Here is a 110,683-nt window from a genome sequence, read left to right as displayed (position 1 = left end):
ATTAAATATAATTTTTTTGTAATAAATAATTTCATGTTAAATAAAAAATTAAATATAAATTAATATTAAGATATCGACAAGATATACAAAAAATAAAAAATATAAAAGAAAATTAATTTGATCCGTGCGATGTACATAATTAAATACATTTTGTCTTATTTATTTATTTATTTATTTATTTGTATATCAAAATAATTTTTTTTTCAAATATCATAGCAATTAAATTAAAATATCAACTATATAAAAATATATGGAAAATAAGTATTCCTTAAATAGAGTACATATAAAATTAGTTATTATAATTGAAATTGAATTTGTGTAGAACTTTATATGTAAATAAAAAAGACATGCTGATGTAATTTTTTTAGAAAAAAAATAAGCCTTTAAAATGTGCCACTTAAATAAAAGAAAACACTACTTTTAATTATATATATATATATATATATATATGATATGGTGCCATCAGTCAACAAAATATTCCAAAATATTTTATCTCCCACTAATACATAGTTCCAACTAAATATAAAATTTTTCATTAGCCAGTGATAGTGACATATGATATTATCAATATATCTAATATTTGATATTATCAATATATCAGTATATTTAATATTTATTTGTGCAAGTTTGGTTAAAAGGCGATGACAACTATTTTGGAGATTTTTTTTAAGGTCCCTAATAATAACAATTTAGAGGATAAAGGACACCCAAAAAGATAGTGATGCATCAGGTCCCTGAAACAACTTGGCGCGCGTTTTTAATTATTTTGTGGACCAAAATACCCTTGCCAAAATCAACACAAAAACAAACTCATTCCGACGTCTGAGTTACATTCCAAACATCCAGCATCTTCACGAATAGGAGAACAGTAGAATTAGGGTTTCAACATCATCTGCACCATCGACATTAGAGCTTCGTTATCTTCTCCAAAAATCATTCTCATTCCTTCCTCACAAATTTTTCTGACCTAGGTTAAAACTTCGTTTTCACTGCTCATCATCATCTCAGTCCATCTTCGTCACGTCGCATCTTCATATCGGGCCATATCAGCTCGTCATTCAAGTTTCATCCTAACTCTGGTCAGTTTTTCTACAATACAACTAGATTTTCTCTGGAAACACAGTTAATAGCATTTTATAATAACCTTCCATAAATTAGGGTTTCAATTTCGTAATAAAAAGCTACCTGAATTTGGAAAAAGTTATTTCTGTGTGTTTTGAACTTATTCTTCAACATGTTTGTGTGATTTTATCTGTAAATTTCTCTGGCATTTGACTTTCTCTGATTTTTGATTAATGTACGTTTCTTCTTTCAATTTTCTCTGGCATGTTTATTTTCACAAAAATAATTTTCTGTGTTTTTATCTTATTCTTGAACATGTTTCTGTAATTTTGTCTATAAATTTTCCTGCTCCGTAAATTTCTCTGTAATATGTATTTTTAATTAGAATGTCTATCTTAATCTGGAATGTCTATTGCTTTCTTGCCTCTTTTTTAAGTTTCTCTGGTATTTATAATTTTCTCTGACCACATCACATCACTTTCCTCCCTTGTGTGTCTTTGTCATTTTTAATTTTCTCTGAAATTTTAAAATTATGGACTGGAATGAATGTTTCTTCTTTAAATTTTCTCTGCCATGTGTACTTTGAGAAAAAGTTATTTCTCTGAATTTTGATCTTATTTTTGAACATGTTTCTGTAATTTTGTCTATGAATTTCTCTGCTTTGTAAATTTCTCTGGAATACGTATTTTTCTCTGAATTATCTATTACACTCTTGCCCCTGTCTAAGTTTCTCTGGTATTTGTAATTTTCTCTGACCACAGAAACATGGTTAATTTTCTCTGGTTGTGTATGTAAATTTCAATTCATAAATTACACTTTCCTCTCTTGAGTGTCTCTATCATGGTTAATTTTCTCTGGTTGTGTATGTAAATTTCTCTTGCATTTTAATATTATGAATTGAAATTTTATCTGGAATGGAAATTTTCTAAAGAATGTGTAATTTTCTCCAGAATGTGCATTTTTCTCTGGTATGTCTATTTTGTTCAATTCTTGATTTCAATATGGTGTAATTCTCAGTGGCATGTTTACATTACTTTGTTTATTTTATCTTTGCTAATTGTGGAATGGAAATTTTCTTTCGCTTGCCATGTTTACTTTTTTCTATCATTCATTTTCTCTGGTATGTTTACTTCTATATGTAATTTAAACAAGTATTGAAAATTTCTCTCCCATGTTTATGATGATGTGTTGATTTTCTCTGAAATTTAATTTTTAATGTCCAATTTTCTCTGGCATGTCAAATTTTCTCTGGCATGTCCAATTTTCTGTAATTTTCCCTTATCTGTAATTTTCTCTGCCATCTCCAATTTTCTCTTTTCTGTAATTTTCTCCCCTATCTGTAATTTTCTCTGACATGTCCATTTTTCTCTGGGATTTAATGTTGACATCTCTATATTTTAATCATTGTCTAGAAATGGCAAAACGTAAAAGCAGCGAAACACCGGAAACACCAAGCAAAAAACAGAAACTCTCTCAGTCTTCTTATGGACTAGGATAAAAAACCAGCAGCAAAACACTAGAAACACCAAGCAAGAAAGAACAACTCTCTCAGTCTTCTTATCATCTAAGATCAAAAACCAACACCAAAACACCACAAACTCCTCCCCAAAACACACAAGTCCAAGCTGATGAAGCAACTAGCATCCAGATGAGTACCCCAACTTCAAAAGACTCAAGCTCAAGGGGGAAAAAACCTGTTAAACTCCATAGAAAGAGAGCTCACTACAGCATTCAATTCCGATCCAACCTCTCATCTGTCGTCTCCTTTTTTCAAACACTTAAATTCAATTCAAAACATCTTCTAGAGCTTCAAAAGACCTCATTCTGGTATTTGATCCAAGCTCTAACCACTGGAAGGATGGATCCAAAGAAATCCAGGAAATCCGATGATGATGTAGTTGCCATAATCCAATGTTACAATGAAAAAACAAAAGCATTCACAGTTAGGAAGAAGAACCTGACCTTTGCAACAAATGACATGACCTTGATTTTTGGTTTGGAAAGAGGTAAAGGAGCCATGTCATTAAGATACTCTAAAAAGCCAAAATCTGCATTCCTCAGGAGAAGATTCCAAAAGGACACAAGGCTCACTGGTCCTGTTCTTAAAAATGCCTTGGTTAAAGCAATGAAAGGCAAACAACCAACTGGCTTCAAAGATGTAGCAATCATTGTTACATTGTACTTGTGTCTCACCCTATTTTTTGCAACAAGTGGGAATTCAATAGGTTAGGTTTTTATAAAGTATGTGGAACCTCTTGAATCAATGAAACAGTATGATTGGCCGGAAGCAATCACATCAACATTGATTGATTCTATCATGGCATTGCACAAAACTCCAGAAAAAGTTATGGGGTGTGTCATTGCATTGCTGGTAAGTATAATATCCATTCAAATTTGCAATTATCATACTTACAAATTTGTGCGTTTACAAAATTTTATTTACTTTCATTTTCATCACAGTATTGGCTATGTGAACATGCAACTATCATTGACTCGGAAGACAGTAACACAACTGACTTCCCAAGATGTGCCAAATGGAACCTGCAAACCTTGACGAAACAGCTGCAGAAGACACCAGTCCACTCTCTTGCACCTCGACAGGTTAGATTCCTATTGCTACTGAAATCTCAGTGAAATTCCAAAATTTCTCTAACCACTGCTTTGTGTCCCTCCTTGTGCATTGATTAATTAAGATCAATTTTCTCTGAACTATCAATTTATGTTTTCTTCTTTGCTTACCACTGGTCTATTTCTGCCATTGTAATCAATTTTCTCTGCCATCCAAATTTCTCTGACCACAATTGTAACACATTAACTTATATGCCCTGATTGATTTTCTCTAATATCTGAATTATGTTGGTTGTTTCATAATTTTCTCTGGCCCATCAAATTTTATCTCCTTGTGTGTAATTTTCTCTGCCCATAACTTATGTGCCTTGCATCTTTGATAAAACACTGTTTATTTCTACCCTTCTAATGAATTTTCACTGGAATTCAAATTTCTCTGACACAATTATAGTAAAACATTAACTTATATGCCTTGATTGATTTTCTCTGATATCTAAATTATGTTGCTTGTTTCATAATTTTCTCTGCCTCATAAAATTAACTCCATGTCTCTAATTTTGTCTGGCCCATACAATTTTCTCTGAAGTTTGTTTCCCATTAGTATCATTTAGATGAATTTTATTTTCCTTATTTGAATTTTTTCTCTTAGTGAATTTTGTAACATTTCTCTAATAAAAGAGTCTCCTGTTACAGATTGATAACAAGCAGCTAGTCAAAAACCCATCAGAGGAGTTCTGTCTTGGCAAAAAGACGAAGAAAGAATTAAAAAATGCAATTATCAAATTCAAGGAGACATTACAAGATCCATCTGAAGATGGAGGGAATGAACAAGCAGAAGGCAACACAGAAGAATACGAAGCTAGCAATGGACAAGAACATCAAGCAAGCAACACAGAAGAAGAAACCAGCGAAGAAAGTGAAGAAATAGAACCAGAAGACAAAGAACAAAATGAACAGAAAAAAGAAGACAGTGAACAAGAAGATGAAGACGAAGATGAACAGGAAGAAGAAAACAAGGATGAAAGTGATGAAGAAGAAAATAATGAGCCGATGGACCAACAATATGACGGCATTTGTGGCTCAACAATACATCAGCCTGAAGAATTTGAGGAATCAAAGGATGCCCAAATTGTTGATCTACGTCAAAGACTGAAGGCACTTTCTCAATCTAAAAAAGAAGAAGACAGAAATTGGATTGAATTACTTGCTGAAAAGGATATTTCAATAAGAATCCTGACATCACATAACTCAGAACTTCAAGAAAAAGAAAACACAATCCGAATGAAACTAAGGATGTTGGAGGTTGAAAAAGCAGACGATACAAAAACAATTCAACAGTTGAGGTGTTCAAATTCAGAGCTTGAAACTGAAAATGCTAAATTGCATGAACAAGTTCAAAAACTATCCGTCCAACTAGCAACACAACCATACCGAACACCAACACAACTTCAACCACAAGGTCAGTGAAAATCTTGAGCCACAAAAAAGTTATGTCCTTGTGTCAATATAACTCAGAGAAATTTCTATTTATTATAATTTTCTCTGTCATTGGTAATTTTCTCTGGAAGTTATATCTCTCTGAACACATTAGTTATATTTCTACTGCTCATTTCATTTCTCTATATATTTTCTTATTCCATTTTTGGGGCTTGTTTGATTTTCACTGTGTATAGTTGGAATGTAAGTGGAACAACAACCAACAACCCAACAAGAACAAATGCCACACAAACAACAACCGAAACAAAAGACAAAACTCTGTGGTAACTGTAAAATATTGAATTAAATAAATTTACATATTGAAATATCATCTGTTGCTTCAGAGAAATTTCACTTTTCCTACTATTTTCACTGCCGACAGTCAAAAAAGATCCGACGTCAATGATAAAAAATTTAAAGGCAAAAGAAAGGAAGGAAAAGCAGCATGATCCAGAATTCCAATATCCCAAAGTTGCGAAAGTGACTAGAGCTTCAAAACAAGCTGCAAAGCAAGTTGAGCAAAGCACAAAGGATAAAGAAGTGCTTGATGCTGATGCGTACGTCTTGCCTCAACCTATAAACATCAGAAAATCTTGGGTCTTTCCACAAACTCTTCCAATTTTAAGATTGATAAAAGATCATATAAAAGACATCTTGCAGCACATATCAAATGTATCTGGGCTTGAGTAAGTACAACAAACAAAATAGAACATAACAAACAACAAATTACAAACTTATGTTGCATTAACAACAATTCAATCCCTTCTTTGTCATCTTGTAGAGCTTTAATTTGGACAAGTGAGTTGAATCTCATTACCTTTGAAGACATTGGAAACCTAATAAAGCAAAAAGAAATTGCCAACAATGTAAGTCTTTCCCTTTCATCAAAATTTCTCTGCAATGTTCCATCAGCCTTTATAAAACAATATTACAATTATAAATCATATTTTTCAGGTCATTGATGGCTATGGAGAGATTCTTTTGGCTGACCAAATGAGAGAGAGACAACAACCAACCTCATTTTTTTTCACATCCATGTGCTTAGTATGTTACTACTATTTTATTTGATTTTCTCTGGAATTTACTTACTACTTTCTCTTCTTAATATACTTCTTGAAGCCAGTTGTGTCACTAGTCATAACAAAACCATTTTTTGATTTTCTCTGAACACAGAATTTCATCAAGATGACAGAAAATCAAACTTTTCGAGTGCCCTTATTTGACAAGCATATTGAAACAGCATGGAGGAACTACAGGTTCTTCCATTTCCTAATAAATACTGGAGGTAATAAGAAGTCCACACATGGAAATCACTGGACCTTGCTTGTCCTGGACAAACAAGACAATTTATGGAGGTTCTACAACTCACTGAGGCCAATGAGGGATGATGCAGAAGACAAATATGTCAAAGATGCAAAACAATTGGTAACGAATGCAAATTTCTCTGATCCATCATCATCTTTATGTGATGATAATTTTCATAGAATCCCATTAACTTGTCCGTAAATTTCTCTGTTATTTAAAAATTATTTTTTTTCAGCAAGATTACGTGGAGAATTTTTTGAAAGCTTGCCTTGAAAGAGACGCTCAATCACAACCCTCTTTCAAATTAATAAACTCACAAAACACAAGTTACGACTTTGAGTATGTTAACAATGCTCCACAACAAGAAAACGATTCGTAAGTTTCATACATCTATAGATAAGATAATCTGATTTGCATGTTTCTTAAAACTAACCATACCTGTAATTTGTATGCAGTCTGGATTGTGGCCTCTTTGTCTGCTATATAATGAAACAATATAGCAAGCATAAACCTATCAGCTCCAAATTGTCCACACAAGAGATAAGGTTGATGAGGGCAGAACTCATAGAGAGATTTGTGACCGAAGTTGGCCGGTCATGGACTGAACCAATTGAAATACCTCCAGAAGAACCACAAATGTAATAGTGAAACTAGTGAAAGGAAGACAATGTATATATCCACACAGAGAAAATTGTCTCACATATATGTATATATCCTTTTTTGTTGATACATTGAAGGAATGATGATCCTTGACATATATGTATATATCCTTTCTTGACTAATCTAAATTTCATTCTTTTTTAATTTCAACTAATGTAAATTTCATACCTATCGATGGTTAAATATATATATATATATATATATTTTATTGTCATTCACAGAGAAAATTGTCTGCCAGAGAAAATTGTCTGCAGAAATTTCTCTGGTATGAACTACCAGAAATTCACAGAGAAATTTAACTTGTATCGTCCCAAGGGGATGCCTATATGATCATGTAATCTGTAATACTTTGTGTTGGTACAAAACAATCATCAAACTCAACAAAACACAAAGCACATAGTAATTTTATCTGCCACTGAAAAATTTCATTGCATGAATTTCAAATTTCAGAACACAATGCCCAGATAGTTTTCTCTGATGGTAGAAAATTTCTCTGGATGAATTTGACAGAAAATGGAATTTCTGAGTTATGAATTTCTCTGGGTTGAGTGATTTGGAGAGGAGGAATTTCTCTGAGTTGGTTAGGAAAATTTCTCTGGCTTTGACACAAATTTCTGAGTTGAAAGTGAGTCTAGAGAAATTCTTCCCTGGCCCAGAGAAATTCTCAACTCAGAGAAATTTCAAAAGAGCTTAATTTTGTTTCTTGATTGTACAATATTTTTTTGTATGCTTTGTCTGGTGTGCACATTTCTTGAAATAACTGATATGAAGCTACCAGAAATTTACATATAAATTTAACTCATATCTCGCCAAAGAAGGTGCCTATATGATCATTCAATCTCTAATGCACCGTGTTAGTACAAAACAATTATCAAATTCAAAAAACACAATCCATACAGTACTTTAGTCTGCCATTGTCAAATTTATGTAGATGAATATGAAGCTTCAAAACACAACACACAGAATTTTCTTTGCCATAGGAAAATTTCTCTGGATGAATTTGACAGGTACTACAAACCCACTGCCTATAGTATATATCAACAAACACACTTTAACTGATATTGAAAAATTTCTCTGGATGAATTTGATTGATATTATTATATACACTATCTAAAAAATACATTTCACAAAACAAAATACACAAAGTAATCATCAAATATATTATTCAATCAATAAAATGTATAATCCTTAACTATTTAACAAAGGTTCCTTGCATGTCTTCTTATTATGGTGACCAATACTCTCACAACGACTACACTTAATCACCCTTTTAAACTCTCCAGTAGAAGCAATTCTGTTCTTCTTCGGCCTCCCAGCAGGTCTCTTGCTCAATGGAGGTAAAATCATAGCATCTTCAATGCTACACACAGGTTTTTCAACAGTGGGAACTGGGCCAATCGAAAACGAGTATGCTTGACGATACATATCAGCATGAAAAAATAGTTCAACAAATGAATTCAAATTCTTTCCACTCCTAAAAATTGCAGCAACAGCATGTTGACATGGATACCCATTTATTTCCCATTTTCGACATGAACAAGTTCTCAACGCAAGATCAACCATAACCGAAAGAAAACAATGCACTTCAAAGATATTATCAGATGATAAACTCACATTCCATGTCCTCCCGTCCAAAAAAGACTTCTCCAACACACTATCCATACGAGGACACAGAATTTTATTCCATTTACTAGAGAGCAGCCTCCTATCAGACCTCATATTCATGATTTGCAACCGTATCATGTCCACCAAATTTGTTATTGGCAAGTGCCGAGCTTCTCGTATCCATGAATTGAATGACTCAGCAACATTTGAATACATCTCACCATAACGTTTCCCCGCAAAATATGCATCACTCCAATTTTCATATGGTAAACTTCTCAAGAAAACACTTACAATGTCTCCTCCCTCACTTTTTAATTCATTTAACTTGAAATGAAATGATGCCTTTGTTGGAGCATATGCACATTCTGAAAACTTGGACACAATCGTCTCCCTAACCAAATTTGTGTTTCCGCATGACAACTTATCCCTCAAATTTCTCTTTAGATGTTCCAGACAAAATCCATGAAAGCAGTTAAGGAAAAACCTAGCAATTCCCTCCACAATTCCACAATGTCGATCTGATATGAAACTTATCACCCTTTCTGATCCTAATACTCCACATAAATGTTCAAGAAACCAACACCAATTGTCTTTATTCTCAGCATCAACAACAGCAAAAGCTACAGGAAAAAAACCTACAAAACAAATAGAAACAAGCATATTAGATATACACATGTAGAGAAAAATAGAACAATAAACAACCAGAGAAGTTTGACACTGCCAACATCCAGAGAAAATTCACTTAGTGCCCAACTCCAAAGAAAATTCACACATTGGCAACATCCAGAGAAAATTGACTTTGCTACAGAGAAAATTCACACAATCATAATATACAGAGAAAATTCACTTAGTGACCACCTACAGATACAATTCACACAATGACAATATCCAGAGAAAATTCATACACTGACCAAAGTCCAGTGAAAATTCTCACAATGGCCACAACAAAGAAAATCCACACAGTGGCCAAAACCAGAGAAAATTCACATTCACTCAATTCCTACATGTATAGAAAATTCACATACTTAGATAAAATTAGATATATTTACAATTACCTTCATTCCCATCTTTTCCTGTTGCAGCAAGCATAACTCCTTTGTATCGTCCTTTCAAAAATGTTCCATCAAGAAAAAGTAATGACCGACAATATTTGAAACCAGCAATGCATGCATGAAAAGCCACAAACACTCTTTTGAAACGTTTGTTATCCTCAAAATCTAACTCAAAACGACTCCCTGGATTGTTCTTTAATGCCTCATCAAAATACCACCGTAATTGATCAAATGACAAACAAGAATCCCCATATGTACTACATTTTGCTTTTTCAACACCCAACCAACCACAGTTATAACTGATTGAGACCCCATACTTGTCTTTCATTTCTTTCACAACATCCACTGGACGAGTTAAAGGTTTTGCACTTACCTCTTTAAGTATCAGCCCAGAAACTAAACTGGAAGTCATCCTCGAATATTTACTCGTACGAACCACCACACCACACGTATGTTCATTGTTCAAAGTCCTTATGTAGAAGAACCCATTTGTTTTTTCAACAGAAGCATGTACACGCCATATACATCCCCTTGATTCCTTATATGCATATTCTGCCGTAACCCTCAGCTTGTCATTTTTAACATACGTAAACTGAAATCCAACCTCAATAGCATACTTGCATAAAAAAGTACGGAACTCAACCACACCACCCTCAAACTTTTGTCCAACACTCGTAATATTATTCCGCCAACTAGCCGACATAACACCTTTTCTTGGTGAGAACAAAACTTAGAGAGTGAATTCCTTTCAACATCCACTAGTCTATCACACTCACCATCCACAACATCTACCCAATTAGACCCCACTTCATCCTCTTCATCAGAAGTACTACATCTACTAACTGAAACATCAACTATATCAACACCGCGTACACAAACAACCCTCAACATATTCAGAAAATCAATATTATTTCGAACCATACAATTCGAATGGCCCAAAATAGAATATGAAATACACATAGTCTTAGGTTTCAAATTCTCCCATGTTTTACACAAAATGCCAACCAATTCCTCAAAATTCAATTCGCATGAAATATTAATGACAATAGTATCATTCCCATATTTGCATAGCAACAACACTACACTGTCCATTGAAACTGAAACAAAAAATAACAAAAATAATTTGTTTAACATAGAAGCACTTCACAAGAACAACATAAAAGTCCAGAAAAATTTCTAAAAATTATAATTTTCTCTGAACTTAAAATAAAAGTCCAAAGACATCTACAAACTGATATTCACCTTCAAGATGATAAAAAATAAAATCACAGAAACTTAATGAATCACAGAGAAATTTACTGCTAACTATTAAACACAATTATAGAAAAAAAATCACATAGAATACAAGTCCAGAGAACTACAAACTGAAAGTGAGTAACAAACTTACAATTTTCTCTGAACTACAAATACAAGTCCAGAGAAATTTATGAACTTACATTCACTTTCTCATATTCTATCTGCATTACAAACTTCTAATAATATGTTCATATGCACTTATAATTTCCTCTGGACTACACAAACAAAAGTGCAGAAAATGAAATTTCTCTGGTTTGAAAAAACATAGAACAAAACTTATCATTGATCAGCATGTTGATAAAAAACAGAGCACCAAGAATGAACTCTAAACATCAAAATCACCTACACTATCAACACTATTTGAAATTGATGAAAAAACAAAGAATGAAAAATTAATTCCAAAAATAAAAATCAACTCTATCAAGCTGGCCTCTCTCTAAACAAAAATTCAAAACAAAAATCAAAATCCATGTGGAATCTAAATCGAAAACAAACCTAATTCAACTCCACTAAAAAACCTACGTGATCAACACACTGTCAACACTCTTTAAAATTGATTAAAAAAAAATAATAAAAAATTAATTCCAAAAATAAAAATCAACTCTATCAAGCTGGCCTCTCTCTAAACAAAAATTCAAAAAAAAATCAAAATGCATGTGGTATCTCCATCAAAAACAAACCTGATTCAACTCCACTGAAAATCTACGCGATCAACACACTGTAACACCACTGAAATCTCTGACGAAATCTCCAACGAAATCTACACGATCGTAGCAATCTTTCTCGTCAACTCCACTGAAATCTCCGAAGAAATCTCCACCATGAAATCTCCACTAAATCTCCGACAAAATCTCCACTTCAAATTCGGTTTCCAAAATCTATCAGTTAAGTCAACAATATAATATTCAAACAAATTTATGTTATAAAGGAAGGGTAATTTAGGTACTTTATAACCTAAAATAAATTTGAGAGACCTTAGCCATCAAAACATATTATAAAGGACCTCTCCTCCTATCAAAAGTAGAGGAGGGACCTTAGGCCAATTTTTCCAATTTTTTTTTATTATCAATACATAAAGATTAATTACATGAAAATAATTAGAAATGACTTATGCCTAACCAACAACTAGTACAATAAATAGTACAGAAGAAATACACAACACCAATCAATGTGTTTGGTTTGAGTCTTCTGGATTAAGTTTTTTAAAAATTGAATTTTTTAATTTTCGTATTCTTTTGTTTTTAGTGAATATTTTTTAAATTTTAAACATTTTTTTTACTTTTTTAGATGCACCTTAGTTAGATGTATCTAAAAAATAAAAAATTTGTGAAAAAATATTTTAAAAAATTAATAAATACATAGAAATACAAAAAATGTATTGAATTCTTGTATTTTTTTTATATTTTTGGTATTTAGTGAATTTTTAAAAGATTTTTTTTACAATTTTTTTGCTTTTTAGGTGTATTTATGTTAGGTGTGTCTAAAAAGTAAAACAATTGCTTAAAATATTTAAAAAATCAGTAAAAATAAAAAAACACAGAAAATAAGAAAGTAAAATTTTCTGAAAAGTATTTTTAAAAAAATGAAAACAAACAAGCTGAATGTAATCTTGGAAAAAATGATCAATTCTCGCCAAGCAATGATTGACCCCTTTGCTCGAACAAAAATGTTTTGAAGCCCTAACTTGTGAGTCTTAATAGCTTTAATGTTGTGGAATTTATATGATGTAATGTTTGTCTTGTATTTTTTGTTTTTTTTTTTTTAATTTTTATCTCACTAGAGTTCAATTAGAGCTTTAGTTTTAAAGGGATGTATCATTGTCGTTTCCTGAATAAAAATGAATCGGAGTGATTAACTGAATTAGTCTAATTAGTTAAAAAAAGAAATGACAATTTACCATGTGTAGTTTAGGGGATTTGGTCAAAACTCCACATAGTAAAATTTTAATGTATTAAGCACAAGCACAAAAAAATTTTCTTGAAAAGTCCAACACATACCATTATTATCAAAATATTAAACTTTAAAATAATATAACTTTTAATATAAATGTTATTTTTAATAAAATTAATATTTTTAAAATTCTCTTATCAAGATATATCAAATAAGATCCACGTTGACTATAAAATTCTTAAAAAAAGAAAAAAAGAAAAAAATTATTACCATCGAAATTAATGTAAACAATAACAGTAAGAGCATCTCCAATGGAGCTCTCAAAATACTTGTTAAAGCTATAATATAGCAATAGTGATAGAAAGTGGGTCTCCAATGCCTTACTATTTTACTTGCCAAAGATGGCATATGTCATATCTGTTCTCAAATTTGACAAGTAAAATAGCAATTGCCAAACATGCCACATCAGCAAATATGAACATATTTGTGGCTCCAAATTCAGTTGAAAAAACAGAATTGAAACAATAAAAAACCAAGTAATTTTTCAAATATAATTTTCTATTTAATTTTTCAAATTGAATTATATTTATTTATTTATTTCTAATTTTTCATTTTTTATATTTGTCTAGTCGGGAATAATATAAATATATAATTTTTTTTACAAATAGTTAAAAAAATGTCATAAAAGACAAAAAATTAAACAAAAATAAAATCACAATAAAATCCATATCCAAATAACACCTACAAACTTGGAGGGAAAGTTGGTTGAGAATTGCCAAAATAGCAAGTGACCATTGGAATACCATTGCTATAATTTGGCAAAATAGCACTATTCATTGCCAAATTATAACAATAGTAATGGTATTATAGCAACAACCATTGGAGATACTCTAACATGTTACTCTATTTGACAGTTACCTTATTTGACAGTAACATGTTACTCTAGTGATATTATTCAAGAAAAAAAAAAGAAGATATTTTACTTTGTTCTTACGCAATTATGCGTTTCCTCTTTAGGAAGTTTATGAAACAAAATAAATTAGATTGTCCTTTTCACCAAATAAGAGTCGGATTTTGGCTAAATTTCCTTTTAGTGGGGTTATTGGTATTTTTAGTAGGCCAGTTGAAGCCCAAAAAAAAACTGAATTGAAACCAAGCCCATGTTCATATAAATGTACAAATTAAAAGCCCAAATTAACCTAATGAGGTCAATGCTTTAGGGCAGCACTTTAGGCTGGATCACGCCTAAAATCTGCCAAGCCCAGCCCAATACAATTCAGGGAAAAGGGAAACTAGTTAGGTTCGTGGTTAGGCTGTGGTCTGCCAAGCCTAATGCTGATTTTGAATTTCAAGCCCATTGGGTTAGGTTTGGAAACTTTATTTGATAGTGTAACGGTGATACCAATGATGTAATCAACAATAGGTTTACATATAGTAGTGTAAATGGTAAGAAAGAATTGGATGGTGATATCAATGACGTTACACTCTACTTTCTTTTCTTATACTAGTACGATACTTTTCTGGGTGAAACATTCTGTATAGTTGAGAAGAAAAAAATGTTGGAAGAAAACTTCAAAGAAATTAATGCTGTGTTTGGTTGGAGTTTTTGAGGTGGCATTTGGAAAAGAAATGAGAAATGTAATCCTATTTATGTTTGGTTATAATAAAAAATATATGGGAAAAGAAAGGGGGTGAGAAATAAATAAAGAAATAGGATACCTTTTAGGACATCAATTCTATTTTATAACCAACACAACCAAACATAGTTGGGATTTGGAATTCTATTAATTCTTTCTACTTTTCCTTTCATTTCCATTTCCCTTTCCATTTTCCTTCCCAAATCCCCTAACCAAACACAGCGTAAGGGAAGTTGGCAAGAAACTCAACGAAATTACTTGGAAATTTAAGGAATTTTTAAGAATTTGTTTGAAGAGACTTTTAGCAAACATTAAAAAAAAATATATATATATATATATATATATATCTTCTAAACATGTTTTGAAAAAGAAAAATGATTAGAAAATTTTCAGCAAGGTACTGAAGAAGTTCTTGACAACTACTTGGAGACTTTCAAACCTTTCTGCAAAGATATAATTATAAATGACTTTTAAAAAATTTAATAAATTATGTAACTCAAAAATTTAGAAATCTTGCAAGTATTCATATAGGTTTTCAACAAATATTTAGTAATTTTATTTTATTTTATTTTGGAAAAGTTGCTACAAAGATTACTGTTAGGTTTCTATTTAATTATTGATTATTTCTTTCGCTTTCTGCTCCTCTTGAGTTGGGTTTTTCTCAAATTTAAATAAGAATTTAAATTTGAAAGAACTGTTTGGATCCATAGAGTCCATCACGTGTATTGTTTTAATAATTTAAATCGTTCATTTTAAAGAGTCATCCATATATTGTATATCATATATGAAGAAAAAATTATATCATTCGTCTTAAAAAAATAGATAATAAATGTATTTTTAAAAATAAATCATTGAATCCTTTTAAAAACAAATGCGAGAAAATGATGGGAACATCTATGGAAGACACCCTTGTCAGAGAAATCACAAATTACTATCTACTACACACGCTCTCTCTCTCTCTCTCTCTCTCTCTCAAGTCTCACCCACAATTTCCTCTCTTTAATCGAAGTCTCACCCATAATTTTCTACACACGTTAGTGTCCATACATTCTAAGCATATATATATAATACTTGTGTGAAAAACTACAAATGCATAGAGATACAATAACATCAAAAATTAGTTGTCAAAGAAATCGAGCCCATCAATGCACCACCTCACTCCAAATGCTTAAATATGTGGTAGGTGAGTGTTACTTTTATTTAAACCTAGCCCTTTAGGCATGGATTTATGGATCTTCCAACCGTTTACAAATTGTGAAGCACACTACTTGGCATTGGCCAAACTCGAGCCTATAAATTATCCAATTCATAAACAATCCAAAGAAGCCAGCAAGACACAGCTATAAACCCATAAGGAGTACAGCTATAAACCCATTAATGGAAACCAAATGCAAACCACCTAAAAACCCTCATGGAAGAAGAGCATCGTATTTAGTTCAGCTTATGTCAGTCCAATTATTATTTTGTAATAAAAAAACAATTTAGTTCAAATTTGTCTTTAGCTTCTTCTGTTTTTTTGTTGGATGAATGATTTGACTAATTGTATGGATTGAAGCTTGCTCATTGGGGGTTTGAATCATGAAAATGGAAAGGTTGACAAGCAACCACACAAAATTTTTAATGGGGTATATTGCAAAGCTAAGCTCAACATTGTTTTATTGACTACTCAACTATTGGCCTTTTGAATTCAACATTGCCAAATAGAAGTATATAATATATGATAGTTGTATATTGAAATTTGGTGATTCCAATCCACACACAATGGCTAGCAGTAATAGTAGACTATTTTACAAGGCATGTGGCAGACCAAGAGATCTCAAATTAGTTGAACAGTTGCAAAATCAACAGTGTGGCATTTAGAAAGAAAGAGGGGACCAAAGATTCATGTCTTGGGTTATTCACCAAAAAAATAAAAAAGAGAGAGAGAGAAAGGGGGTGAAACCTCAACAACAAAAACAGTAAGTAAATAAAGAACAAGGACCCTTTAGAGTGATTTTTTCCTAAAGTTTCCTAGAGTGCTACATTATGTGGTTGAGATTTACTGGCAAGTCACATTAGAAAAATTGATGTGACTTGTCAGTAAATCTCAACCACACAATGTAGCACTCTAGGAAACTTTAAGAAAATTTCACTCTAGAGGATCCTTGGTGGTAAATAAATACAATGCTTCCCAGACTAAACAAAGGAGGGGCAAAATTAAAAAAGAAAAAGTGAATTTCTTGATCAAAGAAGAAAGGTTGTGAGAATAAGGGCTTGTTTTGTTTTTATTATTATATAGAATTTATATAGATTTGCAAACGATGCACAACCCTTACTTGAAAGTATTGTTTACTATGACTTAGGCTAAGTTTGGGAAGTCCCAAATAAGTCAAAAAGTCAAAAAGTTACTCAAAAAGTTAAAAAGTTGACACTATTCACCAAAAGTCAACAATTACGGCTGCACAACTCCCAATTCAAATTTTCCTCTACAAACCAATTTTTACAATTTTTTATTACACATTTTTCCATAAAAAGTCAAAAAGTTAACCCAAACATCCATATTTTCAATCTCAATTTTTTAATCCAAAAAGATAAAAAGTGCACTTATTTAGTCTTCCTAAACTTGGCCTTAATTTAATTTCTGAGTTCTTGAGTTTGTTCTTTTAGATTTCAATTCAAAAAACGCTTCCATAATAAAAATGCCATGTGTTATTTTATAAGTTCAACATAAATATCGTCATATGTAATAGTCATATGAGCAATGGTAGAGGGCCCAAATTCTGTGGCTCAAATGTGGCTCAAATGGCCAAAACGACGTCGTTTTGAGTACAAAACAACATCAAAATGGCCAAAACGACGTCGTTTTGGCCATTTGAGCCACATTTGAGCCACAAAATTAGGGCCCCCAAACATTTTTCTAGTCATATATTCATTTAATCCAACCATCATTCTTTTTCTTTTTCTTTTTTTATTTCAATGTTTTGAAAGGGGGTGAAATAAATGTTTCTTCCAAATTTTGCATCTTGTTGTCATGTCTTAACTAAAGCTTAGGTTTGGTAGATTACCACACGCCATGCATTGACTTTGTTTGTTTTTGCCCTTCCACTTCATAAAGCAATGGAAGTAATCAATTTTGACAACTTAGCACATCATCATCATCCACATAAATAGAGCTGAGCTTTGACCCTGTGTCAGGTGTGGATTACTTTTACTACTCATTTTGCCCACTTTGTTCATGCATGACAACCTGTCAATCTTCTCCTACAGCCAAAAACCTCATCTTCTTGTTGTTGAGCATTGAAACTTCTCATATATCCTTCTTTCCAGTCTACTCATTGAAAGATTCACTTCCATTCCACCCTCTCAAGTTTGGTTGTCTTTTTATTTGTTTTTCAAACTTATTTTCTATTTTCTATGTTTCTGAAAGTACAAAAGCACTTACACTGTGTTTGGATTGGGTGATTTGGAGAGAAAAGAAAAGAAATAGAGAGAAATGTATTTCTCTTTCTTGTTTGGTTATCTTAAGTGGAGAGAAATGGGAAGAAATAGAGAGAAACTCATTTCTCTCATAACCCTTATTTTCAATCTTCCCAAAAGTGGAGAGATTGGGAGAGAAAAGAAATCCACAAATGTTTATATTTTTATAATACCAATTTTACCCCTATAAAAATAAAAGAAATAAAATGATTGAAAATATAAAAAGGTTATTTTGGTAATATAACATAAAATAATTTCTTTTCTTTTCTCTTAATGAAATCTAACCAAACAAGAAGGAGAGAAATCACAATCATTTCTTTTCTTTTATTTCTCACTTATCCAAACAAAAAGGAGAGAAATTACAATCATTTCTTTTCTTTTCTTTTCTCTTATTACTTAAGTAATCATTTCTTTTCTTTTCTCTCCTAAGTTACCAAACATAGCGTTATCGTTTTTATTTTTGCATGAAAATATTTTTTTTAAATTAAAACAACTTATTGGTGTTGGTGTTTTTTGAGAAACTGCATTGTTTTCAAAAAAAATTTAGAAAACAGTTTCTAAAGCAGATCGCCAAAGACATTTGTATATGTTCCAAAAAAAATTAAAAATAAAAGTAAAATGAAGGCATTATTTGTGTAATTGAAGACATCTCAAGTAGATTCTTTGTTTTAAAGTGAAAATCCAACAAAGTCACCCTGCATTACAACAAAGACAAAAAATTATGGGAAAAATCACTTTTTAGGGACGAAATATCTTAGTTTTCAAGTATCATTATTGCATTTTTATCAACAAAATGAAGAATTCCTATATTTTGGGACCAAAATTTTTGTCTAAAAAAGCAAACATTTTTTATATGAAATTAATTTACCTCAAAAGGTCTATTTATAAGTTAGCAATATTTTCAAAATTTTGTTGCTGATATATTTTTTTTCCACTTTTTGAAATGACATTTTAGTAATGACTTCATGATATATATACAAATGAGTCTCCTACTATTTCTTACAACAATTTTTTTTGTAAAAAAATTAAAAATTTAATTTTTAAAGGGGAATTCCCATCAGTGGGTTCAGAAATAAATATTTACAAAAAACTAAAAAAAATTAGTAATTTTAATTATTAATAATTATAATTTTTAAAAAAATTTATAAATTTTTTTTTTTCACTCTCCACTGAACCAGCAATTCCTCTATTTTTAAAGTTCTTATATATTATAGTAATTTATGAATTTTTTATGTATCATTGCTCAAAACGAAAACATAACCAAATAAAAAAAAGAAAAATGTTTGGGAGCACTAAAAAGGAATTATTAGAGGAAATATTAATGATGTGACAGTGAACCCGTCCACTTTTTATGCCTTGTTTTTATTTTTTTATTATTTTTTTTGCCATTTCTAATATATTAATGTTATTAGTGATATATTTTTTAATAATCTAAATCATTATTGTAAAAAAAAAACACACTATTCATTATTCATTATTCATTCTTCATCTTGAAAGACTAACAACCCACTATATATCCAACCTCCAAACAAACACTCACCCACTCACAGCACACAACACAAGAAGAATGGCCAAGTCAATGATATCACTAATAAGGAGGGTCCCATTTTAGAAAATGGAGTTCATCTTTAAGGTCTGAAAGTTATTCCTACCCACTGGACAACATAAATAGGCCAACCCAAACAATGCCTCCTTTTTTTTTCATTTTTAACTCCTTTTGAGACCACAAATGCTTCCAACTTGAGAAAAAGAGAGGATTTAATTGCAATTACTCACTTAGTGGAGAACCATCAACTAAAGAATCCCCATATGGGTCTTTTTTGTTTTTTTTTTTTTGATTCATATGGGTCTTTTTTGTGGGGTTTGGGGGACTCTCTTTTGTATCCCTAAATCTGCCTTACTTTTTGGGACAAGTCAACAATTTTTTTTTTTTAAAAATAGAGTAAAGCTGGCTTTTCCAAGGGGACATTATAATTTATACCCTTTAATTGTTCCCCTATTTAAGCAATTAGGGCCATAGTTTTTTGTTTTTATACTTGGGAAAAATAGTGAAAATTAAGAATTAAACAACAATCGTAAAAAAATGGTCTCAATCTTTATTTCCAATATCTAATTAACCTCGAAATACACAATTTTAAAACATTAATTTGTCCCTATGTTGGTTGGGTTTTGGAGAGATTTGTCTTTAGCATTGCTTGTTATGTTCTTATCTTATCTTGGTGTAATGACTTATTATAAAGATGGTTAAGTCAAACTTTTTATATTTGTTACTATTTATGAATTTTTTTACTATACAGAAAAAAAAAAACAAAAAAAAAGAAAAGCGCATGTCATAATCAAAAATTACTTTGATCAGAATCAAAATCACTAATGGCTCATAACCAATACTACTTTAGGATCTAACCAAGCATTATAATGTAATGTAACTAAATCTGATTTAATATAATTGCATTATAACTTTTCTCAAAAAAACCTGATTTAACAACTTGTTGATCCTACCATAACAAGTTCAATAACTAAATACTACAAACGTTAGTAACCAACATTAATTTAAAACATAACTTGCACGTTATAATAATATATTCTCTCCTTACAAGGGCAACCCTATTATCTATACCGTGACAGGGTGTGGAAACTCAATTGTATGTTAGAAACGATAACAGTTTGAGGTTTGTTTGTTTGTTTGTTTTTTTTGTTTTTTTTTTTGAGACATTAGACTATCACATCAAAATGAAATCTTATTTTTTAGGATAAATTATCAATATATCTTAATAGTTAGATTTAATTTTTATTAAATCTTATTGAAAGTTAGTCCTAATAAAATCGTCGCTAAAAATAATTTTTTTGCGATGATTTTTTGTACATGCCACTAAAAATTGACAATTAGTAATTTTTTTATCATAATTTTTATAAATTGTCACTAAAACTTACAATTAGTGACGTTTTTCTGTGACTAATTTTTTAAATTGTCACTAAAAATTAAAAATTAGTGACTTTTTTGTGATGATTTTTTTAAACTGTCACTAAAAATTATTATTAGTGACTTTTTTGTGACAATTTTTAAATTATCGTTGAAAATTAACAATTAGTGATATTTTTTAATAGTGTTTGATGAAAAATATTTGTTAGTTATTACAAGAGCTATTGAACAATAAATCCCCCTAATGGGATTTACGCGTAAGTCTCCTTATTTTTAAGCCTTAAAAAAAAAAAAAAAAAAAAAAATTGCATCATTCATCCATAAAAAAAATTTAGTTTTTTATTTTATTTTTTTTTTTTTTGTGGCCTTAGATGATGGACTAATAAGGAGAAAGTAATTTATAAAATAACTTAATAAATGTCAAAACTAAAGGTTCAAGTTTTTGTACATTTCAAGTGTAGTGTAACCAACCAACTCCTTTGTATTAACTAGTGTCTCGGTCTCGGGTGATATAAGAGTATCTTCAACCCATCCTTTATTTTTTCTTTTTTGAAAGATTTTTACCATTAACCCATCTCTTAAATCCATTTCTATTTAGAAGGGGATGTGTTGATCCTCTACATTTAGAGGGGAGATTACAAATAACTTTTAATATGTAAATTTAATTTTTATAAAATTAACGTCATTATAAAGGGTGAAATTATACTTTTAAAATGAGTATAATATTAAATATATTTTACAAAAATTTCAAAATTAAGGCCTCGTTTGGGAACAGGCTAATTTAGTAACTTTTTGGCTATTTGGCTAAAAAGGTAGGTAAAAAAAGCTTGTATGTTTGGGATGACTTTTTGGCTAATTACGAAAAGATGTGTAAAAAGTAGAGAGAAAAGAGAATCTTTGACTTTTTGGTATGGGTTGTTGGCTTTTTGGCTAATTTAGTAACTTTTTGACTAATTAGCTAAAATAGCCTCTTGCCAAACGAATATTTGTTAATGAACAAAAATTATTCACTTTTCGATGAAAACATTTTCAAGAGAAATTTTTAGAGAAGAAAATGATGATTTATAGTTGGAGTGAGATATTCTATATTTGTGAATAAAAAAAATATTTTCATTCTCTAATTAAGAGTGTTGGGTTGGAGATGCTCTAAAAGTTATTCTGAAGTGCACATCAGTATTTGAATTGCATTGGCTATAAAATAAAACAAAAAAGATACAATTCCAAAACAATATAAAAAGCTTGCTACTAAATGCCAGCTACTAAACTTAGGCAAAGATTTGAAATGTTTGAGACTCCTAAAATGTTGATTTTAATTTGATTCATAATGATGTGAAATGTTATTTATTAACTTGTAATTTGTCATAAATTCAATCATATAAGGTATAATTCTTTTATTATGTTATTATGAATGAATTTGAGAATACACATTGTAAATCTCTAACGTTTTTATTTAATAATAATATTAATAATACTATTTGGATTATAGTATTAATAACGGTCTTGATACAAACCCCTACAAAATACAACCCTCACAACCCCATGCACTTGTGAGAGAGAGGAAAGGAAAAAAATAAAAAAATACAAACATGTGATCCACATCAATTGAGGGTCATGAGAGTCACCCATTTTTGAGAGTCTCAAACATTAATCTATTAATAATAATGGTTTAGGAATTTGATCATGGGAGGTCAAAACCTAGTGCATTTATCTATATTGGTGATTACATATATATGCCCACAAATGGCTACCTAGTCAATCATATAAATTTTCAAAAATGATTAAGAGACTCAAATTTGGAGACTTTCATGCCGTCTAAAATGATCTGGATTACTCATGTTCTTTTTTTATTTTTTATCTTTCTTATCTCTCTCACATGAGTGATCTAGATTATTTTGAAGGTAATGGGATCCCCAAAATTGGGAGTCTCAATCATTGTTATTTATATATATATATATATATATATATGACTTATTTTGAGAAGTGACTTAACAATTTTTTTTTAAAAAAAAACATATTAAAAAATTACATAAAAATATGATATGATCCAAATAAATCAACAAACTGACCCCTTTTTTTTTTTCTTTTGCCAAAAGGTCATAATCTCATACGGTTATGCTACAGACCCCCACTGGGGTCGACCCCACTGACCCCCAGTGGGAGGTGGCAGCCCCTCATTCGTCCAAAAACAAAAAAAAAAAAAAAAAAAAAAAAAAAAAAAAAAACAATTTTTTTTTTAACCAATGGGAAGCCACCATTCATGACCCCCAAGTGACCCCCACTGGGGGTCTGAGCCATTTTTCAATCTCATAATAGCATGCTGAACGATTCAGTCTCTATAAGCTCTATTTGACTATATTAAAGTCAAACATATTTGTACCACTGTTTTGGAGTTCAGGTGGCTTGGGAACTAAAAAGTGAAATTCTGCTAGTGTTTGATTTTGTTTTCTAAACCTGGATTTTGATAATATTGTTTGACACGGAAGATGAGGTGAGTGAATCCACCACTTCTCTCCATTGGTTGGAATCAATAAGCCCCCACTTTGGTTGCTTAATTTAGTAGTGAGATACTGGAAGGTGGGGGTGACAATTTTCTCCTCTCCTTAATGAAGCTATGGTCAAGTTGTGGTGATGAGCGAGAGCGGTCATGTTACATATATTAATTAATGTATTAATATTAGTTATAATATTATTATTAATTTTATTTATTGATTATATTATAAATATTAAAACAAATTTAAATTATTTCATATTATTAATTAATACACTAATTAATATATTAATTGGTGTATATAATATTATTAGTAAGAAAAGAAGAGATCAATCATCATTTGGTAAAGCAATTAAATTAACCATCCATTTCCTCCGTCATGACAACGACTTTATCCAAGCAACAATTAAATTAACCATCCATTTCCCTCATCATGACAATGACTATTCAAGCCAACTTATGCATTGTCAACTTTCATTCAAAGCAAATATGGGAATTGATTTGTCAATAGTTTAAAAAAAACGTTTTTAAATTTTTTTTTTTTTTTTTTTTTTTTTGGATATTTTGTCAGGTTTGTTCCATCTAGAAGAATCCAAAAAAAAATTTAAAAAAAAAATTAAAAAATCCAAGAAACCTTCGCTACAGACATTTTTTGGCTCTTTTTTTCAAATATTTATCTATTTATTCAAATTCGTCTAGTCTAATGGGGCACAACACGTGGTCATGTTACACGCTAGTTATCAATTGCAATTTTTTACTATCACTCTAAATATTGCGAATTGCCTTTTTTTAATTTTTTTTTTTTTGTTTTGGCTTATTTTTGTCTTTAGTAAATTTATTTTTAAAATTTTCAAAAAATTTTAGATTTCTAAATTCAACTGGACAAGACACACCAGAAAATTAATTTTTTAAAAAAATTCCAAAAAAATTCAAAAAAGACAAAAATAAGCCCAAAAAAAGTCAAAAAAAAACAATCTTTTTTGGCTTAATTTCATTTTTAGTGATTTTTTTTGAAATTTTTCAAAAATTTATACTTTTTAGATTTGTTTAAACAAGACAAACTAGAAAAGTTAAAAAAAAATTTAAAATTTGACAATTTTAAAAAGAAATACTAAAGACCAAAAAAAAAATTGAAAAAAGAGGTGTTTTTTTTTTTTGGTTGCCAAAACTGTATACCCTAACCACATTCTATTCCTGACACTACATAAAAATGTCACGATTGATTTTGAATAACTTTTTCAAATATGGAGTTATGTGATGAGTAATGTAATAGTATAGGCTTCAAATTGCCTTGAAATTTGACAACATTCATTCATAAAAGCTATCAAAATAGGTCATGGCTTAAGTGATTTGGTGTGGGCTACATGCAGTCCCCTCAAAAAGTGACGTATCGATCGACAACATGGGTTTGAACCACAACATGAAAAAAGTGGTTTTGGTTAAGGTCTTGTTTGGAATTTAGTTTTTAGGTTAAAAAAAATCAATCATATATAGCAGTCATTTATGTTTTTCTACAAAAAAAAAAAAAAATTAAAAAAAATTCTAAAATATATATATATATATATTTTTCACTTCATAAAAAAAACAAAAAAATCAAAAGAGTCACTAAAATAATTCAAATTCAAAGGAGACCTCAATAGCACATCATAGCTAGGTGAAGGAAACATTTATAAAGAGTAGGATTAAATTAAATAATTTCAATTAAATTATGTTGCGTTTGATAGCGTTTAATCTCAGGCGATTCTTTTTACCTCGCATATAAAAGATTAGTTTATTTTAAGAAATATGACATTTATTTGGAATGACCCTCTTTATGGATAAATTACTAAAATGTTATTCTAAATTCACTACAACATATAAGAGTTTTAGAAATTAAATGTTTTGATCTTTAAAAGTAAAAATTTTGTTGCAAAAGACATTTAGTAATCAATTTCCATCGCCATGAGGATAGTTGCTAAAAGGTCGTCTCGAAAAGTCAAAAATGAGGCTTTCAGCGATAAAATTTTGAAAATGTCACTAATAAATAGACTTTTAGGGACAAAATAATTTAATCTCAAAATGGTTTATTTTTTAAGATAAAAAATTTGGTCCCAAAAAGATAATAATTCATCACTAATGTCTAATTTTTGTTACTAAAAATATAATAATGACACTTTTTGTAACAAAATTATTTAATTCCTAAAAAATAATTTTGCCCCTAAATTTTGATCTCTAAAATTTTAATTTTTTATAGTGATTAGACATTTCAAGATTTGTGTATATAGAGAAATTTTATCCAATTTAATTCATTTAACAAGTCAAATATAAGCCTCATGTACAATATATGGAGATAGTGGGAAAAGAAGTGAAGTTTTTCCAGTCCTAAAAACAAAAGTGGGATTGATAGTCATATTGACTTTTAAACTGATAAATAGATAGGTTCTTGAACTTTGATGTGTAGAATGTCGGTGTTGATTTAAGATTTACATTAATTTTGACTTTTATCTTTTCTTGTCTAAAGATTATTGATGGTATTTCTGTTTTTCTATAGAAAGATTGATCGTTTAATTCCATATTTTGAGTTATAGTAGACCTTTACTTTAGATTTTTTTTTTTCTTTTTGGCAAAATGGTAAAAATATTATTTTATTTAATAATGTTAAATTTATCATGTTTTTATTTATTTATTTATTTTATCAGCAAAAAGTAAAACTTTATTTATGAAAATAAGGATACAAAGTGTGAATCATATCAATAAAGGGGAAGAAAGTGTAAAGAGTATCACATTATAACTTTAAAATCCCAACTAATGTTGTGTTTGGTCGGGGGATTTGGAGAGGGATTTGCAAAGGGAAATGGAAAAAGGTAGGTGAAATGTGAATAAAGCATGCCTATATTTCACATAGTTTCACACACCTTTTCCCTTTCTCTTTTCAAATCTCTCCCCAAATTCCCAACCAAACACACCATAAGTGTTTTGTTTACTACATTAACACTTATAATGTAGTTCATTATTAATGAGATTTATGTGAAAACCTATTGTATTAATGGTTGTGGGTGTATCAGATTAAATAGTTAAAAATATATTATCATTTGGCATTATTATATTTTGTTTTCTCTTTTTTCATTTTGTGTGTATGTATGTGTTTTTCTCTCATTACAAATTTGTCAGTCCTATTATTTTTAAAAAGGTTAACCATCTCTTAAATTTAAATATAAACTTGGCCGTTATATTTGGCTCGCAATGCTCACCACAAGGCCTACTCCAATTATTCAAACAACTCATTTTATAGAGCCCTTCTTATGACGATATGTGAAAAAAGTTAGATCAATATAATAATTATAGCCGTTTTATTTTATCATATTGGTTTTTAAAAAAATTAGATGGTTTATTTTTTAAAACACACTTGTCTTCTATTTTTTTTTTTCTAAAAATAACTATGACAAAACTAAAAAATTACGATTATAATATCGGCTTAATTTTGTTCATAAATAATATATGTAGAGGACCATATAAAATGAATAATTCGAATTATTGAAACATAATTCATGTGGACCTTACAAGTCCAAACATAACAATCAAATTCAAATTAAAATTTAAGAAAAATCAACTTTTTCTTTTGTAAACATGTTCTTGACCTTCTCGACGATAAAATTCTTAGCTTTGTCGCTGATCCCTCCCTGCATAAGGCCAACCCCATTAAAGGTCAAACTAAGAACTCAAGAAATGGTAATGATTCAGTGGTCACTGAGGGATTCTGAAAGTGATTTTGTGACATAATGCTCTCTCCTAAATTGATAGTCAAATTAACACCAAATGCTTGTTGGGTAAACCAATCTCATTGCATTCAAAGTGTTTTCAAGGTTGGTTCTCAAAAAAAAAAGAAAGTGTTTTCTATTACAAAATTAAAGAAAATAAAGAAGAAAGAGTTACAATGGAAGAGGAAATAAAAGATCACATATGTAATACATAATTTTTCTATATATTCGTTACTATGCAAACTCACCTATTTATAGGTAATAAAACCTTTACTATTCATCACACCATGTATTTACCACATTGCCCACATGGTAAAACTTTTTCCTACTTTCACTTTGGCCCAAAACTCATTAGAATTCAAATTGCATCTCTTTTTTTTTTTTTTTTATGGTTATTCAAATATTTCACAACACTCCTTTTTGGATAACCATATACTAAGAATATGTCTCGTTAAAATCTTACCAAGAAAAATCCAGTGAGAAAAAAACATTTGGTGAAGGAAAAAGAGTACAATATCCTTGTATATAATTTGTCTAAATATTGCCTCATGAAAACCTTACTAAGGAAAACTCAATGGGAAAAAATCTTAGATGAAGGAAAAATAGTACAATTTACAAATCTGCTTAAATAATTGACTTCCCCTCAATATTGCATAATAGATCTTATGTCAACGCATCTCAACCAGGCTTCTTGAATGTTGCAGTCGGTAGTGCTTTAGTAAATAGATTTGCCAAATTATCACTTGAGCGTATCTTTGATATAGCCACATTTGATTTGTGTGATACATGCAGCATTATCTTCATATAATATGGTTGGACTATCTTTTGTTGAAGACAATCTGCATCTTTCTTGAATATGATGGATCATGGATCTAAGCCAAATACATTCTCGACTAGCTTTATCAATTGCAAGTATCTCTGAATGATTTGAAGAAGTAGCCGTCAATGTTTGTTTACTGACCGCCACGATATAGCAGTATTTTTATAGATAAAAACATATATTGTTTATGATTTGGCTTTATGTGGATCAGAAAGGTGTCCAGCATCTGCATATCCAATTAGCTGCGGCTTTGATTTATTTAAATAAAATAAACCCATATCGGTTATTCCACGAAAATAATGTAATATTTGCTTTCATTTCAATGGCTTCGAGTATTTAATAGATGAGCTTTTTTCATATAAAGGTGCTTCAGGACTTTTTAATTGATGAACAAGAATCTCATTTGGCAAATGTTCGATCTACAGGCCGATATAAAATTTTGTTTTGCTAAGATCTTTCATTTCAAATCCATTTTATATATTCTGCAATTTATGTAAGCTCTTCTGGAGTTCCACAAGATTCAAAACTTTAACATATACTGCAACAATTGCAAATCCAGAATCCTCACTTTTGTATATATATATATATCACTATCTAGTGATCCATCAATATGTTGTAACCACATCCATTAAAAGCATATTTAAATTTTCTATGATTTCCAAGCTGATGAGAAATCGAAATGCAATTGCATTCATTACGGGTGAATAAATTTTCTTATAGTCAATACTAAGTTTCTACAAGAAACCTTGCATCGAGCATTAAATCTAACAATTTTATTTTTCTCATTGCGCTATAGCACAAATATCCACTTATATACAACAATACCCACTTATATACAACAATACCCACTTATATTTGACAGGCTATGTCCCTTCAAAGGGTTAGGCTTCAGATTCAAATACTTCACGTTATTATAAGCAAGTTTAATTCTACTTGTATTGCTTCTTTCCACATTGGCCAATTATTTCTACGTCGTCATTCTTCGACGATTTGTGGTTTATTATTATCATCACTTCTTGCTTTCACCATTACTTCTGGTAATATCAAAAGCAACTTTAAACGAAAATATGTTGTCGATAACAATTTAATTTCTATCACGAATATCTTTTGTACTTATATAATGTATTGAGATCTCATTATTTTCAGGTACCTCTCCCACTTCATGGGATAACTTTTCAGAAGGTTCCACTTCAGGGGATACTCTTCAGGAGATTCCATTGCAGGGGATAACTCTTTGGGAGATTCTTGTTCTGGAGGTTCTTCTTCAAAAGGTTTATAAGTACGAGATTTAAATAGATTTATAATAGTCTGTTTTGTAGGTCTAACCTCTCTAGGAGCACTAAGAATTTTTTGTGGGTTTAGCCTCTTCAAGAGTGCTAGATATGATCTCTTTAGGAATATTAATTGTCTTTTTCTTTCAAGAAACTTTGTCCTTTCAACCGACAAGTCTACCACACTTCTAGTGTGACTTTAGATACATTTACAGCTATACCAGTAGATTGCCCTTCGAGAACATCAATTCTTGTTGGAGCATTAGTAGCTAGAATATAGAATTTTATTACATTTTTAGTATCGGTGAAGGCATCTAGTAATTGATTTGCTTATACTTAGCAAATAAATAATCCTTTGAACTTCTAGTTCACTTTGATTAGTACAAGGATCAAGATAAGATAATATCGAATTATTTCAAATGATTTCACGTCAAGTTTCAGGTTTCGACTTTTCTCCCCATGATGATGGGATGACTGTTTCATCAAAATGACAATCCTCAAAACATGTTCCAAATCCATCGCATGCAAAGGATTCAGGATTTCTAATAATAAATGGAGAATCAAAACTAACATAAACTCCAAGTTTACGTTAAGGACCCATTTGCAATAGAAACATATACAGTATAACCAAACATTCTAAATAAATAATATTTTATGGTTATAATGGTAAGTACTCATGTATACAATTGGTCTAGCATGACCCCATACTGAAACAAGTAATTTATTTTTCATAAATAAAGGTTGAGCGATCAATTAAAGCCATTTAATTAAATATTAAACTATACCATTTTGAGTATGAACATGGGCAGTAAAATGCTTGACATCAATACCAACATGTATGCAATAAAGTTGTGTTACGAATGAGAGTATCTAATTAATATATTTATCAAAATCATGAAATAACAAATAGTCTATATTGATATGAATAGGATAGTCTAATAATTAATTTTCTTAGTGAATAGACAAAGCATAGATAATCGCTTGATGGATAATCTCTCGGTAAAAGAATCTTTTGGTTCTTTAATGGATATCCTATTTGAATTTTTAATAATTCAATACATCCTTATAGATCCTGGATGATCAGGGTAATCATGCCCTAACATGATCGCTTTTTGGATTATAATACTTCCAGTGCATTAAGTTGGAGCACTTCTGGTGTATCTCAATATTTGATTCAAGCAACTTCATATAGATAATACAACTCATATGAATATCAAGCAACTTCAGAAGAAGTAATATATAAATATTATTTTTTTCCTGTATTTATGGTTTCAATAACCAAACATATATCTCTAAAACTTGGGTAAATTACATTGACACCTCCTAAGGTTTATTTTTATTACAGTTTTCTCCCTCACTTTTTGGAAATTACATCTCCCCCCTGAGGTTTAAAGTTTCATTACAGATTCCCCCCCTTAGCAATTTAATTTTTTTAAATACCAATTTTGCTCTCATTGGGTAAATTACATTGACACCCCTCACATTTTAGGAATTACAATCCCCTCTCTAATACCCCCTCGGTTAGTATTAGTTGAAAAAAAAATTCATTAAAAAAAAATTAAGTGGGAAAAAATTAATTGAAAAAAAATTTTGTTAGTAAAATTTTTAAATTTTTTGTTTAAAAACCAACGTAAACTTATTTTTTGAATTTACGTTTTTTTTTCAAATTTACAAACTGAGACAACTTTTTATAAACCAAAAAAAATATCAAACAAGTTTTTATGACAGTTTTTAAAATTTTTGTAAATATAAATTGAAAACTAAAAACGAAATGGTTACCAAACAGGCCTCAGATGGTAAAAATGTCGTAAAATAAACAAATAATTAAATAAGTCACCAACGTAACAAATGACTTATCAAAAGATTCTTAAGCTATATATGGTTTGATTTTTAGAAAAAAAAAATTAAAAATTAAAAATTAATTTGGTTAAGAAATAAAAAATAAAAAATAGTTATCATTTAAGGGTAAAAAATAATTATCATTTTAACTTTTAGGCAGGTTATATACATACGTATGGTTGTTTCAATTTAATTTGTAAAAAATTATTTCTAACCACTCAAAAGATAAAAATTATATAAAAATGATAATTATTTTTTATTTTTTATTTCTTAACCAAATTAATTTTTAATTAAAAAAAAATTCTAAAAATCAAACCATGCATAGCCTAAGAATCTTTTGATAAGTCATTTCTTACATTGGTAACTTATTTAATTATTTGTTAATTTTACGACATTTTTACCATCTAAAGCCTATTTAGTAACCATTTCATTTTCAGTTTCAATTTATATTTACAAAAATTTTAAAAATTGCCATAAAAAAATTTTTGATAATTTTTTTGGTTTATAAATGGTTGTCTCAGTTTGTAAATTTGAGAAAAAAACGTAAATTCAAAAAATGAGCTTACGTTGGTTTTTAAAGAGAAATTTAAAAATTTTACTATAAAAAAAAATTTCAATTAATTTTTTTTTCCAATTAATTTTTTTTCAAACTAATACTAACCAAGGGGGCAATTGGTAATGTTACTTTAAACCTTAGGGAGGGGATTGTAATTTTTAAAATGTGAGGGATGTCAATGTAATGTACCCAATAAGGGCAAAATTGGTAATTAAAAAAAATTAAATTGCTAAGGGGGAGAATCTGTAATGAAACTTTAAACCTCAGAGGGGAGATGTAATTTCTAAAAGGTAAGCGGGGAACTGTAATAAACCTAAACCTTAAGGGGTGTCAGTGTAATTTACCCTTAAAACTTAACAGATGTCTTCTGGATTTAGTAGAATATATTTCACCAATATCGAATTTGATTCCATTTGATAATCATACTATTGGCTCTTCGAGAGCTTTCAATCAAATTCGCAGAACTTGAGATTTTATATTAACTTTTGTCATCCTCAAATGTTTTTCATTACAAAGAATTATGGGTGTCTTTCTATCTACTAAATTAATATTTTACTCAACATTTTGGAATTAGTCAATACATCAATACAATCTATGTATATAGAAAGCTAATAATCATTTCCAAAACATGATCAAATAGAAAAATATAAATTCCAAAAATATAACTAAAATAAATATAATATTAAAAAATCAGTGTGAATATTTTCATTACCAACAATCTTTTCTTTTTTCTTTTATTGAGGTTTGTTATCTAGAAGACAAACGCTCCAAGTGGAAAAGATTTCAATAGTAAAATTTTGTTGATGAATAGTATTTTGAGAAAATTGTTAAAAGAATGCACAATGATAAATAGTGAACTTCCGGGTGAAAAAAGATTAACAATAATTATTTATGCATAGTAATCACTCTATTTTCTATTATGTAAACTTTTCCCTTTTTCCTATGATATCTCAGGATTATTCCATTTTAGATGGAATGGCATGATATTTTTGCTCAAATATTTCTGAACATTTTTCCTACGGATTCTGTAATTTTACCTCAGTCATGTCCAAAACCATGACTTCTCCCCTGTCTGAGACCATGAAATGCAACCTCATTTAGCGAACTTCCGGGTGAAAAAAGATGAACAATAATTATTTATACATAGTAATCACTCTCTTTTGTATTATGTAAACTTTCCCTTTTTCCTATGATATCTTAGGATTATTCCATTTCAAGTGGAATGGCATGATATTTATGTTCAAATGTTTCTGAACATTTTTCCTACCAATTCTATAATTTTACCTCAGCTATGTCCAAAACCATGACTTCTCCCCTGTCTACGACCATAAAATGCAACCTCATTCACTTCAAGGAATGGAATAAAGTCATTAAGGCAGGATTGATGATTTTTCAATAAAAGTTGCTTAGTTTGTTCATCTACAAGAAGGCATGAAATCAGTTCAGAGTACTTTGTAGATCGACGCTCTTTATATTGCTACTAAAGGAGCATATTATCAGGGTAAATATTTCAACACATATTCTATAGATTGCACTCACTAACAGATTCATAATTTTACAACTTCAGGTACAATCAATTATAGGGAGCTTTTTGGGAGGTTTACAGTCTTCTGGTACTCATATTTCTTCTTCAAATTATTAAACAAAAACTGTGAATCTGTTACCGTGGGGTATTCAGTTATAATTCTTCTTAGAGATGGTTATGAATGGGTATCATTGCCTTTGCGCGATCCTTCGGGGATTTTTCATTTTCATTTTTTATGGTATCTCCAAGATCCATTACCTCAAGGTGAATCTCAACATCAAATATCCAAAATAAATAAATTTCTCGAAATATCAAGATCTATGAATTCTGATTTTGAAGAATTTGACGTATCTGTACACTCAACACAACAATAATAATATATTTACTATTTCTTGAATATATTAAGAAAAATATAGATTTAGCCTTATCATGAACCGCTCTTATAAAATATTTATTCAAAATTTATTTATATTTACATTAATCACTTTGTAGAAAAACCACACCAACCTAATTTGTATGTGATTCCACTTTTCCTTCTCAGCTTGTCAGAATCTTGTGCTGATAACGTATTATAAAACTAAAGAAAATAAAAAGTAAAGAGCCACAATGGAAGATGAAATAAAGGATCACACATATAATACACAATTTTTCTATATATTCATTACTATGCCAACTCATTTATTTATAGGTGATAAAACATTCACTATTCATCACACCGTGTGATTTACCACATGACGTACTACACTTTCCACATGGTAAAACTTTTTCCTATTTCCATTTTGGTCCAAAACTCATTAGAATTTTAATTACATCTTTTTTTATGGTTATCTAAATATGTTACAACATTTTCAAAGTTGCTTTCATCATTGACCTCAGCCATATAACCCCATCAAAGGATTAGTTATTTGATCACTAAGTTACATGTATACCCTTGTTATAACATATGTGGTGTTTGGTTATGATTTGCTAACATTTTTTAGTTATGATTTAAAAGCATTTAATACTGTCATATTTTTTATATAGTACAAACCTCAAAACGAGTGTATATAGTCAACCTACCATCAGGTAATGCGGTTCCCCAACGAAGCTGGTGTAATTGAAGAGGTCTTTGGAGACCAAATTATGTCCAAACAATGCTTCGTCACAGTAAATGGCAGCCGCGCTGCCAAGGGATATGTACAGATGGTGGAAGAACCTGAGAGTAATAAACCGTTTGCAGATTTGGGCAAGGCAGCTAAACAGAAGGCGGTGGAAGACTTGGTACAGGTAAGAATAGATGAAAAAGATCCAGAAAAGTTTTTTTTGCTTGGCTCATCTTTGTCCAGCACTGAGAGGATAGAGGTCATGAAATTTTTAACCTCTAACATCGAAGTGTTTTCCTGGACACCGTATGACATATTTGGCATAGACCTGAACTTCATCTGTCACCAACTGAACGTCCACCCAACTGCCAGACCAATTATACAGCGCACTCGCAGATCAACACTCCACCACGCTGAGATAGTGGCAGAAGAAGTGGGAAACCTTCTAGAGGCAGGAGCTATCAGAGAAGTGCACTATCCCAAATAGATATCCAATACAGTGGTGGTGCCAAAGAAGAATGGAAAATGGCACGTTTGCGTAGACTACAAAACAGTCAACAAGGCATGCCCAAAAGATAGCTTTCCCTTACCTAGGATAGACCAACTGGTAGACTTGACAGCAGGCCATAATCGACTTAGCTTCCTTGATGTGTATAGAGGTTACCATCAGATTGCTATGTGTGAGCCTTACCAGGAGATCACATCCTTTACAACGCTCAAAGGATTATACTGTTACAAGGTTATGCCCTTTGGCTTAAAGAACGCAGGGGCAACATTCTAACGGATGATCACCAAGACATTCGAGCCATTGTTAGGCAGAACGATGGAGGCTTACATGGACGATATGGTGGTCAAGAGCAAGGATGAGAAGGACCATCTCAAGGACGTAGATGAAATGTTCCAGATCCTAAAGAAGAACAAGTTGCGCCTTAATGCTTCTAAGTGTGCGTTCGGCGTAGGATCAGGCAAATTCCTAGGCTTCCTGGTGACCAACCGAGGTATAGAGGCAGACCCCTCTCAGATCAAAGCAATCTAGGCTCTTGACAGGCCCAACACAGTAAAGGAAGTACAGTATCTCACTATTCTAGCAGTTGCGCTCAACCGGTTCATAAGTCGATCGTCAGACAGATGTCGACCATTCTTCTAAGTATTGAAGGCCAAGTTTGAGTGGGATGAAAGATGCGACTACGCTCTAGAAAGCTTGAAAGAGTACATGTCTTCTCCATCTTTGCTAGTAACCCCAGTAGCCGGGGAAGAGCTCTTTTTGTACCTAGCAGTTTCACAGCACGCAGTCAGCGCAGTGTTGGTCAGAGCGGAAAGAATCCAACACCTGCCCATCTTTTACATAAGCAAAACCTTGTTGGGCGCAGAAACCAGGTACTTGCCATTGGAAAAATTGGCCTCAGCCTTGATGATGGCCTCAAGGAAGCTGTCGTATTACTTCCACGCCCACACCATAATCGTCCTAACAGCTTTTTCGTTAAAAGCTTTGTTTGAGAGAACGAACTTTTCTGGGCAAATCTTGAAGTGGGCGGTAGAATTGGGACAGTTCGATATCAAGTTTCAGCCCAGAACAGCAATAATAGCCCAAGCTTTGGCAGATTTTGTGACAGAGTTCACTCCAGGAAGTCATCACATATGCCCTGTTGACTTGACTGGTACAACCGAAATGGGGACGGAAAGTGCCGCAGGAATTGCGCAACCCCTAATACAAGACACCTCGCCACAGTGCAAACCAAACAGGCTTAAGGATCAGAAGGAAGGAATAAACCAGGCCATCCCTAATGAAGACTCATCAACAAGTCATAACTTGGGGCAGACAGACAGTGAAGAGCAAACCCCAACAGAAGGTGTGAACTTGGAAGAAAACATCAGCAACACTCACGACCCAAAGACATCGTCCAACCCCTCAACTTGCTGGTAGCTATTCGTTGGAGAGATGTGGAAGCTTTTTGTGGATGGAGCGTCTAGCAGGCACGGTGCAGGACTCGGCATAGTACTCATCTCACCGGATGGCCTAGTAGTGGAACAAGCAGTCAACCTTGGCTTCCCAGCATCAAACAACGAGGCGGAGTATAAAGTACTTTTAGCGGGCCTGAAATCAGCACTCTATTTGAAAGCAACCGAGCTAATGGTTTACAGTAACTCCCAGCTAGTTGTAAACCAAATTTCAGGTGATTATGAGGCAAAGGATGAGAGGATAGCTAAGTACCAGGAATTAGTAAGGAAAGAGATCATGAAGTTTGAAGTAGTGCGGATAGAGCAGATCGGCAAGGAAGAAAACAATAGAGCAGATGAACTAGCAGGTTTTGCTGCAATGGCAGACATATCCATAACACATCCGTTACTGATCGACTTCCTACCAAGACCAAGCATTGAAGAACCCGAAGAAGCCGAAGTATGTTATGCCGAACTAGGTCCTTCTTGGATGGATCCCATTATAGTGTTCTTAAAGGACGACATCTTACCCGAAGAGAAGGAAGATGCCAACAAAATAAGAGCAAAGTCGCAGCAATTTTGGCTCTCCCCGTCAATGGCCTTGTACAAAAAATCCTTTATAAGACCTTACTTGAAATGCGTCCATCCCAGCAAGGTTGAGGCATTCTTGTTCGAGATATACGAAGGCGTATGCGGAAGCCACTAAGGAGGGAGATCGTTGGCTTATAGAGCAATTTCACAGGGATATTGGTGGCCTTACATACAAGCAGATTCAGAGAAGTATGTGAAGAAGTGCAAGAAATGTCAGAAGTTCGCATGCCAAATATATCAGCCCGCTAGAGAACTTCTTCCATTAACTAGCCCGTGGCCCTTCGCAATGTGGGGCTTGGATATAGTAGGACCACTTCCAACGGCACCCGATAATAGGAAGTTCTTTCTTGCAGCAACAGTCTATTTCACAAAGTGGGTGGAGGCAGAAGCACTCGCTTCAATAAAGGAGAAGGATGTGAAGAAGTTCGTCTGGTAGAATATCATCACTTGGTTTGGCATACCCAAAGCTTTAATATCTGATAACGGCACTCAGTTCGATCACAAAATCTTTAGAGGCTTTTGTGAGGAATACAAGATAGAATTCTATAACTTTACACCAGTATACCCCTAAGCAAATGGCCAGGCAGAAGCATCAAATAAAGTCGTCTTGGATGGATTGAAGAAAAGGTCAGACAAAGCAAAAGGAAAGTGGACTGAAGAGCCTCCTCATGTTTTATGGGCCTATCGTACCACACCTCAGCGATGAACCGGAGAAACGCCATTCTTCTTAACCTACGACATGGAAGCAGTAATCCCACTGGAAATTGGCCTCCCCACCATCAGAAGCGAAAATTTTGACCCAGAGTTAAATGGAGAAGCCATAGCCTTGGAACTCGACCTTGCGGAAAAAAGAAGAGAAAAAGCACTGGTTCACATCGCCTCATACCAGCAATAGCTATCCAGAAAATATAACAAGACAGTACATCCAAGGCAATTCAAGATTGGAGATTGGATGCTGCGCAAAGTAATGGGAAATACTCTAGTACCCGGAGACGGCAAGTTAGGGCCTAATTGGGAAGGACCATACAAAGTGATTGGATTAGCAGGAAAATGGGCATACCACTTGGAGGATGGAGACGACAAGGTCATTCCCAGGCCATGGAACACTGCCAATCTCAAACTATTTTATTTTTAGCTTTTCTTTAAAAGTATTTGTAATATTTCCTTTTAATAAAACAAGTAGTTTCTTTTCAGTATAATTGTTTTCCTCTGTAAAAATAGTTTTAGAGAACTAGGGGCAATGAAATTAGAGTTGGCCGGAATAACCAACTTTGAGCTCTCTTCAGCTAGGATTAGGATCTAGGCTAAAGAGGTTGGCTGGAAAAATCAACACTTCTTCTAAGCCTAAGATAAGGATCTAGGCTGCAGGACGTTTGGCAGGAATAACCAAACACTTCGCTCTAAGTTGGCAAGAATAACCAACTATGAGGTATCTTCAGCTAAGATTAGGATCTGGGCTGAAGACGTTGGCTGGAAAAACCAACACTTCTCCTAAGCCTAAGATAAGGATCTAGGTTACTGGACGTTTGGCAGGAATAATTAAACACTTCGCTCTAAGTTGGCAGGAATAACCAACTATGAGCGATCTTCAGCTAAGATTAGAATCTGGGCTGAAGAGATTGGCTGGAAAAACCAACACTTCTCCTAAGCCTAAGATAAGGATCTAGGCTGCAGGACGTTTGGCAGGAATAACCAAACACTTCGTTCTAAGTTGGCAGGAATAACCAACTATGAGCTATCTTCAGCTAAGATTAGGATTTGGGCTGAAGAGGTTGGCTGGAAAAACCAACACTTCTCCTAAGCCAAGATAAGGATCGAGACTGCAGGCCGTTTGGCAGGAATAACTAAACATTTCGCTCTAGGTTGGTAGGAATAACCAACTTTGAGCTCTTTTCAGCTAAGATCAGGATCTGGGCTGAAGAGGTTGGCCGGAAAAATCAACACTTAGTACTCTTCAACCGAGATAAGGATCTAGGCTGAAGAGTGGTTGGCTGGAAAAACCAACTTTGAGCTCTCTTTAGCCAGGATTAGGATTTGGGTTGAAGAGGTTGGCTGGAAAAACCAACTTTGAGCTGCCCTTAGCCGAGATAAGGATCAAGGCTAAAGAGTGGTTGGCTGGAAAAACCAACATTTATTGCTCTTTAGCCGAGATAAGGATCAAGGCTAAAGAGTGGTTAGCTGAAAAAACTAACACTTAAGTACTCCTTAGCCGTGATAAGGATCAAGGCCGATGAGTGGTTGGCAGGAGTAACAACTTTTGGTAATCTTCAGCCGAGGTAAAAACCTAGGCTGAAGAGGTTGGCAGGTATTATCGGAGATTTCAAGGATAAGACCGAGATAGGTATCTCGGCCAAAAAGTGTTGTGCTACATTAAGATTACATTTGGAAAGTAAATGCAAGCATGGAAGTAAACCGAAACAACAGTTGAAACAAAAGAAACTTTCATACAAAGTTCAAAAGTACAAAGGGTGGGGCTCAGCCCGGTTACAGTTTTAGTTTCTTTCCTAAAATAAAAAGAAAGAAAATACAAGATCAAGCAAAGAGGTCATCAAGATCCGCATCCAAGTCAACTCGGAGCCCGGTTTTAGCAGGAGGCTCGGTCACATTCTCAACCAAGTCTTCCACCGGTGGCTCTACCCGAGCTGACTCAATAGCGGGATCATTGACGACCGGGGCATTGTTGGGCTCAGATTCTTTTTCGTCATCCTCAACTTGAAGAAATTTTTGTTGAATGACCTGGGCATACTCCGCCATGTAGCTCGGTATATAGTATGGAGAAGGGTTTTGAAAGACCTCGGTCTCTGGACCATGACCGAGCTGTGCTACCGTCGCCTTCCACCCACACTTGAAGAATATATTTTTGGCAGCTTCGCATTGTTTGATGTAAGTGGTCTCGCCCTCTTTATAGTCGCGGTCTTCCGCGTCTTCCGCCTTCTTCTCCAATTCCTTTATCTCGGCGTTCTTCTTTCCCTCGAGCTTGGCTAGCTCGCGCAGGTATTTGTCTTTCAGTACGGCCGCAGTCTTTTGCTTATCTGCTTCGACTGAATTGACCAGGCCGGTGAGTAGAGCTACTTCGGCTTGTAGCTCGGCTATCTTCTGCTGGGATTCTTTTAGCTCGGTCGTTTTAGCATTGGCCTTTGCCATGGCCTGCCTTGTGGTCTTTCGAAGTTCCAATACGCGTTTGTGGGCGATGTGGTTCTTTTGTAAGGCCTGCAAAAGGAGATAAACAATTTTGAGATAAACCGAGCGAAAAGATGTTGAAATTTGGAGAAGGAAAATGCGAACTTACCAACACCATTGATTTTGTAGCCGAGCGAATGGCCTTCAGCTCGGTAAGATGATCATGGTGATCCATATCGGCTGGAAGACAGACGTTATTGGCCAGATTAAAAGCCAACAAATGGTCTTTTTCCGCGACAACTGAGTCGGAGTCAGTGATAGCGCGGTTCTTGTATGTGACCTTAGGCACCCACTTGGAGGAGCTAGCTTGGTCAGAGCGCTCCAGTTGTGGGCTTGGTGGTGTGGATTGGGAAATGGTGGTTTCATCTTCGTCGACAATGCGTGGCTCGGTTGTGGAAGTCCGAGCACGCTTGCGTGGGCGAAATGATGAAGGCTGATGGGATGGTAAGGCTACCACGGTCTCCTGAGTCTGACCGGTTTGTGGTACCTTGGGCTAGTTTATCTCGGTGATCAGGGCCTTCACTGCTCTCTTCTTCGCCATCTCTTGTTTAGCAGCTAATGAGATCAGGTTGATTTGAGGCAAGGTTGGATCAGGTTCAGGAGAAGACTCCAAGGGGAAGTCTGTCACTCTGGTTTTTCTCCTGCTACTGTATCGGTACGTCGGCTCAAAGTTGAGTAGCACGGCCCAACTTCGGTCGGGATGTCTTAGTGCGGCGCGGAGTATGCCAAGGTTGGGGTAGTTGTATTGGGACTTTAGAAAGTTTAAATCTGCAAAAGGGAAAAGACAACGGTTAGGCCGGTTGAAAATAAGCAACGAAGTAAAGAAAAACACGAAACTAAGCCGAGGTAATTATACGGGCGACTCCTTTGTTCCAGTTTATTCGGTCGCCTGGGATCTGGGCCTTATGGTCTTCAAAATTCCCAGAAAAGCCGGAAAAAATCATCTTCGTTTATGTCTTTATCTGAGGTATTCTTTATTATCTTTTCACGGTGGCACCTTATTCTTAAATAGTAAACCCAGCCCTCCTCATTTTGGCCTAGAGAGTACTGGTGAAACAGCTCGGCCAAACCGAGGTTAAGGCCAAGCCGGCGGTTTAGCTCAGCAATGCCATTTATTATTCAATATGGGTTTGTTGAAAGCTAGGTAGGGCAGAGGTTTGTTTGTCTAAGGAACTCACAAAGAAGAGGCTGTACTGGGAATCGGAGTCCGGTCTCTACAATAGAAAGAAGGGTGAAGGGAACTGTAACAACACCTATCCGTAATTAGCCATTAATCCGTATTTAATGATGTTAATGAGATGATTAAAATAAATTATGTGTTTATTCTGCACTTCGTATGATTTTGACCTTCTATCTGTTACTTATAGAAATATCTGTTTGGAATTTCACTTTAATATGTAAATTGAAAGCCTTATCGGCATCCAAAATCGAAATTGTCTACACCGATATGTTATTTGGAATTTTTAGAACCATTTGGCAAGTTTTATTAAAAATTGATTCAGTCTGATTCGTTAAGTTGCGTTTGGCAAGCCTTATGTTCTAATTAATGTATTTTTAGCACCATAGCTATACATGTAACCCATAAGCTCATTTCTTTCATTTCCCTTAGTGCACAAATCTGAGAATTCATCTTAGAGAGAGAGTGTGTGCAATTCTAGAGAGAGAAATGTAGAGATTAAAGAGAAATTGAAGGCCATGGCTTGAATTGATCAAAGATTGTGCTAGAACAAGAGTAATTCAAGACTCTAGGTAAGGATTCAAGACTTAATTATGACTTTTAACCATCAAGTAGATCATTTCAAGAAGAATTTGTGATTGTGTACAAGAATTGAACCAAAGATGTTGAATTTAGAGTTAATTCATGCATGCATGTACATTTTCTTACAAATTGAGCATGATTTCCATAAATTCTCTCTTGCATGTTTGAAATTCATCTTCATTTGGGGAAATCATCAAGTTTCAAGTTGTTTTGTGGTGTTTGATCATGTTTTGAGAAGTTTGATATAAGAAAAATTCATGCATGTTGTGTTCATGAACATTCATCATGTTTTAAGTTGAAATTGTGAGTTTTTAACAAACCCTTGGGCCATGATTTTATGAAATGATCTTAAATTCTTCATGTTTTACAAGTTTACTATGTTATCTCAAGTTTTGGGGCCCAAGAGATGTGTTTTGAAGGTTGGAATTCGAGTTTTGAGCTTGAAGATGCAATTTGGAAATTCCAGAATTTGCATCTACGCTCGAGCGTGGGAGTTCACGCTCGAGCGACCAGTCTGAGTGCGTGCACTCCGCTCGAGCAACCAAAAGTCCGCTCAAGCGTGAATTGCAAGCTCCTAGAAGTTTCATGTCTTTTACAGATCGCTCGAGCGAAGGAATGTGCGCTCGAGCGACCATTCACATTTTGCATGTCCACTCGAGTGAGGAAAGCTACGCTCGAGTGTGGACCTTATTTTCAGAAATTTTGCCTAAGTGTTCCAAGGCATGTTTTGGCATCCTCATTGCATCTTAAGAATTCCTAAGCCTTAATTAAGCCATAGTAATGAGGTTATGGATTAGAAACACACTAAGAAAACAATGTACTAAGTTCTGAGACTGCAAGTGTGTGTGTTTTAGGCAATGTGATAAGAAAGAATAAGAACCAATGTAATGAAAGCTAAGCCGTGTTGGCCACGCGAATGTGTAATGATAAGATGTGCTTGTGTTATGTATTTTGTGATTGTAGGTCAAGACTCGAGGGTTGATTAACCATTGTTGGAATCACTGTGAGTAACGTTATTGTAAAGATACGTTCATATGAATTACGTTCCAAATGAAATATGATAAGTTCTGATTTCTGAAATGATATCTGTTTTCGTGAACGAATATTCCAAGTTTGAAATCTATTATGGCATCCATAGATAGTCCCAAGTCATGGGGGACGGCATGAAAATGCGGGTCCATGACATACAAGTTTACGAGATCTCATTAGCCACTTCATTGTGGTGATATGTGTTTAATCAGTATCCGGAACCGATTACTCTAGTTGGAAGACGTTCTGTGATGTGTTCTATGGGATGTACCATTTTTATTTTCTGATATGAGAATGATTATGCTCTGGTCTGTTTTCTGTTTATGATATATTCGAATTTCGTTCACTAACTCCTTTACCTTAATGTTATTCATTGGGCTTTAGCTCGTTGTGTATATATATATGTATAGGTGAGCATTCTGGAGCCCGAGTCTGAAGGCTTTTGTCTGGATCTGTGTTCTGTTGTCAGCCAACCATTGTGCCTCGCGTGGAGGTTCCCGAAGCATCTTGTGTTTAAGTTCTGTGGTTTTCTGTTTATATAAGACTTGATTTGATGTCGTTGACTGTACTTAAAATACTGTAATGTGTGTGGGTATAATGTATGGTTGACTACCGGTTATGTATATAAAGTTTTGATATTCTGTTCACATAAGTCAGCACAACTCATTGGACAACTATATTTATCTATTTGCTTCCACTAGCTCCTTAATCTTGTTAATCTGTTCAGAGGCCTTTGGTAGTCCAAGGATTACTGGTCGGTTACAATGCTAAACCTATAGGGGCGGGTTTGGGTCGTGACAGGAACGAAGCCCGAGTTTCCCCAGGGTGTGGTGTCTAATTCGGCTAAAGTAAGATGGACATCATCAGGGATATGGTAGCCCCTTCGGAACTCGGCCATAGCCCTTGGTGAGTTTACCAAAAACCTATATTTATGCATGAGGTCTTAAATTATGTATAAATAAGCTGGAATGCTAGCTCGGTGCTGAGATGACGATGGATATCTCGGTTGGACGTTCAAAGAAGTGCCTGGGCAACTTAGTCAGAGTCTGCAAAGTGCAAAAGAAAAAGTGTTACGCACAGATCGATGGACCGTACTAAAAGCAAAAAAGGAAAAATAAATGTTGTCTTAACTCGGCTACATGGAATACTATCTATTCTTAGCCCAGTTTGGGCAAGGGACTTTAGCCCAGTTAAGTTATGAGAAGTTCGTAGCCCGGTTGTAACTTATGGGGTAGCATTCTTAGTTCGGTTTTGACTAAGTCAGGGAGCTGGTTTAGCCCCAAGTTATAGCTCGGTCGATGGTTGAGGTTTTCTAGTGCGGCATTGCTCAAACCTAATACAATTCGCTAGCTTGGCTAAAGTGAGGCAGAAGGTGCTTAGACCTATTGAAACTGCAAGTATGGCGTGAAGTTTTAGTTCGGTTGTTTAGTTTGGCTAGGTTCGTACCTAATACAAACAACTTCCTAGTTCGGTTGGAGTGCGATTTTGGATCTAAAAACGTCCCATTTCAGTTTGTTCGCAAATCCAGTAGGTGTGAGTACCATTCAAGAAGTTCTTACTCATTATAGAGAAAACTATTTGAAAAGTGTTGTGAGAAAACACGTATATACAAATGGTACATGTTGCCAGTCAAATGGAAAGCAAAAGAGGATTTAGTTACCTACAGATGAGAGAAGGAAGGATGCAGATTTGGAACCACGAAGATGGTGTTGAAAATGCAAGCTTCGCAGGTGCAAAGGTTATAGAAATGGAGGCTCAAGCAAGAAAGAAAGAAGATGAAAAGTGCAAGTGAAATGGTTCGAAGCATAAGGGTTTTTTTGTGAAAAGGGAAGGGAAAAAAAAAAAAAAAAAAGGGACTGTTTAAAATTCGTGAGGTACGAGGACGGCGTGATAGCTACGCTGGGCCAATGAGAGTCTGCCACGTGTACATGGAATAGAAAGCAATTCAGTGACAGTGTCTGAAGAGACATTTTTGACCGGACAGATTAATAGCCCGGTGTAAATTTAGCTCGGTTGAATACCACAGTTTAGCTCGGTTGAAAGGCTAAAATTTTAGCTCGGCTGGAAACATGTAATCCTAATCATACTACGCAGATGGAATTAAGGGGCAATTGAGAGGGTAATTTATGTCTATATTGAGCCGAGCTAAGTAGGAGACTTCTTTGTTAATTGGGCTGCAGGATGGACCACGCTAAAAGCAGATTTACTTCGGTCTAAAAGACTAAGCGTATGGGCCGAGCTAGCTAGGCATTGTGCTTGGGAGAGCCGAGCTAGCTTGGCATTGTGGACCGGAGCGCCGAGCTAACTCCGACTTCGTACTTGGTTAGCTCGGTATTAAGGAAACAGCCCGGTTGAAGTATGTCAAAACGAGGTACACGCAGTGAAAGAAAGAACCGAGCTAGTTGGAGTTCGGTCTAGTCTGCGGCTTCAGCATGGCCATGTTAGCTCAGTCATATTGACGTCCAACTGTGGTAAAATCATCTCACTTGGTTTAAGCAGTGAGGGGGGTGTTAAAAGATAAGCATTATCTTTTAAGAATGTGATTCCTAAGAGGACTCTACATGGAGGAATAAGAGTCCAACTAGGATTGTGCCATGCGGAACCTATAAAAGCTCATAACATCACATATGGAGAGGTAACACAACTTTGATTCCTGAATTCACAGAGCTTTTGCATCTATTGTCTATTGTGCTGACTTAGGCATCGGACAGGTTTCCGGCACACACCCGTCGGTTAGCTCACGTTTGTGTTTTCAGGTGGCAAAGCGACGACGTTTCAAGGAGTGCAAGCTTGATCAACAGGATCATACGAGAAGAATTATTTCATGCTCATACAGGCCTTGTTTGGGAATTTGGGTTTTAGTTAAAATAGTTAATAAGATAACCAAACCAAACCAAGCCTTAAGTCCCATCAAATGGGGTCGACTACATAAATCCTTCTTCTCCACGCGGCCCTATCAAAGGCCATTTCATTAGTCAAATTAAGTAGATTCATATCTCTTTTTATAACGCTAGTCAACGTTAATCTAGGCCTATCCCGTCCCCTAACACTTTCATCTACCGTTACAGTATCGCATCTCTTCACTACTGCCTCTGTTGGTCTCCGTTGAATATGACCAAACCATCTCAAATGATTCTCTCTCAACTTATCTTCTATCGGTGCTACTCCTACCCATTCCCGAATACACTCATTCCTAATCCTATCCTGTCTAGTCTTACCACATATCTACCTTAGCATCCTCATCTCAGCCACACTCATCTTATCTACAAGTTGTTTCTTGGTTGCCCAACACTCCGTCCCATACAACATAGCTGGTCTAATAGCCGTTCTATAAAACTTACCTTTTAGTCTAGTGGGTATTCGTTTATTGCACAATACCCTAAACGCACTTTTCCACTTACACCATCCCGCCTTAATCCTATGGGCCACATCTGCATCAATCTCTCCCGCTGTTGTGATAATCGACCCTAAATAACGAAAATGTTCACTCTTAGGCAGTTCTTGGTTCTCAATCTTCACTTCTCCTCTGCTTTCATTGTTACTGTTACTAAATTTACACTCCATGTACTCTGTCTTAGTTCTGCTTATCCGAAATCCTTTAGATTCAAGAGCTTTTCTCCAGATCTCCAACTTTGTGTTAACTCCTTCTCTAGTCTCATCCACTAACACAATATCGTCTGCAAAAAGCATACACCATGGCACGTCATCCTGAATATTTATCGTCAACTCGTCCATGACTAAAGCAAAAAGATAAGGACTTAAGGTAGATCCTTGGTGTAACCCTACAGTGATAGGAAATTCATTTGTTTCTCCAGCTAGCGATCTAATAGTGGTCACCACCCCTTCATACATGTCCCTAATCACGTCAATGTAGCCTTTTGTCACCCTTTCTTCTCTAACGCCCACCATATTATATCTCGGGGCACTCTGTTATATGCTTTCTCAAGGTCGATAAACACCATATGAATGTCTCTTTTCTTTTCTTTATACTTTTCTATTACTCTCCTCAAAAGATAGATCGCTTCCATTGTTGACCTACCAGGCATAAACCCAAATTAATTCTCTGACACCTCTGTTATGTCTCGCAATCGGCGTTCCATCACCCTCTCTCACACTTTCATTATATGACACATTAGCTTAATTCCTCTATAGTTGTTACAATTCTGGACATCACGTTTATTCTTATAGATTGGCACTAAAATACTCTTCCTCCACTCATCTGGCATGTTTCTAGTCAACAAAATTTTGCTAAACAACCTAGTCAACCAAGCAACTCCCTTTTTACCCAAACACTTCTAAGCTTCAATAGGGATATCATTAGATCCTAAAGCCTTATTTGATTTCATCTTCTTAAGTGCAATCTCCACTTCAAAGTTCCTAATCCTGCGATAGAACCTATAGTCTTGGTTTATCGTATTACTGATTATTTCTTCCCCTATTGTCGTACTTCCATGTTCCTCATTTAACAGTTTCTCAAAATAATTCTTCCATCTTTCCTTAATCTCATCATCCTACACCAATACCTTAGAATCCTCACTCTTGATGCACTTTACTTGATTAAAATCTCTTGTTTTCCTCTCCCGTATCTTAGCAAGTTTGTATACCCTATTTTCTCCCTCCTTACTTATCTAGTCTAGTGTATAGGTCATCATAAACTTTCAACCTAGTCTCTCTCACTACTTTCTTGACCTCCTTATTAGCCAATCTATAGCTCTTAAGGTTTTCCTCAGTTCTATCCTTCTGCCACTTTTTAAAGCACTCTTTTTTTGCCTTAACTACTGCTTGGACCTCTTCCCTCCACCACCAAGTTTCCCTAGAGCTGGGTCCCGTTCCTTTCGACTCTCCAAGCACTTCCTTTGAGATTCTCCTCATACAATTGGCCATCGAATTCCACATAGTGTTAGCATCACCTTCTAAGTTCCAAGTACCTTCTTTATCCATTCGATTCTTAAATATTTCTAGTTTATCCCCTTTCAAGTCCCACCATCTCGTCCTACGACGCCCACCATCCTTCCTAGCTTGGTATTGCCCTCTAAAACATAAATCTAGTACCAAAATCCTATGTTGAGAGACCAGACTCTCTCTAGGAATCACCTTACAATCATTGCATTTTAGGCAGTCCACTTTTCTTACTAAGAAATAATCTATTTGGCTCTTAACTAATCCACTCTTAAAGGTTATCAAATGCTCCTTCCTCTTCTTATACATAGTATTAGCCACCACCAAGTCAGAAGCCAACGCAAAATCTAAGATTCTCTCTCCAGCTTCATTTCTGTCACCAAAACCGTATCCACCATGCACCCTTTCATAACCTGCTTTATCTAAGCCCACATGGCCATTAAAATCTCCACCTATAACCAGGTTCTCTCCTACGGGTATCTCCTGTAAGATCTCATCCATTTGTTCCAAAAAATCCCTCTTAGTCTGATCATCTAACCCTACTTGAGGGGCGTAAGCGATAATAATGTTCACTATATTCCCTCCAATATTTAGTTTAACCAGCATAATCCTATCTCCTTTCCTAGTGACCGCCACCACACTTTCCACAAGACCCTTGGCAATTATGATTCCTACCCCATTCCTGCGTCTATCCTTACCACTATAATAAAGTTTAAAACCAGTATCCTCAATTTCCCTAGCTTTCTCTCCCGTTCACTTAGTTTCTTGTATGCAAGCTATACTAACTCTCCTCCTAATCATAACATCTACCAATTCCATCGTCCTACCAGTTAAGGTTCCTATGTTCCAAGTGGCTATCCTAAACCTATAGTCTTGGACTAGCTTTTTTACTCGCGCTCGTCCAGAAAAACGCGGAAACCTTTGCCCATTTTTCACCGCACCTAGGCGTCGATGCGGCGTCCCTTACTCACTTTTCGAAACACCCGGAGGCAGGCGCAATGCGTCACTTGAGGGGAACGACCTAGCATTTAAACGATTCAAAGCAAGATTCATTTTCATAAGGGATCCGAGTGGCTTTTTTACGTGTTAGCTGTCGACTACCTAACACACAACCCTCCTCCTTAACCCAGGCTTGGGGCCGGCGGAGTTGTTAACAACCCCGGCGGAGTTAGTTAATAAGATAAAATATCATATTTAAATCATAAGAATTTTACTTTTTCTCTCACAACCATCAAATCAACTACAAAAAAAATTATTTATCTTCCTGAACATAACTTTTTTATTCCGACTAAAATAATTAAAAAGTCAAAAAACTAAGGAGTATTTTGAAAAGTATGTTAAAAGCCAACTTTTTAGTTTTTTTTTTTTTTACTTTTTTTTTGAAAAAATGTGTAAAAAATAGAGAGGTGATGTAACCAAAAAAGTCAAAAAGTTAAAAAAAACTACCTTTTAGCCAACTTGCCAAAGGTGCTGTTTGGTGCAGCTTATTATAAGATAAAAGCTGATAATTAGAAAGCAAAAATCAAAAGCACCTCTTCTCCAGCTTCTAAATAATAAGTTTTTTTCAACTTATTTAAGCTATTTCTGCCTAAAAAATATAAGCAAAAACTGCACCAAACAACATGACACAAATTCTCAAATTAAAATAAGTTATAATCACCCCTTATAATCTACACCAAACACTCCCAAAATAAGCCTAACTAAGATAATCAAATTCTCAAACTAGACCATAGTAAACTTAAGAATATTCTTGCCATGCCATTCCATTCCCAACCCTCCCAAAAAAAAAAAAAAACAAATGAACACAAATTGCCACTCCAAACATCTAATCAAAAAAAATAAACAATTACTATTTAGTATAATTTTTTTTAAAAAAAATTAGAAAATTCATGTACATTAATAATTAAACTCTTAAGGTTTTTCAGTAATTGTTTTGTAAAACAACCTTGTAATTTTCCCTTAAAAAAGTACATATATATTAGTAAATATTTTAAAAAATTACTCTTAAAGTTGGTTTTGAAATTTAAAAACTATTTTGTGAGATTTTTGTTTTCATCTTTTTTTTTTTAATAATCTTTAGTGAATTTTTGTATATATTAATTATTTAAAAAAAATTAAATTCACTTAATCTAAATGTATTTAAAAAATATTTTTAATTTTTTTTTAAAATTCACTAAATATGAAAAATTACAGAAAATAGTACATTTATATTTTTTTCTATTTATTCATAAATATTTTATTTTTTAACTGAATGATCGATTAGGTGTATTTACATTATCAACCAAAATATTGACATTTAAAAATTAAAGAAAATTGATTGAGCTTCTCTCAAGTTTAAAGTGGCAATCACCAGTTTTATTTTGATGATATAAATCATTTATTTTGTAGGACTCTTAGTTTATGTTATCTATGAAAAAAATTAGGTCGATTCAATAATCATAATGTTTATCATTTTATCAAGTTTGTCTCTAAAAAAATAAATGACAAGTATAATTTTTATAATATACTATTTATTTTTTGGGGATAAATACTAAAATATAAAAATACTACAATTATTAGATCGATTTAATTTTTTTTTATAGATAATATATACAAAATTTTTAAAAATAAATAGTTCAATTTATCAAAATAATACCAATAATATCGATAATGAATTTCATAGGTTTCTCAAGTTCTATGTAATATTGGAAGAAGCCTTAAAAAAAAAATAATAATAATAATAATAAAATAAAAAAAGAGCAAAGGTAAAATGAGTAACTACGGAAGATAAATGAGTGACTTCATTTATTTCGGCAAAAAAACATTTTCAAATGAGAAATATTTTTTATATAAATATTTTTTAGAAAATATTTTTTCGAGAAAACATTTTTCTATATTTAGTGATGATGGCGGTGAAACGAATATGGAGGTAGTAGCATGGTGGTAGGATAGCGATAACGGTGTTGGTGACAGTGACAATAGTGTGGTCGTGGAGGTGAAAGTAGCGGTGATAGTATGGTGACATCTTTAAAAAGTGAAAAATATTTTGTACCTATATAGACTTATTTTTTGTTTACCATGAAAAATATTTTCCATTAATTTTTGTTTGTTAATATACCAAACACCAAAAAATACAAAAAAAATATTTCTCACCCAAACAAATTGAAGGTAAGTTTTTTTTGGTTAACGAGTAAACTCCCTAAGACTGTTCTCCGCCGACTTCAGAATCAACTACCTAATATTGATTAATAGGGGTAGGCCGAGGGGCAAATCTCGGATGTATGCACTTACTCCACAACGCACATATGATTTCAGTCAGAGAGTGCAGCTACCAAGATTCGACCACACATCCAAGCCTTGGATATAGGTCGTCTAGCATTTAGAGGGCCATCCTAAGACCACTGCATTAAACTCCTAAGAATTGACTCGAAAAAATGTGGAACTTCAGACCTAGAACTTATACTCAAAGTCTTTCCAAAGTGTGAAAACCCCTTAGCTGAAGGTAAGTTATAAAACTCAACTTTTCTCTTTTAGTTACAACCAATCCATTTTTGCTCCCTCTCTTTTCTTTGTTTTCAGTTTCTCAGTCGTACAACATACAATTCTTCCCTAATTTTTTTTTCTTAAAAAAAAAAAAAAACTCCATTAAAGGTCAAACTAGACCTCTCATTGCCGCCAATGAGGTTAGTCAGAAAGTGCAGCTGCCAAGATTCGACCACACATCCAAGCCCTAGATACAAGTCGTCCAACACTTAGCCTTCGTTTGGCATCCCAATCTTGGGCTGAAATAGCCACAAAATGACAAAATACGTTAAAAAGTCAATAAGATAAAATGTCACATCCAAACCATAATCATTTCATTTTTTCTCTTACAAAAGTCAAAAAGTTCATCCCAAACCCCAAGCTAAAATAGTCAAAAAGTCAATTCACATCCCAAACAAACCTTTAGAGGGCCGTCCTAGAACTACTGCATTAAACCCCTAAGAATTGACTCTGAAAAGTATAGAACCTGAGACTTCAAAACTTATACTCAAAGAGCCTATTTGCTCTAGATTTTAGACACCAGATTATAGATTTTAGCTTCCAAAAAGCTATTTCAGACTGTTTGTTTAAACTTTTGTTCATTAGTTTTTGATTTTATAGCTTTTTTTCCTTGAAGAAAAGTGGTTGGAATCAGAAGCTGCTCCCAACAGCTTCCACGTTTGAGATTAAATGGAGGGCATGCGAAATTACTTAAATGCCCTCATTAATTTCAACTATTACAAAAAACCCAACTATATAAACCTTATTTCTCAAAACACTGTTCATTTGCTCACTTGAGGGAGAGAGAGAGAAAGAGAGATGCAATTTCTGGCGTAGGCAAACCAGAGTTCTCTCTCTTCACTATCTCTTCTCTCTCTCTCTCTCTCTCTCACGATATGAAACTCTCTCTCCGTTACCATCGCCATCGCAAACTGAAACCCTAACCAGATTGGCAAAACCCTCCCGTCGCCATCGCGTTGAGAGGCAAACCCTCCGAACACCTAGAGTCGCGATTTGGTCAGAGAACCACTGCCATTGCATCAACGAACCAGAGCTCTTTCTCTCTCTTTGTGATCTGGTCGGAGAACCAGGCTAGATTTTTGGTAAACCGTGAGGTCTAAGGTTTCAGGGAAAGGAGAAGGAAAAAATGGGCTAGGATTTTGGTAGAACGGTGACGATGACGATTGACGACTTAGGCATCTTTGGCATTGTTTCGACAGCGCTTCCTTTGCCATTCCAGATCGACGACCCTCCATCTCTGGCCTTGTAACCAACATTAATATAAATATATATATATATATATATATATAATAACAATTTTTATATTAATTGATACTAATTATATTAACTTTTATTAATGAAATAATTTATACTACTTGATGAACAAAAAATCACAATTAATAATAATAATAATAAAGAAAAAAAATACAGATATATATAATCAAAATGAATATATAAAAAATAATATGTAATGAAATCACAATATTAATATAAAATAGAACATGAATATTAATTGGTATTAATTTTAATGAATTAATAAATTAAACAAAATTAACAAAGAAAGAAGAGAGGGAAAAGAGAGAGAGAGAAGAAGAAAAGAAGATAAGGAATAAAAGAAAATAAAATGAAAAATAAAGAAAAAAATGTATTATAAATAAAATCACAAATTTTAAATGTTATAAGGGCATAAAGGATATTATACAATAAAAAAATATTTTACAATTTATTCAATCAAACACTACTCTACTGATTAAGTCTATAATTTCACAGGTCTACCAAATAAATCAACAATTTATATTTAAAGTTATAATACATAATTTATTAAGTCATAATTTATAGGAAAATGTTAGAGATTCCAAACAAACAATCTATCAAATATTTTATCAAACTTCTCACATAAATTTGTGTAAATCCTATACCTATATAAAATTTAACAAAACTTATGATAATTTTTTTTTATTTTATTGATATCTTTAACATTACTCTAAGTTATAATCGCATCCTCACAATTACATCAAACGAAGCCAAAGTCTTACCAAAGTGTGAAAACCTTAGCTTAAGGTAAGCTATAAAACTCAACTTTCCTCTTTAGTTACAACCAATCCATTTTCGCTCCCTCTCTTTTCTTTGTTTTCAGTTTCTCAGCCGTACCGCATACAATTCTTCCCCAATTTTTTTTTATTTAAAAAAAAAAAAAAAACTCCATTGAAGGTCAAACCAGACCTCTCATGGCCGCCAATGCCTAACAATCCAGATACCTCATTTCCTTCTTTACCCTTTTTTACTTTACTCCCTCACCACTTGTGCTCATTCTCTTTCTAAAATCCTCACATCTCCCCACATTCTCTCTCCAAAACACACACCCTCTCTCTCTACACATATATAATAATATTTCTATATTGATGTGTGTATGTATATCTTATTGCCTGGTCCAAGCTATTGGTTGTGGAACAATCTTCACCGTATTTAAAAGGATTTAATTCTGTTGTGTACAAAACAACAACCAGAATAAAAGAAATAGAGAAAAAGGAGAGAATATGTTTGATTACAAAAATCAAACTCGAAATAAAAATAAATAAATAAAAAACAAACAGATTTTATTTTGTTACAAAAACAAAATTAAAATCTGAATAAAAAAAAAAAAACAAATAAAAACAACACTGAAAGTAATTAAATAACTTACTTGATTTAATTTCTTCGAATTATTTTTCTGATCAAGTCCAGTGTTTAACACTGTCTCCTTAAGACAGATTCGTCCTCTCCACGGTGCTTTCAGAATTCGGACGTCTATCTCCCAGGATGAAATGATCTTCCACAAACAATAGCAGCACTACTAATTGTTTGTCTCACGAACACACTAAGTGTTTACACTCTTTCTTTTGAAAAATAAAATGCAGCAAGATGAAGAATAGAAAACAGAAGTGAAATACGAAATTTCTGAATGCAAAACATCAAATGAGGGTGGTCCTATTTATAGATGTGAAGGTGGCTCTTCATTTTGAATTAAACAGGTATGTAACTCTTGGTTTTGAATTGAACAGGTATGATACCTGTTGGATTTGAATTCAAACAGATAGCAAAACGGGAAGGGCCCTGTTTGGGTGTGCATTAATTCCAAAACAGTTTATTTCTGTTTGAAACCGGGAAGGGCCCTGTTTGGGTGAACAAAAAATCCAAACCAATTTAATTTGAATTATGGATTTTATTTTAATAAAAAATAAAATTAAATTCAAATGTTTTTGGCCCAAAAAGATTAGAAGCCCAACCCAACCACACACCACGCACCCGCGCCCAAGCCCAGGCCCAGCCCAGGCCGCCCGACCGACCGGACGGACGGCGGCGGCGGCGCGCGCGCGTGTGTGGTGATTTTTGGGTCCAATGGGTCTAGCCCATTTTGCCCATAACCTCTCCCTCTAAAACACTTGGGTACCCCTTGGGGCACACCCCAAGTATCTCACCCTAAGCCTTATAAACCCTTTCAAAACCTCCCACCAAATCAATGTGGGACAAGCCAATTTACAACCTTAAGGGATTTCCACCAAAACTCCATTTTCATGGAGCACACTTTGGCTTCAATTTCCCATTCACTCGGTAATGGTTTTGAGCAACCAAATATACCACGTGAATCACAACGCGGCATAGAACGCGTTACCACTTTGACCCGAGTTAATCGACACTCGGGGCCCACCTAAAAAATAGACCTAACTTAGGAAAAAATTAACCATTTCCAACAATCCCCCACATGAATGGAATTTGATGACAACGGAAATGCAACAATATGCAGACTTAACGAAAGAGTATAAGTCGAAAATATCTTGCATCAGGATAGGTAGTTTTCGGCTTTGAACCTTCCCTAGTGATAACCTATCGGACTTACTGGCTAACCAATGGACGCGATGCCTTGAATTGTTCAGCCGTTTGTGTAAGCCAAGACAATAGATTTCACACAAAATATCTTCTAACACATCGTGGTTCTCACTGTTGTGTTCATTTTGGCCTTGAACGCACCTGGTTTTCATAAGTGTTTCTAGAGAATTTAGCCTCTTCATTCTCATAGAACCGGCCCCAGTTCAACACTCATATAGGTGATTCTTATTGTGAGTATCTCTTTATACTCGTCTTGATTTTATGCCTTAATCAAGATATAAGTAATCATTAAAAGCAAAGCTTATCCTTATACCCCTGCAGACAACATATGTTGCAGATATCACTCTCACCATAGGAATGGGTAGGAATTTTAATCCCTTGGTGATTTCTGGCGAGCCATACATAACTTAGTTGTCCCTTTGAACTTAATTCTTGGGATCTCCAGTCATATAAGTAGGGTTACCATTATGACGACTCTTATGTAATAGGCTTTAATCCCATCCCCTTTGATGAACTATACACTAGCTCTTTTGTCAAACCTTTTGTTAACGGATCCGCAATATTCTCTTTAGATTTTATATAATCTATTGAGATTATTCCGTTTGACAACAATTGCCTTACGGTATTATGTCGACGACGTATATGTCGTGACTTACCGTTATACATGTGATTCTGTGCCCTGCCTATTGCAGATTGACTATCACAATGAATGCAAATAGCTGGCACAGGTTTTGGCCACATTGGAATGTCTTCTAAGAAGTGACGAAGCCATTCTGCTTCTTCACCTGCTTTGTCTAAAGCAATGAACTCGGATTCCATTGTGGATCGTGCGATGCAAGTTTGTTTCGTGGACTTCCAAGAAACAGCAGCGCCTCCCAGAGTAAAGACATATCCACTAGTGGATTTTGAATCTTTAGTATCTGATATCCAATTGGCATCACAATAACCTTCGAGTACTGCTGGATATCGAGTAAAGTTCAAACCTTGATCATGAGTAAATCTTAGATATCTAAGAACTCGAATGATCGCTTTCCAATGGTCTTCTCCAGGGTTACTAGTGTACCTACTCAATTTACTTATAGCATAAGCTATATCAGGACGAGTACAATTCATTAGGTACATTAGGCTTCCAATGATTTGGGAGTATTTTAACTGAGACACTGCATCACCTTTATTTTTCGATAAATAAAGACTGATGTCTACAGGTGTTCTAGCTAAATTCAAATCATCCTTGATAAATTTATCAAGAATTTTCTCAATATAATGAGATTGAGATAATGCATATCCGTCAGATGTTTTAGTAATTTTCATTCCTAATATAACATCTGCGACCCCCATATCTTTCATATCAAATCTCTTGTTAAGCATCTGCTTAGTTGATTTGATCATGTTTTGACTGCTTCCAATGATAAGCATGTCATCCACATAAAGACAAACTATGACATATCCTTGGTCAGTGTTTTTAACATAGACGCATTTGTCACATTCGTTTATCTTAAACCCATTAGTAAGCATTGCATGATCAAATTTTTCATGCCATTGCTTAGGTGCTTGTTTTAATCCATAAAGGGATTTTACAAGTCGACAAACTTTCTTTTCTTGCCCTGATACTACAAACCCTTCGGGTTGTTCCATATAGATCTCTTCATTTAGATCACCGTTTAAGAAAGCTGTCTTAACATCCATTTGATGTATTTCTAAATTAAACAACGCTGCTATAGCAATAAGCATGCGAATGGATGTTATTCTTGTCACAGGGGAATATGTGTCAAAATAATCCAGACCTTCCTTTTGTCTGTAACCTTTAACAACAAGTCTTGCTTTATACTTGTCAATTGAACCATCTGCTTTCTTTTTTCTCTTGAATATCCATTTATATCCAAGAGGTTTAGAACCTGGTGGAAGATCCACCAATTCCCAAGTATGATTTTGCATAATGGATTCAATTTCATTATTAACAGCCTCTTTCCACAAAGGTGCTTCAGGACCTGTCATTGCTGCCTTAAAGCTTTGAGGTTCATTTTCTAACAAGTATGTCAGAAAATCTGGACCAAAGGATTTTGATGTTCTCGCTCTTTTACTTCGTCTTGGTTCATCATTAGTTAAATCCTGTTGGTCGAGACTATTACTAGTCTCTTGTGTTTGATTGTCATTAGTCTCTTGACTTTGTGTACAATCATAAGTTCTTTTCTGTGAACTTAATTCCTGTCCTTTCTTGTAAGGAAAGACATGTTCAAAAAACACAGCATTCCTTGACTCTATAATAGTGTTCACATTTATATCAGGTATATCTGATTTATAAGTCAGAAACCGATATGCACTACTATTCTGAGCATAACCAATAAACACACAATCTACTGTTTTTGGTCCAATTTTAGTCTTTTTAGGAACAGGTACTTCAACTTTTGCCAAACACCCCCACACTTTTAAGTATTTGTAGGAAGGTGGTCGACCTTTCCACAATTCATAAGGAATGCTTTTGGTTTTCTTGTGGGGTATTCTATTAAGAACATAATTAGCAGACAATATTGCTTCCCCCCACAAGTTCTGTGGTAAACCTGAACTTAGTAACATGGCATTCATCATTTCTTTTAGGGTTCTATTCTTCCTTTCAGCAATTCCATTTTGCTGTGGAGAATAAGGGGCTGTAGTTTGGTGAATAATGCCATGTTGTGCACAAAATTCATTTAATGGTGCATCATATTCACCACCCCTATCACTTCTAACCATTTTAATGGTTTTACCAAGTTGATTTTCAACTTCTGTTTTGTAGAGTTTAAACATTTCTAAGGCTTCATCTTTACTTCTAAGTAAATAAACATAACAATATCTTGTGCAATCATCGATAAATGTTATGAAATATTTTTTGCCACCTCTAGTTTGAATAAACTTTAAATCACATACATCAGTGTGAATTAATTCTAGAGGTTCGGTTTTTCTTTCAACCGATTTAAATGGAGCCTTAGTTAGTTTCGCTTCTACACAAATTTCACATTTATGATTAGGATTAATTTCAAACTTTGGTATATAATCTAAACCAATTAATCTACGCAAAGCATCAAAATTCACATGTCCTAATCTACCATGCCATAAATTTGACTCAAGAATATAAACAAAAGATGTGTTATTCTTATTCATAGCAACTTTCGGTACAACTGTCATTACATTTAACTTAAAGAGACCATCACTCATGTATCCCTTACCAACATACATACCACTCTTTGTTAATACAAACTTATCAGACTCAAATACAAGCCTAAAACCATTTTTACTTAACAAAGACCCAGAAACTAAATTCTTCCGGATGTCAGGTACATGCAGTACGTTGTTGAGGGTCAGTTCTTTCCCTGATGTCATCTTCAAGATTACTTTCCCTTGTCCAGCCACAGCAGAAGTAGAAGAATTTCCCATGAAAAGTTGTTCACCATTTGCAGCCTCATTGTAGGTAGTGAACATCTTCTTGTCCGCACATATGTGACGAGTTGCTCCAGTGTCAACCCACCACTCTTTGGGATTTCCAACCAAGTTAGCCTCAGACACCACAGCAGAAAGGTTGATGTCATTCACTCCGTCAGAGATGTAATCCAATTCTGTTACATTGGCCTGATTGGTGGTCTTCTTACTTGTACTTCCATGATTCTTTTTAGGGCGGCGGCAGTCAGAAGCTCGATGTCCAGTTTTGCCACAGTTATAGCATTTTCCTTTGAACTTCTTGCTACTATCGCCTTGTTTAGGACCATCTCCAGTAAACTTTCTCTTTTTGTTATGTGGTTTATGAACTTGTTCAACCACATTTGCCTTGGACTCAATGGGATTTTTCCCATTCCTCTTTTCAGCCTTTCGGTTATCTTCTTCAATTCTTAATCTTACAATCAATTCATCCATAGTCATCTCTTTGCGTTTATGTTTTAAATAATTTTTGAAATCTTTCCAAGCCGGTGGTAACTTTTCCACTAAAGCTGCGACTTGGAATGACTCGCTAAGAGACATACCTTCTGAATGAATATCATGCAAAATTATTTGAAAACTTTGAACTTGAGATATTACCGTTTGGGAGTCTACCATAACAAAGTCCAGAAATTTACCGACGACAAATTTCTTCGTGCCGGCATCTTCTGTCTTGTATTTCTTCTCCAAAGAATCCCACAATTCTTTTGCTGTTTTCAGAGGACTGTATACATTATACAGCATATTGTCAAGGCCATTTAGGATGTAGTTTCTGCACAGGAAATCTGAATGTTTCCAAGCATCTACAGCGACAACAACTTGCCGATCACTTTCACCCTCTTTAAGTGCTGGAGCCTCTTCATGGAGAAACCGGGCCAAATTAAGAGTTGTAAGATAGAACAGCATCTTCTGCTGCCATCTCTTAAACTCGGTACCATTAAATTTTTCCGGTTTTTCTCCATGATTGATTGGTACATGAACATGGTTCTGGATAGGGACCGATGTAGGTGTAACAATAGGAGTATCACTGCCAGATGCAGTTTCAGTTGCAGTAGCCATAATCTTTGATTTACAAAAATCAGAAAATATTAAAACACAAATTAATTTTCTAGTTACTAAAACCAGAAAATAATTATAACAACAAAATAATTTTATTTTCCTTGTTACTAAAACTAGAAAAATAAAATATCACAAGAATTTTCTGTAATACCAAATAATATTCTGAATTGTTAATGACACCAGTATCGTACTACTAGTAGTTGTCAAAGAAAAGAGACAGTATATTACTACTATCTGTCAAATAGCATAAATCACTATTTGTTTTTCCAACCAGAATATTAATTTGAAAACACAGAAAATTAAATACAATGAAGATACCCAAAAAGGATTCTGTCTTAAGATTGTGGAACAATCTTCACCGTATTTAAAAGGATTTAATTCTGTTGTGTACAAAACAACAACCAGAATAAAAGAAATAGAGAAAAAGGAGAGAATATGTTTGATTACAAAAATCAAACTCGAAATAAAAATAAATAAATAAAAAACAAACAGATTTTATTTTGTTACAAAAACAAAATTAAAATCTGAATAAAAAAAAAAAAACAAATAAAAACAACACTGAAAGTAATTAAATAACTTACTTGATTTAATTTCTTCGAATTATTTTTCTGATCAAGTCCAGTGTTTAACACTGTCTCCTTAAGACAGATTCGTCCTCTCCACGGTGCTTTCAGAATTCGGACGTCTATCTCCCAGGATGAAATGATCTTCCACAAACAATAGCAGCACTACTAATTGTTTGTCTCACGAACACACTAAGTGTTTACACTCTTTCTTTTGAAAAATAAAATGCAGCAAGATGAAGAATAGAAAACAGAAGTGAAATACGAAATTTCTGAATGCAAAACATCAAATGAGGGTGGTCCTATTTATAGATGTGAAGGTGGCTCTTCATTTTGAATTAAACAGGTATGTAACTCTTGGTTTTGAATTGAACAGGTATGATACCTGTTGGATTTGAATTCAAACAGATAGCAAAACGGGAAGGGCCCTGTTTGGGTGTGCATTAATTCCAAAACAGTTTATTTCTGTTTGAAACCGGGAAGGGCCCTGTTTGGGTGAACAAAAAATCCAAACCAATTTAATTTGAATTATGGATTTTATTTTAATAAAAAATAAAATTAAATTCAAATGTTTTTGGCCCAAAAAGATTAGAAGCCCAACCCAACCACACACCACGCACCCGCGCCCAAGCCCAGGCCCAGCCCAGGCCGCCCGACCGACCGGACGGACGGCGGCGGCGGCGCGCGCGTGTGTGGTGATTTTTGGGTCCAATGGGTCTAGCCCATTTTGCCCATAACCTCTCCCTCTAAAACACTTGGGTACCCCTTGGGGCACACCCCAAGTATCTCACCCTAAGCCTTATAAACCCTTTCAAAACCTCCCACCAAATCAATGTGGGACAAGCCAATTTACAACCTTAAGGGATTTCCACCAAAACTCCATTTTCATGGAGCACACTTTGGCTTCAATTTCCCATTCACTCGGTAATGGTTTTGAGCAACCAAATATACCACGTGAATCACAACGCGGCATAGAACGCGTTACCACTTTGACCCGAGTTAATCGACACTCGGGGCCCACCTAAAAAATAGACCTAACTTAGGAAAAAATTAACCATTTCCAACATTGGTTTCTGTGTTCAAAAAGAGAGGAGAGAGAGAGAGAGAGATGGTGAAATATCTGAGCATTTGGAGATCTGTTCTTGCAATTATTATGTGGCTTTTGGTTGGAGCGTTTGAAGATCTCAAGAGTACGTAAGTTTTTATTTATTTATTTATCTGTCTCTCTAGAAAGATCAGATCGAGCTCTAATGGGAAGCAAATGGAGGAAAGCAAAGCTCGCTCTGACGTGCCTCTACGTCCCGAGCACAGTAGAGGACTCGCCACCGTCGGTTCAGTCCGCTGGGAGGTTCTCCGACGCCGCTTTGCTCTCTCCGGCGGCGACGAGAGGCTCGGACTTTTCAATGCCTACGACGCCGATTCCTTCTTCTTCTGGTCTCCGGTTGCCCAAACATGGCTCCAAATCATCTAAGGTGCTTCTTATCATCAAAATATAGATTCAGAAATTATGCTTGGATTTACTTGCATATACATACATTCATACTTCATATATATATATATATATATGTATATATATAGATATAGATATAGATATAAGAGTATTATCCCAAGCAAGAGCCAGTTAATTGAATATTGGGTAATTTTTGGGAAATTCTATTTCCAATGCAACAAATTTCAGTGCACACCACTTATGCAATTCAGATATGAATTTCTTAACAAAAATCAAATGTTCTCACATAAATTTTCAAAAAAAATTGTTGTTTGGATATAAGTTATTGAACGAAATATATATCTGACTAATTTAGTTTTGTTCTGAAGTTTGTCTGGATATTTGACTTTTATTATATCGAACCACATAAATGCTGTATACAAGGATTTTCTGGCATGTGCGAATAAAATTACCCATATGATTTTGTGCCATCTTTATAGAGGAAGTACTGAATTTTTACTGTTGATTGTTTTATTCATACTGAATTTTTCATTGGTATATTCATGGTTTGCATAAGAGAATAGTGATTACAGTGGTTTATAGTTTTTTATTTGTTTGGCTATAAGTCGGAGTCATTCAATGTGGGGTATGGGTAGGGGGGTCAGGATGTGTAATAATGGTGGTTTGTGGAGATGGGCTATTGGTTGTCCTGTAGTTTTCAGTTCTCAATGGCTTTGTGGGGTAACTGGTTCCTCCCTTGTGATAATGGGCCCCCCCAGTTGAGGTAGTAAGTTGATAAAGTAGAATAGTCCCTTTAAGGACCATTGCCTCTGGTCTTGTTATAGAAGGAAAACTACAGTGTACTCTCTTACCTTTTTCTTCCCCTTCTTGAAGGAAAAGTGTTTTGTCTGGTCAGCACCTGCACTATTTCCCCCCCCACAAATACCCATCTCTCTCTCACTCTCTCTCTCTCTCTCTCCTTTTGATGATAATCTTAGAAAAGCCTGTAGACCATCGATTGAGAGCTTTCACACAATAAGCTTCATCAAAGGAAGATGGGAGTTGAAAAGGAATAAAAAATCTTACACAAGCAACTCATGATTTCTCCTTCTTTTGATACATGGGCTTTGAATTTCTTTTCCCTTTTTTATTGTATTGAAAGCTTCATCATTAGTCTGGGAGTTCCTTGTTTGCCCTTTTCTTTTTAAAAAAGTTGCTCTCTTGATTCCTCTTAATTTACCAGTATATTCTCCTTGTGTTTTGTGACTAGCTGTGATTTTTGTTGATGGTAAACTGATTTAACCCGCGACAATGCAGTTAAAGTGAATTTTCTCTGATCTTGTATATGATATGGATGGGTTGCATTCAATTTCTTCTTTTTATGCACTTGGCTCAATAATGTGCCTTACATGCAGACATGAGGATCAGTCTTTAGCACCTTCAAGATTTTGATGGTCACCCAACCGAGCAGTCATACAAAAAAATTTGACTAATTTTTCCCCACCCTAATAATGCTATTTGTTTATGAAAAAAGATTCAATAATTGAGTTGTGACTACTTTTATATATTGTAATCTGTTGAATTCAAGAAGATGTTGGATGGATCCCGTGGGCTTCTTGGTTCATGTGATTCCACTAATTATTAGTTTTTGAAGTAGCTGCAAATGTCAGTCAGTCATAATTGTCTGGACACCATGTGCTGCAAATTCTAATTTATTTTGAATGATAGAGGTTAATTGACGAGATCTTGGAAGTACCCTGAGTTTCAAGTAATATCATTTCCTATGGATTCACTTGTAACTATTATCATTTTGGAGGGCTTAGTTTTGGCTGTGGATGGTTTAAAGAATTTATAATCATTCAACATGTCAGTGAAGATTGAAATGAATGTTAACTAGTGGGAAAACTTGAAAGCCTGTCACTGTTTTTTCTAACCATCTTAGTGTCTCAATTTTATTCTGAACAAACTAGATGAGCTAATCAAAGCATCATCCAAATATCTCCTTTCTTTTGGAAAAGTTGCGATTGAGAGATGATATTGAGAACAAAGAGATGTTCATTTCAATTTGGCCTTCATGAATATCTAAAATGTCTGAGTGCTTGAGTTTTGATTGTATAGGTGGAATTGCATTAGGATTATGTTAAAGCTAGTTTAATTATGTCATTTGATTTTTACTTTTAAGCTCTTTGATTTGTAACATTTTTTTATTCCTGATTCTGTCTGCGAATCTTCTTTTCACTTGCTTTTCCTTTTAATTGTAGAGGACTTGTGCAATTTGCCTGACAACCATGAAACCAGGCCACGGCCATGCCATTTTCACTGCAGAATGCTCCCACTCATTTCACTTCCATTGCATTACTTCTAATGTAAAACATGGAAACCAAATTTGCCCTGTCTGCAGAGCAAAATGGAAGGAAATACCCTTCCAGAGTACTTCCGACCTTTCACACGGAAGGGCAAGAATAAACACTGTTTCTTGGGGACGAGATGATGCCTGGATGACTGTTTTAAGACGGCTTCCTCGTCCTCGTGCAGATGCCAATAGGCATATTTCATCATATTTGCATGCCCCTGAGCCCAGTGTTTTTGATGATGATGAACTTGTTGATCAACAACCTGATATTACTGCAAAAGGACCCAACAATAATTGTGTTCCTGACAATAAATGCGTTCCTGACGACTGTTCAATTGGAGCAATAGAGGTGAAGACATACCCAGAGGTTTCTACTGTTTCAAGATTAGCCTCTCACAATAATTTCACCATTCTTATCAATCTCAAAGCTCTTACAAGCAGAAGACAAAATTGCGGGGTAAATGAGGCTAACTTGCCACCAATATCCAAAAATCCTCGTGCTCCAGTTGATCTTGTCACAGTACTTGACGTTAGTGGTAGCATGGCAGGTACCAAGCTTGCTTTGCTAAAACGAGCCATGGGGTTCGTGATACAACACCTTGGCCCTTCTGACAGGCTTTCAGTTATTGCCTTCTCCTCCACTGCTCGCCGTCTCTTTCCCCTTCGTCGAATGAATGATACTGGACGACACAAAGCATTACAAGCCATAAATGGTCTGACTTCAAATGGTGGGACAAACATTGCTGAGGGCCTAAGGAAGGGTGCCAAGGTTATGACAGACCGCAAGTGTAAGAATCCCGTGGGGAGTATCATACTGTTATCTGATGGGCAGGATACATACACTGTCAACAGTCCTGGTCAGGCCCGTCCTGGAATTGATTACAAGTCGCTTTTACCACTCTCCATTCATCGCAATGGTGGTACAGGCCTTCACATTCCAGTGCATGCTTTTGGGTTTGGTGTAGACCATGATGCTGTTTCGATGCACTCAATCTCCGAAAGTTCTGGGGGCACATTTTCTTTCATAGAAGCTGAGGGTGTGATTCAGGATGCTTTTGCACAGTGCATTGGAGGGCTTCTGAGTGTTGTGGTGCAGGAACTGCAGGTTGGAGTTGAGTGTGTGCACCCGAAGCTGCAGCTTGGTTCAATAAAAGCAGGAAGTTACAAAACCCGTGTAATGCCTGATTCAAAATTGGGTTTTATCGATGTTGGAGACTTGTATGCTGAAGAAGAGAGAGATTTTCTGGTAACGGTTGATATTCCAGTTGATGGGTCCTGTAATGAGATGTCATTGTTGAAGGTTAGCTGTGTTTACAGAGACCCCATTACAAAAGAATCAGTGACGTTGGGAGAAGCTAATGAACTAAAGATTCAGAGGCCTGAAATAGCAGGAGATTTAGTCGTGTCAGTGGAGGTGGACAGGCAGCGAAACAGGGTTCGAGCAGCTGAGGCAATGGCAGAAGCAAGAGCTGCTGCTGAACAGGGTGATCTAGCCGGTGCAGTGTCCATACTAGAGTGTTGTTGTAAAGTATTGTCAGAAACAATATCAGCGCAAGCTGGAGACCAGTTATGTGTTGCTTTGGCTGCTGAATTAAAGGAAATGCAAGAAAGGATGGCGAATCGCCGTGTTTACGAGTCGTCTGGAAGAGCTTATGTTCTGTCTGGATTGAGCTCACATTCATGGCAGAGAGCGACTGCACGAGGCGATTCCACTGAGAGTACAAGCCTCGTGCAAGCTTACCAGACACCATCTATGGTCGACATGGTTACCCGATCGCAGACTATGGTGTTTGGTAGTGCATCTCCTCAACCATCAGTTAGACCAGCTCGATCATTTCCTGCACGACCGCAACCAAGGTAATTGTACTTCTCGAAATTATGTTCACAAGATCAATCTGAGTGCCTCTTTTTGTCTCCGACTATTTTGTTTTTCTTTTTTTGTTGTTTTGGGATGGTGGGTATATTTCCTTGTTTTGCAATATAGATGAATAAATTTCTGGGAAGCTGGGAAATTGGGTTTGGGGAAACATGATGAGAAGGGAAAAGTGGGAGAGTTGGGTTTACGAATTCTGTGGGTTTTGTATATAAGAAGAAATGATCTTTGTTTTTCTCTTTGAGAGGTGACAACGGATGGGGGTATAGTATAGCCTTGTAATTCTGGGGGAATACTTTGGGAGAGAAATTCTTCACTTAATATATGATATATCCACTCTCGATTCTTTTGATGAAGTTCCTTTTGATGAGTTCTGCAATTCATTTGTTAATTTGCTTAGTCACGAGGCATCACAAGTTTCGTTTCAACTCTTCGCAGGCAAGTTGTTTTATGTAGTTGTCGCAGAACATGGGGCTTGGATGTTTGAATGATAAAATGTACTTGAAACCTTATCGTTATATCATTATGTGGCAATGGCTAAAATTCCCTCTGCATATATATATATATACAAGTTCATTTTCTAAACCCACTCTCTAGATTCAGTGATGTGTAGATAATTGAAGAACAAATAAAAGAGAAAATTAACTTAGATATTTAATTGAGTGTCATATTATTGAATATAAAAAATGGGTTTGATTTTTAGGTCTGAATAACAATATGCCTGGTTGTGCTGGCCATAAATACATCTTGGGAAGATTGTGTAGAAGTTCATATTAGAATTGAAACTCATTATAGCATACATTTCATATTCATTCTAGATGTATAGTCCTCATTAAAATTAGAATGAGAGTAATATTAGAGATCTCAAAAATTTTACTAAAAATTCTATCAAAGGTCTTACATGGGTGTGAGACCTACACAATGTGGGTCCCACACTTATGGAAGACATTTCATAAATTTTTTAATAGAATTGACGTTTGGTAAAAATTTTAATAAAATTTTTGAGATCTCTAACATTTTTGTTAGAATAAATATTCTACGCATATATCAATACTGACTCATCATGTGGCAGTCCATTTGATAAAATTGAAAATATACAAAGAGGACATTTATGTCCACCATTACGTTGTATTTGGTTAGAGAATTTAGAAAGATAGTTGAAAAGGAGAAAAAAAATGTGAAATTAAGTGAAACATAGACATATTTTATTCTCTTTTCAAATTCTTTTCTAAATTCTCCAACTCCACACACACGTTTTCATTGATGCGGAGTCACTTCATGGACATATCTCAGAAAACAGAAAGCGTACCAAGCCAGAAAAATATATGTGGCAGCTCCTTCATGGACGTATCTCAGAAAACAGATAGCCTACCAAGCCAGAAAAATACCCCAAAAGTTAACTAGAAAATTAATGTGGCTTAGATATATTGTGTGACTCACATGAAATAATTCTCTCAACTATCCATTGTTTTTTATGAGTTTTTTTTGGGGGTAAATTTTCTGGAGGAGAATTTCCTTCGGTCCATAATCTCTAAAAAAATAGATAATAATTATATTTTTAAAAATAATTATTTATTTTTTTGTGTGGATGAATTTTATACACAAAATATCTGACAAAATGAATAGTTTGAATTATCGAAACAGAACCTGTAGTGAATTTTACGAGCCTTCCAATCCATATTTGCTTCTAGGGTTGCAAACTAACCGAGCTGAGCCAAGCTTTGTTGAGCTCGAGCTCGGCTCGATAATTTTTTTTTAATATTATTTATTTATTTATATAAAAATATTTAAACAAAAATTATTATTTATATTATTTAATATATAAATAATGTATTTATATTATTATTTATATATATTTATATGTTATTTAATATATAAATAATATATTTATTATATAATTTAAATAAAGATAAATGAGCCGAGCTGACGCCAGCTCGAGCTCGGCTCGTTTATTAAACGAGCCTAATAATCGAGCTCGAGCTCGGCTTGTTTACTAAACGAACCGAGCCGAGCCGAGTCCTTAACGAGCCGAGCTTTAGTATGTTTGGGCTTGTTTATTAAGATTTTAACGAGCTCGAGTTTGAGCTTGAGCTGAATATAAATTTAACGAACCGAGCTCCAGCCGAGTTGGCTTAGGCTCGACTAGAGCTCGAGCCTGTTCACGAGCCTTAACGAGCCAATAAATTTATAAATTCATACTTGCATGTGAAACTAAAGTTACAATTAAAACTTTAATTATATAATTATATATACAATATATATAAACATACTAAAAAAAAGTCTATATTTTACTAAAATAATAATATCTACTACCACTATTATATAAATGTACTATCTATACTTAATTATTATTTACATTTATATTTTTTAAATATATAAATAGCATATTACTTTTATTTTTTATACATATTTTTATATTATTAATATATAAATAATAAATATTAAACGAGTCAACTAACGAGTCGAGTTTTAGAATGTTTTGGCTTGTTTATTAAAAATTTAATAAGTTCTAGCTCGAATGCAAAAAAAATTAACGAATCGAGTTCGAACGAGCTCTTATCAAACCGAGTTCGAATACGTTCACGAACGGTTTTGCACATTTGCAACCGTAGGTGTTGTGGGTAGAATAAAATTTTATTTTTCATTTTTTATTCTTTTGGGGTTTGTATTAGGCCTTTTATCTTGTGGAGCTTGAGTGAGTGTGAGGATTCATACCCCTGTTGCTTGCCTTCGGGGATATAAAATCCAGAGTACAGGCCTTGTACACCTATTTTGATTGAGATTTGTGCTTTTGGGCCACCAAATGTTGAATTATCCACACACACACACACACACACACACACACACACACACACACACACACACACACATACATGTATTTTATTGTGTCATTTTCAATTCATAAATGCTAGCAAAGTGCTCATAGAATTATTTAATATTAAAAATTATATAAAATACAGATTGAAAGTTACGAAAAAATTATTAAATTTTTTTTTTGCAATGAGTGAAATGTGTTTTGATATTAGTGAAAATTCATTGTTACTTTATTTTTAATTCTTTTTTTGGGCGAACTATGGGATTTATTAGCAATTCCTTTTTTCTTTTTACTCTTTTTGTGCATAAAAAAAAAATAGTTCTTCTAAAATTTAAAAAATGTTTTCTAAAGTGATGTGATTGTTGTTTTTTTTGTAATTAAAAGATATTTTAATGTGCGTTTCTAAGACCACAAATGAAAAGTCAAGCCAAGTTCGGCTCATCTAATGTTTGAGAAACTTGAATAATTCAATTAGAGCATCTCCAATGCACTAGGCATATAATACTTGTTAGTTAAAATGTCTAGTGTGATTCACTTTTTTCAATTCCAACGCACTAGGCATATGATTAGGCATTTTGGCTCAACTCATATTCACTAGCTACATGTAGCTAGCCTTCAACGCTAGACAAAATGTATTCAATCATTAGGATCATTTCCCTCCATCTTTGTTGTTGACGTGGCATTCTATAAAATTAATAATATTTGGATTAATAGCTAAAATAAAGAGCATGGTTGAAGTAAAAACATAAAATAGTTGATAGGCAAAATAAAATATATACTTTATAGTAATATTTAGATAGGTAAAATGCCTACTACGGTTGGAGATGCTCTTACATAAACAAGTTAAATTTGAACTCAAGTTTGATAGAAAAATCAAAACAAGGCAAAAATAAAATTAAAAAAATAAAACAAAGAGAGAAAAGATTATGAGTAAAATATTAAATAAAAAAACTCATATTATTAATAAGATTTATCAAGCAAATATGTAAATTTGTATAAACACCGAACATAATATGTTAAAGTAATATCATCACTTTGGATAAAGAATAATAAGATAAATTAAAATAATCAAACTTGAGTTATTAATAAATAGCTTGATTTGCTTGTAATAGATAAATTTTATATTCTTTTATGTGTATCTATATCTTTATATTTAAATATATATTACGTAGCACTTTTTAATAGCCACGAGAATTTTGAAAATTTCAAAACCTCGAACAAAATTAATTAAATTTTTATAGTTAAAAATATAAAAATCTCGCACTATTTTCTTCAACTTTTCAAATGTGAGGGTCCCTCAAATCCTTTAAATTAATTAATTTATTTTTCTTTGATAATTTTTTTTTTAAATACTCAAATTATCAATGCATTAGGTTTCTTTTGAAAGCATCTAATAAGTAGCTTTTTTTAGTGCACTCATTTAAAAAATCAAAAAAATAATTTGTATTTTCTATATCCACCAAAAAAAGCTCCGACTTATAAACTTCCCGCCAAAAAATAAAAAGTTAACTTCTTGATAACTTTATAGGTTTTACAACTCTCCCTTTAATTACTTTTATGTCTGCATTGAATTCATATTTTTCATAATTTTATATAATTTCTATACTAAGAATTAATTATTTTTTATGCGAGACAAAATGATAAAAATAAAAATAAATATCATCTAGTTTAATTTATAAATAATTTTTTTATTTTATCTCGTATATAACACATATTAAATGACTCTTTAAGTTTGAGTTTGGAAACAATTTTGAATTTTTTCCCCTTTTGTTTCAAAATTTTAAATAAGATTTATCATTACAATAATTTTATATTTAGCCACATAATATTAATATATAAATTTCATCATATATGCATATTGTCAATGCAGATTAACACAACAAATGATATAATAGGCAGTTATTATGATATTATTATTAAAACATTATTATTCAAGTCTAAAAATTAAATTAAAATTTTAAATTCAGTGATGTGTTAATCAATTAGGATATTAAAGAATATTTTTTTATATATTCTCTAATTATTAACCAATCATATCACTTATACATTATCAAATTAAAAAAAATAGATGTAAAAAGTAACTATGTATACCATTTTTCTTCTTCTTCTACTTGTTCTTCTTATTATTTTTCATAGGTGCTTATAATTGCAAGGAAGATAAAGATCTCAAAACTTGGATTTAGTTGATTATTATAGTTAAATACTAATCATGGTTTTACTGTCACTTCCTTTTCTTAATTACTTTATTTTAATCATAACTAGCGGGAAAGAAAGGGCAATACTCAAGAAAAAAAAGAAAGAAAGCAAAGAGTAATAACTAATTAGCAAATTATAGACCTAGTTGGGCAATTGGGTGTTTTTTACTTAGAGCATTGATAGAGACCCCTTCCAATCATCGTCTTCATAATTTTCATACACACGTGGTGGGTGGTGATTGGAGGAGAAGGAAAAGAAAAAAAATAGAAAAGAAAAATTGGCCAATGGAAAGAAAAAAGGGGTGAAAGGGGGTGAGAAAGAATGAGGGTCTCAAACATTTTTGTTTTATTTATTTATTTATTGATTAAATTAGTCATAAAAATATAAAATAAACTTAAAAAAATAATAAGACAAAATATAACATTTAAATTATAATTATCTCATTTTTTTCATAAAAATAAAAAAACAAAAAACCCCAATCCAAACAAATTTTTTAACTTGAATTAAAATAATTAAAAAGTCAAAAAAAAATTATCTCCCCAAAGCCATAATACTAACAGTGGTATTACATGCACTAATTCGCATATATATAAATATACCAACTAGTATTATGATATTATTATTGATCACATTTATTATACAAGTTACAAGTACTTAAAACTATACAAATAATATCACATCATCTGTTAGTACACTAATTAGGACTATTTTGGAAAAATGGTTATAATCAGTTTTTGGATGACAAACTACTTATAAACAGTTTTTTTTGTGAGAGAGGAAGTGAGTTATAATCTGGGTGGATTATAACCCACTTTTCAAAATAGGCCTTAGTACATATAGCATTATTCTTAGTAAACTAGTGTATATATTAATCAGCAATGCTAGGTATCATGAAAAGTCTTTCATGATTTGTGATATTTAGATTACACTTAGAATAAAGTACTATATACTAATCAAAGTAATTTAAGGATCACAAATCTTTCATGATCATTTTCATAATCTCTACCATTTTTTTACATTAATTAATATATATAGTATTATTCTAGAATAATGCTTGGGACCCCCTTTTGGAGGTCACCCCTCACCCCTTTGCCACGTGAGGTGGTGATTGGAGTAGCAGGAAAAAAAAAAAAGAAAAAAAAAAAGTAACCAATGAGAGAGAGAGGGGGAGTCAAAGGGGTGGGGAAAAAGGGAATGAATGATTGGTGATTATTCTAATACTAATGCGCATCATCTTCGATGCACCCTCTTGGGACAATCAAGCGAATCAAAGCTGTTGAATAAAGCGACCCCACATTCATATCAATGGACCACACTTGACCGTAGAAGAAGAACAAATCCACAAAAGATAAAAACACCAAAAAGATCAGACGAACGACGTTGCAGGATGCCACGTAATCAGGCATATTAGAAGTGGGGACCATTGTGGGACCCACCTTGCATACCATCGACATCTGTGCCAACAGTTGCCATTGTTCTCTCAGTCTCCCAACACTCTCTCATTTGATGTGAGTCTGTGTGCATGTTCGTTTCGAATTGAATCTTCGATTTAGCTTTTGAAGCTTTGTTTATTTGACTTGCATTTGTATTATATACCTTTTGAATCTCATTTTTCAACTTCATTCTCAGATCCAAAGCTCAAATCTCTCTCTCTCTCTCTCTCTCTCTCTCTATATGAGAGCTCAGTTGTTTGTGCGAAACCCTAACACGAGAAGCATTTTGAAAAGCGCTTTAATGGTCGAAGAAGAAGCACTCTCAGATATTCGAACACTAGTTTTTCCACTCTTTTGTTCCACCAGGTACGCCGATTAATCTCTCTGTAATTTTGTCAGCGATCTTGTCCTTCGCGGAGCGAACTAAAATCGCTCCAATCTCTGACGTGGCGCGTGATGATTTGCTAGAAAATTCCCACACCACGTCAGATTCATCATCGTGATTTGCTGACGATGGATGAACTGAATCAGACGGTGTGGATTTCATGATTTCATGAGGGTCACTCCTGTCGCCATTGTTGGTGCTCTTACCATTTTTGAGTTCCGACAACCGACACCGAATAGGTGGGACCTCTCTGTAAAATAATTACTTCTAAAGTCGTCTTCAAACGTTACTCTTAGCAAAGTCTAAGCTAACGCGTGTCTCTCTGTATCTATCCACCTTTCTCACACTGTCTTTGAAGCCAAGTATGATCTAACCGTTGGCACATACGTCTTTTAAAAATATTTGTTTACTTTTTCCTCTTAAACGTGTATAAATATAATATATACATACGTGAGGCAATGATTAAGGACTTAGAATCCAATGGGATATGATCTAAAAATTGAGATATGAGTGAATTAATTATGCAAGATAATGTTTTCTAATATTGATTTGTACTGGAAAGTAGATAGTTTTGTTGTTGGGGGGTCTCTTTCAGGTTGCGGATTGGTTGCTTTCATTGAGTTTATTCGATGGGCTTCTCTGTAGGAACTCACAAGTCTTTTTCTGTTATTGTTGTCAGCTTTCTGTTCTGCATTACTCTTTTTGCTTTTCACTTATTAATGGTGATGGGTCTTTGAATAATCCAATTGGTGAGGCTCTGGGTGTGCTTTTTTCCTTTCATCTGGATTCAAATGGTTTATAATCTGAAAGAGTAAGTCTTGAAGATTCATTTGATCTTATAGCATTCGGGTGTTTTTCAGCTAATTGGAACATGAATTGTCTGTCGTGTAGTTTTATTTGACAAAGTTCATGTTTGGTGGTTATTTTGTTCTGTTTACTGAAAAACTCCAACTTTTTGTTGCTTTCTGGAGGTTCAAGTAATGTGATGAAATATTTTTGTTGTTCGGTTATAGTCTCTGTGCTAACCATAATTGTGTTTCTTTCCCCCCTTTCTTTATATGCATTTAACTTTGAGAGAAGTTAGGTTTGAAGTTAAACATATCCCAAAGAAGAACATATGCTAGGCTTACCATTCGTCTTAATTATGATGTAGTAATAATGTTGACATGATTTTCAGTGGCACTGTTGTGTGCATGTTTCTTATAGATTTGCATTTAAGACCATTAGGTGAGTATCATCTCATGAAGTGTTGATATTTAAGATGGTAGACAGACAATAATATTGAAAAATACACTGAATTAGACTACAACTGAACTAACTTCTACATGGAAAAAAATTTCTATCTTCATAAATGATCAAAGGTCACTTTTCCCTACATTTATATTGCTCAAATACGGTGACATGTGTTGAGATGAATTACCACATGAAGAAGTTTGTTGGCCTACCATCTCTTCAGTAATTCCTACCCATCATGATCTATATTTCTGTTTGTGTTGTGACTGTGTAGTTGTTTCTTCCGGATATTCTGTTATCACCATGTTTTCATTACTAGCGGCCTGAGCAGAGTTGGCATCCTTTCAAAATTGAACCCAAATATCATTTTCAGAAAACTGTCTCGTTTGAATTTGAAAATTGAACCGCCCATTCGTGGTTTGATAGTGCTCTGTATTGATATGTTGGCATATACCATATTTCTATGGTGGTGGTAGATGATGGGAACTGCTTTTTCATGGATGGGGCTTTTGCTTCTGCATATGCTGACAGATCTGAAAGAAGTTAACATCATTTAAAAATTCCATCTATCATTTCTAGAAGACCACTCATTTATATTTGAAAATTGACTTCCCCACCAATCTCTGGTTTGTTGCCCTGTATTGATGTGCAGTTCATCTTCTATGTTGTTGTTAGATAATAGGAACCACTTTTTCATGGATATGAGCTTTTTCTTCTGCATACTTCTTGTATTCTTACCATTTTCTTTCAAGCCTAATTATCTACTCTGTTTCTTGACATAGATAATGTAAACAACTTGCAGATTTGAGAATTTGAGATACTTGATGTTTGTAATGAAGGTTGATCATAGTTGATATTCTTAGAGCTTAATGATTGGAATGATTCTCCCATGAAACTCACAAGGTTTTCACATGTTATGGACGACTGAGATTGGACTCCTGGAGTGCCATAGCAACTAAATGAATGAGCCCTATATTTCTTTTCAAGTTATGTACTTGAATTTGGAGTTTGCTTCTTGTCTTACAGCAAGATTTACATTTCCTAATTATTTGCATACTATCTTTACATTGAACACGTGTGACATGGCTTGTAAAACAGGTTCTTGTTGAAAAGCTTTTATTAATTAGAAAGCTTCAGTGGTTCAACTGGTTAGCATTTGAAATTTGAATTAAAATATATATACATATACAGATGAATATTGTGACCTTGACCTCTACGAGACAGATTTATTTCTTTATTAATGACTATACCAGTAAATATTTATTAATTTGAAATCATGTTATTCTAACTGGCTTCTTTGGCTTTTCAGTTCAATGTTTGGGCTAGAATAAATGAGGCTCCAAGTAATAGTTGCCCTTGCTTGTCTCATTAGCTTGACTGGGATTCAACAAATTCTTTGTGGTTAGTTTCAGCCTGCTCCGTCTACGAAGAAATTTTCTGTATAACCATTTAGTTAGAAGCTTAGGGTCCTCATCTGCTATATTCTATGGACAAAAATCTGGTGCTTATGAAAGAAAAAAAAAAGTTTTATGGGCAAACATCTGGGTGGTTTATCTGGCCTCCTCGATTAATTGGAATTTGTAACTAGGGATTTGATGATATTGTGGATCTCCTTAACAGGTTACTGTAAATCAAATGTGTGTGTGTGTGTGTGTGAGAGAGAGAGAGAGGGAGAGAGAGAGAGAGAGTTTATGTGCACAGCATTTCATAGTTATGTTGAGGTCCCTATGAATCCCTGAGTTTGTAATTTGAAAAGTTGGCATAATTACAAAGATACTTATTTTTCTGTTTTTTTTTTTTTTTTTTTTCCTCTTCTTCTTTTGTGGCAGATAAAGTTTCTGATGCATCCAACATAAACAAGTGGACATGTACATGTTCTTCTGCATATCAGGGGAACCACAGCTTTGCTATTGAAACTAACTGTTCTACATCCTGTGATTGCAGTCCTGGTATGCCGATGATCCTATGTTTGTTTTTATACTGATGAATCTTCCTGCTATTTATTGATATTGTTTCCTCTTGCCAAATAATGAACAGGACTTGCCATCTATTTTTTAATAATTCCTAAGCTCGATAGTTTCACCCCTATGAAATCTCATTCAATTTAACAAAAAATTGGTAATCCTTGTTTAAAGTCTCAGCCACATCTTGAAAATCTTAGAAGGAAGAATATGAATAAAATGGAAGCATAACACTAAAATTTGGTAATTAAAACATTGCACCATGACGCATGCACTTGCAATTTCTATTTTGAGTAGGAAGCCAGCCACTTTCTGTGGCCGGAAGCTGGGTCTGTACCCTGCCCACTATTTGGTAACCGGAACATCACACCATCAAGCATGAAAACTGCAGTTCCTGGTTTGAGCAGGAGGCATGCCAATTTGTGTGGCCGGAAGGTAGGTCTTTATCCTGTCCACTGTTTCTGAATACCACAGATTGATGGGACCAGCAATAGACAATGGTCATATAGAAATTTGCTATTTCTTTTTCAATTATAGCCAGTATTCTATATTACTTAATTTCTCCAGCCTCGGTACTTAGGTAGATAGAAACTTTCACTTCATTAACAACCCTGCTTCCCCCCCAACATTAAATAGAAGGAAAGAAGGCTGGCAATGTATTTGTGGTCCATGGATGTTTCAATTATAGTAGGACATTGTGATTCAGCCGCAAATGAAACAGTCAAGAGTATGTTCTTCACTGGTGGGCACTTTCATAGAGTCATGTATTTTTTATGTTGTAATACATAAAATAGTCACCCCTTTTGGTAGGTGTTATGAATGTGACCTATATGCCAAATGATTCAAGTTGGGACCATGATATGTCTCCACGATTCTGTAGCTGATATCCTTGGGTGCTCTCACTTTAGGTAGCTCTCACTCTAGCAGCTCAGACTCCTTTTTAAGAAAGCCCTCTTCTAGGTAGATTCAAACACAAAATTTGGTGCCTGCTTTAATACCATTAGTTACAAACTTGACCATACATCTGATGGAAATAATGAGATCAAACCCATAACTCTTTGGTACTGTTACAGTATGATTCTGATAAATGCATGACCTGTCCTATATTATACAGTGATTGTCATTTTTCATAAATTCAGTTCTCTAAGTTTTCTAGTCTTTCTTTTTTTTTTTTTTTTTTTTTTTTTTTTTCTCTCTCTCTTGCTGCAGCAGGATCAAGTGAAGATAGATGGACTTGCATGTGCAGTGCAGATGGTTTACCTGAAGTGGCAGCTGGCAATCTCAGCACAAACTGTTTTACATCTTGCAATTGCACTTTTGGTATTTTGCTTTAGTGTATAGAATTATCTTTAATTAACAGCTTTAGTGGTGTAGTATCCCTGAGTGATGAAAAAATGATGTGTTCTTTAGGTGAATCATGTGTCGTAATGTTAGTTTATAAGACATATCTAGCAGCTTGTATCCTCCTGCATAACTGAGTATGTTCCTGGTAATGGTTTAACAATCACTAGGCTATTCTGAAAGCTCTATATCTTGTTCTTCTGTTTCTGATTATAAGGATCATTATGATGATGTTTCTTATGCTGTGTGTGCCACTATTCTTTATCTTCTAAGTGCTGTGATATGTGATTCAAATCATGCCCTTTGTAAATTGAAGTTCTAGTAGATTGTAGGATGCTTGACATTGTGAAAGAGGAACCTCCAATTATCATTATATATTCTTCTATTTTCGTGTTGGATTTAATAGGATGTCTAAGTTGTTTTCACTTGTTGAGGGTTTCTATGTCTAGCCAAATGTATAGAAACCTAGGGAAAAAGGTGCTTAAATTTACTTTGTGTTGCACATGACAGAGTGAATCTGAAATTAGATGACATTTGCCATATAATTTTTTGATAATTAATACTACTTGGCAAAAAATTGTAGCATTGGATTATTAATCAAAACATTGTCCATACATACATATATATATATATATATATATTTGGAGTTGCACTGGTTGCATTATTCCAAATGGAGTCTGGTTCATTTATTTCCAGTTATTTTGTTTGACAATGTTGGTGTGTCCTATTTTGGTAAGGTACTAATACAATGTGCACAATGCCTATGAGGATGTACTTTCTTACATCATATGGCTTCTAGCTTCTCATTGTCATTGTTTTGATCTTGATCAATTCTTGCATAAATGGGAAAGTGAACCAGATCGTCTGTTCAAAGGTGATTATTACTGGTTATCTGGAAGTTCTCAGTAGGATGGTAAGATGATGAATCAAGCGTATTAAGCTTGGTTAAAGGTGGGTTTGACCAAGGTTGTTAAGATCGCGATCCTACACATGATCGTTTTGGGGGTCTATCGGATCGGATCAAATCGGATCGTAGGATCAGATCGAGAATCATAAGATCCTATTAAAATGATAAAAAAATGCAATAATTTTTATATGACTAAGTAATACTATCAAAATATATATAGAATGAGTCCCCCAAAAAAGAAATATAGCAATTCAAGGTAGCATTCAAACATTATTTTTCAAAAAAAGAAGTAAAAAAATCATAAAAGCAAATACCAACACTTGCACACCATTGTCATTATTTCTTAATGAAAAGAAGACCAACTAAATAAAGGAAGAACAAATAAAAGACTAAAATAAGAAGGAAAAAAAGAGAAACAGAACAACACAATCATTCATACAAAAATATATATAATATATAATATACAGAAACAAAAGAAAAAATAAGAGCAAAAATAAACAAAAGGGTCATTCGGACTATGGATACATAATTTACAGAAACAGAAAAAAATGAGAGAAGAGCAACGAAGAAAAAATTGTGATGAGAGAAAAGGAGGAAAAAAGAAGTCGGCACTCGGGAGAAGAAAAAACAGTGATTCGAACCATAGAGAAGATTCGAAGAAGAGCAGTGAATAGAGAGGAAGAAGAGCAGCGAAGAAAAAGAAAAAGAAGAGCAGCGAAGAAGAAGAGCAGCAGCGAAAAAGAAGAAGAAACAAAGAAGAAGACAGAAAAAAAAAAAAAATATAGAGATGGAAGATTCGAAGAAGAAGAAGAAGCGTACCTGGTTTGGGTAACACAAAATTTGAAATTTGATGTCCAATTTCTCTTTTCCCAATATGTATTGCCCTAATCGTAGCTCAGAGGGGCTAACTTTTCTGCTTTTTTTGCTCCCGATAAGGATTTTTGCTTTTAAGTTGCCAAAAAAACCTACAAATCAGGATCGCATGGAGTCGCAGTGCCGATACGATCCTAATGATCCTGCCACGATCCTGATCTAGGGTCGATCCAAAGCACAAGTCGGATCGAAGGTGTATATTGGATCGTAGGATCGTACGATGGGCTTGATTGTGATTGCAGGCTCAAGCCAAGCTCAATGTTAATTTAGAGCTTGATAGTTTTTTATCAACCTCAGACTTTGCTTAATTAGATCATGTGCACAAAGTCTGTTATATGGACCAAGTTACACGGACACACGACACGGACACGCCAACACGCCAATTTTTTTAAAAAAAGCAGGACACGACACGTGGAGAACATGTATAATATATATAATTTTATATATTATTATATGTTATATACATGAATATATGATTCAAAGATAATAAAAAATGCAATATGACACTAATTCCTATAAATTTATATAGTTTTGTTTTAGTATTGTATCTTAAGTTGTTTTGTTCAAAATTATAATTAGTTTCACCTGTGTTTAATCAATAGACACGTGCGTTTAAGTGATAGACACGTGTGTCCTCCAAGTGTCCAAAGTGTTCAGGTCTTTTAAAAAAATTTAAAAATAGGACACGTTTTGAAAAGTGTCGGACATGTGTCGGGAAAGTGTCCAAAGAGTATCGGTGTCTGATGCGGATACAAAACAGATACATCACCTTCTTAGAAGTGTCCGTGCTTCTTAGGTTACTACACAAGCTTGATATATCGGATCATTAGAATCCCACACCAGATCACTCGATAAAACAAACAAGCTATGTGCAATCCTAGTGTAGAGCCCATTCATATTTTTGGGCTGAGATTGACCAACCCATTGGTAGGCTTGATTTGGCTGGTTCATGCCACTAGTTTTTAACTGGGTGTCCGGTTCTCGGGATATTGGTTTATATGCATTCTAAATAACAAACCTACTGGAAATAAAGTTTGAATCTTGTTATTCATGAATTTCATACGTCCATATGCTTGTATTTAGTATTATTAATCATGGTATTTGTTGAATAAAGCACCTCAAATTGGTGTATAGGCTACGTGAATCAGAAGATTTACTTGGGTGCTGTTTTATTGCTGCTTACAGGATCGATCGGTCATGTTGATTCATCAAAGAAGTGGATATCCAGCAAAGCTGTTGTGATTGTTTTGTTAATATGTGTTCTTCTCACAACTCTGGCATTTACTGCTTCTGTGGCATGCTATGTCTATCGAAGGGACAAATGTCCTGTACAAGGCCCTCTATTCTCATCAGATAAAGATACAAGTTTCAGCAGTGCTACAAACCTAATAAGCCACGGGGCTTCTTCAGTTCCTGAGTCGAGAGTTTATATAGGTTCCATTAACCCTTTCACAGGTATTTGGGGTTATGACTGCTTTTTTGAGGTCTTTGAACTGAACTTTTAATCATGGCTTCTATTAGAGTGTCTTGTGAGTGCTGGCTAATAATATAGTTTGTATAATCTAATATAGGAACGTGGAATACACAGATTAAATCTTGACATCATTGATTGAATTATTTTTGGGACAAACGTGACCTTAGTGTACTAAATCACTATAAATTTGTAATTTATTGCAGGGTGCATTCACAAGGCTTCATTATTATTCAGAAGCAAAAGAGAAACAATACACGGAACAATTGTACGATTTTCCTATCCTGAGTTGGAGGATGCAACCGATAAGTTTTCAAATTCTAATTTGATAGGTGGTGGGGGCAGCAGTCATGTTTACCGTGGTCTTCTCAGAGATGGTAGAACTGTGGCAGTTAAGCGACTGAAAATTCAGGGAGGAGCAGATTCTGAAGCTATTTTTTTGACGGAGGTACTACCTCTAACAGATTTTGTTATGTTGTCTATTACATGATTTTGTGTGATGTCTGGACCACTTGCAAGAGAACTGAGAACAATTTAGTATATTTTATGCAATATTCTTGAGTTTCTAGACTGTTGTTTCTGTCAGATTGAATTGATATCAAGACTCCATCATTGTCATGTTGTGCCTTTGCTGGGTTACTGCTCAGAAAACCAAGGAAAACATGCTGAGAGGCTGCTAGTATTCGAGTATATGCTTAATGGTAATCTGAGAGAGTGTTTGGATGGGGCATCAGGGAAATGCCTGGATTGGGGTACTCGCATTGCAATTGCACTTGGAGCTGCCAAGGGCTTGGAATATCTCCATGAAGCAGCGGCACCAAAAATCTTGCATAGAGATGTCAAATCCACAAATGTCCTCTTGGACGAGAACTGGAGAGCAAAGGTAAGACTGTATTCTACTGCCAACCTTGATGCTGTATTTAGATCTTAGATTTGTGGAGGGAAGGAAAGTGATTAGAATCTTCAGTTTTTTTCTTTAACTTTTTCGTTTCCTTTTCCTTTCCATCCACAAATCCAAGATCCAAACATGGCCCAAATGTGAGAAAAGTAAAGTGAAATGTTGATTATGATGACAGAGAAACTTCAAACTAGAGTTAAGCTAAGGAACAAAGCATTGTGTTGCAGATAATTCTTTGTTCTCACATGCATCCCCAAAAAACAGGGAAGCTTTTTTTTTTTTTTTTTTTAAATTTTTAAATCCCTCTCATGCAGTTAGTTAGCAATGAGAATCAAGTGTAGTTGGTAAATTTTTGAATATCCTCTTATGCGATATGTCAATTATTTTCTTAGAAGATGTACATATTCAATATGTTGCTCCTTACATATTCACATATATGTGCAGATTACTGATCTCGGTATGGCGAAGCATTTAAGGACTGATGACCTTCCCAGCTATCCCAGTTCTCCAGCTAGAATGCAGGGGACTTTTGGATATTTTGCACCAGAGTATGCAATAGTTGGAAGAGCTTCTCTTAAGTCAGATGTTTTTAGTTTTGGGGTAGTTCTTCTTGAGCTGATTAGTGGTCGGCAACCCATTCATAAAACGGCCAACAAAGGCGAAGAGAGCCTTGTCATTTGGGTATAACCTCATATTATCTTTGCATGGGTCAAGTTTGAGTTTTCTCAACACAAAGTGGTTTCCTAATGCTATTATATGATAAAACGTCATCTTAACATGAGCCATCTATTCATATTAGAGCTTAGCTTACATTGAAAATTAAGTTGATGATTTTAGCATTTATACGGAGTTGGAAATTTTCTTGATGTACCCACCGAAATTTTTTTGCTTGATGTTACTGGCAGTTGTATGATTACTAGTTTCATTATTATTGCTATTGTTGTCATTCTCATCGTAACTCTTATTTTAGTGCGGAACTTAATTCTCATCATCATGGTGTAGTTCAATTATCAAATCACAATGGGATCTTTGCTGTTTTGTTTCTTTATTCTTTTTCCCTTGGGAAGTTGCGTGCTCACATACCTTGATAATTTATGATGGAAGTTTGATTTGTTTGGTAATTTTTCATATTCTTGTAGGCCACCCCTCGTTTATTGGAAAGTAGGCGAGTGATTATGGAGCTGCCTGACCCACAATTAAAAGGGAATTTTCCGGAAGAAGAGATGCAGATAATGGCTTACTTAGCGAAGGAGTGTTTGTTGTTGGATCCCGATTCACGACCATCTATGAGTGAGGTTGTGCAAATACTTTCAACTATTGCTCCAGAAAATTCTAGAAGGCAAAATTTTACCATAAATCTTTTTCAGGTACATTTGTTTTAACCATAGCTTAAGTCTATTGATCCAGTTTGTTATAGACTAAGAAGCACGGACACGGACACGTGACACGACACGGACATGCCGACACGTTAATTTTCAAAAAATGTAGGACACGACATGTAGGGGACACACATGAAATATATAATTTTATATATTTATTATATGTTATATATATAAATATATCATTCAAAGATAATAAAAATGCAATATGACACTAATTCTTATAAATTTATATGAGTTTGTTTTATTATTGTATTTTAAGTTGTTTTTATTCAAACTTATAATTTGTTTCATATGAGTCTAATCGATAGACACGTGTGTTTAAGCGATTGACACGTGTGTTCTCAAGTGTCTAAAGAGTGTTTGGGTCTTTAAAAAAATTTCAAAAATAGGACACGTTTTGAAGAGTGCTGGACATGTGTCCTAAGAGCGTCCAAAGAGTGTCGGTGTCCGACACGGACACGACACGACACGGATACGTCATCTTCTTAAAAGTGTCCGTGCTTCTTAGGTCGTAGACACATCTTCCTTTTTTTTTTTTGGAGGTATTGCACGTGCACCCAGTAATGTTCCTCTCAATTTTATTTGCAGCCCTATTTCATAGTTGCTTAATTCCTGGGCCACCCCTTGGAAGGGGTGTAGAATAAACGAGCAAGTAGAAGAAAGTTGTATAATAATATGCTCTCTTCCATTAGGTAAAAAAGACTACTTTACCCTTGAAAAGAGCTCACATGGAGAACATGTGGAGAACATGTGAACCGTTCTGTCCACAAATGAGGCTGCCATCATCAATTGGCCTTGATTGGAACAAAATCAAAATTCAGGATAAAATGTGTCACAATTGAAAAGTCAGAGACCAAAATAAGGCACATGCTATAGTCTCTACTCTTTTGGCCACCATTTTACAGTATCCATATGAATATGGGAAACTGTAGAATGAGTTTGTTTTCAATAAACGTAATTTAAATATCTGAAATTCTCTCTGGGCTATTAAGATGGTTTGCTAATTTATCAATTGATGCACTTTCTAAATTTGTTTCTTCCATGATCACACAGAGCTCTACTCATTGCATTAAAGGTGATGTAGACATTGAGAGGGCTGACAAACAAGTTGAGAGTCCTGTCGAAGATGAGGAGCTCAAGCAAATCGTATCCGGTACGTGTTCTGCTCGATGTTCATTGCCATTAAATATAGACCGGACACTCTGTGCTGACAAGAACGGGAAAGAAGGAGATACTGTTTCTGCTGAGCCTATTGATAGAATGATCCTCCTTACTTCAAAGGCTAGAAGTTGGCATTCCCAAGATGATGAAGCAGTGGACTTAACCGAGCCCAGGTTTGAATCGTTCTGCATGGAAAACATTAGGGCCCCCTGTATTATTTCAACTGCCCAATGAGTAAAGATGATACTGCAGAACTGGCAACATTGAGTCTGGTGGTACGCATTTACTTATGTTAATTTCTCTGTTGTAACTTGTTCATGGAGGAAAAATGGAAAGGAACTGGCAACAGCGAATTCCGGTAACATGTTCTGGTGGAAAACGTGATTCCAGTTACCTTCTCAGTTGTAAATTGTTCATAGAGAAAAATGAGAACAAAAATACAAATTCTAATTGTCTGTCTTTATAGTTACTGTTTCTATCATAGAATATGTTGATTTGATTTTTTAATTTGTTGATACAAAAAATACATAGAAAATTCAAATTATTTTGTATTTATTATGATGATAGTTTAGCTTCTTATTTGATTTACTTTTTATGGGACTTCTATTTTTGGTGGTTTTATCTAGCCTTTGTAAGAATTGGAATTTGAGGTTGGAATGCATAAAGTTGTACCTAAATTGAAAAAATTGTCAACATCTGAGGTTGGAGTATACAAAATGTTAAAAAAAAAAAAAAAAAAGAAGGAAAGATTTCCCATTCCTTTCATTTGAAAACTATAGTTTATGACCCTGAAAATAGGCCTCACGGTCCAGTGAAGGTTAATAATGGTAAGACTCTACAGGTTTAGCATGGTTGGGGGAAAAATAGTTGAACTTTAGTAGTATGGAACTAGTAATTATTGCAGGTTTTTCTTATTTTTATTTTAAAGATCTACCTCACATTTGACAAAAAAACATTGCCAATTACCAGACAACTAGTTGACTAGTAGGTGTGCTCAACAAACTATGCTGCTTCCAATTCATACAATATGTCATAGGATAGATCCTCGAACTATGGAAATGTTAAAACTATTGAAATGTTAGCCTTAAATGCCACATCACGAGTTTCTAATCTCATCTGAGAGTTGACTCAATCCAGTAGCATCAAGCCTACTAGTTTTACAGTTTTTGGTGACACTAGTCACAACAGGCATTTCAGATCTCAGTTATGAGATCAAGTTGTTTCATTCACAATCTGTAAGAGGGAAATATGGAAGGCGAAGCTGCATCATTCAGCAGTAAGATTCTAACCCGAGCATTGCGTTGAGTAATATGGAAAGGAGAAGCTGTATTGTGCAACAGTCAAATTTGATCCCGAGCATCACGCATCACACCAATGTGTTAGTTGGGGACAACTTTCTCAAATTTGCATTGAATGGTAGGTAGATGGAGGAGTGACTTGATGACAGATTGGTGAACTATATATATATAAATGCATATAAACCAAAATATTGTTTCTCTCTGTATTGGGAACCCTATAGTGGTAGTTTTGAATCCTTCAAGCATCTGTCATGGATCCACCTCCACCCCCAGAAGCACCACTGCTGGCACCGGTTCCACCACCACCCCCTGGCGGAGGATTTATGGATTCATGGTAAGTTTTATTTTCCTCTCTCTTATTTATTTATTTTTCTTACATTTTGATGAATTTCATTCTGTGTGTATTTGCAGCTTGTCGTTTCTGTGCTGCTGCGGTCTATTCGCAAGCTGCTGCCCTCCACTGTTTGAGCCAGGGCCTCCACCTCCATAGAGAGAGAGAGGGATACATTGCTGTAATTTACATATATTTTTTAAGAGTATGTTTGTGAGGAACATAGATAGATAAGGACTCAATGTTGATTTTACTTTCATTTTTTTTTTTGCTGTATGTCCCTTGTAGTTTGTGTTTGTTCACACATTTGAAGCTGTTCTGAAATACCTTGGTTGCTCTTTTTTTTTCAAAAAATATTTCATTGCTATGGTGTGAGACTCTGTATTTGGTTTTGTTTTTACAGTGAGTTTTTTAACCAATACATCCCTTCTCTCTGTGTCAATAATATCATTGTCTTTTGGATGCATATTTTCCAACACATATGACTGGATAAAATTAATTTCAAAACCAATCATTTTTTTTTTTTATTGGGTGATGATAAAATTGAAAGCGAAAGGAATATCAATTGCAACTGACATAATCAACCTGCTAATTGGAATTATGTGAGCATTGGAACATCTGACACCTTAAATTAAACATGAAACTTATAATTTCAATGGGCAAAGGTGTTGGTATCTGAGGCATCAACCAACATCTAAAATGACTTCATAATCATTAAACAACGGGGTGTGTGGTAGGGTTTTTTTGAGTCAACTTATGACTTTTGGTTTTTAAGAAGTTATTTTAGAATGTTTGGTTAAACTTATTTTAAACAGTTTCTGATTCTAACAACTTATTTTAAGTAAAAAAAGTTGATTCTGATAAGCTGCTCACTCCTTACTTCTAATTATCAGCTTCTGTTGTGGAGATGTTAATTCACGGTTATACTCTTAAATTTTTTTATTTTTTATTTTTTTAAAAATAAAAAAAGACCCAAATGGATTATAAAATATTATTATTATTTTTTATGAGAAATGTAGACAAATAGTGAATAATAAAAAATAAAAATTAATTGAAAAAGCTACTTCACAGCTTATTTAACAAACACTACTCAACAACTTAAATCTATAATTCAACAGTTATACCAAATAGATTAACAGTTTCTGATTAAAGTCATAATCTATAATCTGTTAAGGTATAATCTATTATCTGTTTTAACAGTTACAACAAACAGCACCAACGTTATTTACAAAAGAAGAAATAAGGGGGCAACTGAGGACCGGATAGATCGTAAAATAATAATGTATGGTGTGTTTTTATTTTTCATAAAATACTGAAAATTTATTTGATAAAATGTTTTCAAAAATAGTTTAATTTAAAAAACAAATCACTTTTTAATTGCTTTTGAATTTTTGAGCCATTTTTGCCAAAAAAAAAATGCCATATAAAAAATGATGATTGTATTTGAACTTTGCATTCTTTTATTTTTAGTAAAAAAGAAAAATTGAAAATAAGGGGAAAAAAAAAACTTTTTTTTTTGTTTCAATTTTTTGAATTCAATTTCCTGACAATTAAATTTTTTTATTTTTCGTGTTTTTCTATTTTTAGTGAATTTTTTAAATATTTTAAACAAATGTTTTTCTTCTTTAGATACACATAAACTAAATATACCTAAAAAATAAAATATTTATATATATAAAAAAAATTAATAAATACACAACAATGTGAAAATGTACAACATTTTCATATTATTTTTTTTTTGTATTTAGTAAATTTTTAAAAGATTTTTTTTCACAAATATTATATTTTTTAATTATATTTATATTAAATGTATCTAAAAAGTAAAAAAAATTACTGAAAATATTTTAAAAAATCACTACAAATAAAAAACATACGAAAAATAAAAAAACTAATTTTTAAAAATTTGAATAATTAGAAACCAAACATGGCCTCCGGGCGCATGATAGCAGAAAACAACTAAAGTGAGCGTTTCCTTTCCAAACCTTGGGCGACAAAACAAAGTGCGGAGCAGAGAGAGAGAGGGAGAGAGAGAGAGTGTGTGTCCCAAGTGCTCTGCGGGAAGAAGAAGAAGAAGAAGAAGAAGAAGACGAAGAAAAGTTAGACACACATATACAATATATCTATATCTACATCTATATCTATAGCGAGAGAGAGAGATGGCTGGAAAATCTGGAGCAACTCCGACGACCTACTCGCCGTCGCCGACGACACAGAACAAGAAGAGACCTCCCATTTTCAACGACGTCGATTGGGTTCGCTCCGACGCTCGTGGTTTCCACCAGTGCCGCCCTGCCTGTCTGTTTCTCCTTTTCTGTATATATACATATATATACACATGTATTCAATTTGTGTTGATTTCATTGCATGAAACTTCTCTCGAATCGATAGCCTCACTTTAGTTTTTAATCTCTCTCTCTCTCTCACTGTTGGTTGATTTTAGGTTTTTATATCTGGATTGATGGATCATGCTATTTTATTTTATTTTTGTGTTTAATTATCTTATTTTTTGCATTGAAGATTTTGTTTGTACATTGATAATATAACCTCGTATTGGAATTGTTGAGCTTCAAGGTCGTTTCTTTGTTTTATACTTCAACTGCAAAATTGAGAAAGGACTGTAATTTTTGTTGATGATCATCATTTTGCCGGTATTTGTGTTCATTTAGTTCAAAAGCCGATTTGTCTTTTTTACTTTTTATTTCTAAATATCTATTCTTTCCTTATATGGGGGTTTTAGATTCAGAATTTTTCAATAGAATCACAAGCCTAAGTGCACATTCATTGATTTTTTTTTTTTTTTTTTTTGAATTTTTATGTCAGCTTGGGATGTCTGCTCAGTGTATGGAGTTTGAGGGTTTACAATTGGCTTGACTCGTTTACAGCCTTAGTTGGGGAGTTAAGTATGGGGAGTGCGGCATAGAGGAATCAAGGTCTGGTAGAGCCTAGAGGATCCCTGGGCTGAGACAAGGGGGTGAGGAGCCATGTTGCTATCTAGCAGGCATGGCCAAGTGGAACTGCCTTGGCTCGGCTGAGTAGTGCCCTGTTCCTTGCCTCAGTGTGCCCTAGGCTTTTAGCTCGTAGTGCCATGGCCCAAAGCTAAAGTGTTGGAGCATATATGCCACCTCAAAGGGGCTGAAGCGAAGCAAGGTGGAGAAGCGTGCTTTAAGCAAGAAAAGGCACTCTCCTCAAGCCTTAATGCGAGGCCCTTGAGATGAGGTTTTTTTTTTTTTTTTTGTCACTTTTTTGATCTGCAGATCTGGACCATTTATGTTTTTTTTTTGAGTTTTTTAGTTGTATGATTAGATCCACTACACCATATTATAGCTCCCTCCTATCTCCACTTTATTTTTTTTTCTTTTGTTTTTCCAAAATTATTTTCTGGGAATTTGGGCAGATCAACAACTACTCCGTGTGGGATCACCACACGAAGTAATTTTCATTTTTTTGGGATTAATTTTGCTGATTAATTTTGTTGGATGTTTTGTGTTTTTGTTGGATTTTGGTATTTGGGATGTTGGATTTTTTGTTTTGTTTTGTTTTTGTTTTTGTTTTTTATAAAATAAATATTTTTGTAATTGGAATGTTGGATGCATTATGGTTCTTGGAAATATTGAAGTTTTTGTCTAGAGTATTTGCTGTTTAAGAAATATCCTTAGCGTTTTCCTTGCTTAGATGAAGCCCTTGCCTTGCCTCATGGCCTCGTGCTTAGGCCTCAAGAGGCCTTGTCGCCTCGGTTTGCTTTTCATCTGAAAAAGCACCAGGTTGACTTGCCATTTGGAGATCCGAGAATCTATGTCTAAGCTAGAGATGATGGGTGTGGACATACGGGGCTGCCACATGACGGTGGCCAATCACATGCTATTCAACATCCCTTCATACAATATTGTTCTTAATTAGAATGTTGATACCCACAATTTAAGCATTAACTTTGTCTTTAATTTGAATATCTACTCAATCGATTTTTTTTTTTTGATCAGCAAATATATCTCCCCCAATCGAATGAGACAACCACTCTAAACTTTCCTATTCTTAGGTCAATTATATACTATAATTAGATTCCTTTTTTGTTGGGAAATTAGCCTATAAAAAGAAAACTACAGTTGTTTATTAATATGGATATCCTTTATAAGACATTCTTTCTTTATTATTATAAACTCTTTACTATAATTATTGAGTCTTTTACAAATTATCCCATATTTTCTCCTTCATTGAAGGATAAAACCAAGTATGATATTTGATAAAAGAGATAATCTTCAGTATGGTTTAGCTGTAAATGAGTTTAGTTACAGCCAACCAATTGGGGGTGATTTGAGATGATCTAAATAAGTGCACTTTTTGACTTTTTACGAAAAGATGTATAGAAAAGTAGAGAGGTGATGTGATGGAAAAAAGATAAAAAGATAAAAAGTGTGTACTTATTAGTACACCCCAAACAAAGCTTAATATTTGACACGTCACATAAGTGAGTCGCATCAATTTCTCTTCTCTTCCTCTGCTCGTCTCACTTTTTTCTTTTTCTCTATATCCCCATTGGGAGACTATTATAACGGAGTCACATAAAATCCACTGAAATGGTGACTGGTGGACTCACTGCTGGCACATTAATTGGTATGGCATTTTAGACAGTCATCATTACTTTCTACCCATCACCAGTGGCACCCACCGCAACCATCGTACTATCTACCCACCACCCCACATGAAAACCAACTTCTGCATACTCAACTGTTTCATTTTCTTTTGCGATCAATCTCTGTTTGTCTCTATGATGATTGATATATTTATGATACGCGTATTATGCGGAAGTAGAGGATCAGCAGTATGCGTTTGTTGAGTTTTGTGAGATCACAAATGTAGTGGCGGTGGTAATGCTGATGGTGGGTGGGTAGATTGTGCCAATGCTAGAGAGTGAATCCGAAGAACTAAACAAGGGATTTAATCTGGTGGTATAAGATTCATTTGCATGCGTGAGAACTTTTAAATGGGTGACAATTTTGCTTAGGTGTTTGATGCTAATTGGTTATCTGTAAACATGGGGGTTTACGGGTAATCCATATTGCATGCATTCTCTTGGTAAAAACTCCCTCATTTATACAACCAGTGGAATACCTTATTCTCTGTTGGCATGTCATCTCTGACTTTCAACTCCACTACTCTGTATTTGGTACATATTTTCCTTACTTACCATTTTGTACAACACTTATTTTGGATTAGTTTTCATTTTTTTATATAATTGATTATTTTTTAATGGGTTATGTGTAATGATGATGATGATCTTCACTTCAAGAAGGTGAGCAGAAAAGAAGAGGAGTCAGCTCAAGTTGTTGCAAGTTACAACAATAAATAATTTAATTTGTTCAGTAGACTTTTTTTTTTTTTTTTTTTTTTTTTTTTTTTTTTTTCCACAACATTTCAGTACAATCATCTCAGTTTAACAGAATTTTTTTTTTTTGGGAAATTAATGTATGGTGTACAAGTGTAACACTATATACACACACGCTTGCTCTCCAAACTCCATCCTCCCGAAGAAAAAAATCCTAGTTCTGCCCTTGGTTGGTAAATTGTTGTGTTATGGTTGTTAAATCCTTACTTTTCCGCCCTTAAAAATTTCACGGGTATTTTTTTAATATATATTTTCTGGGGAAATCATTGAATCATTGACATTTTTTTTAAAGTGTATTTTATCTATTTAGTAATTTGAACCTGTAATCCGTATGGAAATGTAACATGCTTATGCTGAGTTCTCATCATTGGAGGCTTGAGTTAATTTTTGTGTGTGTGTGTGGATATCTTCTACACTTTCATAGAGTCTGCCTTTTTTGTTGTTGTTGATCTTCCTGTCTCTTTTTGTATTTTTTTTTCAATTTAATATCTTCTATTCTAAAATTCTATGACACCGTATAGTTACTCCGCAACTAAGCTATAGGAACACTGTGTGGTTGGAGATTTGCAGTTTTAAGGACTGGTGCAGTGAATGCAGCATCTGGATCTGCTTATGCAGAGTTTGGAAATACCAAGGTCATTGTGTCCGTGTGAGTATCTTTTTGCATAGTTTCTTGATTATTTTGAATTTGATTTTATTTCAAATCTGTTGTAAGTTGAGATTCTGGAATTTTTTTGCTGTGATTATTGTTGTTTGAGTATATCCTACCTGCTGGGCACAATTGTAAAAAGCTTGGTCTGCCAAAATGTGGGAATGAGGGAAGTCTGCAGCTAAGTTGTGTAAAAAGGGTTATAGGTTTGTAATGGTGTCCTTATCCCATCAGCACACTATATCAGGACCAGCAGTGGGGAATTGATTGGCTAGTTTAGCATCCTAACATCAGGAATCACCTAGTTGATACTCCCACATTTTTGCTTTGGTTTTGCACATCTATTTACAGGCTTATGAGGATCATAGCACTTTGTTATGTTGCTGCTAAATCTTTGAATTTGATTTGCTCATAGCAGATTAGGACTGCAATAACTATACCATAAATTACTGAAGTAGTGCTTACATTCTGATTATGTAGTGGGCACATCCTTTGTTATGAATGCTAAATCATTCTAATGGCTTTTGTGTTTGGATGTTGCCATGTGTTGTTGGTTTTTGTTTGGTTTAGATTCGGGCCAAGGGAAAGTAAGAAAGCAATGATGTACAGTGATGTAGGGCGGCTGAATTGTAATGTCAGTTATACAACTTTTGCTACCCCAGTTCGCGGACAGGTATATGGGCAGTATGGAATTTATTACTCTTTTTTACTACAATTTCTGGTTTTATTTGTGTTCCAACTTTTCAGTTCTCCATGTGTTAGGGATCAGACAACAAGGAGTTTTCCTCTATTCTTCATAAAGCTTTGGAAGGTGCCATAATACTGGATTCTTTTCCTAAGACTACTGTGGATGTTTTTGCATTGGTGTTGGAATCTGGTGGCTGTAAGTCTAAAGTTTTACATGCATCAATACAGAATGTTTTCAGTTTGTTAATGAACTTTAATGTTCCAAAACTTGGATTTGATGAAAGAGGAACATGGGAGAAAGGATATTTTGCTCTAGGTTTATTCAATGTTGTCCCTTTCTCGTTAAGATTTTTGAGTATTTCATGGTTTCAATTTATGCTCAACCACTTACAGAATTAGTGCTTATGTACCTGATCTATCCTCAAGACACCCTGTACTGATGTGACCATCACTGGATAAGAGTAATGCTAGAGATGCAAAATATTCTACCAAATAATTTACCAAACACTCACATGGACATGGTACCTACACCCATGTGAATGTTTGGTAGAATATTTGGGGTCTATGGCCTTTTTTACTGGATAATGGCCCTTTTTTGGGTACATGGATAATATGGCATTTTTTTGGGGTACAAGGATCATTGCCTCTTGCTTACATAAATAGTAGTGCAAGCTAGCTTAAGCCAAGACTAGTATGTTTGACTAATTAATCCAATCTGCTGATCTGAGTTTTGGACCTTTGATTTACTTGATTTTGTTGACATCTCTGCCCGATAATAATGGGTTTAGTCATTACTGTCGTTATGTTTTCATATATTGATGAGACATGACTATGGTTGTAGGTGATCTTCCTGTGGTGATTTCATGTGCTAGTCTTGCTCTAGCAGATGCAGGGATTATGATGTATGATTTGGTTGCCTCAGTTTCTGTGGTACGCATGCCTGTTTCCGAAACCTTTGTTTTCTAATTACATTTTCACTTTGTAAGTGTAGATATGCGGAAACCTAACACGTGCCGTAGGCACAACGTCGGAGATGTGTGCCTTACATGTCACTATGGAGACCTCTTATTGTATAGAAAATTAGAACTGTTCACAGGTAAAGGGAAAACGAAACCCTCGGTCTACATTCTCATGTCAATCCAGACAACAAATTTTAAGTGTAGTAACTGTTATTGTTATTTTTTTTTTAATGCACTCCTAATTTGATCACTACTGGAAGGGAGAACACTTGATAAGTTAGGGTCTGAAATTGTCATTTAAGGTACTGTTGCATCTATTTTCATCAATGCCATTTCTTCCTATATAATACCTTGGCATTGCATCACAATTAAATTTTGTTGTCATGTCTAAGAAGTGATGAATACTGATGGCATTAGTTCTCTTGCATATTACCTTCATTGATATAACCAACCTAGCATGGTCAGCTATTCTTACTAATTTCTACCTTATTCCCCGTAGTTTTACTACTTCGTACATGGTAACCTCTCTTTCTGATTCACATAATGTTAAAAACATTTTATTTTGAGTGTCATTCACAACTATATGAAGGCGACATTTTCCTTTGTATATAATAAAAATTTGTTTTTATTTTACATTATCTCCTGAAATTAACCATAGCCAACTCTTGGATAAATGAGTAATTTGCTTGGAATTGTTGATCACAACAGTGGTGTTGACATCTATCACTTACTAGAAGCGTATTCTTAACGAAAATTACTCACTGGCAGTTTGATGAGCCATTTCTTTTGCAGATCCATAGCTCTATCATAGACCTCTGATTAGATATCATCAGAATATATTTATGCTTGTTACATGGTTACGTAGATCGTAGAATTCTCACAGAATTTTCTTCTCTTTTGTTCTTTAGTCTTGTCTTGGGAAGAACCTTGTCATCGATCCCATTTCAGAAGAAGAACGCTACCAAGATGGAAGTGTAATGATTAGTTGTATGCCTTCTCGTAACGAGGTCACTCAGCTGACTGTTACAGGAGAATGGTCGACCCCAAAGATTCACGAGGTACTACAATCAAGTATTTCTTTCACAAGTGTTTGTTGAAGTTTCTAAAAATCAAGATTATTTTGGGACATTAAAAATAGCACGTTTTGATAGGCTTATAAAGCAATATCTTCTATGAACAGGCAATGGAGCTATGCCTCGATGCTTGCTCTAAGCTAGGGAAGATCATGAGGTCATGTTTGAAAGAAGCCACATCTGCTTTGCAAGAATAGGAAGAAAGTATTTCCTTTATATTTTCTCTTCTATGGTACAGAATATAGAGATAGCTATTTACTTTATTTCCTTCAACCCAGGCCAATAAATTATGCAATTTTTTGACTTGGTTTGGCCTGAATTTTGCCCCTTGTAATCCATGCAATGATCTTTCATTTACTTGTTTCTCTTTGAATTGTCATGCACTTGAAGAAAAAGAACCAGCTAAACTCTTCCATGGAACAAGGCTGATTGTGTTAAATGGAATATATATTACAGCCTGCAAATTTATGATCATAAATTAAGGGTGAGCATGGACTGGATTGGTCCAGATCGGGGTAAAATCAGGACCAATCGATTATCGACGGTTTTTGAAAAATTGGAACCAATTCAATCCGTTTAAATCGTGGAATCAATTCATTTAAACATGGATTGAATTGGTTTAGGACAACGGATTCACATAATTAAATAAAAAATATATGTAAAACATTTTAATTTCGTAAAAACATAAATATAGTATCATATTAGTTTTACAATAGTAACATGTCTTGTCATAATAGTGACATATTGTTCTAGAATTTAAACAATCATAAGAAAATTGGTTTTACTATAAATATTTAAATCATTATAAATTAAAATTAAAAACCAACAAACAAAAGTAATAAAAGAAGATACTATGTGGATTTAGGTTTTATATGGAATATGATAAGATATTATGTATGAAGGCGTATAATGGCCCTGTTTGGTACAGCTTAATTTCAGTTTGTTTCAGCTTTCAGCTTAATTTAAGCTATTTTGATGTGTTTGGTTTAACTTAACATTACAGCTTATAGCTTTTTGTAAGTCAGAAATTAACTTATTCTTTGAGTGGGGCAGGAGAAGCTTAATTTATAAATCAGAAATCAGCTTATGTTCATAGTTATAAGCTATAAGCTATTAAGGTATAAGCTATAAGCACTTTTTTACAGCTCTACCAAACAGGGCCAATATAAATATAGGTTATTTTTATACAGTCTGAATCGGTTTTAATTCGGCATGGTAGGGTTTAATCTGAAATCGATCCATGGATTATAGATCTTTAATTTTATAATTCGGAATCGAATTACGGATTTAAAAAATCAAACTAAATCTATCAGATTAGATTGAATCAGATCAGAATATTGATTTCATGGATCCTTGCTCAGTCCTATCATAAATGCCTTGTTTGGTTCTTAGATTTGCTCAGTCCTATCATAAATGCCTTGTTTGGTTCTTAGATTTGTTAAGGAATACGAAGGAAAAAGCAAATGAACGGAGTGTTAAATTCCTTACTTTTGTTTGGTGACTGGGAAAATGACTTATAGTACAAGAACAAGGAAATTTATATATAAATGTTAAGGCTGATATTATTTTTTTTCCCCCCCCATGTATCTTTTTCTTTGCATTTTTGTTTGTTGGATGACGTCACATGCATGGGCTGGTTAGCTTTGGTAATTTAGCTACATTAAACATTTGAAAAAACGCTTTGACTGTTGGATGGGTTCCCAGAATAATCTTCTAGTTCGAGTAATTTTTCACTAGACCAAAGTATCATATAGCATTGCCGACAGTGGTTCTAAATCAATCATTTAACAGAGAAGTTTACGTGTGGGAAATGCTCACTTTTTGTTAGGTAGTTAGTTGCACAATAAAAAATAATTTGGTGTGTTACAGGTAGGGGTGTAATTTTGGCCCGGGCAGTCCATCCGGGCTCGGGCCGGACTCATGTCGGGTCTTGCGGGCTCCCGTAAAAAAATTGAGCCGGCCCGGTCCACAGACCAAAAAATTAGGTCTAGGTCTAGGGGTATTCAGGCTTTGGGCAGGCCAGTGGGCCGGGTCCCTGAGCTTAGGTCTGGGCTCAGGCTTTGGGTGGGCTTAGGTGGACCTAAACAATTTTTTTAATTTTTTAAAAATTTTTTCACCAAAATTTTATTATTTTCCATTAAAAATAACACTGGGCATTGGGTGGGTGGGCGGTCGGGCCTCAAGCCGAACTTTTGGGCAGGTCTTAAACAGGCCAATGGGCTGGGCCACGGGCCAGACCGGGCTTCAAAATGATGGCCTAGGCCCTGGCCCAAGGCCTCGGGCTGGGCTTGGGCCTAAACAAGCCGGGTCCACATCGGGCGGGCTTCGGGCCGCCCACAGACCACGAACCAAAATTACACCCCTAGTTGCAGGTTTTTATTGATTAATAGTATCACGTATTCTGAGATTATTTGTTTAAATTTTTTTCTTTAATTTGACATGGATTTAGTAACACATTATTAATTAGAAATTCGAATGGATTCCCACTGGTCCAATTATTATCAACCGTTATAGTAACCATAAAAATCATTGCACTGTTGTGACAATATCAAGTGATACTTTTCATTAATACAAATGATTAATTTCCCAAATTTAATAGAGTTTACTGTCTAAATTAAGGATTGGGGGTCACTATTGTACTAAAAGCACAGCAGTGGCTGTGGTGCCACCATTTGAGGTATATTATGACCTTATTTTTATAATCCAAACCTTTAACTTTGTAGGGTTTGGTGAGTACTTCATTCCTACTAAAAATCATATTAATTAGATATTAACAACTATATGATCGATAATCAAAAAAATAAATAATAAGTTTTTCTTTTGATAAATAGCATAAACAATATGCAATTTGATCATATAATTATTGATATCCGATTAATATGATTTTTGGAAGGCATGAATTACTCAACAAACCCTATAAAATTAACGGTTTGAATTATAAAAATAACGTCATAATACATCTCAAATGGTGGCATCACAGTCACCTCATTCCCTAAATTAAAAAGAAAAAAAGCAACATATGTGGACACTCAAAAATTAGGACTGAGTAAGGAATCTAAAAAATTCGTAATTCGAATTGGTTCAGTCCGATTTGATAGGTTTGAACTAATTTTTTGAATCCGTGATTTGGTTTTGGATTGAAAAGTTAGGAATTCGTTCTTTGCGGAACGGTACCGAATTGGAGTTCACGGTTCTGGATTAGAACCAATCTAGACTATATGTAACTGAAACCATATAAAGAAGGGTGCAAGACTATTGCATATGTTAAATGTTACTATTGTAAACTTTTTTATGCTTGGCTTAGCACAAATGGAACTAGTACATTAAGAAAACATATTGCAAACTGTCATAAGTCTCCTTAGAATCAAGAGAAGAAAAAATAAAATGTTTGTTTGATGGGAGTTTTATGAGTGCTATTAGCATCCCATTAATTATTTTGGACCTCTTATTTTTTAGTTTTTTAATTTTATTTATTACAATAATAACCTCAAATAAAATTACTAAAAAAGACATTAATAATTTTGGAACACCTCATCTCACAATTAAGTTCACACATCCACTACATCATGAGTTAGGGTCTATGAGAGCACCCGCCTCCATCACCACCCATCCATATTTCCCAAATCCCACCTTCAAAACCTACCTACTCTTAAAATCTTGAAAATTCTTTGGTGGTAATATTCCGGCGACAGCGGTGGCAACTATTTAATTACATACACTTTTCCGACAATGACAATGAGTGGAAGTTTTTTCGACAACCATAACTCCATGAGACGAGAAGAATACAACAACAAAAACTCTGAAGAGGTTCATAGTTTTGATGGTATTCTTAGCTTAGATAAGATTGGCCTTGTAAGAGTAAATTTCTTGAAAAAAATAATAAAAATTATTTGTTATTTTTTCAAGATTGAACTCCCAAACATATGACCGAAATTCTAAAATATATACCCTGGACATTGTTTATTTGTTTGGAAACAGGTAACCTATCATTTCTTATTTGTTCGAGAATAGATAACTGAAGTAGCAGCAGAAGGAGATAAACAAAGGAGGTTGAACCACCCTTGGGTGGCCCTGCATAGTTTTGCTCATACAGAGAGCATACAAGTACAGTGAAGTCATGGATAAATGACAGAAAACCAATCAAAGAAGCATGAAAATGGATTGTGTTGTGTGTGTGAAAAGAGGTAATAGAAAGAAAAAAAAAATCAAACAGATTGACAAACCTCGTAATGAAGTATAAAAAAAATTTCTTAATCACTATAAATTTTTTTCACTGGTTTTAGGAGGTTCCACGGTCGTGGTTTTTGTTAAGATTTTAATAGAGGCTTTTTTGGGGTGTAGGAGGTATGGGGGTGTGCATTTGAATGGGTGAAATATTTTTACAAAGATAATTTTGATATTATTTGGGGGGAAAAATAAATTTTAAGGATTTTACAATTTATAAGTAAGGGTTCAAAGAAATAGGGGGCCCAAAATAATTAATGGGGTGTTAATAACATTTAATGCTTGTTATATGCTGAACAAGATGTTTATGTACTAGATATTATACTTGTTTATATTAATTGTAGAACAATATGCATCTTTATGTTTCAAAAAGTCATGGCAGATTAATGTTAAAATGAAAATGTTGCATGATTTTGTTTGTGAACAGATATAAAATAGTGATTTCAAACCAAGTCAAATTATATTTAAATAGGTTGGTTCGGATTGATTTCATGATTTAAATGGATTAATTGGTTTAATTTTTATGAAATTGTGGATAATGAATTGGTCATGATTTTACTCCATACCAAACTAATATGAACCATACTCATTGATGGGTCGTTGAACACACCAAAATTAAATACTAAACCATACCAAATTCAATCAGAATAATGGCAAGTCCAGGTATCGATCCACAGGGACTATTGTGAAATTAAACTAATTTAATTGTCAAATTCCTAAATTAATTTTGATAAAAAGATTGGTTGTTTATAACCTAATTTAATAACGAATAAATTAAACTAATGAATTAAATTATCAAGAATAAATGAAATTGTATTTACTAAATTGGGGAAAAATCCTAGGGTAGAGAATTCACCACTAACCACATAATTAGGGTTTCCAATTGAAATTAATTATGCTATGGTTTGAACGGATTAATACTTCGCAACTACAAGCTCAAAACATTTAACAAGAAGATTATCACATTCAATGTACGAGCACGAACCATCTCAAGTAATACGAATCGTTCACTCTAAACTAGGGTAGTGATACGACTCGTTTCTCGTAACATGGTTCGTCCCATACCTTGAATGTAAAGGAAAAGAAAACTCATATATGGATAATATTCAACAATCACAGAAGGTTAAATATTTGAAAAAATAATGAAAATTATATATAAAGAATTTCTAAAACACCATACAATGGTTCAAACCTTTACATAATATAAAATCAAAAAAGAAAAACCTATTACATGGCTAGGGTTTCTTCAAAACCCTAGAAAAGGAGACTAGCCACTCATGGAGAAGTGGGAGGAGGTAGATGGAGAAGGAACCACCATGGGAGACATCCTTGAAGCTTCTTGTTTCTTCATCTTTTTCAAACCCTAGCCTCTCTTTAGGTCAAAACAATTTCAGAACCCTAATCCAGTCTTTTACTTGCCTTTTTATACTTCCAATCTCGTCCAAACAGGTTTAAAACGTCGGTTTGACTTTTCTAGAAAAAGTCAACGCACGTGCGGGAAAGTCAACGCACATGCGGAAAAAGTCAACGCATGTGCGGGAAAGTCAACTATGCCCAAATTTTGTCTTTTTGCTCATTTTATGCTCCGACGATGTACAACCTGATTGACACTCAACACACATAAAATATACAGTTTGACCAGCAAGTGAAGTTAAGAGATTTTAATTAACGACCTCAATGATATACAGTTTGGCCTTAATCACTCATCCCTACCAAAAATTAGTCGTTGGGTTGGTATATATATTAGGTCTCTTTTATCTTTCAAAAAACAATCAAAATAAATAAAGTGCAGCATTGTGTACTGCTTTTTATGTACATATAAATGTCATTTGAACCGTTCATTTCATGCATGATCTTCGTGGAATGTCCATATTTATAAGGTAGGCACACATTCACTGCATGCTTGATCTCAGTGGTTTGTCTATATTTATGAGGTAGGCACACCTATGGACAAAGTTGTGTTTGGAATTGTGGATTTAAATAAAAGAGTTTGTTTGATGGTATTGATGATGCTTGAGGCTCTTGTGGCCAAGAACATGCCACGTGCATTGGGCTCTCTGTTGTGGGCCATATTTGGTGTTGGGCCATGGTTGAATGGGTAGGGTGGGGGACTTTAATCCTTCCGTGCTGGGTTCGGCCCGAGATCTTGCTGGCTTTGAGTGTGGCCTTTGCCTCTCCTGTGCCTTAATTTAACTTTTTTAATTAATTTTATTTAATTAATATTTATTAATTAGGGGATTTCTTTTATATAAAAAATGACAGGTGCAGTGCAACTCCTTGTGTGATGGGGTACAACGTAAAAGCTGTGGGGGTGCAACTCCATGTCTATAATTTTATTTTGTCTATTTCATTGAGATATAACTTTTCTTGTTAATTACATACCCAATAATAATCATATAAAAATAGGAGAGTTTTATTTCACAGTTAGACGTCATTTTTTAAACTTCTTAAATCATGATTGTGTCTTTTAAATAATTTACTTTTTGTTTCTTACTCACAACAGAAGCGAATTCCCCTCATTTTCCTTTTCCTTTCCCATCACATTCTAAAGTTGCCGCTTTCCTTCCTCTCCTTCTTTTCCATTCTTGTGCTTTCTCTACCATTAGTGTAGCAATAAAAATCTCCATGTTACAAATCTCCTCCATTGCTTCTTCCATAGTTGATTGTCTTCTTACACCACTTTTTAGTAGAGTTTAACATTCCCTCTTTGATTTTGGTAGAAAAAGAGAATGAAGGATGGAGTGGCAAGATGAAAAAAATTATTAGGTGATCTGGAGACATCACTTGACAATACTCCTACCAATTACCAAATGTCATGCCTCTGCTCTTTTCTCATCACCCAATACCAAATCATAGACTTCACTCTCTCCACCAATTACAATACTCTTGAGACATTACTTGGCCATGCTCCAAGACCACCAAACAACTTTTCATCGAGATGGTTGGGGATGGGGCATAGAGTGACAAAAAAGTGAGAGAGGGGGTGATGATGGCATGAAAGGGATTGTAGTTAGGGTTGGTGAAGGGAAAGGGTAGAGGAGGTGTTTCGGCGGTGGATGGTTGGAGGAGGTGTTGGTGAGTTTACGTGGGAGTGGTGTTGGGTGTTGGTTGATGTGCTAGGATTATGGTTGTCAACTAAGTAAATGGTGTGAAGTGAGATAATGTGGATGGAGATTTTATTCCCACATTCCTCATCATCTCAGTTCACATACTTAAATTTTGAATTTATATATATATATATATATATATATATAAAAGTTGATTTCCAAACAAAACTCATTGGTTCGGAACTAAGGAGTTTTGTTTTGAAATCTAAACCAAAGATACAGTCGAATGAAATAATTTTATTGGGAAGATAATTTTTAAACCAAATAATTTTATTCAAAAATTGATTTTCGAACAAAAAAAAAAGAGTATGTACTAAAAAAGAATCATGTGTAAAAATAGAAGCTCCTAGCATGATGCAAATCAATGCTACAAAAAAAATAGTCCCTTAGGTTCACACACATTGTAAAAAGAGATTATTTAGTGGTTAGGACATAGCGTTGTGGTATTTCCGAAAAATTGTAATTAATGGTGGGAGTGAAATCCAAAATTTGTGATAGAGCATAAAAGAACAATAAAATGTATGACAATTGAAAAGTGACCGATAGTAGAGACACGTGATGTCCTTGGAACACCAAATAATTTGTTCATTGCACTGAACAAGACAAGATGACAATGTCATACCAAACTCCTAAACGCTACCAAAAAAAAAAAAAAAAATAATCTCTTAGGTTCACACACATTGTACAGGGAGATTATTTAGTAGTTTTAGGACATAGCGAGGTGGTGTTTTAGAAAAATTGTGATTAATAGAAAAAGTGAAATCTTTAATTTGTGTGTATAAAATAATAAAACATATGACAATTAAAAATTGACCGATAGTAGAGACACATAACGCCCTTAAAACATCTAATAATTTTTTCATTACACTGAATAAAACGAGACCACAAGGTCATACCAGACGAGAGGTGGTAATCCTATGCCACCATTTGAATTCAATGCTTAACCCCCCCATTATTAGTCATGTTTGTTTGTCTAATTAAATTCGGTAACATGACGACAACGAGATTGGATAATAATAATTAAATATAATTCTATTTTATTTATTTAAAAAAAATATATATTTAAATGTATAATCCAAACGAATTAAAATATAATTCTATAAAAATAGGTAGCAAAAGAACTATTTAGTATTTATATTATAAAAATAATAAAGCCTCCTCCCAAAGAATGAGTGGTTTTATGAAATTTGGAAAAGATTATGGTACATGTTTTTCAAAAAAATTCAAAAAGTATGTACCGTATACACCTTATAATTAAAAGATATGGCATAATTTCATACTTTCAGAGTTATAATTAAAAAAAAATCATAAATAAACAACACATGAGACATAATTAAAGATCTCATTAGTCATAATTAAAGAAAAAAATTAGTCATAATTAAAGAAGAAAATGACATAACTAGAGATGTAATTGGTTCGATACAGTTGGTATTTAAGTAAAAATTATCACCGAACCAATAATGTTGATTTTATTATTTTGAGCGTTGATATAGACTGCTTCTCCCATCAAACCATACCGAACTACACTAATTGAAACGGTTCATTTCGGTGTGGTTTAATCGGTCTAGGACCTTTCAAACTTGAGCCACTTTTTAGTATAGTCATTAATCTATATATAAATATTGAACTAATTATTTATCCACCACCTCAAACATATCCAATCCATCCATTTAATAAATATTTTTCAATTTCTAAATTAAGGAAAATACAAACAATTTTTTTTTATAAAAATATTAAGATTTCAAGAATAATGAGTCAGAGTTAAGATTATATATAATAAAAATTTACAAACTTAGGTTATAGAGATGATAAGGTTAATTAATTAAGGTTAATAATTTATTATACTTATTGTACGGGAAAGAAATAATTCTTCTCGTATAATCCTGTTGACTAAGTCTGTGCTCCTCCGTACGACGTCGCTTTGTCACCTGAAAACACAAACGTGAGCTAGCCGGCGGGTGTGTGCCGGAAACCTCTCCGATGCCTAAGTCAGCAAACTTGACAAATAGACAAAGCTCAATGTGTTCAGAAAGCAAAGTTGTGTGTTGTGTTACCTCCTCCAAGGTGATATTTGTGAGCTTTTATAGGTTTCGAATGGCACAATCCTAGTAGGACTTTCATTTCTCCATGCAGAGTCCTCCTAGGATTCATACTCCTAAAGGATAATGTTTATCCTTTTACACCTCCGCCCTGCTTAAACCAAGTGGGATGGTTTTTACCACGGCCGAACTACCATTTGACCGAAGTACCCACGGCTATGCCGAGCCACAAAATAAGCCGTGCTATCATTGGTTTGGTTCTGTCTCTAGTTACACCTTATCTCGGTTCTCCCTTGTATGAACCATGGTGTGTTTGGACCGAGCTACCGAGTAGCAAGGTTTTGACCGATCTATCCAGAATACGTCATGACCGGACTAATTCTGAGACCGGACTAACTCCAAGTTGTCCAAACTGAAGTAACTTAACATAATTTCTGGGTCGGAGTAACTTTATCTCTCTTGGGCTGGAATAACTTTTCGGCCTTTTTACCCAGTCCTTCATACTTTGGGCCATATAGTCCATCTCATAGCTCGGCCCAATTTTTACCAAAAATTACCCTCTCCATTGCCCCTTAATTCCATCTGCACAGCATGATTGGGATTACCTGTCTATCAGCCGAGCTGAAGTTTTTAAGCCTTTCCAGCTGAGTTAAAAAAAACGTTTAGCCTCTCCAGCCGAGCTAAAAAAAAACTCTCTAGCCCTCCAGCCGAGCTTATTTCGCTCCGGGCTCTACTCGTTCGGTCAAAACGTCTCTTCAATCACAGTGACTGTAACGCTTCACTTTCCAATGACACATGGCAGGCTCTGATAGGCTGTGGGCAGCTGTCACGCCGCCCTCGTACTACGAAAAATTTGAACAGTTCCCGCTTTTTCTCTTTCGTCTTTTTCACAAAATAACCCTTTCATCTTTGAATCATTCACCTTCTCTATTCATCTTCTTCTCTCTTCGTGCCTCTGTTTCTCCAACCTCTGAGTTCCCTGAGCTCGCGTTCTTTGCTGGTGCTGTTGCTCCCCTCTTCAGCTTCATCTTCTTCTGGTAAGCTTCAAAAAACCCATTTTGTTTTTCTTCTTTCTGCTTTCTATGTTTTTGCGAAACATGTTTGTTCATTTTTGTTTTTGCTTCTGAACTTTCATGGGAAAATCAGTAGAACCTATGAGTATATGCTATATATCCTATAGACAACTCGATTTTGATCCAGAATCATGTCCCAACTGAACTAGGAAACTGTTTGTCTTATATACATAGATTACTTTAGACAATAACCGAACTAGAACTTGTAGAAATAACAGCAGTTTCAGTAGGTTACCAACTCCTGAATTACTCTGGCCGAGATAAACTCATCGAACGACGTTTGAACTCATTAAACTAGGAACCTCGATCTTCAACCGAGCTAAGCCTTTGGGGCTAGGCCAGCCTTCCTAGTTTCTGAACTAAACTCAGAAAGCTGCCCCTATAGGCTCAACCGAAGTAACAAAAACTCATAGTTCAACCGATTTAGGCCTTTGGGGCTAAACCAGCTTTCTTAGTTTCTTAGACCGAACTCAGAAAGCTGCCCCTAGACGATGAGTCGGTCTAGCAAAATTGTTTCCAAAGCCAGTATGCCGAGATGCTTGCCAAGATCTGGCAAATAAGAACCCTGCTCAAACCGAGCTATGAAGCATTTCACTGAACCGAGATAGAACCTGTCCATAAAGCCGAAGTAGGGCTCTTTTACCTTGCTTTTAATTTGTAGCACGGTCTAATGATCTGTGCTTAATCCCTCTGTTTTCTACTTTGCAGACTTAGGTTGCCCAGGCACTCCTGCGTGCGCTCAACCGAGCTACTGAGCACAATTTTTGCACCGATATAACTTATTCGTAAATTATACAACAAATGGGTAAGTATAGGTATCTAGTAAATACTCCGGGCGGCTTAGCCGAATTCAGGAAAGACTACAATATACCCGATGATGCCCATTTGATCTTAGCCGAAAAAGACGTCATTCCCTGGGGTAATGAAGGCTTTGTCCCCTTTACCCTTTTGTCAATTATAGAAACCGGACTGCGATTTCCAGTCCAACCTTTAATCTGTGAGTTTCTTAGGCAGACTAGATTATGCCCAACCTAACTATCTACCAACTCCTACCGCATCATTATGGGAATAGCCGAACTGAACCGCCAAGCCGGACTAAACCTTGGCCTAGCCGAAATCTTCCACCAATATTCCATTGGTTCAAAAGAAGATGGATGGGTCTATTATCTTAGAATACGTCGCCGCCGAGAGAAGATAATAAAATATACACCGGACAAAGACTTAAACGACGACGATTTTTTCTGGGTCTCTGGGAACTTTGAGGATTATCAAGCCCAGATTCCTGGCCGACCTATAAATTGGAAAAAAGGAGAGCCCGATAAATTTACTTCGGTCTTCTTCCTTGCATTTTTTTTTTTATATTTCGATTTTTTTTAATTTTTCAACCGGACTAACAGTTGGTCTTCTTTCGCAGATTCTGCCCACCTTCACTCCTTATACAGCTACCCAAACTTAGCCATTTTGCGAGCCGCACTACGGTATCCAGAACGTTGTTGGGCCAAATTGCTGAAGTTCGAGCCGACCTACATATATAGTGGTCGCCGAAAAGCCAGAGTCACTGATTTTCTGCTTGAAGACGCCCAGAACCAGACCCCACCTTACCCCAAATCAAACTCATTCCACTCACTGATGAAGAGGAGATGGCCAAAAAGAACAGAGTAAGGGCTCTCCTGACCGAAACCAACAGGGCCGAAGTACCATCAAAAAGTCAAACCCAAGAAACGGTGGTGGCCCTTCCTATTCAACAACCGTCCTCATCCCGCCGAACCAAGCGCGCTCGGACCGCCGAAACTGAACCAAGTTTGGTTGATGAAGAAGAAGCTGCTCTTCCACCAAGCCTGCCACCGAGCCCCCAACTGGAGCCTTCCGACCGAACTACCACTAGCTGGGTGCCAAAGCTTTCCTTTAACAACTGAGATATCCAAGACTCAGACTCGGTTGTTACTGAGAAGGATCATCAGTTGGCCTTCAACCTGGCCAAGAGTGTGTGCCTCCCCAAAGATATGGAGCACCACCAAAAGCAATTGAACACCGAACTGAAGGCCATCCGGTCTTCCACAAAATCCATGATCTTGGTAAGTAGCTCTGTCCGTTTTTCTGTCTAATTTTTCCATGTTTTACTTCAGCTCAAGTGAAATCTTTGTTTTGTCAGGCCATTCAGAAAAACAACATTACTTACAGGAAGGTGGTAGAGCTCAGGAAAACAACGAGGCAAGCCGTGGCAGAAGCTGAAGTGAAGGCGACCGAGCTAGAGGAGGCCAGAAAGCAAATGGCCGAGCTCCAAGCTGAGAACGGCCGACTGGCCGGATTGGTTAGTTCGGCCGAGGCGGAAAAGCAGAAGGCTGCCATTGCTTTAAAGGACAAGTACCTGCGCGAGCTGGTGAAGCTTGAAAAGAAAAAAGATACCGAGATAAACCAGCTGAAAGAGAGCACAAAAGGAGCCGAAAAGAAAGGCTTCAAAAAGGCAGATGATGTATATGTCAAGCAGTGTGAAGCCGCCAAGGAACTGTTCTTTAAGTGCGGCTGGAGGGCAGCTGTTAAGAAGCTCGGTCATGATCCACAGACCGAGGTTTTCAACCCTCCAGCCTACTTCATACCGAACTCCCTTGTGGAGTACGCTAATGCCATGCAACAACAGTTTCTTGAAGGCTCAGACTCTGATGAAGACTCTGCCTCTGAGGATACTCCGGTTGTCAATGTGGATCAGACAGTTCGGTTGGAGCCCATGGTGGAAGACCTGACTATTGAACGTCCAGGGGAAACCGTGGTTCCGACCGAAACTACCCTTGCGACCGTGGGCAAGCTTCTGTCTGAAATCGGTCTTCGTGTTAATGTCGATGCAGCCTTTGATGCCGAAATTGAAGACCTTTTCTCTTGATTTTGTACTTTTTCTCTTTTTTGTTACCTTTTGTCTTTGTAACCGGGCTATGTCCCTTTGTAATTGCTTTTCAATGAATGAAAATTTTGCTTGAACTCTTATTTCGGTTTTGATTTGTATGCTTGCACTTGTAATGTCTTCTATTATTCCAACTGCTATTCCAGTTTTAGATGGTTAAACTAACTATGCTTACCAGCCAACCACTCCTTAGCCGACATAATTACTTTGGCTGAGGAGTACACAGAGTTGTTTAATCCAGCCCACCACTCTTCAGCCATGTCCTTACTTCGGCTGAAGAGTATAAAAGACTCTGTTTATTCCAGCTAACCATTCTTCAGCCATACCCTTACTTCGGCTGAAGAGTACAAAAGACTCTGTTTATTCCAGCCAACCATTCTTCAGCCATACCCTTACTTCGGCTGAAGAGTACAAAGAGTTGGTGTAATCCAGCCAACCACTCTTCAGCCATGTCCATACTTCGGCTGAAGAGTATAAAGAGTTGGTTTAATCCAGCTAACCACTCTTCAGCCATGCCCATACTTCGGTTGAAGAGTCCAAAGAGTTGGTTTAATCCAGCCAACCTCTAAGGTAGTTTTTCCAGCCAACTTAGAATAATGTTTGGTTATTCCGACCAAACGTCCTGCAGCCTGGATCCTTATCCTGGGCTTAGGAAGGGTGTTGGTTTAATCTAGCCAACCTCTAAGTTAGTTTTTCCAGCCAACTTAGAATAATGTTTGGTTATTCCGACCAAACGTCCTGCAGCCTGGATCCTTATCCTGGGCTTAGGAAGAGTGTTGGTTTAATCCAGCCAACCTCTAAGTTAGTTTTTCTAGCTAACTTAGAATAATGTTTGGTTATTCCGACCAAACGGCCTGCAGTCTGGATCCTTATCCTGGGCTTAGGAAGGGTGCTGGTTTATTCCAGCCAACCTCTAAGTTAGTTTTTTCAGCCAACTTAGAATAATAATGTTTGCAATATTCCTAGCTTTAAACTTTTACAAATAACAACTTATGCTGAAAAGAATTGATTGTTTTATTGACGAAAAAGAGATTACACATGTTTGAAAGGGAAAAAGCTAAAAATAAAATAACTTGAGATTGGCCGTATTCCATGGCCTAGGGATTGCTTTGCCGTCCTTGTCTTCTAGGTGGTATGCCCCTTTGCCTGCTAATCCAACCACTTTGTAAGGACCTTCCCAGTTCGGCCCTAACTTGCCATCTCCTGGTATCAAGGTGTTTCCCATCACTTTGCGCAGTACCCAATCTCCGATCTTGAATTGTCTTGGATGCACCGTTTTGTTGTATTTTCTGATCAACTCTTGTTGGTAGGAGGCAATGTGAACCAGTGCTCTTTCCCTTCTTTCTTTCGTAAGGTCAAGTTCTAATGCTATGGCTTCTCCATTCAAGTTTGGATCAAAATTTTCGCTTCGAATTGTGGGGAGGCCAACTTCTAGTGGGATTACTGCTTCCATTCCGTAGGCTAAGGAGAATGGTGTTTCTCCTGTCGATCGCCGAGGTGTGGTACGGTAAGCCCATAAAACATGAGGAAGTTCATCCACCCATTTGCCTTTTGCCTTTTCTAACCTTTTCTTCAGTCCATCCAAGACGACTTTATTTGATGCTTCTGCTTGGCCATTTGCTTGAGGATATGCCGGTGTAGAATTGTAGAACTCTATCTTGTATTCTTCACAAAAGCCTCTGAAGATTCTGCCGTCGAACTGAGTGCCATTGTCCGAGATTAGGGCTTTTGGTATGCCAAACCGAGTGATGATATTCTGCCAAACGAACTTCTTCACATCTTTTTCTTTGATTGATGCCAATGCTTCTGCTTCCACCCACTTTGTGAAGTAGTCGGTTGCTGCGAGAAAGAACTTCCTGTTGCCGGGTGCTGTTGGAAATGGTCCTACTATGTCCAAGCCCCACATTGCGAAAGGCCATGGGCTAGTTAATGGTAGGAGTTCTCTTGCTGGTTGATGTATTTGGTGTGCGAATTTTTGGCATTTCTCACACTTCTTCACATATATTTCTGAGTCTGCCTGCATGTATGGCCACCAGTATCCTTGTGAAATGGCCCTGTAAGCTAGCGATCTTCCTCCTTGATGGCTTCCGCACACCCCTTCGTGTATTTCGAACAAGAATGCTTCCACTTTGCTGGGGTGAACACACTTTAGGCAAGGTCCTGAGAATGACTTCTTGTATAATGCCAAGGATGGGGAGAGCCAAAATCGCTGCGACTTCGCTCTTATTCTGTTGGCTTCTTTTTTCTCTTCTGGTAGGATGCCGTCTTTTAAGAACAGGATGATGGGATCCATCCAAGAGGGGCCTAGTTCTGCGCAACATACTTCTTCTGCTTCTGGTTCTTCAATACTTGGTCTAGGTAGGTAGTCGATTAGTAGTGGATGAGGTATGGAGGAATCCGCCATTGAGGCGAAGCCTGCTAGTTCGTCTGCTCTGCTGTTTTCCTCTCTGCTAATTTGTTCTATCCTTACGACTTCAAATTTCTTGATCTCTGTTCTGACCAACTCTTGGTACTTGGCCATCCTATCATCCTTCGCTTCATAGTCGCCAGAAATTTGATTTACCCCCAGCTGTGAGTCGCTGTAGACCATTAGTTCGGTGGCCTTCATGTAATATGCTGATTTGAGTCCTGCGAGAAGCACTTCGTACTCCGCTTCATTGTTTGATGCTGGGAAGCCAAGGTTGATTGCTTGCTCTACAACCAGGCCGTCTGGTGAGATGAGGACTATGCCGAGTCCTACACCATGCCGGTTGGATGCTCCATCCACAAAGAGCTTCCACATCTCACCAACGAATATCTTCCAGCAAGTGGAGGGGTCAGATGATGTCGTAGGGTCAAGAATGGTGTTTTCTTCAAGGTCCATGCTTGCTGTCTGCCCCTCGCCATCTGATTGTACTGTTGGTGAGCCTTGGTTTGTTTCTTCCTTGTTGTCTTTATTCTGGTCTACCTTATGGTCTGACTGAGTACCTTCTACTAGGGGTTGCGCTATTCTGGCGTCAACTTTCGCTCCTAGTTCGGTTGTGTCAGTTAGGTCGACTGGACAGATATGATGACTTCCAGGAGTAAACTCTGTGACGAAGTCTGCCAAAGATTGGGCTTTTATTACGGTCCTGGGTTGGAACTTGATGTCGAATTGTCCCAACTCTACTGCCCACTTCAAAATTCGCCCAGAAAAGTT

General features: G+C 34.7%; 4 protein-coding genes across 37 annotated transcripts; 3 read left to right on the top strand and 1 right to left on the bottom strand.

Moving 5' to 3' along the window:
* Window positions 1-8,259: 8,259 nt before the first annotated feature.
* On the bottom strand, window positions 8,260-10,140 carry LOC145807095 (uncharacterized). Its single transcript, XM_082905022.1, has 3 exons — window positions 10,102-10,140; window positions 9,732-9,930; window positions 8,260-9,311 (listed from the first exon to the last, which is right to left on the bottom strand). The coding sequence occupies exons 1-3, from the start codon at window positions 10,138-10,140 to the stop codon at window positions 8,260-8,262; spliced, it is 1,290 nt and encodes a 429-aa protein (XP_082761148.1).
* Window positions 10,141-61,142: 51,002 nt separating this feature from the next.
* LOC114273055 (E3 ubiquitin-protein ligase WAV3) lies at window positions 61,143-66,089 on the top strand. The gene is made up of 2 exons (XM_028214803.2): window positions 61,143-61,550; window positions 63,769-66,089. The coding sequence occupies exons 1-2, from the start codon at window positions 61,329-61,331 to the stop codon at window positions 65,719-65,721; spliced, it is 2,175 nt and encodes a 724-aa protein (XP_028070604.2). The 5' UTR covers window positions 61,143-61,328; the 3' UTR covers window positions 65,722-66,089.
* A 5,906-nt stretch (window positions 66,090-71,995) lies between these two features.
* NCRK (Protein kinase superfamily protein) lies at window positions 71,996-85,839 on the top strand. Of its 34 annotated transcripts, none has more exons than XM_082904012.1 (14): window positions 72,232-72,252; window positions 72,374-72,543; window positions 74,578-74,781; window positions 74,894-74,943; window positions 75,105-75,196; window positions 75,625-75,744; window positions 76,966-77,076; window positions 80,063-80,332; window positions 80,555-80,796; window positions 80,935-81,231; window positions 81,691-81,927; window positions 82,386-82,613; window positions 83,682-85,421; window positions 85,499-85,839. In XM_082904012.1, exons 5-13 carry the CDS (start codon window positions 75,127-75,129, stop codon window positions 84,021-84,023), a joined length of 1,917 nt encoding a protein of 638 aa, XP_082760138.1. In that variant the 5' UTR covers window positions 72,232-72,252; window positions 72,374-72,543; window positions 74,578-74,781; window positions 74,894-74,943; window positions 75,105-75,126; the 3' UTR covers window positions 84,024-85,421; window positions 85,499-85,839. The 34 variants fall into 34 exon arrangements, with proteins under 34 accessions (XP_082760145.1, XP_082760159.1, XP_082760139.1 ...); XM_028214792.2 differs by adding an exon at window positions 73,242-73,373 and having other exon boundaries at window positions 74,578-74,943; XM_082904027.1 differs by adding an exon at window positions 73,242-73,373 and having other exon boundaries at window positions 72,250-72,543; window positions 76,969-77,076.
* Window positions 85,840-87,344: 1,505 nt separating this feature from the next.
* On the top strand, window positions 87,345-94,644 carry RRP41L (3'-5'-exoribonuclease family protein). Its single transcript, XM_028214791.2, has 7 exons — window positions 87,345-87,713; window positions 91,369-91,447; window positions 92,018-92,120; window positions 92,210-92,330; window positions 92,976-93,064; window positions 94,002-94,151; window positions 94,274-94,644. Exons 1-7 carry the CDS (start codon window positions 87,575-87,577, stop codon window positions 94,361-94,363), a joined length of 771 nt encoding a protein of 256 aa, XP_028070592.2. The 5' UTR covers window positions 87,345-87,574; the 3' UTR covers window positions 94,364-94,644.
* Window positions 94,645-110,683: the final 16,039 nt, after the last annotated feature.

Source organism: Camellia sinensis, chromosome 14, assembly GCF_055761805.1.
Source record: "Camellia sinensis isolate YWXY chromosome 14, ASM5576180v1, whole genome shotgun sequence".
NCBI classification, from domain to species: Eukaryota; Viridiplantae; Streptophyta; class Magnoliopsida; order Ericales; family Theaceae; genus Camellia; species Camellia sinensis.
This window is presented reverse-complemented; position numbering and strand designations above follow the sequence as displayed.

Bases quoted from the DNA above. Each gene is read 5' to 3' on its own strand.
- LOC145807095 (XM_082905022.1), bottom strand. From the start codon at position 10,140: ATGACTTCCAGTTTAGTTTCTGGGCTGATACTTAAAGAG. The intron at 9,931-10,101 runs GTAAGTGCAAAA...TATTTTGATGAG, and splicing joins CTGGGCTGATACTTAAAGAG to GCATTAAAGAACAATCCAGG. The intron at 9,312-9,731 runs GTAATTGTAAAT...TTTGTTTTGTAG, and splicing joins AGGAAAAGATGGGAATGAAG to GTTTTTTTCCTGTAGCTTTT.
- LOC114273055 (XM_028214803.2), top strand. From the start codon at position 61,329: ATGGGAAGCAAATGGAGGAAAGCAAAGCTCGCTCTGACGTGCCTCTAC. The intron at 61,551-63,768 runs GTGCTTCTTATC...TTTTAATTGTAG, and splicing joins ATGGCTCCAAATCATCTAAG to AGGACTTGTGCAATTTGCCT.
- NCRK (XM_082904019.1), top strand. From the start codon at position 75,127: ATGAGGCTCCAAGTAATAGTTGCCCTTGCTTGTCTCATTAGCTTGACT. The intron at 80,333-80,554 runs GTATTTGGGGTT...AATTTATTGCAG, and splicing joins TTCCATTAACCCTTTCACAG to GGTGCATTCACAAGGCTTCA. The intron at 80,797-80,934 runs GTACTACCTCTA...TGTTTCTGTCAG, and splicing joins AAGCTATTTTTTTGACGGAG to ATTGAATTGATATCAAGACT.
- RRP41L (XM_028214791.2), top strand. From the start codon at position 87,575: ATGGCTGGAAAATCTGGAGCAACTCCGACGACCTACTCGCCGTCGCCG. The intron at 91,448-92,017 runs GTGAGTATCTTT...TGTTTGGTTTAG, and splicing joins ACCAAGGTCATTGTGTCCGT to ATTCGGGCCAAGGGAAAGTA. The intron at 94,152-94,273 runs GTACTACAATCA...TTCTATGAACAG, and splicing joins CGACCCCAAAGATTCACGAG to GCAATGGAGCTATGCCTCGA.